The sequence below is a fragment of the Lepus europaeus genome, chromosome 1, assembly GCF_033115175.1.
Source record: "Lepus europaeus isolate LE1 chromosome 1, mLepTim1.pri, whole genome shotgun sequence".
NCBI lineage: Eukaryota > Metazoa > Chordata > Mammalia > Lagomorpha > Leporidae > Lepus > Lepus europaeus.
The window spans coordinates 150,580,246-150,690,852 of NC_084827.1; the positions used below are offsets into that span (position 1 = coordinate 150,580,246).

The 110,607-nt window shown below is 38.4% G+C and overlaps 2 protein-coding genes across 2 annotated transcripts; one reads left to right on the forward strand and one right to left on the reverse strand.

The window, feature by feature from the left end:
* The first annotated feature begins 13,315 nt into the window (after positions 1–13,315).
* FAM237A (family with sequence similarity 237 member A) lies at positions 13,316–17,668 on the forward strand. Its single transcript, XM_062201563.1, has 2 exons — positions 13,316–13,727; positions 17,535–17,668. The coding sequence occupies exons 1-2, from the start codon at positions 13,316–13,318 to the stop codon at positions 17,666–17,668; spliced, it is 546 nt and encodes a 181-aa protein (XP_062057547.1).
* Positions 17,669–21,857: 4,189 nt separating this feature from the next.
* DYTN (dystrotelin) lies at positions 21,858–94,680 on the reverse strand (the record flags this gene model as incomplete). The annotated part of the gene is made up of 13 exons (XM_062201576.1): positions 21,858–21,961; positions 31,776–32,268; positions 35,918–36,077; positions 41,889–41,910; positions 57,141–57,267; positions 59,265–59,376; positions 65,441–65,604; positions 65,845–65,916; positions 74,633–74,733; positions 75,287–75,372; positions 78,448–78,649; positions 86,516–86,590; positions 94,668–94,680. Coding segments are annotated over 13 exons (1,731 nt in total), but the record flags the coding sequence as incomplete, so codon positions are not given.
* Between the last annotated feature and the right edge of the window lie 15,927 nt (positions 94,681–110,607).

Genomic DNA, 110,607 nt, shown 5'->3' on the forward strand with positions numbered 1-110,607 from the left:
TTTAACAAGAAATGATGAATCAGGTTTTCCTGCAGTACACATGATTCTAACTGGCAAGAAATCAATAGTGGCTTTCCATAAAGAGCAACATACAACCCACTTGTAAGAAAACCCAACTGGAGCCAGCACCATGGTGGGTAAAGCTGCCACCAGTAAAGATTCCATTTCAGAACACTAGTTCAAGTCCCAAGTACTCCACTCAGGTCCAGCTTCCTATTAATGCACCTGGGAAGGTGGTGGAAAATGGCCTAAGTACTTGATCCCCTGCCAACCACATGCAAGACCCAGATGGAGTTCTGGGCTCCTGGCACCCTCGTGGCTCAGCTGGGGCTATTGCAGCCATCTGGGGAGTGAAGCAGAAGATAGTCATTCTCTCTCTCTCCTTTCAAATAAATAAAATAAATATTAAAAAATCACTGACTTTCAAATAAATAAATATTAAATAATAAAAATAAATATTAAAAAAAGAAAAACCTGAGAACTTTAATATTTTACCTGAAACATTTTTGAGGGAAACTGGAATGACCACACTTGACAAAAATTTTAAAAGTGTCTTCATGTAGCAAAAGAATGATTTATACCAGGCAACTTTTATATTTATTAATGTAACCATAATGGCACTTTCTTAAGGCTAAAGCTGAAATTACAAGCATTTTGGCATTCCAGGAACAATAGATGAGTACTCCTGTACTTAATAAAAGCCAACATTTGATTTCTCATCAGAATAGCTGTTTATCAATAGATCTCTGCAGACAGTTATTATTCTTAGGTCACTATGACACAAGAACAGAAGAATAGTATAAGGTGGAACACAAAGAAACTTGTACATGTTCTTGAGTCTCTAAATTACACTCCACACAAAGAAGAGGTGAGATGTTTAAGACATTTCAACAGACATTTACTGTTTTGAGAAATGTATGCTGACCATAAGAGAAAAGAAAAGGCAATCCAAGTAGAAAGACTTCGGTACAGGTAAATGAAATGGTTCTGGCTGTATTTCATTAAGTTCTCAGAAAGCTGTGTAGGCACTCCTTTCATGGTGATGTATTACATAATGCCATGTTTAATTTGTTGTGCTTATAAATGAAGAAATAACTTATTGCTCAGCCACAAAATAAAGAATGAAAATCTTTTATTTGTGGTAATGTGGATGCGCTGGAGCACCTTCTTTTAAGTAAAATAAGTCAGGCACAGAAAGACAAATATCACATGTTCTCATTTATGTGTGAAAGCTCAAAAGATGATCTCTCAGAAGTATAGAGTAGAAATGTGGATAGCAGAGCCTACGAAGGGTGGTGAGAAAAATGGAAATGGAGAGAGGATCATTAGCAGATACAAAAGGAGAGGAGTAATAAATGATACATAGCAGAGAAGGCTAACTGGCATGGGCAACATTTAATTCTATATTTCAAAATAGTAGAGAAGATTTTGAATGCTTCTAACAAAAAGAAATAACAAAGGCTTGAAGTGATGGGTAGGCCAGTTATTCTCATCTGATCATTATGTGTTGTATGCATGTATTGAAATACTGCCTTGTACAATTATCATGAATCAAATAGAAATAAAACATTTAAATATGAAAGAAAACTGGAAAGTCCTGGTAGTCAAATATTTATATGAGGTGAGGCCAAATACTCCAATAAAAGGAGGAAAATATTGTCAATTCATTCAATTTTAGCTTTGTTCTTAGGATACATTCCAAGTGGATAGCTATTTATACAAAATAAGATCTTTTAGATTTTTAAAGATGAATGAATTTCAGAAGAACATCCCTGGAAGTTCTTTTACCACTTAAATTTATGTAATTTCCAGTTACTCAGAAAGGCAAACTATGCATATATTGTATACCACTTATTTTATATGACTATTACAAATATTTTGTACCATAGGTAACTTCTCTGGCTGACTTGCCTACAATATTTGATAGTTAGTTAGGTGGTTTGGAAGTTCATTTGGTTAGAAAGTTTTGTATATATTTATTTTATTATAGTGAAAGAGAAAGTAAATTTTGAATTTCTTGCACAAAAGTGAATGATATCTAAAATCAAACTTCTTACACAAAAAAGTGATCAGCAGTTAAAAATCTTGGTGAAACACACTTTAAAGCCAGTTTTCTCCTGTTATAGAAGGATTAAACCCCAGAAGCATCTCTAATGTAATAATCCAACCTCCTCCTAATACCCTTCCTGCCATAAGATATTATGAGGCTTTTGAATGCCTCCCCACACCACTCAGGGTGTGAGGGAGGGTAGTCTGTGGGACATGTGATGGGGCTGACCATTGCCCTGAGGCTTACTTTAGAGAAAGGGAACAATGTGGTGTCTAGAAAGCTACAGTCATAGTTCTGTACCGAGTTTGCTTGAGCTGCAGTGATTTAGAAATGAGGCTGGTCATTTTTGGCAAATATGACTGTTCAAAAATGGTCAGAGAAAGAGGCTTGGTTTATGAGCAGATTATCATGACTTTATTTTGCTTGCTGTTTTGATTTTCTCTCCTATCAGAGGATTTCATGTCCGAAACGTTTATAATAGAGAAGATGACAAAGAGGCTCAACAAGCTTCCTGAACAGTAGCTCACCCAGGACTGTTGAATGTCTGAAGTGTCTAATGCCAGTGCTTCTGATGTGGGTGACTTTCAGATATCTGCTGGTCCGGAAATGGATCAATGTATCGGTTCTAAACGTATCTGAGCAATTCTCACACTTGTGTTGGTTACCTAATGGGGAAGGGATGTTAACTCTGGAAACGCAAGAAAGATGCCTCAAAATTGAATTTGTTTCTCTGCTGAGGGTGATGTGCTAGATTGGATATATAAAGTGAAGCTATTGTATTTGAGACAGAAGTGTCAATTTTCTGATGACTTTGGGTCAAGTTTACATGTAAGTTGAAAAATAGTCACAAACTTACATATAGGAAATAACTCTGTTAGAATCTAGACATCCTTTGGATGCATAATAAAGTCTAGAGACTTTATTAGAGTCCAGAGATTCTGTATGAGTATTAAATCAAACCTGTCTATGAGCGCATGCCCCGTGCTTGCTAGTTATGGCACTTAGTCTGACTATGGAATCCTAGATGGGTTGAAAGTTATTTGTATGTATAAATATGCATAAATATTGCCTATTATTTATAGTAAATAATATATCCTTAATATATTATATGTTTATTAATTTTATGTTATACATATATTATTCAAACATATCATCCATATATAATATGTGTTATTAATATGCATTATTTATATATGCTCATTATATGAATATATTATACACATATTAGAATAGGTAACTTGCTCTTTCAAATATATGCCTACATTTAAATTCTCTTGGATTTAACCTTCAAACACGTCAAGATCTAAGAAAACAAAAAGATAAATTGCAAAGGATTAGGATTTAGGCTTAAACTTGAATTTAATTCTAAGTAATCTAACCCTAAATTCAGTTGATTCAATGCATAGTTTCCCAATAGCTACCATTTTCTTTGTGAGTTAACCTTAGTCATCGTCTCCCCACCCACTCCGCATCTTTCCCAACTACCTGGACACAGTGCTCTACTCCATTCTACTAGACCTCTTTCTCCCAGGTTTGCTTGCAACTATAAATGATCATGTGACCTAGTTGTAGCCTATAAATTGCAAGCCTAAATCCACTGATGATGATTAAGGAGATACTTTTCCTTTGCTTAAAAAGGGATAGATGTGACTGAGCTGAAACTGTTCTCTGATCCCCCCTTCTTTTTTTTCTATTTTGAATATAGATGTGATACCTAGAGCTGTGAAACTAGTATGTGACTCCAAGGAAAGTCAAGAGTCTCACAGAAATATGGGCTTGATATCCTTGTGTCACTGAATTCAATGCAGCCACATGTGTCAAGGCTTCTTATTAGATAAGCAAAATAAAGTCCTTTTTGTTTAAGCTACTATAATCAGATTTTCTGTTGCTTGAAGCTTAATGTATCCCTGGATGATACACCATCTTACAAAAATTATTTGAAACTTGGTTTAGAATGTTTCTCATTTTCTAATGATTGAAATTTCAATCTTATTATTGAATGGGAAATGCTTTTCCTCAATTAGAAATCATTTTTTATACTTTCATACCTGGAATCTACTTTTAAGATCATAGTCGTTCAATCAAAAACTCCATTTTGGATGCTGTGTGCATAATAAAATTGATGAAATATTCTCATTCAGGAAAAGCATAATTAAAATTAGAGCACAGGATAAAGAAGGAAAACTAAATTGGCTAGCTGACATTTTATTGCTTTCTTCATATATATGAAAAAATTTCATCAAAGTAGATTAATGACTCCCACTATTCCAGTTTCGGGTCCAAAATGGGAATACTCTCAGAAATAAATGAAACCAACATTAATAGATTATTTTATGTGTGCTGGGCACAAATGATGAGAATAGCTAGACCTGATTCCTAGTTGGAAGGTCCTTACAGTTGTTGGGACAGAGTGGAAATGTGAAAGAGACATAGAAAGTATAACAGTTAGAATTCAGTAAGTGAATAATGAAAGTATGAACATTCTAGAACAAAGTAGAGCTATATAGACATACACAAAGGAAAGTTTTTTATCCCAGGAGTCATATTCATACTGTAAAATATTTCATGCATTCAATGTGTCTTCATTGATCCATTCAAATAATGTTCATTTTCACGAAAGTTCATGATTGACACTGGACTTCTGGCTTTCTAGGTTGTGAATTCTCATGGTTCCCATATATGTGTTGAAGTAGGGATTTTATGCTGTATTTTGATACTCTATCATAATGAAAACTTTAGGGCAAGAGACAGGACAAGTTGGGAAAGTCATTACTTACAGTGGTCACACTTGAACCGGTAGGGAAATTGCAGGGGCTCAACCAACGTCTTGGCAAAGCCATAGAATCTTTATGAGCTTTGCAACCTACTGGGAAGAATAGGTAAAGAATGGAAATAACTTGAAAACTGCCCTAGAAAGAAACCTCTACTGCACCTATTATTACCACTGCATTATTTTCATTTGGACAAGCAGGAAAGATATGAATGACTATTCCTGTATCCCCAAATAACTTTCCTTTTCCACACATTTTGGAATCAACACTCAGTGTAATCTGAATACTTCACTGTAACTTGTCCTTATGAATTTGATGACACTTAAAGAATGACTCATCCACTTACCCCAATAGGCATTCCAGGAAATTGTCCTTGTTTATTGCCATTTTCAAATGATGCAAAAGCACAAAGGAGTGAGAGAAAAATAATTACTTTTGTTATCTTATCCTAAAGGTTAAAGAAACACCTTGTTCTTAAAAACTGTCCCCATCATTTGCAAATTAATACAATGCTAAAGATGCAAACTATCTATATAACTTCTCAAATTTCATTAAAGTTAATCACAAGTCCTTTTTAATGTCTTTGAGAATTGCTTCAAGTGACAAAAAAAAAATCAGAAAATATCCCCATGGGACACATTCAGTTAATTGCAATTTACTTTTCAGCTCATTCTTTAGCCATAGGCTGCACAACTGCATAAAACTGAAAAAAGTCTTTGGAGGACAAATGCCAGTCCAACCAGTTATTTAGTATGATATAATTTTAAATGACCTATTGATTTCCTGTATATTTTTAATAAGTCAGGGTGATGATGGAATGAACTGAGTACAGATAAAATTTGTTATAATTGGTTTCTCTGTTAAGTCAGACTTGCCATCTATTTTATCCTTAGTTGGTACAGGAGGCAGCAGAAATAACCTTTACAGTGATGAGAACAGAGAGTAACAGCGCATATGTTTGTATGTACACACTGTTTGGACAAATAACTGATGACAATGAATAAGGCTAAGTTTAAAACAGAACTATGCTCTAAATCTTACCAGCAAAGTTACTAATTTACCCTTAGGAAAATCTTTTAAATTAGAAGCCAACTGGGGAAAAGGGAGGATCAAAATGATATTTTCCTTAGGATTACACTAGACCATATGTATGAAAACAAAATTTGGTAAAATGTTAGGTGCTAACCAGATGTTAGTCATGGATAGTATAATCTGTAAAAATGAAACCACAAGGATGATATCAAACTGAACATCCATATGTATTCAACAGAGGAAAAATATTTCATTGAAATGGTTTGATTGTGACTTTATCTAAACACAAGTATTGATACAGCATTTTCTTACAATTACCAAACTGATAGTGCTGTAAAAAATCTCATATATTTTCTTTCCCAAGTATCCCCCCAAACTTCCCTAATACATGAGGAATATAAAATACATGTTAAACAGATTTCTTGTTATTAGTGCTTATTCTAAATAAAAATACTGAATAAGAGGACTACTTAATTTTAAAGTGCAAGCAGATAATTTGAATTTATGAGAAATATTTAATCAGAGCATTATATTCCAGGATGGCAGTACAATAGTTTTGCTGAAAGACAACATTTCTAGTCTCGATTATTATAGTGGGAAAAGATAAGAAATGAGCAGATACCTGCTATACTTACAAAAAATTGTTTTAGAACCTTTACTCCCATTGTCCACAGCAGTTCTGGGGATACATGTTTGGCTTAGTGGTTAAGACTTAGTGGTTGGCCGGGCCGTGGCTCAACAGGCTAATCCTCCACCTAGTGGCTCCGGCACACCGGGTTCTAGTCCCGGTCGGGGCGCTGGATTCTGTCCCGGTTTCCCCTCTTCCAGGCCAGCTCTCTGCTATGGCCCGGGAGTGCAGTGGAGGATGGCCCAAGTGCTTGGTCGCCCTGCACCCCATGGGCGACCAGGAGAAGCCCCTGGCTCCTGCCTTCGGATCAGCGCGGTGCGCCGGCCGCAGTGGCCATTGGAGGGTGAACCAATGGCAAAAGGAAGACCTTTCTCTCTGCCTCTCTCTCACTGTCCACTCTGCCTGTCCAAAAAAAAAAAAAAAAAGACTTAGTGGTTGAGATGCCTACATTCCATATCAGAGTCCCTTCATTCAATATTCAGCTCCAAGTCTTGATTCCAATTTCCTGCTAATGTGCATTCTGGGAAGCAGCAGGTGATAGCTCAAGTATTTGGGTCCCTGCCACTCAATTAGGAGACCTGGACTGATATCCTAACTCCCACCTTCAGCCTGGTTCATCCCAGGGCTATTGCAGGCATTTGGAAAATAAGTCAACAGATAGGAGTGCGCTTCTCTCTCTCTCTCTCTCTCTCCTCTCCCTCCTCCTCTCCCTCTCCTTCTTTGTTTCTCTGTCTCTCTGCCTTTCAATTAAAATAAATTTAAAAAGAGCTGTTCTTAGCCATCTGATTGTGATAGCGATAGCATACATCCTCAGATTCTATAAAATAAGGATGATCATTTTAATTCATTGTCTTCAGACTTAGGAGAAAGGTGAGACTCAACTACAATGGCTCAACTACAATGGTGTTCAATTCACTCTGTTTAAGCTATCCATTTCTTTCTTTTCTTTTCTTTCTTTTCTTTCTTTTTTTTTTTTTTTTTGACAGGCAAAGTGGACAGTGAGAGAGAGAGACAGAGAGAAAGGTCTTCCTTTTTGCCATTGGTTCACCCTCCAATGGCCGCCACTGCCGGCATGCTGTGGCTGGCGCACTGCACTGATCCGAAGCCAGGAGCCAGGTGCTTCTCCTGGTCTCCCATGCGAGTGCAGGGTCCAAGAACTTGGGCCATCCTCCTCTGCCTTCCCGGGCCACCGCAGAGAGCTGGACTGGAAGAGGGGCAACTGGGACAGAATCCGGCACCCCAACCGGGACTAGAACCTGGTGTGCCTGCGCCGCAAGGCGGAGGATTATCCTATTGAGCCACGGCACCAGCCTTAAGCTATCCATTTCTGTGGTTGTTCTCAAGATTCAGAATACAGAAATCAGAAAATCTGCTTCATTTACATAATCTGAGTCTTACATTTCTTCCTCACCAGAAACAGCCTGACCTTCAGTATTATCTTTATTCCCCTTACACTTGTTTCTCCTTTCAATGAGACCTCCAGTTTCCTTCATTTCCTTTCAGTCTTTCATTTCTGTATCCCAGCCTCTTCTTTTTCTGATCTGCTTTACCTTGATTCCCTTGTATCCTTATTCTCCACCAGCATGTGCCCAAACAAAATTCTAGCATTGAATCAATGTCATAATGATCATTCTTTGCTTTTATAGCCAGTGAGATGAACTCTGCAACAAAAACAAGCAAACAGGCCAGTGCCGTGGCTTAACAGGCTAATCCTCCGCCTTGCGGTGCCGGCACACCGGGTTCTAGTCCCGGTTGGGCGCCGGATTCTATCCCAGTTGCCCCTCTTCCAGGCCAGCTCTCTGCTATGGCCTGGGAGTGCAGTGGAGGATGGCCCAAGTGCTTGGGCCCTGCACCCCATGGGAGACCAGGAGAAGCACCTGGCTCCTGGCTTCAGATCAGCGAGATGCGCCGGCTGCAGCGGCCATTGGAGGGTGAACCAACGGCAAAAAGGAAGACCTTTCTCTCTGTCTCTCTCTCTCACTATCCACTCTGCCTGTCCAAAAAAAAAAAAGAAAAAAAAAAGAAAGATAGAGTTACAGAGAGAGAGAGAGAGAGAGAGGTGTCTTCCATCTGCTGGTTCATTCCCCAAATGGCCACAATAGCTAGAGCTGGGTTGATCTGAAGTAAGGAGCCTGAAGCTTCTTCCAAGCCTTGCACATGGGTGCAGAGGCCCAAGCACTTGGGCTGCCCTCTATTATTTCCTAGGCCATAAGCAGAGAGCTGGGTTGTAAAAGAGCAGCTGGGATATGAACCAGCACACATATGGGGTGCCAGCATTGCAGGTGGAGGCTTAGCCTACTACACCATAGTACCAGCCCCAAAAGAAAATTCTTTGTCTTCATTTCATTGACCCCCATTACAGATTCTGTTTGATGTGGTTGGTTTCTTCCTTGTTTGTGGAAAGTCATTTCTCATTGGCTTCCAAAGCATCATATTCTCTTGATTCTTTTTACCTTTTTAATAATCACTTAATCCCCAGCTTCTATCCTTAGGCTACTATTGGTCCCACTTTCCACATGTTGATATGCATACATGGTGACAAAATCCCAAATCTAGGTTTCTTTCCTATGCTATGTGTCTCAAATGTTTTTCTGCATTTCCAAACTCTTCTCTGTCTATATGGCATCTCCATTTGGATGTCACTTGCTTTATGTTTCACATGTTCAAAGTCAAATTCTGAATTTTCCCTTTCCAAAACTTAGTCCTCAATTTCTCTTCTCAACTTGTGTTAATTATAAGCTTAAAGTTGCTCAGCCCTCAAAACTTGACATTATCTTTAATATCTCTATCTTTCACTTCATATTCAGTTTAGCAATAAATATTTCCTTTCTACCATCAAAATAAGTTTGGGAATCTAATCCTTTTCACAGACTCTACTGCTACCCACCTTTATCAATTATACCATCATCTCACCTGGGTTATTGCAAGAACTTCTAACTGTACTCCCTGCCTCAACCTTTGCTCTCATTCAGTCTGTTCTGTACTGAGAAACCAGATGGAGTTCCAACTGCCTCTCTGACCTCATCTCTTACCACTATACCTTGGAAACACTCTTCTCATATTACATTTGTTTCTGTGCTGTTGTGCTGCCTTCCCCCACATCCTATTCCACCTAGAGTACTCTTGATATGACTCATCCCTTCACTGTACTATGACTTTTACTCAAATATCTTCTAATCAACAAGCATTTCTTTTAGTATTCTATATGAATTCCTCTTCTCTAATCTTACTTTACTTTCTCTCTATGACCTTTTGCTTTTATCTTCTCACATCTGACATATTACACACGGCTCCACCTCCCCCACCCCTTGGGCCTCAGAATGATAGATAGACTCTCATTATTGATTCATGCCTGGTACCACGTTTTAATTTAATTACTTACTTACATGTTCGGTTCTGTAAATAGCTGTAAACTCCAGTGCTCAGTACAGAAATTAGAAGCATAAATCTTTATAGATGAGAGAATTTCAGAAAATATAGAAAATAAAATTAAAAGACACTTGCTTTTGTGCAAAAATTTTTGAAATCCATGCATAGCTTTTTTCATTTTCTATGAACATTTTTAAGCTCTTAGGTACATGTACATGTGTATGCATATATATGTACATACATATGTGTATATATATAATTTTTAAATTAAAATTTGCATTTATTTTTCTTTTTTTCTCTCCCCTCTCTACTAGAATATTAGCTACATGAGCGTCAAGGATTTTGTTTTGTTCATTGTATATACACAACAGCTAAAATAATGTCTAACATAGAGGTGCTTGAAAATGAAGCATTGCATATTTATATACCATTTTTTAGATTAGTGTACCTATCAATATGCCCCAACCAGAATTAAATCCAGATACTCACACCAGATCTGTCTCCTCTCTCTATTTTCCTTTTCTTGACTTGCTTCCAGAAGCTTAGACCTTTGCACACCTTTTTTTCCTGTCATCTTCTGCATCTGGAAGAGACCCCTCATCACCCTTTGATCCCAGTGTGACTATAGATGTCCTTCTTCCAGAAGTTCTACAGTCATTTCCTCCAAAATGCTTCCATCCCCTCCTGCTCTTTCCAGTGTCTGGTCTCTCCTTCACCAGTCTCTGTCCTTGTGCACACTGTTCTAAAATGCCCTGTGTCTCTGATAACCTTCTCTAGAGTCCTTCAAGCATGTCCACGATATCACCTTTGCACTTTCTCCATATTCTTAGGTGGTAAACAGAAACAGGTGTTACTTTGCCTGGTTCACAGATGAGAAACTGAGATATGCTCTAACTAGAGGAGGGAAAGTACCAAGCCTCTCAAGACAACTCTTCTGGGATCCTTCTTCCTGTCACTTGAGGCAGGGATGGGGAGGGCTGGTGTTCCCTGACTTCAGCAAATCTCACTATAATGCCTAGTGCCTCTCTGGAAAGTAATGGTGGATTTAATTGTGCTGGCGCAAAAGCCTTCCGTTAAGGGAGACCACAAGTGCTTTTCAGGACACTGAAGGGATTTGGGGGGAAAAACCTGGAAACGTTAGCAAAAGGAGGACTTCAGTCCAGGCTCTCTGGCTTGGTGAGAAGGCTCCACAGAGCCCTGGGGAAGTGACAGGTCTCTAATCTGAACTAAAGTATGAGCTAGTTGTGGGTCCAGAATCAAAGAGGATCCTGGGAGCTTCCTTTCTTAGAATGTAGAGTATTTGCTGTGGAATCTAAAGCAAAGAGCTGAGTAGGGCGATGCCAGCAACCTCCCGGGGTGGAGATAGTGGGGTCTCCTGGCAGGACAAATTTACACCCAGAAGCCTTGAGGAGGCACTGTACTCCCTCAGAGCTTTTTGGGCCGCCAAGGAGTGCATCTTCTGATGGGGGATGCCCATATTCCTTCTATCATCCCAAGAGTCCGGAATCCTTATATCCTTTCATTCTCAGACAAGCCATGCAAGGGGAATGGGAACTGGGCAGCCCCACTGTCCCTTAGTGTGCAGAGTTGGGCCCTAACTTTTAAGTCCCACCTGCAGATTTATGCCACCCGCCAAGCCACACAAAGGCTCAAATCCTTGAGAGGAAAGTGTGCAGGGGTCAGGGTCAGTGAGGGTGTGTGAGGTCATGCCTGCTTGTTTCCTAAAAGGAATCCCTCAAGAGAGGGCAGAGGAAGATGTGGGAGGTGGACTTGGAGGCGCGAGGTGGAGGCATTTCCCAGGCGCTTTGACGTAGACTCCACGAGGCACGGGGCACTCCCACTGCATAAGAGGAAGCACCGCAGCGTTGGGGACGCGGCAACCGGGGACAGCCACTCGCGCCTGGAGAAGCCGGCGCACTGCTTCTTTCATTGCCTCTCCACGCACTCAGGGGAGCCCGATCCCAGCACTCGAGGGACCCCTGAGGGAACAGGGAGCCTGAGTGCAGACAGGCACCCTTCTGCAACCTGGGAGCAGAGTACAGCTTGATGAGGTGAGTGGGGCGCGCAAAGTGTAGAGTGGGACCCTGGCAGCTCCGCCCAGAGGTGGGTGAGACCACGGAACTAGATGCTGGGGCCAAGACACTATAAAGCCTCGTAGGGCTCCTAGCGGTGCGCGCGGAGGACCCCAGGGTTGAGGAACTCCGGAGGAATACCTCTCCAAGCTTGAGGCAATCTTTACTATAAAGAAGTGAACCTAAATGAGCCCGCCTGAGTGTGGTGGAGTGAGTTCCGGAAAGCGCCAACTTCAGCACCCAGGACAGCGCTCCGCCCTTGGCTTTCTAAAACTTAGGTCTGACAGCTTACATTTAACCCTTGAGGAAAGGCATCCCTCGGGAAACCTCAACTTCGATATTTTAGTTGAGAAAAGGAAAAATAAACATAATTTTGTTCAAGTAAACATAATATATAAATAATATGAGAAATTGTATAATTTTTTATTTCAAATACACTTCAAAATAAGAGTGTGAATGTTCAAATATAGTTTTTGAAATGTTTATTTATTGAAACCTCAAAACCTTGCTACTTTGCAGAAGAGAAAGATTCCATATTGTTATTACCATTAAATGCTCCAATAGTCCTGTGAGATGTAACTTGCTTACCTTCATGATACTAACATACAAATGTTTGGAAATGTAAGATGTCATTACACTTGCAACATAAGAAAAATTTCAAGGTGGTAATGTGGATACTTTGATTTTTTTTGTAGTCAGCATTGAGAGCCAGAGAAATTGAAAGAGAGGCAAGTCATTTTCCTTAGAATCTTTGAGATCCAAAGTAAGAAAAGAGAATTTAGAAAACAATATCTTTCAGAACATGTTAGCTGTTAATAAAACGTCAACAAATATATTCCCTCAATTCTCACATACAGTAACTTGTACTTTTAGCATGCTATATTTCTTTTATTATAATATTTTGTAATTATATGCCTTTGTTAAAAAATTAAAAGTCAGTGTAAAAAACAAAGCATCTCAAGGGTAAAAATATAATCAAATTCCCAACTGTGTAGGAATCTTATATTAGGATAGCAAGGTTTGACATATTGTAGAATACTTAAAACTGCATGTTAAGGTTTAAATTTAAGCATTTAATACTCTTTAAACTTTACTACTCTGTACCAGCAAAAACCTGTTTTACTGATTAATCTTACAAAAGACCATATCTTAAAGATCTCTCAGCTGATATATCTTAGTTTTACACTCACTGCCTCACCTGGCAATGAATAATTTTAGCTAGAATGAGACTTGTTAGATGGTGAGTAGGATAAGATATCTTTGTTATTTATTGACAACAATGCGTTTCATTTGCTGTGACCAAGGTTCTTAAGGACGTATTTATTTTCTTTACTACATGGAGCACAAGCAGGGACTGATATGAGATATTTCCATCCTGTGCAGTTTCAGGGCCATGGCTGATCCTGGGAACAGAGGAGGGATCCACCGCCCCTTGAACCTCACCTGCTCCCTGCTCATTGTGGGAATGTGCTGTGTGTCTCCTTTCTTCTGTCATAGCCAGACAGACCTGCTGGCTCTTAACCAAGCTGATCCTCAGTGCTGGGAATCCTCCTCAGTGCTTCTCCTGGAAATGCGAAAGCCTCGCATTTCCAACACTGTTTCAGGCTTCTGGGATTTTATGATCTACCTGAAGTCATCTGAGAACTTGAAGCATGGGGCTCTGTTTTGGGATCTGGCCCAACTCTTCTGGGACATCTATGTGGACTGCGTGCTTTCAAGGAACCATGGCTTAGGAAGGAGGCAGTTGGCTGGAGAGGAAGAGAAAATCTCTGCAGCACAGCCACAGTACACAGGGAGTAAACAAGGTGGTCAATCCTAGCTCCCATGTCTTTTGAAAGGGTCAATCAAGTATGAATGTGCTGAATTGTGAGGAGGGAAATAGCTTCAGGGTAATCCAGTGTCATGTATAGTTCTGTCAAAGGAACAAACCTAGAGCACACACAATAGGAGAATAAAAAAATATTTCATTTTGCATTTTATAGTAGGAGATTATGTAAAAATGTCCTTATCCTCATACTTTTTGTGGACCCCATCAAGGAAGAATCAGAAAAGACAAGCAAAGACAAGCATAATTCCGAAACACAGCATGAAAGTAGAAAGAGCTGCCCTGAGATTCACACTGATTTTTAATATTAACTCAAACGTAGGTAGTCATGACCTGATGTTTACTTGCTGCGGGACTGGGGAGTGTTCACAGCACACAAATTATTGCCACTTGGAAATTGGAAAAAAACAAACCACATTGTTTTCATGTAAACAGAGATACTCTCTGAGAAGTACTTACCTGATGAAATAAAGAGCAAAAACAGTTGGCTTTTTGCAGGTTCAAAGCTTGTTGAATTTTGAATGAATCTTCTATAAGTAATTTATATCCACCAGGATGAGTAATTAATTTTTAGTAAGTTGGAACTCCTACAAATTTACATGGTCTTCTCTGGCATTATAGAATAAATATTCCTCATAGAATTGGAATGAGTAAGCCCCTATAAGTGAGTGAAGAGATGTCTTGGGCCCTATTCATATTGTTTTTGTTCTTTCTGTGGTGTCATTTCAACAAATTAGCTTCCAAATCTGGTAGCAAGGGCTATTTATGAGGCAGTATCTCCTTAGAATTATTTATGTACCAGTGAACAACTGAGTCATAGTAATTTTTACATTTGTACATTTGATTGTGAAAATGGTTATATATTCCTGTAATATGTCTATTAAAATAGGAATTAATGGTAGTAATTCTAGCACTGCTTTTCTAAGACATTATTGAGTATTTATATACCTAGTTGGTTTTAAACTCAGATATGAAAAATTTTCATGATTTTCTGACCCACAACACCAGTAAATCCACTATTATTTATATATAGGTTTATTATTTTGGTATGTATTACTGTACTTCCAAGTAATTTCAACTTTATAGGAAGTCTCTTTTGGTAGCTTTGGTATTAAAGTAGAAATTCAAAATGAAGATGTTTAAATAAGGTTGCCAATATTTTAAAAATACTCTGAACAGAGGCTGCTCAGGCATCAGCATGAGAAAGAATCATCTAAAACCATATACGTATTTTCTTCTTCTCTACAACAGGGTGCTCTCTGGGACCTTCTCCCACCCCTCCCATTCATGTTTAACTGTTCAAATCATTACCAACATTTTTTTCTATCTTTTACTCTCTGAAAAATTCAAATACATGTATACAAAATAATATGTTTAGTAGGAAATGAAAATAGTTATTTATTATTATATGCACATGTGCATAATATTTCTCCAAGGAAAGTTTTGGCTTAAAGCCACTTTCTTCATCTTGCAATAAAGTTGCTGTTGACTCAGCTGGTCTACAAACTTTAGAGAGAGTTGCTATGCAAGCAGCCCAACAGCAGAAGCAAGCATTCCATTTTATCGATGTTATTTTAATGTTCAGCAAAACAATTATAGATCATCAAATAAGACTTTCTATTTGGCTTGCATAGTCATAGTCAAAGAAGATTTTGGGTCAAGGAGATACCATATCCAAAAGTTAAATAGTTTCAGGAACATTGAGATTTCATCATAAGAGGTTTCATTAAATCTCTAGTGGTTCAACAAGCTCTGGATGTACCTGCTCTTTTGTTCCTGGGAGTAACATGTTGCAAGGTTGGGGAGTGGTGAGGGTGAAGAGGTGTTTATCTCCACAGTTCTCAGGAAACTCACATCATCAGGGCATAAGGGGAGAATAACTAAAAGAAATGGCTACACAATATGTAAAAAATTTCTTGTTTTGTTGATGTCTTCAAATCAATAGTTAAGATTAATTTGTGAACTCTCACTAAGACAACTGTTAAAAACATAAAATTCATATAATTTTATATGTTAATAAATGTCATATTGTTGTTAATATTGGGTCACCAAATACTAGAGATATCAAATAACTGTGTAATGTTTTTCTATTGGAAAAAAGAGGGGTATGGAAAAAAGCAGGCAGCCCAAAAAGTTTCTTCATATACTAAAATTCTCTGATTCTATTACCAGTATGAAAGACATTTGTTTAACTGTTCATTAACCATGGAAGCATGTTGCTCCAAGTTGGCCAACCAGGGAGATGACATGGACACTGAACAATGGTAGGTAGGAACAGAGGAGGGACAGAAATGAAATTTCTAGTAAATCTGAGGGCTAGAGATGTCATTATGAGAAAAGACTCTAAGGATTACTGTTATTTAGTCTAGAAAGACATGAGTTATTAGCTGAATGCTGAAGTATCTCATGGAAGGTGCATACAGGCTAAATTTTGATTTTATGAAACGGAAGAGACAGACAGGGAGGGAGAGATTGATTCGGGGAAAGCATACACAGGTAACTCCCAAAGACAAAATAATGAATTGAAATTGATTGATGGATTAGTAATGGCCTCAATGAAAATGAAGAGATTTTAAAGTACATCTTGTGTAAAAAATGATGATCTCTTCCTAGGAAAAATCTAACTCTACTTTTAACAGGACAGAAAAACCTTCCTTCCTGAACCTTGCAGGTTGTATCTTATAGAAAAATTGTAAGTCTTTGTTTTCCTCCATGATGAGAAAATCAAAATTTAGATTTATGATCTGATATTGCTTGCAGTTGGGATCTAACTAGCTGGCAAATGTTTATGGTGCTTATTTTAAAACACTAAATACAAAATAAAACAATAATTTAGAAACATAGATAATTAGACACAAATGTTTGATTTTCTGTTTTACTCAATTCTTTTTTTATTTTTTTATTTTTTTTTACAGGCAGAGTGGACAGTGAGAGAGAGAGACAGAAAGGTCTTCCTTTGCCGTTGGTTCACCCTCCAACCGCCACCGCGGCCAGCGCACCGCGCTGATCCGAAGGCAGGAGCCAGGTGCTTCTCCTGGTCTCCCATGGGGTGCAGGGCCCAAGGACTTGGGCCATCCTCCACTGCCTTCCTGGGCCATAGCATAGAGCTGGCCTGGAAGAGGGGTAACCGGGACAGAATCTGGCGCCCCAACCGGGACTAGAACCCGGTGTGCCGGCGCTGCAAGGTGGAGGATTAGCCTGTTGAGCCACAGCACCAGCCTTGTTTTACTCACTTCTAAGTAATGTCCTAAACAACCTACTCAGCAATTACTCACCTTGCAATCTTAGGATACATTTAGAGATGTAGCTCATGATGAAGTATAAGGCCTTTCACTGCAATATTATTTACAGTAATGAGGAATGTGGAAGTATACTAGATGTCCCATAATAGGGTAATTTTTAAGTAATCTATGGTATAAAGTATCTGTGCATAAAACTATGGTTATATGGAAGATCATGTGCTTTAAAATTTTTTGTTTATGTTTTTAAGCTGAAATTGTATAATGACCATTCATTTTTAATTAGATATACTTTAGTGCATACCAGTTGATAATAAATATATTTCATATAATTTATCTAATTTAGATTATATAACAAAACTTCTTAGGACATAAAACTTTGTACAAATACTGAAATTTTACATATATACCCCTTCAACAAATTTATGTAGATTTTGATAGCAGAGTGGCAGAAACATAAAACTTTCTTTTAAGAAGCAATTTATTGTTATTTAAGTGACATGAAAATAATTTAGTGGCTTTATGAAGTTCTTTTTCTCTACTTTCAGATACATTTTCTCAGCTCCCAAGAACACTTTTCCTAAAGAAGAAAGAATTGATTGGAGATTTGATAAGCATGCATGTCCACAGGAGTGGATCTAGGTTCATTGGAAAAATGAACTTGGAAATAAAGAAAAAATAAATCTGACATCAGAGAAAACTCCCACCTTGGACTATATATGTGTGTGTGTGTGTGTGTGTATTCATAACTGTTGATCCTTTGTTTTAAATGATGAGAATGCCCAGAGATAAATATTAAACCACATTCTCTCACAGTACTTAAAGATTTATTGTTTAGGCTGCTAGCATGTAACTTCAAATAATGACATTACCACCAGACTATCCTACTGTCTAAAGGAGTTAAATATCTTCCAAAGATGACTTGGATATTGGGAGACTCAGATCTTTATATTCATCTGATAATATGTTTAGGGATGCTTCACATTGTTAATAAGCTAGAGTGCCACTATTGCATGACTTTCAAGCCATTGCTTATGGATTGCTTACGCACAGGCACCTAAGAGAATATATCCTTAATTGCCAGTTTCTCTGTGGTATGTGATACCTGAATCTTGTTTGAGACAATATTTTTTCATGCTGAGTAAAGCAAAATATGAAACAAAACAAAGCAACAAGCTGGTGAATAAAACATTCATCTAGTGGAAAAAATAAAAGCTCTGGACTCCAAGTAATGTTACTTGATTCTCTTTATTTCATCATTTAATGTTACTACTATAGATGTCCAAACTGTAACAAGATATCATGAGATAAATAAGTAAAAATTATTTCCCAATTAGAATATTTTCTATTTGATTAAATAGTAATCCTTGATAAGTTGCTACACTTTGCATTGAAAAGCAAAATAAAATGAAGAATATTATAAGAGAAAAAGTCAAAATTTTTTCTTGCTAAGTGATTAAGCCTGAATGAGATTCATAGTAGAGAAGTACAATTGGCAAATTCAATAGAGTTCCAGACACAATGTTATTTATCTCTAATTATTCCCATCTCTCTATCTTTACATAAATAATGATTGACAGGCAGCTTAAATTTCGGGTATGTCAGAAATTCCCTTGCTTTTTCCAGGTCCAAAGGGAGTCTCTGGACGTGTTTCCACTGAAGGTTTAAGGCCTTCCTTGCACACAAAATTTTATCTAAAGGGGCTTTTATCAGAGAACTCAGTTTTTCCTGTGAAGATTGGTGATAGGGGAAGAAAGCCTATGGATGCAGCAGGGGGAGAAGGAGGCTCAGCTCTCACTCTAGAGGTTGGGAGAATGAGCGCATTAAAACGTTTTCACCCTTTGATGGCTTTTCCTACATAGGCTCATGATTTTTGCTTCTTTTCTGTTTTTCCATGTCATTCATGACATCCTTCAAAACCAAACCCATTGCCTCCTACAAACAATTGAAAAGATGTTACTCTCGGAGAATGAGCTTGCAGAAGAGGCTGCACTTTGCTCCTCCCTCGACGTGGTATGCTACAATGAGGTTGACACTATTTTTCTGTGGCGAGGTCAGATAGTAAATATTATAGGCTTTGTGGGTCATCCTGTCTCTGTTGCAAGGCATCAATTCTGCTTTTGTAGAACAAATGCAACTATCACAATATGTAAATGAATGAGTATGACTGTGCCCCAATAAAACTTTGAAGTCATCATTAAAAATTTGAATCCATACAATTTTCAGGTGTTTTAAGTATTATTCTTTTGATTTTATCAATCATTTTTTAAAATGTAATAACCACTCTTAGCCCACAGTCTGTCCAAAACAGCAGCTGAGTAGGATTTGTCCCATGGATTATAGCATGCTGACTCATGCCCTAACAAACTTGTAAGGAACAAGTAGGTATGAAGTAACAAGAAGAGTGAATATCTGAAACAAAATCAAAACAAAAAATCTATATAGGCTGGCTGATTATTTAAAAAATATTAGGATTAGATTGAACAGGGATAACCTAGTTCTCATCCTATCCAACTGGATATCATTTCATTTGCAAACAGTTCTAGGGATTACAGATTGTATAAATAAAAATCCACAACCTCTCCAAATGAAACCAAAAGGCAAAACGTTGAAATCATAACAATATTTATTAGAAGACACTAGAGAGCACTGGCTGGAGTACAGGCCCAGGAGCTAAGTTCAAATCCCAGCTTCTTCAAGTGCTGACCAAATGACTTTGCACAAAGTACCAAACCTCTTTGTAACTTAGTTTTCTCATAAAATGAGACACCTATTTCCTGGGTTTGTCATGAATGTTTAATTAGCTGGTACATACAGAATGTCCAGAAACAAAGTGTTCTGGTAGTCAAAAACTTTCAGCTATTACTTTGGATATCATCAAATAAAGAATCTATAATCTAATCTGCCACTAAAAGAAAGATGGCACACAATTGATGAAACTCATCAAATGTAGGGTTTCTTAGAGAAACATTCACATCATTGTTATTTTGAGATATTTGTTAATTCATATGAAATTGTAAGAAGTAAGAGAGAGATATCTCTTCATCCATTCTTGCCTAGTGTGATCATCTTGCATAATTATAGTACAATATCAATCTGGAAACTGACATTGGTGCAACTCAGAGTTTATTCAGATTTCATCAGTTTTTTTTTCATTTATTAAACTTTTATTTAATGAATATAAATTTCCAAAGTACAGCTTATGGACTACAATGGCTTCCCCTCCCCCCATAACTTTCCTCCCACCCGCAACCCTCCCCTTTCCCGCTCCCTCTCCCCTTCCATTCACATCAAGATTCATTTTCAATTCTCTTTATATACAGAAGATCAGTTTAGTATATGTTAGGTAAAGATTTCAACAGTTTGCCCCATATAGCAACACAAAGTGAAAAAACTACCGTTGGAGTACTAGTTATAGCATTAAATAACAGTGTACAGCACATTAAAGACAGAGATCCTACATAATATTTTTTAAAAATTAATTAATTTTCTATGCCATTTCCAATTTAACACCAGGTTGTTTTTTTTCATTTCCAATTATCTTTATAATCAGAAGATCAATTCAGTATATAATTAGTAAAGACCTCATCAGTTTGTACCCACACAGAAACACAAAGTATAAAAATACTGTTTCAGTACTAGTTATAGCATCACTTCACATTAGACAACACATTAAGGACAGATCCCACATGGGGTGTAAGTACACAGTGACTCCTGTTGCTGACTTAACCATTTGACACTCCTGTTCATGGCGTCAGTAATCTCCCTAGGCTCTAGTCATGAGTTGTCAGGGCTATGGAAGCCTTTAGAGTTCGCTGACTTTGATCTTATTCCAATAGGGTCATAGTCAAAGTGGAAGTTCTCTCCTCCCTTCAGAGAAAGGTACCTCCTTCTTTGATGGCCCCGTTCTTTCCACTGGGATCTCACTCGCAGAGATCTTTCATTTAGGTCTTTTTTGTTTCCATGGTATCTTGGCTTTCCATGCCCACAATACTCTCATGGTCTCTACGTTTTCCCTGATCGGTGACAACTGAGCACCAAAGGGGAAACCTGTTGAAGTGAAATGGACACTATAAGAAACAATGACCTGATCAGCTCTTGTCCTGACTCTAGATGTACAATGTAATACTTTATCCTTTTTAGTATTTGTTGTTGTTCTAGTACTAGTGGTTGAACTCTGTAATTAACACACAATTATTCTTAGGTGTTTAAATTTTAACTGAAAAGTGATCCCTGTTAAATTTAAGAGTGGGAATAAGAGAGGGAGGAGATGTACAATTTGGGACATGCTCAATCGCACTTGCCGCAAATGGTGGAGTTAGAAATGTGCCAGGGGATTCCAATACAATCCCATCAAGGTGGCAAGTACCAATGCCATCTCACTAGTCCAAATGATCAATTTCAGCTCACAACTGATGGCTCTGATAGGTCTAAGAGTCAAAGGGATCACACAAACAAGACAAGTGTCTGCTAATACTAACTGATAGAATCAAAAAGGGAGAGAAGGATCCAACATGGGAAGCGGGATACACAGCAGACTCATAGAATGGCAGATGTCCTAAACAACACTCTGGCCTCAGAATCAGCCGATAAGGCAGATTTCATCAGTTTTACATGCATCAAACTCTGTGTGTGTGTGTCTGTGTCTGTGTATTTAGTTCTTTGTTAAGCAACTGGACAGGAAATCAGGTCATTAATTCAGTGGAATTGAAGAACTAAGGATACATGAGTAGAGAGATTAAAAAATAAGACTTCCCTTTTTCACAGTTCACACCAAACTATTGGGAGAGAGAATACCTAATTCTTTTCATACAGATCTTAAAAATTCATTTTGTCATCACAACAAGGAATCTTTGAGCCTGGATTCCTTTTCACTTCAAGCTGGGCAAGGTGATTTGATCCACAAGGGCAGAGAAGGCTCTGCATACCCGTTCAGCTCCTCCATACAAATCCATGTTTACTGAGGACTGTGGACCTGAAACCCACAAACGAGAGACACTTTCAGAGGGATGAACCTGCAGGTTCTCAAGCTGATCTGCATAAAGCTCTCTCACAAAGAAGAAATAGAATCCATCCCCTCTCAGTTACTGAGTATAATAGCATGATTAATACTACAAATCCAACTAGGTTCCCACAGCTCCTATCACTTCTGGGAAACAGGTGGGATGTGTGGAGTGCAAGATAATGAATTCATTTTTAGGAAACCCGTGCACTTTAGGATGTTAATCTATGATGTGCTATTATATTGTATTATATTATACTGTATGTCATTGACAAAAATGATCACAGGAAAGGCTTGTTTTTGCTAGTTACATAATTTTTACCTACATAATTTATACTGTGGCTCAATCTTTGCTGTTTTCTGCCCAGCATAAGCAGGGAGGGCTCATGCTATTTTTACTCCATCCATCCTCTAACATTGTTCCACAGCTCCAAGGACCTTGAATAAATCATGTTTTATTTCCTGACCAAAAAGCCTTGTCTAGAGGCAAACTTATTCTCAGATATTCTGTTCCTCAGACTACAGAGATAAAGATCTTAAAATGCAGCAATAATGGAATATGGAAGCAATGACCCATTTCATTTATATCAATTTTTCTTGTTTAGTTATTTTATTTTTTTAACTCCAGTTCCTTGAAATGTTAACAAAAGCCAAACATAAACACTTAGGAACTAGTAGATTGCTTGGCATATACTGGGAGTTCAATATTTATCAGAATTGAATTAATATAGCATATAGAGTCCTAATGAGATGTTAAATATGATACCTGTGAAATAGAACATCCAGAGGAAATCACAATGGCAAAATAATTCACTAACATATAACAAAGAAAAACTACCTGGTCTATAAATAGATTAGGATGAGAGAGAAGACTACAAGAATGATGGATATAGAAATTATAAATTATTAGGTTATCTAGTCTATGATTACTCTGAAACTAAAATACTGAGCCTATGTCTTCCTTCCAACAATTATGAATTAAGCAAATTAATATCTATTGAATATCTACTCTGTATGGAGACCTCTCCCTTGAGATCCAGAATATATACACCAGTTGTCTCTCTGATTTCTTGTTTGGCTGTCTCTCCGGCAATGCACACTTTATATTCTCAAAATAGGGCTATTGATTTGCTATCTCCATCTTGGTTTTCCCACCTTTTCTCATTACAATAAGGGGAACATAATCCACTCAGGCCAACACTATCTATCACCCCTTGTCAAGACTACAACAGGGTCTTACCTGTAGCCTTTGCTCACTTCATTGCCCTTTTCCAAGCCACTCTCCACACAATGTCAGAATTTAAAAATGCAAACCTACCCCACTTCAACACAAGTGCTCAGCACACCAAGCACAGTGCTTGAAAAATGGTAAATATTTGTTGAATATTTGCCAAATGAACGGGTAATGGAATGATGAACAAATGGCTTTTGTTTCTGCCTTCATGGAACTTAAATTCTGTAACTCTTTGTCACTGAACAATTACTTCCGTTTTTTTATATGCATACATATGTATTAACAAATATGTATATTTCAAATATAATTATGTGTAGCTTAATGACAAAGACACATTCTGAGAAATGTGTCATCAGGGGATTCCATTATTGTGCCAAAATCATAAAGCATACTTAATCCTAAATGGTATAGCTTAATGTACAATTAGGCTATGTGATTTATCTCTATATCTATCTGTCCATCTATCCATATATCTATCTATATATATATCTACACATCATCTATAGAAATTGTAGCCTACTGTTCCTAATGCCCAAAGTAACATGAGAAAAAGTTAAGCACAAGTAAAAATGATGTAATCAAGAAACCCAGTAAACAGGAAATATATGAGGCTGCTGCCAGTGCTAACACAGTAAACTGTTTACAGTACATTTTAAAAATGTAGTTATTTATATAAGAGAGTGAGAAAGAGAGAGAGCAAGTAAGCAAGAAGCTGTCATACATTAGTTCACTCCTTAAATAGCCACAGTGGCTGGTTGTAGCCGAAGAGTGAAGAAACCAGGAGCTAGGAACTCAACCCAGGTTTCCTATCTGGGTGGCTGGAACCCAACCACTTGAGCCATCATCACTCTGCAGCTTCACAGAGTCTGTATTAGCAGGAAGTTGGAATTAGGGTACCCAGGCACTCAGATATGGGACACAGGAGTCTTAAACTGCACCTTAACTGCTAGGCCAACACTTACCTCAATTGTTTTTATAAGTAGAAAAAATACATTCTCAAATAATGATGAAGAGCATAGAACAGGAAATACATAAACCAGCAATGTAGTTTTTTTATTTTTATTATCATTATTATGTATTTTACATAACAGTATATGTTATACTTTTTTAGAATTAGAAGTAGGTTTGTTTATACCAGCAGCACTACAAACAGGAGTAATCTGTTGTGCCATATCATTACAATAGCTATGATGTTACTAGCTGATAGGAACTTTTCAGCTCCACTATACTTTTATGGGGTTGTTGTCATATGTGTTGTCCCTCATTGTCTGAAATATCATTATGCAGCATATGTCTGTGTGTATATGTATATTTATGATAAAACAGAATGATAGAGAGAGATGCCATTAAGATTCCAGTAAAAACTTCTAGGATTCCTAGGCAACATCTGAGATTACTTTAAAAGCAAATGAGATAAAAATTCAATGTTGAACTTTCTCTTGAGCTTGCTCAGGTATTTTTTCTTTGTTTCCTTGGAATTTATTTAATTTGAAGCTTAATATTTTTGATTATTTGAAATATAACTAGACTGAAGGTACTAGGTAAGGAAGAAGGACTAGAAATAACCCATATCCCCATCCTCAATCATGCCCTTGAGATTATGTCAGCTGGAAACAGAAATCATTTTACTTATTCCTTTCTGAAGTGAATGCATTTCATTTCTTTTTCTTGCCTAATTATGTTGTCTAGGACTTCTAGAACTGTGTTGGATAGAATTGGTGACAATGGGTACCAGTGCCTTATTCTCAGTCTTAAAGGAAAAGATTTCAGTTTTAATCTTCAACAAGGTGTTATTCTTAATTATGTTGAGGTAACTTACCGCTGTTCCTGGTTTGTTAAACTTTTATCATGAAATGGAGTTGAATTTTGTAAAACGATTTTTTCTATATTTTTAAATGGTCATGTGATTTTTTTTATCCTTCATTTTGCTAATGTGTTGTATCACATTAGTTGATTTGTGTATGTTGAAACATCCATGCATCTCAGAAATAAATCCTACTTGCTTATGGTAATCCATTTATTGCATTATTGAATTCAGTTTGCTAATATTTTCTTTGAGAACTTTGGTAACTATATTCATTAGGTTAATTTATCTGTAGTCTTATTTTCTTTTCTTTTTTTTTAAATTTTATTTAATGAACATAAATTTCCAAAGTACAGCTTATGGATTACAATAGCTTCCCCCCCACCCCATAACTTCCCTCTCACCCACAACACTCCCCTCTCCCACCCCCCCCTCCTCTTCCATTCACATCAAGATTAATTTTCAATCATCTTTATATACAGAAGATCAATTTAGCATATTTTAATTAAAGATTCCAATAGTTTGCACCCACACAGAAACACAAAATGTAAAATACTATTTGAGTACTAGTTATAGCATTAATTAAACACCTAAGTAGTCTTATTTTCATGCAGTATTTTTGTTTGATTTGGTATCAGGTCAATTCAGAAAGTTATTTAGGTAGGGTTCTCTCCTTTTCCATTTTTTTTGAGGTGTTTGAAAAGGATTGACATTAATTATTCTTTAAATGTTTCATGGAATTCACCAGTAAAGCCCTCTGGTTATGGGCTTTTCTTTCTTGGGAGATTTTTGATTATTGATTCAATTTTCTTATTCATTATTAGGTTGCTCAGCTTTTATATCATCTTAATTCATACTAGGTAGGTTGTATGCTTCTAGGAATTTATCCATTTAATTCTAGATTATACAATTTTTTGGTTGTATTATAGTCACTTGCAATCCTTTTTATTTCTGTGGCATTAGTTGTAATTTTTTTTTCTCTTCTGATTCTATTTATGTTTCTCTTTTTCCCCATTAGTCTGGCTAAAGTTTTATGAACTTTGTTGATCTTTTTTACTAAATCTAAGTTTTGTTTAGTTTTCCATTGTTTTTGTAGTTTCTGTTTTATTTAGCACTGCTCTAATTTTTAATATTTCCTTTCTGTTATTAACTTTGTTATGAACTTTGGGCTTAGTTTGTTTTAATGTTTCCAGCTTCTTGACGTGTAAAATTAAGTTGTTTATTTGTGATCTTTCTTTTTTAAATGAGGCATTTATCACCATAAACTTCCCTCTTAGGACTGTCTTTTTTGCATCCTGTAAACTTCAGTACGCCGTTTTCATTTGCACATGTGTTGAAGTGTTTTCTAATTTCCCTTTTGGTTTCTTTTTGATACATTGGTTATTCAAAATGTGTTGTTTGACTTTTATATTTTTATTAGATTGTTTTATTATTCCTTCTGTTACTGTTTACAGTTAAATTTTATTGTGATCAGAAAAGATACGTGATATTATTTGAATCTTTTTAGATTTTTTACAACTTGTTTTGTGATACGACATGTGGTCTATCCTGGAGAATGTTCTATGTGATCATCAGAACAAAGTATATTCTGCTGTCATTGGGTAAATTAGTTTGTATGCACCTCTAGGTCCACTTGGTTTATACTATTTTTCAAATACTCTGTTTCCTAACTGACTTTCTGTCTGATGGTCTATCCATTATTGTAGGTGAGGTATTACTATTATTGTGATGCTTCCTATGTCTTCCTTTTGTTCTGTCAACAACTGCTTTATAATTTTCAGTGCTCTAATACTGATGGATTGACTGAATTGAATTTTATCACCATATCATATCTTTCTTGTCTCTTGTGTCAATTTTTTACCTAATGTCTGTTTTTTTTCTAATGAAGATGTACCCATCTCTGATCTCTTTTGGATACTATATACATGGAGAATTTTTCCTTTTCTTCTGGCTTGTACGTCATTAAATCTAAAATTAATATTTTGTAGATGGCATAAAGTTACATCTTTTTTAAACCCACTCAGAAACTTTACTTTTATCTATTTAAAGTAATTATTGATAAAGGACCATTTTGTTAACTATTTTCTCTTTCCTGAAGTTGTTTTGTCTCTCCTTTCTTCTTTTGCTATGTTTCCCCTTTTTCTTTTGTTCTTTCTTGTTTTGTTTTTATGTATTGAAATGATTTGACTTTTTTTGTGTGTGTATCTCTATTGGATTGTTTTTGTGCTTACCATGAGGTATACGTAAAATATTTTAGTTGATAACAACTTAACTTCTATTGCATACAAAAATTCCTGCTTTTAATTTCCACACACTTTGATATCACAATTCAAATCTTTTTATATTATATATTCATTAACATATCTTTCTATTCACAGTTATTCTTTTTTAAAGAGATTTATTTATTTATTTGAAAGGTAGAGTTACAGGGAGGCAGAGGGAGAGGGAGAAAGAGAAATAGAGTGAGAAGGAGAGAGAGAAAGAGAGAGAGAGGTCTTCCATCCTTTGGTTCACTCCTCAGATGGCTGCAATGGCCAGAGTTGTGAGGATCCAAAGGCAGGAGCCAAGAGCTTCTTCCAGGTCTCCCTCATATGTATAGGTACCCAAGGACTTGGGCCATCTTCTACTGCTTTCCCAGGCCATAGCAGAGAGCTGGGTTGGAAGTGGAGCAGCCGGAACTTGAACTGGCGCCTATACATATGGGATGCCGCCATGCTGGCGACGGCTTTACCCACTACGCCACAGTGCTAGCCCTTACAATTATTCTTGTTTGACTTTCATATCATAAGTAAAAGCAATTTGTAAGTCATTGTTTCAGTAGCACAGTATTTTGAATTTGTCTCTCTATTTACCTTCATCAATGAGTTTTTCTGGATAGTATTCATGATTGGCAGTTTTTTCTTGCAGCACTTTAATCCAATTTCTTTCTGACTTAAAAAAATTTCTGCTCATAATTCAGCTTGTAGTCTTTTTTTTTTTTTTTTGACAGGCAGAGTGGACAGTGAGAGAGAGAGACAGAGAGAAAGGTCTTCCTTTTTGCTGTTGGTTCACCCTCCAATGGCTGCTGCGGCCGGCGCATCTCGCTGATCTGAAGCCAGGAGCCAGGTGCTTCTCCTGGTCTCCCATGTGGGTGCAGGGCCCAAGCACTTGGGCCATCCTCCACTGCACTCCCTGGCCACAGCAGAGAGCTGGCCTGGAAGAGGGGCAACCGGGACAGGATCGGTGCCCCGACCGGGACTAGAACCCGGTGTGCCGGTGCCGCAAGGCGGAGGATTAGCCTGTTAAGCCACGGCGCCAGCAATAGATACTTTTTGACATCTAATTTTTTAAAATGATAAATTAAAATAAGATTTATTTTATTTATTTGGAAAGCAGAATTGAGAGAGAGAGAGAGAGAGAGAGAGAGAGAGAGAGAGAGAGAGAGAGATCTTCTATTGACTGGTTTACTCTCCAAATGACTGCAACAGCCAGAGTTGGGCCTAGCCAAAGCAAGGAGCCAGGAGCTTCATCAGGGTCTCCTACGTGATTGCAGGGAGCATTAGCAGGGAGCTGGATTCAAAACAGAGTAGCTGGGAATCAAACCAGTGCTCTGGTTTGGAATGTGAGCATCCCAAGTGGTGGCTCACTTGCAGCGCCACAATGCCCACTCCTCATAGTCTCTTGAAATCTTATCATCTAAGATCTTGATATTGAATGACTTTATGACTGTCCAAAAATGATTATCAGGTTTGCTGTTTTTTTTTTTATTATTAAACCTGTGGTTATCTGATGCACCTGAGATAAAGCTAGAAGCAAACAACATAACTTATGCCTTAATTTAATTTGTTTTATTTTCCATGTCATCATCAGTGTGGTTTTCACACTTGTATCTCCAATTAAGGTGGTGTAGCTTTGATAAGCATGCACACATTTTTTATAAATTCTGAAGTGTGTTTTTATAATCTATGTTGGAAATGGCTAAGTGGAGTTTAAAGCAAGATCCTATTTAATACCAGATTGAATAAGTATACAAGCTTAATAGAAATATGAATGAGGAGTGGTATATAATACAAAACAGTACCTTGAGGATTAACATAGATTCTTGTATTTATAGGTCTCTCAGAAATAAGGCTAGTACTTGTACAAAAGAAATATGATTATAAATATAAATCTTAACAACCAATATATGCTGAGTCATCATTAAGTGTAGAACATTATAATAAAAGAGGAGTACCTTTTGTTGATATTATAAACATAGTTGAAGAACAATATATATTTCCTACAGAAACATCTCAGTGGTTCCACTGAAATGTAAGTAGAAGTAGAAGTGAATTTTTGAGACATATATTTTTAAAATATTTTCTATGATATTGGATAAAGCTAATTGCATACTTAAGTATTATATCATCTGAATTTAGACATATCTTTTTTATTATTTTTCTTTTAATGATATAATAATGCATTATATATCTTTCAATGATATAATTATGCATATAAATATATCTCAATAAAGTTACTTAAAATGGTATGGATCTTTTAGTTTTAATTGTTAAGCTACATTAATGTTGAAATATTATCTCCTAAGCATGCATAATAGATTTGGCCTATTATCTAAAATGTACAATTTGTGAGGGTTGACTCAACCCAACATTTTAGAAACCAGCAAATTTAATGAGCTCATTTGGTGAAACAACAATACATAAAACTAAGATGAAGATGTCAGACAGAAAAACTTTTCTATAAAGCCCAAATATTATGTGAATTTTCCAAAAAGGTCAAGTGGATTTTGACTTTGCTTTGAATACCCATCATGACCCCAAGGATATTTAGATAGAAATACAGTGGGTTGAATTTTGTGTTGGTTTAAAAATCAGGCACAAGGAGTTCCCATTTTCTTTGTCTCAGGCAGTCTGAGCATACTTCTGGCATCTTTGTGAACTTGTTTCCTCTAATAAAAAAATGATAACTCCCACTCCATTTACTGTAGAGCTTTTTAGAATCATCAGATACTTTCTTCACTGACTTGGCTTTATCAAGTTCTGCATAAAATTTACAATATCATGCCCCCAGTTTATAGCACTACAACTGTTCCAGGCACCACTGCCTCCCTATTTCCTTAAATTTATATACTAACATCCTAATCTCCAGTACCTCTGATTGTGAGGATATTTGGAAACAATATGTTTAAAGAGGTAAGTTAGGGATTGCCATTTGGTACAGTGGGCTGAGCCCCTCACCTGCAATACTAGGATCATTTATGGGCACTAGTTGGAATCTTGGCTGCTCCACTTGTGATCCAGCTCTCTTTTTAACGCACCTGGGAAACAGCAGATGATTGCCCAAGTGCTTGGGTCCCTGCCACCTAGATAAAAGACCCCAGTGGAATTCCAGGCTCCTGGCTTCAGTTTGGCACATTCCTGGATGTTGAGCCCATTTGGAGAGTGACCCTGTGCATGAAAGATCCCCCCCCCCACCTCCCTCTCTCTTTCTCTCTGTAACTCTGTCTTTCAAAAAATAAATAAATATTTGAAGAGGTAAATTAAAATGAGATCATTACGGTGGGCCCTAATACAATATAATTGGCCATCTTTAGAAGAAGGAAAATTTAGATATAAACATACTCAATGGGAAGATGATACTAGGTCACAGGAGGAAAACGGTCATCTACAAACCACGGAAACAGGCTGCAGAAGAAACCAGTGAGGCTGACATCTTGATCTTGGACTTCTAGCCTCTAGGAGCATAAGAAAATCATTTTTAAAAATTTATTTGAAATTCAGAGTTACACAGAGAGAGAGGAGAGGCAGAGAGAGAAAGAGAGAGAGGTCTTCCATCCGATGGCTCACTCCCCTATTGGTCACTGCACTGATCTGAAGCCAGGAGCCAGGAGCTTCCTTCGGGTCTCCCACATGGGTACAGGGGCCCAAGGACTTGGGCCATCTTCTTACTGCCCTCCCAGGCCATAGCAGAGAGCTGGATCGGAAGTGGAGCAGCCAGGTCTCGAACCAGCACCCATATGGGATGCCAACGCTTCAGGCCAGAGCGTTAACCTGCTGTGCCACAGGGCCAGCCCCAAGAAAATCACTTTTAAAGCCACCTACTCTGCAGTGCTTTGCCATGATAGTCTTTGCAAACTAATTCCCTAACTCAGGAATATTTTTTGGGAAGGCCTCCTCTGATGCAGAAACACATGAGAAGGTCGTCCCTCATCTTAACACAAATCTCAATGATCATTATATATCCCAGTTAGAAACGAGACCATGTCACTTCGAATCAGGAGAAATAACTATAGTAAATAACTATTTTTTAAAAAAGCCTTTTGGATTACTCAATGAGTTGTAACTAACTTATGAAGAAGATAATAATGATGGTGCCACTTATAATATAGAAATCTTAATTTTCTTCTAGAGAGAAAAGATCATTATTATCACCATTTTAAAATGATGACATCAGGCTGCCCAATGTGTATGATTTAGGGCTACTGACAATAATAATTGTAGTAAGAAAATGAGAAATATTTATTGAATGTTTACTATGTATTAGGTGCTATATTAAATTCTCACATAGTTTATCACTTTTATTGTTCTCAATAACCTTGAGTTAAGTAATGCCAGCAATCAAGCTCACAGATACTACTGATGTCTGAAAGATTCAGTGTTCTGTTACAGTCTAGATAAATGATAGCCATTGGGCTTGGTTAAAATTAAGTGCCTTCCAAGGCAGCCTGAGTCTCTAGCCATCTCTATGTCTATTGATTATGAAAGCCTTACCTGATGGCATTTCTAGATTGAAGGTATCCATAAGTTTTGTCAACAGTTCTTGCAGTTCCTCTTCCTCTAGCTCATCCTTTCTCTCACTGACATTAACTGCCTCTTTATTTTCCACAGATGCCAGGGCAGGACTGCCCATATCTGTAGGAGCAATTTGCGAGTTGTCTTGCAGCAGTCCCTTCTGGCAAGTGGGTAGGGAGCTAAGGCTTTCCTTTGGCATCTTTTGTGCTTGATTTTGCACCTTTGTGCTTTGCAAACTCTTCTCTGATGATTCTGGATCTGGGAGAGCATGATTTACATATGCTTGGCTTCGGAGGCCTCTATCAACCATGGCAGGGTTAGAAAGAGATTCCCAATCTAAACCATTCTCAGTGGTGATCTTGACCTGGGAAGAATCTTCTCTCTTTAGAAAGTGTTCAGCTGAAGAATGGCTAAACTTGGACGCTCTATTTTGACAGGAAGAAGATGAAGGATGGTGTGGCTGCAGCATGGCCTAGATTTTAAAAAATTATGAAACAGTTATCATTTACCTAACTTTTTCATAATGCATTGAATTTCAATATTCCAATAATTTTTCTTTCTCCTCTCTAAATTCATTTTATTAATTTCATTTTGTGCTGTTAATTTGCTGTTAAACTAAAGCTTTCTACAGGAGTTGGAACAGCTCAGATGCTAAGATGTCACATAAAATATAAACAAGAAATCTGGGAAAACTCTAGGCTTTTAAAAGCCCAATTCCTAAAAATATTATTAGAGGTTATTATGCTGAGATAAATAAGATATTCTCAAAGAGACAAATACATATGATTGTTGTTGTGTAAGGTAGCTAGAGTAGTTAGATTCATAGAAACAGAAAGAAAAATCATGCATTTCCTAAGACTCTGGGAAGGGAAAATGAGAAGGGGTTCAGAAGAAAATGAGTTAAAAAGGTATTATTTATTGTTATGAAAATATGTTTCACCAAATGAAAATGTTTTTGAGGTTGATTGTATGACAATGTGAATATACTTAATACTACTAAGCTATACTCTTAAAATGAAAAAAATTTTGAAAACAGAAACATGTGTTGAATTGTTAAATAAAAACTATAATATTAAAACATGTTCATACAAATCTGTCTGGCAGGTGTATTATGGGGAACATCATGAGAAGCAATAGGTACAAAATTCAGAGATGTGCTCCATATGCAGCACAGCTCTCAACCTGCAGTTCTGTGTGATTCCCAGAACATTGGAAATTGCCAAGACTGTTTTAGGGTTCTGTGAAGTTAACATTGTTTTTGAAATGATATTTAGATATTATTTGGCTGTTCATCATACTGACATTTCTACTGATGGTACAAAAATTAACAGTAAGTGTAGCTGTTGTTGTCTTGGCACACCATCCAACAGTCCTAATTATCAGTGGATACTTCACCATCACACATCAGCAGTTGGAAAAAGAGCCAGTTTCATTGAGAACATATTTGACAGGGGCTGGCATTGTGGTGAGTGGGTGAAGCCACCACTTGTGACACTGGCATCCCATATTGAAGTGCCAATACAAGTCCCATCTAGTCTGTTCCTCATCCAATTTCCAGTTAATGTCCCTGGGGAGGCAGCAGGACATGGCCCAAGTGCATGGGTCCTGCACTCACATGGTAGACCTGGAAGAAACTCCTGGCTCCTGGCTTTGGATTGGCCCTGCTCCGGCTGTTGCAACCATTTGGGGAGTGAACCAGCTGATGGAAGACCTTTCTCTCTGTCTCTCCCTCTTTCTGTCTGTAACTCTACCTCTCAAATAAATACATCTTTTTTAAAAATCTCCAATGCCTATCAGTGTGATCAATTGTGAACTGAAATTGATCAAACTGTTGAAATCTTTACTTTATATATACTAAACTGATTTTCTGTATATAAAGAGAATGAAAATGAATCTTGATGTGAATGGAAGGGGAGAGGGAGCAGGAAAGGGGAGGGTTGCGGGTGGGAGGGAAGTTATGGGGGGGGGGAAGCCATTGTAATCCATAAGCTGTACTTTGGAAATTTATATTCATTAAAAAAAAAGATAAAAAAAATCTCCAATGCACACCAAAATGCAAAGTTTTACCCTTGTGACAAAGAAAAGTTGACAGACAGATTAGTTAGTCTGACTTGGGTATCTGGCAAACATTTTCCCCAAAATTGAACAAACTGAGAATGTTGTTGCAAGTAAAAGAATTAACAGTATTTGTTGTCAGTTATAATGGTTAAGGTTTCAAATAAAAACTAGGACTTTGGAAAATTTGCATCTGTCACCATAAACTTGATAGCTTTCTAATCCTTAAACATTTTTCTGATAAACTAGTGGTGACATTAATGTATGTGATTTTTTAGCTTGTACATAATGAAATGTGCACACTTAGAAAGTTCAACACAACTCCAAATGACCAATTATTGTTCTAAAAAACCAATGTATGATATTAAAAAAACACTCATGGGTAAAAAAAATACATTCAAAAACAAACCAGATACTGGCTTTTAATGACACAGTATGAAACAAATAGGGTTTCATATTCCATACTGCAACTATCCTTAAGAAGCTATAATTTATCGAGTTTTTTTTTTTTTTTGAAAGGCAGAGTTAGACAGAGACAGAGAGACAGAGAAAAAGGTCTTCCTTCCGTTGGTTCACCCCCCAGCGCATTGTGCTGATCTGAAGCCAGGAGCCAGGTGCTTCCTCCTGGTCTCCCATGCGGGTGCAGGGCCCAAGCACTTGGGCCATCCTCCATTGCCTTCCCGGGCCACAGTAGAGAGCTGGACTGGAAGAGGATCAACTGGGACAGAATCTGGTTCCCCAACCGGGACTAGAACATGGGGTGGCTGGCACCACAGGCAGAGGATTAGCCTAGTGAGCCGTGGCACCAGCTGGTCATATTTCTTATGTACTTCAACCAAAACATCTTTCAACAGACTGGTTGCTAAAAGTTATGAAAGTTCAGTTCTCTTTTATATTTAAGAGATTTGTAAAAATGTCCCTTCTAAGCTTTTCAAAGACCATATAGTTATTTTTAAAAGCTACATATACATATACTACTTTTATAATTTTAATTTTTTTGGTTAATAAATGTATTTCTAAGCCACTTTTCCCATATTTATTTATTTGTTTGAGAGGTAGAGTTATAGATAGAAAGAAGGAGAGACAGAGAGTAAGGTCTTCCATCTGCTGGCTTACTCCCCAAATGGCTACAATGGCAAGAGCTGAGCCAATCTGAAGCCAGGAACCTGGAGCTTCTTCCAGGTCTCCCACTTAGATGCAAGGGCCCAAGACTTGGGCCATATTCTACTGCTTACGAGGGCAAAGCAGAGAGCTGAACTGGAAGTGGGGCAGCCAGCCCACGTGGGATGCCAGCACTGCAGGTGGAGGCTTAGCCTGCTAAGCCACAGTGCTGGCCCCCCACTTTTCTGATTTAATTTTGATTTTGGTAAATAGTGACAGATAGAATTCATAGTAGCAAAAGCTCCATGCGGTCCTCAAAAAATTTTAAGAATGTTCAAGAGATCCTGAGGGATTGGCATTGTGGTACAGAAGGTTAAGCTCCCACAATGTCCTATATTGGAGCACTGGTTTGAGTTCTGGCTGCTCCACATGCAGTCTAGCTTTCTGTTAATGTGCCTGGAAAGACATGGAACATGATCCAAGTGCTTGGACCCCTTGCCACCCATGTGGTGTACCAGAATGGTGTTTCTGACACTTGACTTTGGTTGGACCAGCCCCAGTTCCTGTGGCCATTCAGGGAATGAACCAGCAGGCAGAAGATTGATCTCTCTCTGCCCCACCCCCTTTCTCTGTCAGATAAATAAATAAATCTTAAGAAAAAAAGAGAGAGCTCCTGAGACCCAGAGGTTTGAGAATCAATGCTGTAAATAGGCATTTCCTCCAGGTCTATGGTTTCTAGATGGTCACAAACCTGTTGTGGTCCAGTGGTGCTGGCCTTTAAGAAAGGGTAGGATATAATCTGTTGTATTGAACTGGGATGAGATTAGGGCATGGGGAGAGGAGGGCAACAGAGGAAGCCAGTAAAGTGAGGAAGGATGTTTTGGGCTGCTGACCTCCAATGGCTGGGAGACTCAAAATTACATTTCTAGGTGGTCTACCTGGCCAGCATCTCCCATGGTTTATACCTGTAGATCCTGTCTCAGCTGCTGTAGCTTGGTCCATAGACTGTTCTGCTTAGCTGTGAGTTGGTGAATTTTTGCTTCAAATCTGCAACTTTTTTCTTCCTGGGAGATGTATATTGCTTGCAACTTGTCTTTGCATCTGTTTAACTGTTTTTTAAGGAGCCTGAAGAGAAAAGAGATTTGATTGATTTGGAAGGGCAAAAGGCTAGCATACACCTAGAGCCCTAGAGAGTCCTAGTATGACAGACTCTGGGTCCTCCTTGTGGAAGAAGACATTGGAGAAACCTGTGCTGTGAATATTTTCTAACATTAATTGATACTATTTTATAGCATTTGTTTACCATATTTGGCTGCCTTTTGTGTCCATTATGTACATATTTCACTAAGAATTTCATGGGCTTTAGAAATCTGGGAAGGGAGGCCGACATTGTGATGCAGTGGGTTAAGCTGCTGCCTACAAAGCTGGCATCTCATATTGGAGTGCTAATGTGCCTGAGAAAGCAGTAGAAGATGGTTCAAGTACTTGGGACCTTGCCACCCATGTGGAAGACCTGAATGGAGTTCCTGCCTTCTGGCTTCTGGCTTTTAGCTTCAGCCTGGTCCAGCCTAGAGCTTTGTGACCATTTAGGGAATGAACCAGCAGGTAGATGAGCTCTCTCTGCCTCCCCTAATCCCCATAACTCTTTCACATAAATAAATCTTTCAAAAGTATATTTTGGAAAACTCACCAGGCATGGTATGGATTACTTTTGATGATATATCATCACTGCCTGCTTAAAATCAAATATTATTCATTCAGTAACCTTTTGTCTAGATCATTCCATTCACAACTAGACACCTGACACATGACCAAGACCACAAAGAAACAATAATGATAAACTTGTGGTTCTGTTTTAGCTTCTTTTTCCAACTGGTTGTTCATTGGTTTAAGAATCATTCAAGTAGTCAGGGTAATTCTTGAAAAACATGGGGAATATTGTGTCACTCCAACCTTCTAGTGGTTCCCCTCCTTATTTAGAATGAATTGAAGTCCTCCCAGAGATGGACAATGAATGAAAAGGTGGCCAAGACCCACATCACCCCCATTCACACTTCCCTTGTTGACTTCAAAGGCTTTCTCCGGATCACTCACTGCCTTTTAGCCACACAGAGTGCTTGGCTATTTTGGAACATAGCAAGTGTTCTCTCTCCAGACTGTTCTTTCAACCACTTCTGCCTGAATGCTTTCTTCCTCCCTAGGTTCATGCTTGGTTCCCTCCCTCCCTCCTTCCCTCCAAAGTTTGGCTAGCATCACATTTTTAAAAAAGCTTTCCTTAGCCAGCGCTACGGCTCAATAGGCTAATCCTCTGCCTTGCGGCGCCGGCACACCGGGTTCTAGTCCCGGTCGGGGCACCGGATTCTGTCCCGGTTGCCCCTCTTCCAGGCCAGCTCTCTGCTGTGGCCAGGGAGTGCAGTGGAGGATGGCCCAAGTGCTTGGGCCCTGCACCCATGGGCGACCAGGAGGAAGCACCTGGCTCCTGCCATCGGATCAGCGCAGCGCCAACCGTGGCGGCCATTGGAGGGTGAACCAATGGCAAAAGGAAGACCTTTCTCTCTGTCTCTCTCTCTCACTGTCCACTCTGCCTGTCAAAAACTAAAAAACAAAACAAACAAACAAAAAAACTAAAAAAAAAAAACAAAAAACAAAAAAAGCTTTCCTTGACTACCCTCCCAGAAATGTCAAACTATAACCTCACAACCTCACCCCCAGCACCACTCACTTCCCTACCTTCTTTATTCATTTTCATGGGTCTTTTCCATGTCTAATTGCTACAGAGTTTCAAGAAATCTTAGCTTTTAGCTTGGTCTCCAGAACTCAAATTCTAGACAGTACCACTATGACATACTATATGTTTTATTTAATATTTAGTTACATATGGCTTTCTCTATCACTTAATTGCTTATTTTGTCTCTATTCTGGTAACCATTTTTTGCTATATTGTTTATCACTGTGCCCAGGCCCAGGCCTAAAACAGTCTCTGTCACATAGTAGATATATAATTAAAATTGGCTGAAGAAAGTAAAGTTCAGGCTTATTCTTTGAACAGTGCTATTGATGTATTTGTGGAATTTGTGGAAATCAGCTTTCTGGTGTGAAATGCAACATTTATCAGTGTTGGAAGTTTTGAAATTTCTAATTGCCATAAAGCATCAAGAGGTCTTTGAAATAAGTTTGAGCTCCCACATAAAGCAAGTGTCTCTCAAACTTCCAGACAGTTACACTCAGGCAAAATAGGAATCTGGCTCTAAGATCCTTGACAGTAATTGGAATTTCAGGCACATATTTATGATGTTTTATCAGAATTGAGGGTTTTTTAATTTAAGGTTTTATTTATTTATTTGAGAGGTAGAGTTACAGTGAGAGGGAGAGACAGAGATCAAGCTCTTCTGTCCGCAACAGCCAGAGCTGTGCCGATCCGAAGCCAGGAGCCAGGTGTTTCTTCCCAGTCTCCCATGTGGGTGCAGGGGCCCAAGGACTTGGGTCATCTTCTACTACTTTCCCAGGCCACTGCAGAGAGCTGTATTGGAAGAGGAGCAGCCAGGACTAGAACTGGTGCCCATATGGGATGCCGGAGCCACAGGCGGAGGACTAACTTACTGCACCACAGCGGACGGCCCCACCCGGGAGGTTTTATGTAGCTGACAGCAAAGCATTGTCAAATGGTCTCTCTAGAAAATTTTTATGTTCACAGTGCTGTACTTGTAGTGACCACTAGCAATTTCAGTCTCTCTTTCTCCCATGTTGTGTACCATCTACTTCCTTCTCTCTGACCCATCCACTGAGCTTGGACAGCTAGAGGACATGTGTGGAAGTACTTACAGCCCTATCCCAAATCCAGTTCTTTCTTAGTTCCTCTGAACCCCCTTTTAAGGAAAAATCCCATGGAGTGTTTATATGGTAAATACATTTTACTTGATACCAATATTTTCAGCAACTAGGAGCATGCTACTTTGCAAGCAAATACCTACTGGTAGCAAACAGTTCAGGCTTTCTAAGAAATAATTCCTCTCAAAGGACTTGAAATTTGTGTTCCCAATTTTTTTTTATCTTTATATGTATTTTTGCTTTCTGAAACTAAGTAGCTTGAAGCTCCAGTTACTAAACTTTCCAATGGAGTATAAACATTCCCAAGCAAGCAGTGAGACATGGCTTACTTTGGTGAGTCCCTAGCAAGGAACAAAGTAGTATATAGATAACTAATAATTGAGCAATACCCTTTCTGTTCATGTAGTCTGAGACTTTTGCTTTTTAAATATTCAGTGACATAAAATTAGCTGTTACTGAACTATAACTATATCTCAGATGTTTCTCAAAAAATTTGTTGTGAACCTGGGCCTACAATTCCAGGACTTTCCTTTAATCCTTAAAATTTGTTCTTTATTAATTATCTCACTGTTCCAGTCTATTAAATCTTGGTGATCAAAGGGTGTCACCTAGCTCATTAACTATACCATTGGTATCCTGTCACATGCATTAGAAAATCCTGCCTACCCTCTATAGTTTCATGCAGATCATTGATAAAAATGATGGTGTTTGTAGGAACAAGAATGGAGCCTTTATATGGAACTCATTCATTAATCAGCCTCACACTGCATAAATTGTGGTGATATATTTTATTAGGGTATTAGTGATGCATCTAGAGACATGGGTTGTGTAAAACTGAATAGTTTAATGTAAAATAGTAACTTTAAAATAATTATTTTAAGAAAATTTTTAAATAATTAAATTTGAAAATTTCCTTTATAGTTCTACATTTTAAATTTCAATATTGCCTTTTTATTTCTATATCACTTTTTAAAATTCTATTCCTTTTTTCTTATTATATGAAAAAGATTTAAATTATTTTAGGATGAATTATTTTGGTTCTTAAAAAGTGTAAAATCTCCTTTTTAGGAGTTACTACAGAATTAAAAATGTTTCTTATGTCTAAAACATTCAGATTATGAAGCATATCTCATCATCATATATACACACATATATATATATACACACACACATACACAAAATCATTAATTCAGTGAGCATCTACTGAATATTAGACATTAAGCCTGAGAACGAAAGTTTTCCCTCAGAGGAAACTTATGATTGAGGAGCCAGAGATTCTGTCTTTTACAGGAATGCCAGTAGGTGACAGGAGCTCAAGGAAGGATCAGTTCCTTAAGATACAATAAGAAAATGGTAGACATTTCCAACTGGCCTGATAAACCTGTAGAAAGTTAGATGCTGTTGGAGAAAGCATTGTGGTTTCTTTAGAAGTATGTTTCACAAACACACACACATGCACACACACAACCCATGTGATGTTATTCGAGGAATAAAATCAGACAATTAACCGTTAAAACTTAGTATGTCATTTTTGTTATACTTAATTACTCACATAGAATCAAAGCCCCCTTTTTAATCAGTGTGTTGGAATCAGAATTTATCTGCTTAAAGAATTTCTTCCAAATTTAAAAAAAGAACATTGTAAAAATCTTTATAGAAAATATTTTTTATATAAAAGTAAGGATATGTTGTTGATTTGTCTCTGCTAACAGTATTCCTGTATACACCCATGGTTCCTACCTTCTCTCCCTGTGGAGTGCAGTAATCGATTCCCGAGTCCTCCACAGTTCATTTTTGATGCTGACTATGGCCTAAAGAAGCAAGAAATGGAGAACAGAATTTTTGGTTTGAATTTGACCCACATTCCCAAAATTTCATGGTAACATAAACTACACTCTATGTTTGTGCTTATGAGTATGTCCAGGAACAATGAGGCAGAGGTTCACATATTCAAAGTACAGTGCGGATCCAGCTGAAAAGCCCATGAGAGCATTTCAGGCATGGAAAGCCAAGACATTCTGGCAAAAAAAAAAGAAAAAGAAAAGAAAAAAAAATGACCTAAATGAAAAATCTCCGCAAGTGAGATCCCAGTGGAAAGAACAGGTCATCAAAGAAGGAGGTACCTTTCTCTGAAGGGAGGAGAGAACTTCCACTTTGACTACGACCTTGTCTAAATATGATCAGAGTTGGTGAACTCAAAAGGCTTCCATAGCCTTGGCAACTCATGACAAGAGCCTAGGGGGATTACTGATGCCATAAACAAGAGTGTCAATTTGTTAAGTCAACAACAGGAGTCACTGTGCACTTACTCCTCATGTAGGATCTCTGTCCTAATGTGCTGTACATCATGATTTAATGCATTAATTTAATAAATTTAATTTAACTAGTACTTTGTGTTTCTATGTGGGTGCAAACTGTTGAAATCTTTACTTAATATATGCTAAACTGATCTTCTGTATATAAAGAGAATTGAAAATGAATCTTGATGTGAATGGAAGGGGAGAGGGAGCCGGAAAGGGGAGGGTTGTGGGTGGGAGGGAAGTTATGGGGGAGGAAGCCATTGTAATCCATAAGCTGTACTTTGGAAATTTATATTCATTAAATAAAAGTTAAAAAAAAAACAAAGTACATGGACTGGAAGTCACATTGGTAGCTGGCACTTGTTTTTTTGTGGCCTCTCTGTATATATTTTTGCCTCTTCATTCTCATGTTCAAACAATTTCCACATGCTTAGCATAACCTGTGAAATAGTGAAATTTCTAAGACTAATGTGGAAATATCAAACAAATTTTATATCAATATTATCATATGTTACAAGCAATTAAGAAGCATTTCAGGCTAGCACATATGGACCTACCATGTTATAACCATAGAATAGGTGCCATGGTTTCTTTAGTAACTCTTGATCAAAGAATGCTAGGCTGTTTCCAACGTGTATCCTTGTGCCCAGATGCAAGGTTCGTGGGTGTTCAGCTTAGCAGATACTACCCATTTGCTCCATTTGGGCACATAGGTGCCCACACATGCACACACATTTGAAAATGCATGGAAAAAATTCTGTAAATATATACTCCAAGCAGATTACCTCTGGGGAATTAAGGACTGGACCTGAGTTGGGAATTATGGTCGAAAGGACCTTAGCTTTACTGTTTAATTTCTTATAAGGCAAGAGAATCCTGTCTTATTTATAAGATTGCAAAGTTTTAGTCAAAAGAAGAGAAATGTGCTACACATGGAAGATAGGACATAGCAAGTTTAAAAATGGAAAAGAGGCCCTGAGGGGTAAAATGGAAAGGGGAATAAAGAAGGGGGACAGAAACCCCAAAACCTCTTCAGTTACCCTCAGAACTCAGAAATGTGAGAGTAGGAAAAAAGTTGATTGTGGAAATGTCTTTTCTTTTGATGTCCTCTTTGATTTGAAGCAGGATATAGAGTAGCTCTTTACTTGTCTTCACACATGTGAGTCCAGCTCTGTGGAGTACTCTCTAAGAGTCATTAGGTGTCTTCAAGTGGCTCGGTCCACACGAGCTGATGATTAAAGGGGCCCACAAGTCCAGAAGGACATCACACAGAGGCAGCTTCCTGGGCTACGCAGCCCTGAGGAGTCACAAGATGAACTCTCCACTCACACTTGTAACAGGGCAGCTGCAATATGGGCACTCTAATTTCCCTTTGACAATGGAAGAGTATCATAGGTAATCATATTCTTTAAGATCAGACTGTACTGATGACAAGGGCTTTACAAAAATTATTGCTTTTAAATTACTAAAACTTCAAAAAAGGAAAAAAAATGGGGAGGGGATCATCAAAGGCATAGCATTTCAGTTACAGAAGTTAAGTAAGTTCTGGAAATCCTCTATTCAATAGAGTATCTATAGTTAACAATACCATACTGTATACTTAATATTTTTTCACAGTAGATCTTTTGTTAAGTATTCTCAACCACACTCACACATACAACAAGAAAAACAGTCATAGTGTGAGAGGAAATTTTGGGAGGTGATGCATATGTTGATGGCTTTCACAGTGGTGATGATTATACAACTGTATAACTATTCCCAAACTCATTGAGTTGTGTGTCTTATATATGTACAGCTTTGTACAATTTAATCATATCTCAAATATAAAAAGGAAAACATTGCTCTATAATATGTTAATAAGTATTATAAAGCTATAATAAGTCAAATAATGTTCTTATATAAAAATAAAATGAAAAGCAATTGAGCTAAGTAGATAGTTGTAAAACACATGCTAAATGGTGACATTTTTAGCACATATTGAAGAAACTGTTATACAGAAATTGACAAAGAAAAATCTATTTAAGTAAAAAGTAGGACTAGGGAGCTACTTCCATGTCCTGTCATTCATCAAAATAAAAGCCAGATCAATTTAAAATTTGGATGTCGAGATAAACCATGTTAAAATAAAGCACAGCTAAAGGGTTATTTGATTTCTTAATGGGGAGATTTTTCACAGCCTAAAACTGCATAAAGAATTATAAAGGAAAAGATCGATAGCATTTTCATAGGAATTGAAATCATCTATATGGGAAATCACATTATAAATAAGACTAAAAGGAAATAACTGGGGAGAAAGATTTCCCAAAGATAAACTTAAAACATGAAAAAATTTAAATGCATTGGTAAATCTTGGGTAGGTATTTGGCCTAACAGCTAAGATGCTGGCTGGGATATCTGCATCCCGTACTGGAGTGCCTGGGTTCAACTCCAGGCTTCACTCGAGATTCCATGTTTCTGCTAATGTGCACCATGGGAGACTGCAGATGATGGTTCAAATAGTTGAGTCCCTGACATCTGCATGGGAGATTTGAATTGAGGTCCAGCTCCTGGGCTTTTAAGGAATGAACCAGAAAATGTCTCTCTCTGTCTCTGTAGCTCTCAAATGATGAGATAAATGAACAAATACAGTGATAAATCAAACTTAATTACTAATAAAAATGGAGAGTCCCAACAGAAGGAAAAATATGATTGTCTTCCAAACAATGTGGGGAAAAGATTCATTTTACTTATAATCAGAGATACAAACTAAGGCATATAAAGTATAATCTGTGCTTAAAATTAACAAAATCTAAAACATGGCAATAGTCAATATTAACAAGGATCAGGTGAGATCTGTGCTTGCATTCACTGCAAGTGTAATTTGGTATTTTTTTCTAAAAGGAGAGTTTGCCATTGAGCACAAAAAGCTTTAACATGTTCCTTCCAAGTATTCTTCCTGTTTTGATTCCACTTTACAAATACATGCTAAGGCATTAATTCACTCTTTGGGGGCAACTGTGTAAAGAATAATATATAAGGATTTTAGAAAGAAGCTCTTAATGGTGGAATAGGGATGGAGCTTACTGCTCTAGCCTAGGGGAAGAAGGTTAAAACAAAAGTGGAGAGAGTGCAATCTCAGGGAAGAGTTAGGTAGAGGATAGCAGAGGAAACTCCATGCAAATTAGAGGGACACTGTGTACCTACGTGGAGGGTGTAGACACCCACAACTCAGGACTTCAGCAGCTGAGAGCCTCAGCACCAGCTTTCAAGTGATGGGAGACCAGACTATAGCAGCCCAAGCTACTGGCGATAATGCTGCGGCAAGAGCCAGATGTGAATCAGGCTTGGAGCCCTGTGGGGACAGTGCACCTGACAACCTAGAGGGGAAGAAGGGGGGCACATTTCTCTCTCCCCAACTACACAGTACTGGAGTACTGCAATTCGTTGATAGAGGGTGGGTGCCATTTTGGATATATGTAACAGCTGTTCCAGCTCATGTCCGCACGTCCAGCGACCATCTGAGATGAGATGCCTGAGTCTGGCTGGGAGAATTGGCAGGGGGCTGGGAGCTCATGCCTATGGGAGTGGTGTGTGTCAGGACTGTGAAAATACTGTGGCTATGTGGGAGGGCACAGAGTGTGGCTGGGACTTAGGACAGTCACTTTGGGCAGCTCCACATGCTTGGGGCTCCTTGATTCCCTGGTGAGGGTCATTGCTACGGGATCCAGGTTTACACAAAGGACTGCATGGATGCTTTATGTGGTTCTTGTGGCAGCATGGATGAAAATTGTACCCACTGGGGCTAGCACCAAGGCATTGGTCTCCATTGAGGAGAGGAAGTAATCATATCAAAACTTATGGGATACAGCAAAAGCAGTGTTAAGAGGATAGTTCACAGTAATTGGTGTCAACATCAAGAAATTGGAAAGTCACCAAATAAATGAGCTATCAATGCATCTCAAGGACCTAAATAAACAACAGCAAACAAAAACCCAAAATTAGTAGGAGAAAAGAAATAATTAAACCTAGAGAAGAAATCAACAAAATTTAAACAAAATTACAAAAGATCAGGGAAACAGATGGTTTTTTGAAAAAATGAACAAGATTGACACTCCATTGCCCGAAGTAACCAAAAAGAGAGGGAGAAGACCCGAATCAATAAAATTAGAGATGAAAAGAGAAAGGTAACAACAAATACCAAAGAAATAAAAAGAATGATAAGAAATGAAATACCTACAAATTGCTGTATGCCAACAAATCAGGAAACATAGAAGAAATGGATAAATTCCAGGACAGATACAACCACATAAATTGATCCATGAAGACACAGAAAACCTAAACAGACCCATAACCAAGATGGAAATTGAATCAGTAATAAAGACCCTTCCAGCAAAGAAAAGCGCATGACCAGATGGTTTCACTGTTGAATTCTACCAGACATTTAAAGAACTGACTCCAATTATTCCCAAGGTACTCAGAACAACTGAAAGGGAGGGAACCCTCCCAGACTCTTTCTATGAAACCAGCATCATCTTAATTTCTAAACCTGAAAAAGAACTACAGAGAAAGAGAACTACAAACCCATTTCCCTGATGAACATAGACACAAAAATCCTCAACAAAACACTAGCCAAACAAATCCAACAGTGCATTAGAAAGATCATTCTCCAAGTGATCCCTGTTAAATTTCAGAGTGGAAAAAGAGAGGGAGGAGATGTACAATTTTGGACATGCACAATCAGACTTGCCCCAAATGATGGAGTTAGAAATGTGCCAGGGGATTCCAATACAATCCCATCAAGGTAGCATGTACCAATGCCATCTCACTAGTCCAAGTGATCAATTTCAGTTCACATTCGATGGCTCTGATAGGTCTAAGAATCAAAGGGATCACACAAACAAGACAAATGTCTGCTAATACTAACTGATAGAATCAAAAAGGGAGAGAAGGATCCAACATGGGAAGTGGGATACACAGCAGACTCAAAGAATGGCAGACGTCCTAAACAACACTCTGGCCTCAGAATCAGCCCTTAAGGCATTCGGATCTGGCTGAAGAGCCCATGAGAGTATTGTAGGCATGGAAAGCCAAGATACCATGGAAAAGAAAAAAAAAAGAAGACCTAAATGAAAGATCTCTGTGAGTGAGATCCCAGTGGAAAGAACGGGGCCATCAAAGAAGGAGGTACCTTTCTCTGAAGGGAGGAGAGAACTTCCACTTTGACTATGACCCTATCGGAATAAGATCAAAGTCAGCGAACTCTAAAGGCTTCCATAGCCCTGGCAACTCATGACTAGAGCCTAGGGAGATTACTGACGCCATGAACAGGAGTGTCAAATTGTTAAGTCAGCAACAGGAGTCACTGTGTACTTACATCCCAGGTGGGAACTGTCCTTAATGTGTTGTCTAATGTGCAGTGATGCTATAACTCGTACTGGTACAGTATTTTTACACTTTGTGTTTCTGCGTGGGTACAAACTGATGAGATCTTTACTAATTATATACTGAATCGATCTTCTGTATATAAAGATAATTGGAAATGAAAAAAAAAACCTGGTGTTAAATTGGAAATGGCATAGAAAATTAATTTTTAAAAAATATTATGTACGATCTCTGTCTTTAATGTGCTGTACACTCTTATTTAATGCTATAACTAGTACTCCAACAGTATTTTTTTTTTCAGTTTGTGTTGCTATATGGGGGCAAACTGTTGAAATCGTTACCTAATATATACTAAACTAATCTTTTGTATATAAAGAGAATTGAAAATGAATCATGATGTGATTGGAAGGGGAGAGGGAGCGGGAAAGGGGAGGGTTGTGGGTGGGAGGGAAGTTTTGGGAGGGGGAAGCCATTGTAACCCATAAGCTGTACTTTGGAAATTTATATTCATTAAATAAAAGTTTAATTAAAAAAAAAAGAAAGATCATTCTCCCAGACCAACTGAGATTTATCCCAGGTATGCAGGGATGGTTTTTCATTCTTTACAATTTTTATTTATTTGAAAGAGAGACAGCCAGAGAGGAGAGAGGGAACAAAGAGAAAGAGAGAGAGAGAGAGAAATTGCTCACTCAGTGGTTCACTCCCTGAAACAAGACAAGTTGAAGCCATGGGCCAGAAACTCACTCCAAGTATCCCATGTGAGTGGTAAGAACCCAACTACTGAGCCAATACCTGCTTCACCCTTCAGGTTTCACATTTGCAGGAAGCTGGAATCAGGAGCAGAGCCAGAAACCCAGGCACTCCAATACAACAGGCAGATGTAGTCACTATGACATATGCTCATTCCCTAATGGACTTTTAAAACTTGTTTTTTATTAAAAAAGTTTAATAGAGATATGAAAATTATAAATAATAGGCAAGCATTGTGACCAGTGGGTCAGCCATCAGTTGGGTTGCCCACATCATATATTGGAGTGCCAGTTCAAGCACCAGTTGCTCCATTTCTGATCCAGCTTCCTGCTAATGTACCTGGAAAGCAGTGGATGATGGCCCAAGTATTTGGGTCCCCTGAAATCCACGTGGGAGACCTGGATGGAGTATGGGCTTCTGGCTTCAGCATGGCTCAGCCCTGGCTATTGTGGGCATTTGGGGAGCGAACTAGCAAATGGAAAATCTCTCTCCTCTAGCTCTCCTTCTTTCTCTGTCACTCTTTCAAATAAATCGATAAATCAATAAATCTTTTAAAAATTGTATATGATTATGGGGTTTCATGAGATGTTTTGTTATATGTATACAATTTACATAGGTCTAATTAATGTCTAATCATTAGGCAAAGGGTAAATATACTTAGCCTTTCAAGCATTTAATGTTTTGTTATAGTGGCAACATCCCCAAATCCTATCTTCTAAATGTTTTTTGAGAGAAAAAACAGTAAACTAACATTGTCTATCTTTACTCTACTGTTAGTAGAACCCAAGAACTTCTTACACCTACCTTGTATCACAGCAAATAGTAGTAGTAATCTAAACATACAACAACAAAAGAAGGGTGATGTCAACAATATTATGTCCATTTAAATAAAAATTATATGACCATTAAGATGTTTTTAAAGAATTATAATGACAATCAACATGCTCACGATATAACTTACATTGATAGAAGCATAAAGTCAATAAATTTTTCAGATGATCTAAACTAATTTTAAAATGTTTACAAGGAAGGAAATATACCAAAATATGGTTATGGTTATAAGGGTTATGTATAAGATTATTTGTAATTTTAACTTTATTCTCTTCTGATTTTTCTAAATTTTCTACAAAGTCAGCAATTCATGATTAGAGAGATAAAGTTATTTCAAAAAACATATTCTTAGGTTTTTTTTTCTCATCACATTAACATTTTGAGAATATCTGCCAAACTAGGGAATGATTCTAAATGGTCCAGATGAATTGTGCGTTAACAATGTTTCCTGTCCCTTTTGGACTCACCTGTTGCTGGGGATTGTGGTCATATATTTGTTGAGCCTGAGATACCCTTTGAGGCATGTATTTGAAGGGCCTCATGATTGCTGTTTCCACTGGTCCAGCTGACCTTCCATATAATGGTACTTTGGAACTATTGCACTGAACAGAAAGCCTGTGGTAAAGTAGATTTTTTATTAGAAAGTTAAGCAATTTTTAATTATCAGGTATGACATTGAGGAAAGCCTTTTTAGAAAATGTTAAATCAGTTGTTGAAACTAATATATATCCCCCAAATAGCAATTAAATAGTCCATTTTTTTACGGTATTTTCCAGACGGCTCATTTAGTTGACAATTAGCTAACACCAGCAATGAAAATTCCATTTTCCTCCTCCTTGATCATCAGGATGTGAGAACAAAAAGAAATTCAAGGATGATGGCAGAAAACCTCCCAGGTCATCTTGTCCAGGTCAAACACTGCAGGATCTAAGCATAAGTATGTGTTTATGATGTCATGTCTGAAGAACATAAGATTAACCAAAATAGTTTAAGGTCAGGCGTATTCTATTTTATATAGTTTCATTTTGCTTCATTCATTTGTTGAAAAAATACTTTTAAATCATCTTACCAGGTTAAATTACTGCAGATAAAGAAAACAACTAGAAAGCAGAGTACTCCTTGCTCATAGAAAAGCCACATCTAACAGTCAAATATACAATCACATTTGGCATATTGTGATAATTTCTACAGGATGCAATGAGAGCACAGGAAAAGAAGTGATTGTTCTGTGGTACACTTAGTTATATCATTAAAGATGGGCATTTTGAGAAAGAAAACCAGGGCAACCTATAAATTCTTTGTAATACATCTTCTGAGTGACACACTCCACTTCTATCTGAGGTAATTTTAATACCTTGGAGTTGTTCCATGCAGTCTTAGTTCAGGCAGGTATAGCAAAATAACACATGCTAGGTGTCTTAAATAGTAGACATTTATTGTGGCTCTTGAGACTGGAAATCCAAGATCAAGATACACACACTATTTTCTAAACTCACATCAAAAACACACATTGAATTTGCTTTTGAAACAAAAATGAAACCATTCCATACATATTATTTGTCATTTGCTTTTTTCTCATGAATGGTGAATAACGGTGAGTAAAACAGGCAGGAGATAAAATTTGTTCTTTTAAGTAGATTAATGGTGTTCTTTTGTATTCTGTTTTTTTTTTTTTTTTAAAGACAGAGTTACAGAGAGAGGTAGAGACAGAGAGAGGTCTTCCAGCCACTGGTTCACTCCCCAGACGGCCACAACAGCCAGAGCTGCGCCAATCTGAAGCCAGGAGCCAGGAGCCAGGAGCCAGGAGCCTTTTCTGGGTCTCCCATGTGGGTGCAGGAGCCCAAGGACTTAGGCCGTCTTCTACTGCTTTCCCACACCATAGCAGAGAGCTGGATCAGAAGAGGAGCGGCCAGGACCAGAACTGGCGACCATATGGGATGCTGGCGCCTCAGGCCAGGGCGTTAGCCTGCTGCGCCACAGTGCTGGCCCCTCTTTTGTATTCTGTTACAGGTGTTCTGCTATTTTCCTACCAGAAGACCCTGATGTTTGTTTCTTGTATATAGCCTTGGTCATTCATGCTACAAGCAAAATTCTCATTTACTAAATGGTAGTGTTTTCTATATGGTAGCATCCCCAAAATAGATCCCAGCCAAATCTTGTGTGTATATTAATATTTAGTTGGTATTTTTTCCAAGCCAGTCTCTCTGCATTGATTGTTCCAATAATTCTCTCCTCTTGAACCAAATTATCATTTTTTCTCTTTATTAACTAATTTCTTTCAACATACAAATATGTTGTTATTTCTCTTATCATTATAAAACAATCTCTGAACTTAGTCATCCAACAACCTACACTATCTTTCAATTCTTTGAGATTTAAAAAAAAAAACCCTTGGATTTCCTTATTTATATCTTTAATTCCTCAATACTCCCATTTTATGCTTTTCAAATTTGTTTAATTTTTCATTTCATTTGAAAGGCAGAGAAACAAAGAGAGATACAGAGACAGAGAAAGATCATCCATATGCTGGTTCTCTCTTCCAAATGCCCACAACATTTGGGGCTGGGCCAAGACAAAACTGTGAGCCCATAACTCAGTCTGGGTTTCCTCATACAAGCGGCAGGAACTCAAGTACTCAGGTCATCACTGCTGCCTCTCACAGCATACATTAACAGGAAGCTGGGAACAGAGCTGGGAGTCAAACTCAGACACCCAGATATGGGATATGCAAGTCTCAAATGCCTACTGCCCCATCTCTCTTAGACTGCCTGTAGTCTGACTTTTTCTACTACTACTGTCCCACAGTGCTCTTTTAAGGTAATCACATATCTTCTCATTGTGAAATGAAAGGTGGTTTCTTTTTTTTTTTTTTGTAATATTTACTTATTTATTAGAAAAGCAGAGTTACAGAGACAGTGAGAGAGGAAAAGGGAGAGGGAGAGAGGGGAGGGAAAAGGGGAGAGGGGAAGAGAGAGAGAGAGGGAGAGAGGAAGAGAAGGAGAGACAGAGAGAGAGAGAGAAAGAGAGAATCTTTCATCCACTGGTCCACTCCCCAATGCTTGCAATGATCAGTGCAGGGCCAAGCTGAAGCCAGGAGCCAGGAGCTTCATCTGGGTTTCCCACTTAGGTGGCAGGGATAAAAACACTTGAGCCATCTTCTGCTGCTTTTCCCAGACCACCAACCAGTGCCCTTATGGGATGCTAGCATTGCAGGTAGTGGCTTTGCCCTCCATGACACAACACTGGCCCCAAAGGTCTTAATTGACAAAGCAGGAGCATTTGACATGATGGACAACCATGTCACTCTCCTTGAGTACTTTCTTCACCACTTTCTCAAGATTCCTTGGCATTTTGGTTTTCCTTATCTCTCATTCATCACTCTTTTTCAGTTTCCCTTGGATTTTCTTCTTCTCCCCCGTATGTCATGTACTCTTGACCCTCCTCTCTTCTCTATCAAAACACTCTCTTTGATGGCCTCATACACTCTCGTGGCTTCAAAAATCACATGCGTGGTAACAACACCTTCTCCCCCAAAGTTACAGACCTTTTTTTCCAAATTTCAGATATGGATAACTGAATGTCTATTCAATATCTCCACATGGAATCTAAGAAGCATTTCTTTCTTTCTTTCTTTCTTTCTTTCTTTCTTTCTTTCTTTCTTTCTTTCTTTCTTTCTTTCTTTCTTTCTTTGACAGGTAGAGTTAGACAGCAAGAGAGAGAGAGAGAGAGACAGAGAGAAAGGTCTTCCTTCCATTGGTTCACCCCCCAAATGGCTGCTATAGCCAGAGTGCTGTGCCGATCCGAAGCCAGGAGCCAGGTGCTTTCTCCTGGTCTCCCATGGGGTGCAGGGCCCAAGGACTTGGGCCATCCTCCACTGCACTCCGGGGCCACAGCAGAGAGCTGGACTGGAAGAGGATCAACCGGGACAGGATCCGGTGCCCCAACTGGGACTAGAACCTGGAGTGCCAGTGCCGCAGGCGGAGGATTAGCCTAGTGAGCCGTGGTGCTGGCCTAAGAAGCATTTCAATCTACATGTGTCCCAATATGACCTCCTGATCTTCCCTCACAAATCTGTTCCACCATGGCTTCCTTTATCTGGACTGATAATAACCTTACTCTTCTACATATATACATATGCGTGTGTGAAGATATAAGGGAACCTAATATTTGACAAAGTTGGTATTTTAATTAAGTGGGAACAATGTCATGTAACTGACTATGTATCTAAAAGAAAGTAAAGCTAAATCATTGTTAAAATAAATTTAAAATGGATTGAGACTTTAAATAAAAAATGCAAAGTAGAGCCAATAGAAGAAAATTGATGAAAATATTGATATAATTTTGCCATTCTTTAATATCAACACAACAACTAGATTGATGCTTTTAAAGTAAGTTAGGAGTAGGTGTTTTGAGTAATGGTTTAGATTCCACTTGGGTCTCTCACATCCTGCATTAAAGTGCCTAGGTTGAGTCCTGGTTCCACATTCAATTCCAGCTTTCTGCTAATGTGTACACTGAGAAGTATCAGATGATGGCTCAGTAATTGGTCCCCTGCCACTCCCATAGAAGATGCAGATTAGGTTCTGGGCTCCCAGTTTCAGCATGGCCCAGGCCCAGCCATTGTGGACATTTGGGGAGTGAATCAGAAGATGAAAAATCTTATGTGTCTGTCTCTGTTGTTCTCTCTTTCAAATAAATAAATAAATAAATCTTTAGATCCTGTACTCAAAATCCTCCAAAATTTCCCTAAAGTAAAAGCCTACATCCTTACATTGGCCTAGCAGGTCCTTTAAGATCTGCCCCACTTCTTCCAATCTCTTCTCTTATTATTCTCCATCATTGCATTCAAGCCACACCAGCTTCCTCATGGTTTTTGGATCAGCTAAGCATACTCTCCTTTCATGCTGACTGTCTCCCCAACTTCAGCATGATTTTCTCAGATAGCTGGGTGGCTTACTACCTCCCTTATCATTGCCTACAAGGATTTGTTCAAATGTTACCTCCTGCTAAGGCACAATATGACCACCTATTTAAATTAGCCACCAACTCTCCCTTTCTACATCCTGATCCCTCTTACCTGGTTCTCCTTTTCTCTTTTACTTAGTACTTAAATTTTCTAATGTAATATAGAATTCATTTATATACCATTTTGCTTTATCTGGTCTCCCTACTAGGATGCAAACTCCACATAAGCAGAGACCTTTTTCACTTTAGATTCATTAATATTTCGCAAGAACCTACCATAGTGGTCAATAAGTATTTATTGAATACATAAGTGAATGGCTATTGTCAGAAAAGTCTACAGCCATTTGTATTTCTGCCAAACTGAGGGAGCACCAGAATGGTTGTTGGCATTCATTTTGATCTATGCCTTTCTAATAAGTAAATGATGGTATCTCATTTTCCTCAAATTGTGTGGCATTTTTCTAACTTCCAGTGAGGACATCTTTTTATGTATGTAATAGCCATTCAAAGTTCCTCTTTTGTGGTCACTTATCTACCCATTTGGTGTATTTTCTTCCTCACCTTTACCCTCTTATGCATTTTTTCTTTGAATTTTCCAATACTTCTTTTGACTGTTGCATGTTCCATTCTGAAAGAGCTCATGGTCTACATTATTTATCTGTTCACTATACAGTCCATTTGATTATTTAGTCATTCAACAAACATTATTGAGCATTCATCATATTCAGACTTTGTTACAGATTCTGGCAATACAATTGGAAACAAGAATAGATTCCTCCCCTCATAGAGCTTATACTATAGAGGCAAATACAGCAATAAATAAATAAATAAAGTAAAATAAATAGGATAGCCAATGATGATGAAATGCATTGAAGAAAAATAAAACAAAGAAGGATGACTAGCAGTGCTATGGCAAGGGTGGTGCTGATATGGTGAATGGTTGTCAAGAAAAGTCTAAGGATGAGATGATGTTTTGGTTGGTCTCTGGGCATGCAGAGAGAAGCTGTACTGGGAGGTGGTTTAGGATAGGGGTGGCCCAAGGAGGCAGCATACCTGGGGTGTTCAAGGAGAGCCTGTGGATGAAATGGAACAAGAGAGAGGCACAAAAGACTAAGATTGGGGTGGGGAATGGGGTCCTTAGGGACAGGCTACAGGGTACTGGAAGGACTTGGGCTTTCTTTGAAGATGGGGGCACTCAGAAAGTTTGTGTAGAGGAATGGCATAATCTGACCAAATGTGAAAAGGATCACCCTGCCTGTGACACTAGGTGTAGCCAGTGGTGAAGCAATGGAGGAAGCAGCGAAACCAGCTAGGAGGTCACCACAGCAATGCAGAAGAAAGAGGCCGGGTGAAGTGGTGGCCAAGCAGATAACAAAACACAGAGTTTGGACCTAATTTGTAAGCATAACTCATAGGATCTGTTGATGGACTAAATTGTTTCGATACTTTCATGAGCCAGGTGTTTGGAGTTATGCAAGTTAATGAAACCAGATTCCTTGACAGAGCTTTTAGCCACATGGGAACACAGACCTCAAATGGTTGTATAGTTTCAAGATAAGACACATCCTTTAAAAAAAAAGGTGTAAGTTTTAAGAGGAGATATTTGGCTTAGTGTTATTGGGGCTGTGAGTGGGGGCAGCATCAGGGCTGCTGGAGCACACAGATTGGAGGAGAGGGATGAAACTAGAGAGGTAAACTAGAGAGGTAAACAGGAGGTGTCAAATGTGTAGGACTCTCTGTCATGTTAAAACTTTTAGTTTAAAAATAATGGAAAGACAACTGAGAGATTTAAGAAAGATAAGTGAGTTCCTTCTGGTGAGTGATGCCATCACATTTGTGTTAAATATTTATAAACAGGGGCTGGCACTATGGCGTAGTGGGTAAGGCTGCCAGTGCCAGCATCCCATATGGGCCCCGTTTCAAGACCTGGCTGCTCCACTTCTGATCCAGCTCTCTGCTGTGGCCTGGGAAAGCAGTGGAAGATGGCCCAAGTCCTTGGGCCCCTGTACCCATGTGGGAGACCTGGAAGAAGCACCTGGCTCCTGGCTTTGGATTGGCACAGTTCTGGCCATTGCAGCCATCTGGGGAGTGAACTAGCAGATAGAAGACCCCCCCCCCCTCTCTCTCTGCCTCTCCTTATCTATGTAACTCTGACTTTCAAATATATAAACCTTTAAAACAAAACAAACAAAACAAAATGTATAAACAGTCTACCTTCAGTGGCCAAAAGAAATGCAAATTTAAAAAGTATTATATTTATGTTCTGACTATGAGAATGGGGAAATTTACATAAGATTTCAAATATTCGATCAATCCAGTTGTTTGATTGATGTGGTTTATTGTTAGCCACCCAAGGAAAGTGAAAATAGCTGACTTGAAGAAGAAAGAACAACTGGCACCTAATATCTTTAAATTTGATTTTTTCTATTATATTAAAGATATACATCAAGATGATATCCAAATCTCTTATTTTAATTCTGTAGTGATTAAAAACTTCGAAGTACGTGTGATACAGGAATAATAAATGGCATCTAATTATGAAGTCATTATGTATTCTTTTCTTTAAAGACCTGTAAAATATACTTAAATCACAAGAGTAATGTAACAAAATGACCACAGAACTGCAGGACTTGTATTGCGGTGGGAATTTGTTGGTGGTTTCTGAGAAAAGATTAGAGAATTACAAAAGAAATTAATGAATATCAATCTGATTTAAATTAATCTAACACTCTTAGTAGATAAAGTGGAAGTGAATACGTAATTTTTTTCAAAGATGTGGTGACCATAAATCCAAAGAAATGACATCTCTTTTCTTTAATAACTTCTCTTTTAAATTATGGAGAAGTGGTTACACCAAAAATTAAGATCAGAAGGTCTGTTATAAAGTTTTCTTTAGATTGGTGTTCAGGTATGTGACGGTGATTCCACACACTGTGATGGTAAGATGTGCTTTGGAGTAACTGCTTCGGAATATAATTTGACACTCTGAATTTTGAGGATAAACAAACTTCACAACTTTATGTCCAGTGATTTTACTTGTATGAGTTTATCCTAGTAATATCATAAAATATGCAAAAATGTACATGTACAGGGACATTGCTACAGAATGTTTTGGAGAAGAATTTGGCAATAACCCAAATGTTCAGCAATAAAGAGTTGCTTGTGAATTATGGCACTGCCTTAAAAGATGTGAGCAAGTCCTTTTAAAATTATGTTTTGGAAAATAATGACATAGGTGGGACATGTGCTCCATTTAATGTAGGTGTAAAGAATGAGAAATGGTATCTATAACATAGTTTCTGTCTTTTTTTTTTAAAATTGTAGTTATTGCCTTGATAATACTAAAATCTGAATAGTTCTTACCTGTGAGTCTGTGAGGCATGGGACACAGAGCATCTTTATTCTCCTTTGCTTGATTAGTTAATTAATAAAGTATTAATTCTGGATTAGGCTTTCAAAAGCAAATCAGCAAAAATTAGTGTTATAAGACAAAGTTAAGTACTTTAGTATTAACAATCTTCTGTGCCTAACAACTTTTAATTTTTAAAGAATGTTTACTTATTTATTTATTTATTTTCATCGACTTTAAAGGCAGAGAGAGAGAGAGGGGGAGAAAAACAAGAGACAAAGAGAGATCTTTCCACCTACTGGTTCACACCCCAAATAGCCTCAATAGTGAGACCTAAGCCAGACCAAAGCAAGGATCCTGGAACTTCATTCAGGTCTTCCTTTTTGGGTGGCTGAGGCCTAAGCCCTTGAGTCATTATCTGCTGCCTCCCAGGATGCACTGGCAGAAAGCTGTTTGGGAAGCATAGTAGCCAGGACTGGAACCTGCACTCCAGGAAGGCGTGCAGGCATCCCAAGGGGTGCCTTAACAACTGTACCAAAATGCCTGCCCTCTGACGTCTTTAGTTGTAGGAATACCTGTAAGTATTTGGTTGGGTCATTACAAAGTATTATCTCTTGGACCTACTTTAATATGAAGTGCCATTTCTAGAGAATAAAAGCTATCTCAATCCATTCCTCCCTCCTCCCTCCTGTTATCTTTGGGATGTCAGCTTTAGAAAAGCCATGTTTGGCTCTGTATTGACCATGTTACCCAATGCCCAGGTACCCTTGGCTACCACCCTGGGAATCCACACTCACCAGGCCCTGTCCTTCGGGTTCACCTGATCCAGCTGCCACTGTCTTCCTCTAGCTTCCTTCCTTCCATAGTGCCCTCGCAGCAGATTGTTTCGGAGGGTCCCAAGGAGGAGTTTTGTGTTCTCCTTTGCTGACATCTGCTGAAACAGCCAACATTATCAAGAGCACCTGAACACTCCATACAAGAACTCCCCTTACTTGGTTGGACTGGCCACCCTCAATGTTCTTGGAATTTTTTCTCTTACTTCTGTCATCAGAAAAAAATAATTTTACTTCCTTACCTCATGACTTTCTTCATATTCTGTCTGTATAAACATACACATAGCCTATCTCCAGATTAAATGCCCCCAAATGCCTCTATGACTCTTCTTCCTAGAGTAACCCAGCCATTTGGAATTCTAAAGCAGAAGAGGGTATGGAAGAGGACTAAGTCTATAGTTGCTAACATTTGGGGCTGTGGATTCCTTTGTGCATTGGGTGATAATTCATGGATTTATCCTCAGAAAAAGATTCATACATTTAATTCTGATTATAATTTCAGTGAAGTCCATCCATCCATCTTACGTTAAGAAACTCCACTGAAAAGGCACAAAGAGAGATGTTTGCTTACAAGGTTTTCAGCACTTAAAATTTAAAGCATCATAACAAAGTGACCACAGGGTGTCACTCTAACATCGACAGCACCCTAATGTTTAGATACAGGAAGATAGATCATAGGCCAATGAGCATGAAGATCTGGGTTAATACAGCTCAGTGAAGCAAAGCCCACTGGAAACTATTTGGCAAGAAGATTCAGGCAATTGCCTTTTGTGAACCATTCATGTTAAAGAGAGAGTGAGGGGAAACTAATCTTGGCAGCCTCCTTGTTATTGTGCTATTCAAGCGGGCGGGATGCCGTTGGCCTGGAGAAGCTGATCCTTTCTGGGAAAAATTAGAGTGCTTTTTGCGCAAATTGTACTATTTTATTTTTTCTTTTTAGAAAGTGCTGAATTTATTTTGTGGGTATTAGTGGTTTTCTTAAAAACAAAGCAAAACAAAACAAACAAACAAAAAAACTATCTCAAAAACCAGCTGCAAAATCTTAATTATACACTCCATTAGTCAAAACTAAGATAGTAGTTCTTCTTTTTTCCTAACGCAAAAAATACTTGAAATTTAAGGCTCAGAAAGGGATGTGTTAAAAGAGAAAACTTCTCCAAAATTACGCTAGTAACTTTAGATGCCTTGTTACCTAATTACCAAATCAGAGTCCTTTTCTTCTTTATCTACACCGTTTCCAAGTCTTTCTTTCCTAGCTTCTTACAATCTAGTACACAGACTGATGGTCCTCTTCCCCACTTAATGCTGTATAATTGTTCAGACCTGGTTAATGCCACTCTTAGGATCATTGGTTACTATCCTCACCCTGTCTTTTATGACCTTGTCTAAATATGATCAGAGTTGGCAAACTTGGAAGGCTTCCATAGCCTTGGCAACTCATGACAACAGCCTAGGATGGTTACTGGCGCCATAAACTAGAGTGTGAATTTGTTGGCTCAACAACAGGAGTCACTGTGCACTTGCTCCTCACGTGGGATCTCTGTCCTTAATGTGCTGTACATTGTGATTTAATGCTATAACTCACACAGTATGTTTTACTTTGTGTTTCTATGTGGGTGCAAACTGTTGAAATCTTTACTTACTATATACTAAATTGATCTTCTGTATATAAAGAGAATTGAAAATGAATCTTGATGTGAATGGAAGGGGAGAGGGAGCGGGAGAGGGGAGGGTCGCAAGTGGGAGGGAAGTTATGGGAGGGGGAAGCCATTGTAATCCATAAGCTGTACATTGGAAATTTATATTCATTAAATAAAAGTTAAAAAAAAATCTAGTACACAGTAGGGGATCAACAGCTTCAGACTCGATTCTGGCCTTTTCTTGCCCCTAAAAGCGTTTGTTAAGATCTGTAATGTAAGTAAAGCATATTTGTATCAAGACATATTTAAGGCTGAATTGGCCACTTCCTTAGCTTGAAATATCAAAATGAATGGTAGGAGGAGTCTGTGGTTTTACTGGAGCAAGTATCCCTTGATGGTGATGGGTTACATTGACTCGATGAATGAATGGTTTGGTACATTGCGTTAGACCTTACCTGAACACAGTGTTCAATAACAGGATGAGACTTCTGATGGGACTTGCTGTGAAGACCAGATAAGAAACACACCTGGCAGATGTCAAAGTTCAGACACTTCAGACAGCGGTATCTGCCGATTAAAATGGAAGTATGGTTTACATCCTTACTGGTAGGTGAACAAAGAAACCAACTTTTAAGTGGATAATGAATACTCAAAAACATACAGGAAATGGGTAAACTATCAAGGGAGTATGGAGTTTCTCCCAAATTTTACAGACATAATAAATGGCTTTGTTATTTTTTCCTTTTATTTTAAGATTTATTTATTTATTGAAAGGCAGAATTAGAGAGATAGAGGAAGAGATTCCCTCCCCAAAATGCTGCAACAGCCGTGGCTGGGCCGGGTAAAAGCCAGGAACCAAGATCTTCCTTTAGGTCTCCCATTCAGGTGCAGGAGCCCAAGCACTTGAACCACCTTCTGCTGCTTTCCCAGGCACATTACCAGGGAGCTGGATCAGAAGTGTAGCATCTGGGACTCAAATGGACACCCATATGGGATGCTGGTGGTGCAGACAGTGGCTTAATCAGTTGCAACACAGGGCCAGCACTTATTTTTTTTTCTTTTAATTTTTATTTATTTATTTGTCTGAAAAGCAGCTAGATAGACAGAGAAAAGGAGTGGCTGAGATCTCTCATTTGCTGGTTCATTCTCCAAATGTCAGAACAACTGGGACTAGACCAGGCTGAAACCAGGGTCTAGGAACTCAATCCAAAGAGCTTTTATCATCACCTGCTGCCTCTCAGGGCAAGCATTAGCAGGAAATTGGAATGGAAAGCACAGCCAGGACTTGAACCCAAGCACTCTTATATGGATTGGGGGCATCCTCAGTGGTTTTCCAACTGCTATACCAATTGATCATCCTTGTTGCTTTTATTTAACCAAAGAAATCTTCTTTTGATAGTGTCTTCTATATGGTATTATATTAATATGATTTTATTCAACAAACTATGGTTAAAAAAATCTGATCCTTCCCCATAAGATACAGTGTGAATTCTTTAGGCAGAGTACTGTGTGCTATAAGCCTTATGAGAGATCTGTAAGTCTGCATCCATATTTTTGCATCATTGCATAATGCAATCAACTACCTTGAATTTTATTCACTAACAACTACAACAAAAACCCCAGGATTTTCTCTGGCTTCACTAGAAAGATCTATGAAATGCCATAATATTAGAACTACATTTTTGCATGTTTTTGGGGAGAATTAAGCCATTGACAAAGAATGTTGAAATAAGCTCTGGTAATTTTCTAGGAGTTTGTACATAGGAAAGAAAGCAGAGGAAGGAGAGTTTCCCATCAGTCAAAAGCTGAGTGACACCATATCTGCATTTTGTGACAAGCTGACATTGCGAACTTTCTTTTATCAGTGGTCACAAACTTAAAATTCCTTGTGGTCCAAAGAGGAGAAGAGAATCTTGAGATACTCTCGGAAGGAGGGGTATCTTGTAACACTTGGAAAATACTATGGTGTCAAGGCAGGGCTGATGAGACCTAAGAGTCATGAATTAATAACGTATAAGCATATGTGAATGAATCATACAGTTGCCTGTACAATATCAGAGCTCTGTACAATTGTTCCTGATATTTTGACTCTTCTCTGGCTATGGGTTTATTTGACATAAAGCTCTGTCTTCCTCCATGCCAACGACTGGTAAGAACAAAGTGACTGCTAGTCCTTTTAGCCTTGACATAAGCTCCTCAGGTCAGAACAGTCCCTAACCACCCTACTTTTCTCTTATATGTGACTTGCCTTGTCCCTGTAAGCATTGGAGTTTTCAACTATTTTTTTATATTTTAATTTTTTAAAATTTTAATTAGCTTCTAACATACTCAATGTGCTTTGTAGATATGATTCTAAGAACATAATGATATTCTATTCACCCCTAAAAATTCCAAAAAAACAAACATAAAAAGATTCCAGTGCTTTTCAAGTTTCTGGTCTTGCTTCACAAAATGTACATGGAAGCTTGAAGTGTCAGTGAGCACAAGGAGGCGATATGTGGTTGAATGCCAAGTGCAAGTCAAGGGAAATTAGTGCTACCAGAGAGAGGCAGAGGGGACTCTCTGTGGGCTGGTGCAGTTGAATGAGCTTTTGTGGAAGAAGTGAGACTAATGCTGTCTATGAAGGCTGGGCTGAAGATAAAAGCAGAGGAGGGGCCGGCGCCATGGCGCACTAGGTCAATCCTCCGCCTGCGGCACCTGCATCCCATATCGGCGCCGGTTCTAGTCCCGGTTGTTCCTCCTCCAGTCCAGCTCTCTGCTGTGTCCTGGGATAGCAGTGGAGGATGGCCCAAGTGCTTGGACCCCTGCACCTGTGTGGGAGACCAGGAAGAAGCACCTGGCTCCTGGCTTCGGATCGGCACAGCTCTGGCCGTTGCAGCCATTTGCACAGTGAATTGTGTCAATGGAGGGAAGACCTTTTCTCTGTCTCTCTCTCTCACTGTCTGTAACTCTACCGGTCCAAAAAAAAAAAAAAAAAAAAAAGTGGAGAAAATCCAGATAGAAAGAAGAGGAAGAATAAGGTAACACAGACTGCGGTAAACAAGAAGGGTTTAGAGGCCATCCAATCTCTCAGCTCCACTATTCATCCTGAAGAACAGAGGAATAAAAACTTGAGGCCAAGATAGCAGAAAGTTTTTCCAGTCTGATCCAAGCCATGTGAAGGCAGAACAAGAGTATATAAATGCCTTGAGATCGACCTCAGCTGCCTTTGTTTACTGCTTTACCTCAACAGATCTCATGGCAGGATATTAATAAGTAACATTGAGTGGCTATGGCAACAGCTACAGTTTTGAGCACTTTCTATGCATATGCAGTGTACAGGTGTTGAGCAGTCAATCTCCATGGAAGTTCTTTAAGGTAAAGTATTCTTGCTATTGTACTCTTTTTACAGATTGAGGAAATTGAATCAAGAGAATTTAAGTAACTTCCACAAAGTTATAACTATTTAGTGTTAGACAAGTTTTGAGCCCTGGTATAACACTGGAATGAAGAGCCTGCTGTTTTAACTATTACATCAGACCACTAAGGTGGGAGGCTTGAGGTTTTTATTCATATACCACCATTAATAACTGGAGTACTAATAACAGTTGGATTGGAAATTGAAACTCACTGCTTTAGAGCATACATGATATCTGGTAGCTTTTCAATGAATGTTATTTGAATGACGTTGAATGAATGATTAATTTTCTTCAATAGGAAAATGAAGCTAGCAAATCCTGCCCTAGCAGCCTTGCAACATAATACCAAGCTTTAAAAAGTGTTCAACAAGCACAAGTGAGAAGGCATTCACTTTTCAAAACATGGGGAGGCATTCACTTTTTCAATACAGTGTATCATACAATAAAGGGTTATTTGATGAGCTATCCATTTTAGCTGCTTTGTCTAGCACTACTGTATAACTACATTTGACATGTCTAGGACAATATTCTGACTCCAACCTTGAATCTGTTTCTCTATGGGCTGTAAAATGCATACAGGTGTATGAAATGAGAGGGGTCCATGTTGATGATTTTGTCCATAAAGAAGCAAGGTTTACCCCCAGTCACATCTAAACCTCACAGAGCTCATGGAGGACATGAACGCGACTTATCCTTCTAGGATTTAATTACTGGTTTAGAAACAATCTCTGGTCTTCGTACATTTCTTTCTTTGAAAGGCCAAGTCTTTGTCTTCTTCTGACTACTTGTGGATCTTTAAATGCTTCTATTGTAAAATGGCTTCATAAGCTTCCCTAAAACCAAAGCTATTATTTGTGTTTTCTGAGAGCCAAAAACACAAGTTTAAGGTTGGTACTGTAATACATCCAAGGCATCGTCCGTATACCCAGAAAGTTAGAGCTACAAGAAGCCTCAGACATCGTTTGGTCCACCACTCCTTATTTACCTATGCCTTGGATGTTTAGGGGGAAAGAGAATTCACATGAAAGCATTTTTCCGAGGAAGCTTAATCTCACTTTTGACAGATAAGGGTGACCTGAGATATTTTTTTAAACTCTTTGAGACAAATTTTTGCCATCTATGAAATAGGAATAATGTCAGATTTATGTTATTTATAATGACTTTGTAAAAATTTCAACATAAAAGTGGTTTATGTAATTTCAAAGTTAATTTTGCACCTTTATGACATATAATAACTACAAAATTATATAAAACACAACTTTCACAATCTTTTTTGTTAAATGATTGCAATATGCATAAAACACAATAATATTCATGTTCCTTCACTGTCCAATAAAAAGAGTTTATTTTTCATTCTAGTGTAGAGATTCCTTTGGTCATGCTTGGCTTGCAACAGTCTTTCTCATTTATATTACATAGTTTAGTGTGGTTATTTGCAAGGAGTTTTTCATGACTGAAGTTTCACAGTGTCCTCCAAACTCTCTGCAGACTTAATTTGCTTCCTCAGTGAAATTAAAACCTGGGTTTTAGTAGACACGGAAGAGCTATTCTCTGGGGAGCATGTTTGAGGGAGGCCTGAGATAGTGAATGACAGAAGTCCTGAGGCCCTTGGCTCCTTCCCCTTCTAAGGACCCTCAGCTTTGATGTGTTTTTGGTTACCTGGATGCCCTAGTGTATCAGTCCTACCACATCCCCAGCCCCTACACCTGTGTTCACCCAACACGAATAATTGGGTTCCCACGCCTGGCATTTACCTAATTTTCCTGCTTTATTCCTCCAGCCTTTAATAGAAATTCTAATTTTACTTCCTTATTGCTTTATTTATGGTACACGTATAACTCTCTTTATCTCAGATAAAATACTTTTCCAAAGGTATGACTCTCTCATCCCCAAACCCAGCTTTCAGATATGCCTTTTCTCCCAGTGGAGAGAAGATCAGGCCTGTGTTGTTCTACCATATGCTGATCATTTGTTTGGACTTAAGGTTTTGTTCTTTGTTGTCTGTACAGGGAGACAGCACAGTATCAGACCATCAGCCCCTGCCACTTGTTAAACATGTGAACTAAGACATTTAACATCTCTGGAAATTGTGCATAACAATATTACCCTTATAGGAGCTTATAACTTGTTTTAATGTTGTTATGAAATATTGTTTAATGTTATTTAATGTTGTTGAAATGTTGTTGGTGGTGACTCCAAAGTATTTAAGAGTTTTTTTTTTTCCTGCAACCAAATATAATTTTTTTTTCTAGGAGCAATAAAAATGTTACTGGCTGGGGATGGCATTCTGGAGCAATGGGTTAAGCCACAGCCTGCAATGCCAACATCCCATAGGAGTGCCAGTTTGAGTCCCAACTGCTCTGCTTCTGATCTAGCCCCCTGACAATGTACCTTAAAAATCAATGGAATATGGCCCAAATACTGGGGCTCTTGCCACCCACCTGGGAGGCCCAAATGGAGTTCTAGGTTCCTGACTTTGGCTTGGTCCAGCCCTGGCTGTTGTGGCCATTTGGGGGTGTGAACCAGTAGATGGAAGGTCTCATTTTCTTTCTCGCTCTCTCTCTCTCTTTTTAAAAGATTTTATTTATTTTATTTGAGAGTTAGAGTTACAGACAGTGAGAGGGACAGACAGAGAGAAAGGTCTTCCTTCCATTGGTTCACTCTCCAAATGGCCACAATGGCCAGAATTGCGCCAATCCGAAGCCAGGAGCCAGGTGCTTCTTCCTGGTCTCCCATGCGGGTGCAGGGGCCCAAGGACTTGGGCCATCTTTTACTACTTTCCCAGGCCATAGCAGAGAGCTGGAGTGGAAGAGGAGCAACTGGGACTACAACCAGCACCCATATGGGATGCTAGCACCACAGGCAGAGGATTAACCTACTGCACCACAGCACTGGCCCCCTCTCTTTCTCTTTCTCTTTCTCTTTCTCTTTCTCTTTCTCTTTCTCTTTCTCTTTCTCTCTCATCTCTCTCTCTCTCTAACTTTACCTTTCAAATAAATAAATATTTTTAAAAGTCAGTTTAGAATTTAATATCAATCAATTATAGAATCAATCAATCGATTATAGAAAATGAATAGAATTTATTGTCAACCAAAGTGCCTCATGCAGAGAATTATTGAGCCCATGAAGTCAACTGAGTTCTGGATGTATGAGAAGGACACTGAAGATAATACTGCTCCATGTTCAGAACCATTTGGAGAATGACAATCTGTGGATACTGATGGTGACTATACCTCAGTCCTAAGATCGGGAAGGTCCGACAGATGCTGCACCGGACAGGGTGAGTGACAATTTCAGTGATTGATAGTCTATAACATGTTGGAAGCCACAGGAGGATCAGAGGCTCAGACTGCATCCAAGATAAGAATTTCTCCTCTTTAATTGTAGGGCTCAACACCTGAAAGACAATGGCTTTCTAAGATGCATTTCTAGGTATAGCTGTGTATTTTCATCTTTTTTTGTGGCTGTATTCCTGGCAACTCTGCTGAAAATGTTTATCACATGAAAAGTTGGAGGCAAGTCTGCCTCCTAAATGAGGTTGTCTAGGATGCCATATGGGGTCCATAATTTAAATTAGTCGGCAAACTCTTCAATGATGTCTGTCCCCAACTCCTAGGGACATGTGCATGGCACTCACCCCTTGGAAACAGCCTCTTGTGGCACTTTCCACAGAGCACAGAGAGCAACTCTCGCCCACAACAGCTGGGATCTGCAAGAAGCAATCATGTTAGCTTTTAGAAAATGTAGAAGTATATGGCCACTTGAATCAGCAAACCTGAGTGAGAGGGCTGACGGGCAGGAAGTCACAAGTATTTGTTTTCTGAGCTTGAATGAACTGTCTCAATAGAAGCAAACAAAATACATTTCTGTATTTAGGCAGTTTGAGTTGAGACAACGAATGAACAAATTGAGGTGGGTGAGAGAAAAAAGTCTGGTAGTTGGGGCATTAAAGAGATGGCTTACGTTGTTTCACTTATTATGACACTGGTCAAGTTAGTTTGACCTTTCTTTGCCCTTGTTACCTATGGAATGCATATCACAATGATACTTATTGCAGTTTAGGGTAATTTTGGGGGATATCTTTTAAAACTCTTTAGCATCATCTCATTTAACAAACACCAATGTCTGAGGTAGGGTGGTGATCATCATGTTTATTAAAACAAGGAGTGAAAGGAATGAAGTCAGTATGTTGAAGAGACACCTGCATTTCCATGTTCATTGCAGCCTTTTTCACAATAACCAAGATGTAGAATGAATCCAAGGTTCTTTTGACATTGAAGAATGAATAAAAAAATGGTACACACATACAATGGAATACAATTCATTCTTAAAAAGGAAGGAAATCCTGTCCTTTGCTACAAGATGGCTGAAACTGGAGTACAAAATCCCAAGTGACACAGAGAGACAAATATTGCCTGATATCATTTGCAAGGGGTATCTGAAAGAGCTGAACTTATCTAAAAGAGTAGAATGGTGGCTTCTAGGGTCTTAGGTGTAAAGGATATAAATGTTCAGTTATTAGATGATGACTAGTTAATAATACTGTATTTTATTCTCAAAATTTGATGTAAGAGCAGATTTTAAGTGTCCTCAACCCTCACGTCCCATATATGGTAACCATGGGTGATTGATGTATTAATTTTTTTTGTTGACTAAACATTAATTAATTTGTTCACACTTTCATTTGAAAGACAGAGGGACAGAAATATAGATCTTTCTATTGTTATTTTATTCTCCAAATACCTGCAACAACAAGGTCTAGGCTTCCATCATGGGTAGCAGGGACCCCAGTACTTGATCCATTACCTGGTGCTCCTCAGGGTACACTTTAGCAAGAAGCTGGAATTGGAAGTGGAGTTCCAATCCCGGCACGGTGGTATGGGATTAAGGTGTCCCAAGGCGCATCTTAACTGCTATAACAATTGCCCTGAGTGTTCATTAATTTGACCGCAGTAATTATTACACAATGCATTCCCATGTCAAATCATCGTATTGTACACTTTGAATATGCTCATATAATTTTTATTTATCAACCAACTATTTTTTAAGATTTTTAAAATTTATTTATTTGAGAGGCAGAGCTACAGACAGAGAGAGAGAGAGACAGAAAGGTCTTACCTGCTGGGTCACTCCCCAATGACTGCAATAGCCAGAACTGGGCCAATCTGCAGATAGGAGCCAGGAGCCTACTTCAGGTCTCTCATGTGGGTATAAGGGCCCAAGTACCTGGGCCATCTCTGCTGCCTTCCTAGGCCATAGCAGAGAGGTGGATTGGAAGAGGAGCAGCTGGGACACACATGGGTTGCTGGCACCACAGGGTGGGGCTCAGCCCACCATACCACAGCACTGATCACTCAACCAAATATTTTTAAAATAAAGTAAACAAGGGTTGATTGATAGTCAGCATTTTGTATAAGATAAAAAAAAAAAAAAAAGCAAGTGTGCTGCAGAAATGGGAGTCTCACTCCAGAGTGCTTTATACTCTTTGTTGAAGGCTGTCACAAAATTTTGTAACATTTGAGTCTCATGTATATCCTAGTAGCTCAATGTATACAAACTTATTCAGTGCTTTTCATCTTTTAATCACAGTCACCATAAGTAGGTTAACTAAGAGATTGAGAACTCCTTGTGACTGCCAAGATGGTGAGGGATTTGGCTCTGACATCATGCAGATGAATAGATATATGTATTGTCACTTCTATTTGTTCCCGTTTGGTAACAGGTCCTAATTTTGCATCTGATGTCTTCTGTACAACAGACTCTCAGCAGGCATTGCCTGCAAGCTCAGAAGTAATCGAAGAGACCCCCCTGCTGAGTCCATCAACTTGAATAAACATTCTTCTAATCAGGAAAGTGGCACTTAGAATCTCTTTGCTGACAATTAGCCAGGCAGAAGTCAACAAACATTTGTGTAATGGTGACAAGATGGCTTGTACTCTAAATGGATAATAACCCTGTCGTGACTGTAAGTAACTATTCCCAGTGTTATTTAGCTTTTGTCTGAAAAAGAAAAAAACTCATTACCCATCTTTTGTCCTGTGAGTACTGATGAACTAACTGGACCACTTATTTAGACTGTGTTGCTGATTCAACATTAAACCTCCTTTGCTGTCCTTGAGCCCCTAGAAAGGAGTTTTACCTAATTTGTAAAATAAGGGAGGTAGATAATATGGCATTAACTTGCCAGTTCTGATTCTGACATCAGTGAAAATAAAGCTAATTCTGTCATGGATTTTGGCCTAAATTTTTGCTTGTAAGTGTGTTCACAAAGATTTTGTGGATTAATTGCCCATTTGACTAATTTCTTGCAGGTGTTCTATGGAAGAATTAAATGTGGCATGCTGGAACAAAGCAGAGCACCACTTGAAATGATAATTAGGAACCTTAGGGGAGGATTTGACTCACATAGTGGGGCTTGGAATTTTCTGTGGGAATAGTCTGAGTCCATAATGGAAGTGGATAGGATGATAATTTGCTATGCAAATCTCTACCTTCCTAATAGTTTTCTCAGGAGTGCACTAACACATGGGATGTGTGGGGCATGTGGTGCTGTAGAAGCTGCCATTTCAGCAGCTGATTAACCTCAGTTGAGTCTGAAACAAGGGCAATATTTTGGGACCCAAGTCAGGAAAGGAGTATAAGAAATTCTAATGAAGAAAGAAAAAGCTCCCTCAGCCCATATTCTTTCTTTACAACCATTTTCTAAACATGCTAGTCTTAACAGTTTGGTTGTGTAAATGGATGAGCAGATTTTCTAATTTTTTTTTTATTTTTTTTTGACAGGCAGAGTGGACAGTGAGAGAGAGAGAGACAGAGAGAAAGGTCTTTCTTTGCCGTTGGTTCACCCTCCAATGGCCGCTGTGGCTGGCGTGATGTGGCCGGCGCACCGCGCTGATTTGAAGCCAGGAGCCAGGTGCTTCTCCTGGTCTCCCATGCGGGTGCAGGGCCCAAGGACCTGGACCATCCTCCACTGCACTCCTGGGCCACAGCAGAGAGCTGGACAGGAAGAGGAGCAACTGGGACAGAATCCGGCGCCCTGATCAGGACTAGAACCCGGTGTGCCGGTGCCACAGGTGGAGGGTTAGCCTATTGAGCCGCAGTGCTGGCCAGATTTTCCTATTCTCATAGGCTCCCCATCTGCTTGAGTTGTGAGATGTGGGGTTATTGAATAAGGGCCTATGCTGTGGTGGTTCCCTGAGACATTCTTGGGAGTCCTCAGAAAAGGGGCATAATCACCAGAACAGATTGGAAGTGTCTATACCTGATGTTTTAGCCTTATACCATGTTTAAAAATCATCATTATAATTAAGAAATATACACATCTTGGAGAAAGATGAGCAGGGTAGAGCAAGATGGTAGGATAGAACTCTCTAGTTATCTCTACAGAAACATCAATTTGGGCAACTATCCAGGCAGAAAACTACCTACACAAGAGCTAAGTAGACCAGGTAATAGATTATAGTGTCTGTTTATATAGCATAATAAAACAGGTGTATGGAAGAAGGTACAAAAGATAATTTTTACATTACCTGCAGCACCCATCCTCCCCCAAACCACAGCAGCACAGCTTGAAAAGATGTTATCCACTTGGGGGAAACAAAGGAAAGTAGCATAGGACTTTACATTGGGCTCCAATATTGGGCTCACTACCATTATTCAGCACCAGATAGAATACCATCATGCCTAACTGTAGGCCATACCTGTGGACAGAGCATTTATATGTGCCCTGGTCCTGGATGGGAGCTCATAGGCTCTGTGAGATGAGCTCAAGTTCCACTTGCTGATTACATGGCTTTGGGTTCTAAATAACTCACAGTCATAGGCAGGACACAGTGGCTGGGAGCTTGAATTAAACCTTGTATGGCACAGTTGTGATGCTCTTGGGCTTAAGGCACCTCCTAGTGCTGTGACATCTGCAGTGTTCATGGGTTTAAAGGCCACAACAGATGATCTGCCTTAAATTTCTAGACAGGCTTACAGCTGAAAGAGGTTCCCAGGAAGAGTTGGATCAGAGCCAAAATAACTTCTATGCAGAGATATCAAAACATAACTACAGGATCAAGAACTATCAGGGAAATATTATGTCACCAGACAAAATATCGTGCCAGGGACTGATGTCACAAAATGGACATATGAAGGTGTCAGTGATGTAGAGATATATGAGCTGCCAGACAATGAATACAAAACAACCGTTTAAGGGAAGCCAACAAATTACCAGAACACACAGAAAGATAATTCAGAAATTTATCAAAGAAATTTAACAGAGAGGTTGAAACAAACAAAAAACTTCTTGGAGTAGAAGAATAAACTGCCCAAATGAAAAATGTAGCAGAGAACATCAACAGCAGGATTCCATAAGCAGAATTATATGTGAACTCAAACACAGATGGTTTGGAATATGAGTTTTAGTGTCAGTAGAGAAAGAAGAAAAAGACTTAAAGGGAATTAAGAAAGCTCATAAGTTATAGTATGAATCATTGACATTCAAGAGGGAGTATAGAAAGATAAAGTGATAGAAAGTGTATATATGGAAACAATAAATGGAAACTCTCCTAACTTGGAGACAGATATAAATATCTACATATTGAAAGATCAAAGGTCTGTAATCAGATTCAATCTAAATAAGACAACTTCACAACATACAGTTGTCTTTTCATATCTTCAACTTATGTGTATATGGATTAAATCAATCCCAGATTCAAAATATTTTTTAAAAGTTGTATCTGTACTGAACATGTACTGACTTTGTCTTGCTTGTCATTGCTCTCTAGACTACAGAGTATGCCAACTAATCTCATAGAATTTACATTGCATCAGGTTTTATAAATAATCTGGAGATTATATTATATTAGGTGCTATAAGTAGTCTGGAGGATGTTCATAGGTTATATGAGAATACCATGCCATTCAATACAGCATTCTTGGATTTTGTTAGCTGCATACATCAAAATATAACTGCATTATAATTAAATTTTCAAAGGCCAAAGAGTAGATCCTGAAAGCAGCAGAGGAAGAGCAACAAATCACATATATGGGAGTTTCACTGAGCAGAAAGTTTATAGGTCAGGAGAGAGTACTGAAGCAAAACTACAAACCAAGAATACTGTACTCAGCAAAGCTGGTACAGAAATGAAAGAGAAACAAAGACTTTCACAAATGGAAGCTGAGAGTATTCATTACCAATACAACTACCTTATAAGAAATATTAGAGTTTTTCAAGTTGAAAAAGTCTATTAATGAGTAACATGAAAACCTGTAGGAGTATAGAACTCACTGGTAACAGTAAGTACACAGCAAATTCAGAATGCTAACTTGAGGGTGGTATGTAAATCACTTACACGTTTATCTTTATTAACAAAAAAATTAAATGATAAAACTATTAAAATGATAACTGTACTAGCTTATTAAGGAATATTCAATGTAAAGAGATGTTAATTGCAAAATTCCAAATGGTGAGGAGTAATTAATATGTGAAGGATTTTTTTGTAATCAAAGTTTAGTTGATAGAAGTTTAAAATAACCTGCTATAATTGTAAGATTTATTTGAAAGCCTCTAATATAAGCAGAAACTTTTAATAGATGTACTAAACAAAAAGTCAAGGAATCAGAATACATTACTAGAGAAAAACACTTATTCACAAAGGAAAGAAATAAGAGAGGAAAAAAGGAAGGATCTACAGAACAGCAAAAGAACAATTTTAAAAGTAGGAGTAGTTGTGTTAACGTAGGTAAGCAGACACCTAGGATAACCAGCGTCCCATGCGAGAGCCCATTCTAGTCCCTGCTCCTCCACTTCTGATCCAGTTTCTTGCTAGTGAGCCTCGGAAGGCAGCAGCAAATGGCCCAAGTGTTTGGGCCCAGGCATATGCGAAACCCAGATGAAGCTCCTGGCTCCTGGCTTTGGCCAGGCCCAGCTCTGGCCATTTCAGCCATTTGGAGAATGAATCAGCAGATGAAAGATCTTGCCCACTTTTTGGTTCTCCTCTCTATCAAACAAATAAGTAAATAAATATACATTTTTTAAAAAGTGGAAGCAGTAAGTCCTTATCTATTATTAATTACCTTGAATATAAATGGATTAAATCCCTCAATTAAAAAATATAAGGTAGCTGCTGAACAGATGTAAAAAAACAACACTCAGGTATAGCTTTCCTAAAAGAAACTCACTTCACCTGTAAGGATACATACAGAGTGAAAGTTAAGAGACTTTCAATCAGCAACTACAAAATTTGACAAAGAAAGTCATTATATAATTAATTATAAAGGAATAAATTCACCAAGAGGAAATATTTTAAATATATATTCAGCCAACATCAGGACATCTAAATATATTTGAAGGGAGAAATTAACATAAATAAAATATTAGAGAACATTAGCACTTCACTTGCAGCTATGGAGAGATTGTTTAGATAGAAACTCAACAAAGAAATATTGTATTTCAACTGTACTCATGCTCAAATAAACCAAATGTATATCAACAGAACATTCCTTCCAATTCCTGCAAAATAACACATTATTCTCACACATGGAACATTTTCCAGGATAGATCATATGTTACGTCACAATATACATCTTTAAAAAATTTAAGAAAATTGGGGCCAGCATTGTTGTGTAGTATCTAAGGCTGCTGCCTATGACTTCTGCATCCCATAAAATATTCAGTTCTTGTCCTGACTTCTCCACTTCCAATCTAATTCCCTACTAACGTCCTGGGCAAAGCAGCAGAGATGGCCCTAGTGTTTAGGCTCTTGCTACCCAGGTGGGAGACTCAGATGAAGAACCTGGCTCCTACCTTCAGCCTAGGGAGTGAACCAGGATATGGAAGAGCTCTCTTTCTGTCTCTGTATCTCTTTGTAACTTTGACTTTCAAATAAATAAATCTTTAAAAAACTTAAGAATATTTAAATCATATGAGTAGCTTTTCTCACTACAATGTAATACATTAGAAATCAATAACAGGAGAAAACTTCAGAAATTCTACATGATATACAGGAGTGAAAGGGCATAAAGAGTCTACAGAAAAAGGAAACACTTTGGAATGAGAAAAAGAGACTGCTAGACATCTTCTCAATGGTACTTATCTGAATCTACAGAGATGCATCATTGTCTTTGACTAGGCCATTTTACAACTCTGTAGAGATTAGAGTTGGCTTATTGAAAATTGATAGCTATTCAAATAATTCTTATCTACATGGACATGTAAATAAATTCTGTCCTGGTGGAGAGCAATCTGCCATCTCTGATAAAAGCTAGTCTTACATTTACTGAAATTTGCTTTTATACTCTTAATCTATTAGTTGTTCCATATCTATCTGTCTGCTCTTTGTTTTCCCCCTTTTTGAGTAATTGTACATCTTAAGGTGCCTTATTTTAATTAATGAATTAAATAGATTTAAAACATTTTTATTTATGAATATGAAATGCAGAAAAAGAGAGAGAGAGAGAGAGAGAGAGAGAGATCTGATCTGCTGGCTCATCCTTCAAATGGTGGCAAGAGGCAGGACTGGGCCAGGCTGAAGCCAGGAGCCAGGAACTCAATTTGGGTCTCCAGTGTGGGTGGCAGCAGGACACTGGATCAGTGGTAGAGGAACCAGGGCTTAAACTCAGGTACTCTGACATGGGATGGGATATGGGCACCCCAAGCAGCATCTTAACTGCTGTGCCAAATGCTTGTCCCCTGACTAAATACATTTTTAAAAATATGTATTTATTTGGGAAAGAGGAAGAGTGAGACATAGAGAGGAAGGAAGGAAGGAAAGAAGAAAGGAAAGAGAAAGCAAGAAAGAGAGAGAGAAATAAAGAGATAAATAGAGTGCACCCATCCTCTGGTTCACTTCTCAAACACCTGCAACAACTGGGGCTGGGCCTGGCTGCTGGGAGCTAGGAACTCCATCCAGGTCTCCCACATGAGTGGCAGGGTCTGAATTACTTGACCCATCACTACTTCTTTTCTGGAGTTTACATTAGTAGAAAGCTGGAATCCAGGGCAAGATATGGGTATGAACTCAGGCACTGCAATATTTGTAAAAGCATCATAATTTTATGTTTTATTTTTAAAGAGAAGAATCAGGTAAATTCAGTTTGATTTGTTATGCTAAGGAGTTCAGACTTTATCTTACAGATATGAATGTCCAACATAGAATGTCAAGCATAAGAGTAACTGCATTTTGGAAAGGCCACCATCTCAGCACTGAAGAGTTGTGGGTGTGGGGGCAGGTGAGCTGGAGAAACCCATTAGACCGCACTTGTAATAGGTCAGGCTAAAGTTAATGGAGCCCATACTAAAATAATAGCAGTTACTATAAAGGGGAGAGTGCATGGAAAGCTATATAAAGATAGAAATGACACTGAACAAACCAGATTCTTTAATAATAGATGTGGCTACTATAACTGAAATAAATTTAGAATTCTTAAGTAGGGACTTACCTGCTGTAAATCTGTTAGTAGGTTTCTCAAAATCCTTCGAGTCATGCGTGCTCCAGGGTCATAACCTGCCTTGTTATTTTCTGCATAGAGCTGAAACAGAGCTAGATACATGGGGAAAGGGAGGAGAAGAAATCCTTAGGTTGAATTTTTGTGTTTTATCTTTGAAGAGTATGTGCTTTGAATGAACAGTTTGTAGGCATGAAAAGAAAGGGAGAAGAAATTTATATTCTTGATAATTTACTTATTTTGAAGGCATTTTACACTGAATCATTGAATAACTAATGAAAAGTCAATCATAGTTTGACCCCTTGATGATTCAGTGTGTCTCTGATGAATCATGAGGTTGGTAAATGACAATATGAGGATCATGCCAGTCTTTAAAGGAATAACAATTACTGATGTGTGGATTCTTCCTAAACAAATAAATGTCAAGGTCAACTCATTAATGCCCAATTAGAAAGTTATAGATCTTTTAAAAATCCCCAGTTCTACAAGTATTAAGCATTTTTCTTTAATAAACAAGCAAGTCATGCTGATTCCATGCTGAAGAATGAAAGTCATCATGTTGGGGTTATAGGAGTGGTTGGAGAGGACAGTGCACTTGGGACTCCAAGTCACAGCAATTCAGGACACTCAAACCTCCTGCCCATTTACCTCTGTATTTTGTGAGAGGGCTGTCCCCTGAGAGGGCAATTAGGGCAGCAGCCACAGGCATGAGCTTGAGAAAACCTGTTCCTGTACTGTATGGCAACAAAACACAGAAAAAGCGGAAAGGGTAATGTTATTCTTGATGAAGTGATTTATAAAAACTATAACTATTAATGGATGTTTCTTAGATGGAGTTATGAGTTCTAGTTTTTCATGGCCTCTCTTCCTGTATCTGGAATTTGGAAGGACAGAATATTGAATTAAAATGTTTTATCATTCATTCATTCAGGAAATTTTTGCTGGATGCCTCTCTGTGCTAAACACTGGGAATGCAAGGACACATTCTGTCTTCTTCATGAAACAGGCAGCCTAACTCCTTAGTTCTCAGCTGTCTGGAAACCAAGCAACAAAGACAAGGACAAAAATGCAAAAGGCGCAGAAGTTTATGTATCCCTGCCCCCTAAAATCCCCAGTTCACAGCTCTTGCTTGGAGCCTAATAATCTTTTGCCTACTTATTATGTAGCTTATAAACCTGCAAAGGAATTTTCAAAGGCAGGAAGATGATTAGAGACAGGGACTGATCATAGAAATGGCAGTCAAAAGTTTAAGGTAGCTAAAAGCATAAATGAGTAATTTGAAAATGTTTTTATACTCATTTATTATTCATGCAATTAAAAAGTAAATAATAAGCCAGAAAAGATGTGTAAGGAAATTGCCCAGTGGTTTAATGCTGTACTTGTCCCAGGAGGCAGACTTAAGGATACCAGGAGGTATCCTTAACATCAAAAAGTTTCTTTAAAAATTGAAATTTAAAGATAAGATTATTTTGGCACAAACATTGTGAAATTCATGCATTTTTATACACATTTTCTATGAGCTTTTTGAAGTCTCTGCATATTTCTTCTTTACTCTTTTTCTCTGCACCCCAAATGTTTTGCCCACTCTACAATTTTTAAAAAGTTAATTTTAAAGAATGAGGTCTACTGAGTCAGGAATATACACATAAGGCAAACTGAGAAGGTGCAAAAGACTATGAACCCTACAGCTCAGCAAAACATATACTCACCACACACACACACACACATACACACACATACACACACATACACACTCATACTAGCAGAATCAATGACTCCAAAGCACCTGCAATCAATGGTTTGATACACTCTAAACTGGCATATAACTTACCCAGTCATGCGCAGCTTGTCTCACGTTATTCTAACTAAAAAATGAAACAGGGTGCTTGCACTGTGGTGTAGTGGGTAAAGCTACCACCTGCAATGCCCGCATCCCATGTAGACACTGGTTTGGCTCCCAGGTACTCCACTTCCAATCTAGCTCTCTGCTATGGCCTGGGAAAGCAGTGGAAAATGGCCCCAAGTCCTTGAGCCCCTGTACCCATGAGGGAGACCCAGAAGAAGCTCCTGGCTCCTGGCTTCGCATCAGCGCAGCTCTGGCCATTGGGGCTATCTGGGGATTGAACCAGCAGATGGAAGACCTCTTTTTACCTCTGCATCTGCCTCTCTGTAACCCTGTCTTTCAAATAAATAAGTAAATTTTTAAAAAAATTAAAAAAATAAATGAGCATGTCCCAAATTGTACATTGGACTTGCCCCAAATGGTGGAGTTAGAAATGTGCCAGGGGATTCCAATACAATCCCATCAAGGTAGCATGTACCAATGCCATCTCACTAGTCCAAGTAATCAACTTCTGTTCACAATTGATCATAATGAGAGGACTAAGAGTCAAAGGGATCACATAAACAAGACTAGTGTCTGCTAATACTAACTGATAGAACCAAAAAGGGAGAGAATGATCCAACATGGGAAGCGGGATACACAGCAGACTCATGGAATGGCAGATGTCCTAAATAGCACTCTGGCCTCAGAATCAGCCCTTATGGCATTCGGATCTGGCTGAAGAGCCCATGAGAGTATTTTAGGCATGGAAAGCCAAGACACTCTGGCAAAAAAACAAAAACAAAAAGAAGACCTAAATGAAAGATCTCTGCGAGTGAGATCCCAGTGGAAACAACAGGGCCATCAAAGAAGGAGGTAGCTTTCTCTGAAGGGAGGAGAGAACTTCCACTTTGACTATGATCCTATCGGAATAAGATCAAAGTCAGTGAACATTAAAGGCTTCCATAGCCTTGGCAACTCATGACTAGAGCCTAGGGAGATTACTGACGCCATAAACAGGAGTGTCAAATTGTTAAATCAACAACAGGAGACACTGTGTACTTATGTCTCATGTGGGATCTGTCCTTAATGTGTTGTCCAATGTGAAGTGATGCTATAACTAGTACTAAAACAGTATTTTTACACTTTGTGTCTCTGTGTGGGTGCAAACTGATGAAATCTTTACTTAGTATATACTGAATTGATCTTCTGTATATAAAGATAATTGAAAATGAAAAAAAAAGAAACCTGGAAATGGCATAGAAAATTAATTAATTTTTAAAAAATATCATGTAGGATCTCTGTCTTTAATATGCTGTATACTGTTATTTAATGCTATAACTAGTACTCCAACAGTATTTTTTCACTTTGTGTTGCTATGTGGGGGCAAACTGTTGAAATCTTTACTTAATATATACTAAACTGATCTTCTGTATATAAAGAGAATTGAAAATGAATCTTGATGTGAGTGGAAGGGGAGAGGGAGCGGGAAAGGGGAGAGTTGCAGGTGGGAGGGAAGTTATGGGGGGGGGAAGCCATTGTAATCCATAAGCTGTACTTTGGAAATTTATATTCATTAAATAAAAGTTAAAAAAAATGAAACAAAAATTGATAATTGGTTACAAGGAAATGAGCAGAGACTCAAAAGCAAAGTGTAGTTTTCCAGGGCTTATGTACAGAGGTATGATTGCCATGGCAAAAGTGTGTATGCTTCCCTAGAGTGGAACTGAGTTTATGTAACAGAATGAATAATATGGAGGCTCTCCCTCCCATCTGTTTTTTCTATTCCTGGGCCATTTACTGTAGTGAATCTGATAAGCATGTATGAGTCTGTTGGCCCTCCTGAATAAGCAATAAATTTTTGGAGAACAAACAAGGTTTGTTATATGCCAAACATTAACCAAACTTTAGACAGCACAAAATAGTCAGTAACAAATGGCAAGTAAATATGGCCTTCAAGGTTGCAATGTGACATCCACCTCCTTACCTGTCATAAATGGTTGTGAGAAGGCTCAGAGTAAGTTCTGACGCTCTGGGATGCACCTGTCCTGGTTTTTCCAGCATGGCTTTCTGAAAAAGCTCTTGGAGCACCTGAAAAAGCTGCTGCACAGAAAGTGAGCTCTTCCTAGCTTCCCAGAAACTTTGACGTAGTAGAACATGCTGAATCAGGGAGCTGTCTATCAAGTCCACTGTAGGAAGCAGATGAAGAATTGAGCCTTATTTTCTGATGGGAATAAAAGGTGTTCAATAAAGCAAATGCAATCTATTGTTTAATTAAGGCTTTTCATGGCAGTTATCTTCTATTTTTTATACTCAATTCATCTTTATTCCTCTTTATTTCTTAAAAAACTGTAGTGTTTTCAAATATTTTTTATCTTTATATTTTTATTTAAGGTAAACAACTTTCTTGTAATTCATATGTACACACTTAAGAAAATAGTGATATTTCCCACCCTACCCTCCCTCTGGACCATGCTCCCATCCTTTCTTTTCCTTCCTCTCTTACTCCTTCTCTTAATTACAATGATCTGCTTTCTTAATTATGAAGATCTACTTTCTTTTTTTTAACTTTTATTTAATGAATATAAATTTCCAATGTACAGCTTATGGATTACAATGGCTTCCACCTCCCATAACTTCCCTCCCACCCACAACCCTCCCCTTGCCCGCTCCCTCTCCCCTCCCACTCACATCAAGATTCATTTTCAATTCTCTTTATATACAGATCAATTTTGTATACAGTAAGTAAAGATTTCAACAGTTTGCACGCACATAGAAACACAAAGTGAAAAATACTGTTTGAGTACTAGTTATAGCATTAAATCACAGTGTACAGCACATTAAGGACAGAGATCCCACATGAGGAGCAAGTGCACAGTGACTCCTGTTGTTGACCCAACAAATTGACACTCTAGTTTATGGCACCAGTAACCACCCTAGGCTGTCGTCATGAGTTGCCAAGGCTATGGAAGCCTTCCAAGTTTGCCGACTCTGATCATATTTAGACAATTATCCTCACAACAAAGATCTACTTTCAGTTTACTTTATGCTCATAAGATTAGCCCTACACTAAGTGAAGAGTTCAGCAAATAGTAAGCAAAATAATAAACAAAAAAAAACACTCTTACTCGACACTAGAGACAAGACCTGTAATCAATAATCGAATCTCAAAATGTGAATTTTATGCCTATACACTACATTTTTTATAGTTATTTGTTATCACAGATCAGGGAAAACCTATAGGATTTGTGTTTCTGGTATTGGCTTATTTCATTAAATATCATAGTTTCCAGTTGCATCCATTTTGTTGCAAAAGACAGGATTTCTTTCCTTTTTTTTTTGGGTAAGTTGTATTCCATACTATATATATATATATATATATATATATATATATATATATATATATATTTCTTTATCCAGTCATCACTTGATGGACATCTTGGTGGATTCCATATATTAGTTATTGTGAATTGAGCTGAAATATACATGGGGGTACAGATAACTCTTTCATATGCTGATATCATTTCCTTTGGGTAAATTTCCAGAAGTGGGATTGGTGGGTCATATGGTCTATCTATTTTCAGTTTCCTGAGGTACCTCCAAAGTGTCTTCCATAGTGGCTGCACCAGTTTATATTCCCACCAACAGTGAATTAAGGTACCTTTTCCCCCACATCCTCACCAGCATTTATTGTTTGTTGGTTTCTGTATGAAAGCCATTCTAACTGGGTTTAGGGGAAGCCTCATTGTGGTTTTGTTTTGCACTTCCCTGATGGCTAGTGTTCCTCAGCATTTTTTCATGTGCCTGTTGGCCATTTGAATTTCATTTTGAAAAATGCCTGTTTATGTCCTTTGCCCATTTCTTAACTGTATTTTTTATTTTGTTGTTGAGTTTCTTGAGCTCTTTATAAATTCTTGATATTAATCCATTATCAGTTTCATAGTTTGCAAATATTTTCCCCCATTCTGTCAATTGCCTCTTCACTTTGCTGAGTGTTTCCTTTGCAGTGCAGAAGCCTCTCAGCTTGATTTAATCCCATTTGTCTATTTTGGCTTTGATTGCCTGTGCTTCTGTGGTTCTCACCAAGAAGTCTTTGCCTATGCCAGTGTCTTTCAGAGCTTCTCCAATGTTCTACTCTAGTAATTGTATGGTATCAGATCACAGATTTAGATCCTTGATCCATTTTGAGTTGATTTTTCTATAAGGTATAAGGTAGGGGTCTTGTTTTATACTTCTGCACATGGAGATACAAATTTCCAAGCACCATTTGTTGAAGAAACTGTCCTTTCTCCAGGGACTAATTTCACTCCTTTGCCAAAGACTAGTTGGTTATAGATGTGTGCATTGATTTCTGGAGTTTCCATTCTGTCCCACTGGTCTACTTGTCTATTTCTGTGGCAGTACCAGGCTGTTTGGATTAAAATTGCTCTATAGAATGTCTTGAAATCTGGCATTGTGATGCATCCAGCTTTGTTTTTGTTATTTTAGACTGCTTAGATATTCAGGGTCTCTTGTGTTTCCATATGAATTTTATCATCTTTTCCAGATCTGAGAAGAATGTCATTGGTATTTTGATTGGGATTGCATTGAATCTGTAAGTTGTTTTCAATAGTATGGCTATTTAGATGATATCAATTCCAATCCATGGACATGAATGATTTTTCCACTTTTTGTGTCTTTTTTATTTCTTTAATGTTTTATAATTTTCATTATAGAGATCTTTTACCTCCTAGATTACATTTATTCTCAGGTATTTAGTTCTTTATAGCTATTTTGAATGGGATTTATCTTAGAAGTTCTTTTTCAGTCATGGCATTGTCTGTGTATACAAAGGCTATTGATTTTTGTGTATTGATTTTATATCCTGCTACTTTTCCAAACTCTTCTATGAGTTCTAATAGTCTCTTGGTGGAATCTTTTGGATCTCCTATATATAGAATAATGTCATCTGAAAACAGGGATAGTTTGATTTCCTTATTCCCAATTTGTAGCCCTTTATTTTTTTTTTCTTGCCTAATGGCTCTGGATAAACTTCCAGAACTATCTTAAATAGTAATGGTGAGAGCGGGCATTCTTGCCTGATTCTGGATCTAAGTGGAAATGCTTCCAACTTTTCCCAATTAAATAGGACACTGGCCATAGGCTTGTCATCAATTGCCTTGGTTGTGTTGAGGAACATTCCTTCTATATTCAATTTCTTCCCTCCTACAAATTTTGGGTTTGGTTTGTGTTTTTTTTTAGTTCCTTGAGATTAATTAGTAGCTCATTTATTTGGTACCTTTTCAATTTCTTGATGTAGGCACCCATTGCTATAAACTCCTAACTTTGCTTTTGCTGTATCCCATTTTTCTTATTTTAAAGATTTTTTATTTATTTGAAAGTCAGAGTTACTTGAGAGTCAGAGAGAGAAGGAGAGGCAGAGAAAGAGTTCTTCCATCCTCTGGTTCACTCCCCAACTGGCTGCAATGGCTGGAGCTGTGCCCATCCAAAGCCAGGAGCCAGGAGCTTCTTCCAGGTCTCCCATGTCGGTGCAGGGGCCCAAGGACTTGGGCCATCTTCGACTGCTTTCCCAGGCCATACAAAGAGCTGGATTGGAAGTGGAGCAGATGAGACTCAAACTGGTGCACATATGGGATGCTGGCACTGCCGGCAGTGGCTTTACCTGCTATGCCACAGCACTGTCTCCCTCATATATTTTGATATGTTGTATTGTCATCTTTATTTGTTTCCAGAAATTTTTGTATTTCCCATTTGATTTATTCTATGATCTGGATATTCAGGAGAATGTTTTCAGTCTCTATGTCTTTGAATATTTTCTAGAGATTCTTGAGTTGTTAATTTTAAGCTTCACTTCATTTTGGTCAGAAAAGATGCATGATATGATTTTAGTATCCCTATTGTTTGCTTTGTATTTCTTTTGTAATTTTACTGGGAGATTTTCTGCCTTCATATTCTTTCATAATGATGATTACCTTTCTGTGTTTCTGTGTGTAGCATATCCTTAAGCATCATTTGTAAGACTGGACCAGTGCTGACAAGTCTTTTCAATTTCTATTTGTTATGGAAGGTTGTTATTTCCCATTCATTCATAAATGAGAGTTTTTCAGGGTTGACTTTTTTTTTCTCTTAAGACTGGGCTATGTATCTCCATTCTCTCCTAGCCTGTAGGGTGTCTGATGATAGGTCAGCTGTGACTCTAATTGGAGATCCTCTGAAAGTAATCTGTTTTTTCTCTCATACACATTTTAGAATCTTTTCTTTATGTTTTAGTGTTGAATGTTTGACTACAATATGCCATGGTGAAAGTCTTTTCTGGTCCTGTCTACTAGGAGTTCTGTGTGCCTCATGTACTTGGACATCCCATTCTTTCTCCAAATAAGGGAAGTTTTATGTAATTATTTCATTGAATAGGCCTTCTAATCCATTCTGTCCTTCAACACCTACAGGAACTCCTGAGACCTATATTTAGGTTGTTTGATGGTATCCCATAAATCTCAAATATTGTTTCTAATTTTCCTAATTTCTCCTTCTCTTTCTTCTTCTTTTTGGTCTGACTGACATATTTCCAAAGAGTTGTCTTGTAGCTTGGTTACTCTTTCTTTGCCTCACCAAGTCTGTTGTTAAGGCTTTCCACTGTATTTTTATTAGAAATATTGAAATTTCATTTCCAATTTTTCATTTTGATTTCTCTTTAGAATCTCCATTTCATGGGAAAGTGTTTCCTGCATATCATGTATGGATATCTTAACCTGTGAATTTGCTTCTCATTACTTCTGAGTAATACTATGATAAATCTTTTTAATTCCTTTTCTGGCATTTCATCAATCTGTTTGTCCTCTCAGTACAATACTGCAGTGTTGTTGTGTTCCTTTTGGCAGTGGTGGTCATGTTGTCTTGTTAATCTTCTTTCTTGAATTTCTGTGTTTATCTTTTGGCATTTGTAGAAATACTTGTTGGTTTTCTCCTCTGATGGATTTTATCTTTGAACTATGCCTTTGTCACTTGGTGGAGTGTCTGCTCTCTCAATACCCAGAGTCCTGTGCTGGGTGTGGCCAGGGAGCTCTGGTCAGTGCTCCATGGTGGAGAAAATACCCAGGATAACACTCAAGTTGGGTGTTGTAGATCTCTGTTGTCATCAGGGGGGAGGGTATGATCTCCTCTATTGGTACAATTATACTCTCACCTCCTTTCCTCCAAGGTGATCAATGCCTGAGTTTCACCCACTGTGGGTACAACACTCAACTCTCATCTTCATGCACCACACAAAGGATCTGTGCAGTCCTCAATGGAAGCACAGATTCCTGACAGCTATTTTCTTTAAAGAGAACTAAATAAGATTAATATTAGACATATATCTTTTGTGTAGTATCAGGTATTACCATTCTGACAGTGACTTTTATTTTGGAAAAGTCTACTTGTTGATAAAGAATAATGGTAATATTATCACCAGTATATTTTTAGGATATTATTTTATAGACTGAAGTTAAAAGGAGAAGTGAGAACTCTGAAAAGTAAGTCAATCAAGGAAGTTAGGACACCATAGTTAAAAGCTGGAAAAATATTTTTGTGCTCTGTTATAAGTGGATTGAGAATATTTGCCTATCATGTTTAAACACAATTTTTCCTTTCTGCAGCCCAGCTTCAGGAGAAATATTTTGTTATGCAATTTCCACAGTGAAAAAATCCATCTTTACAAAAGCAGTATCTAAATTATCACATATATTAGGGCCCATTTTTTGCCTCAGTAAAATCCCATTTTTTAAATCTTGGTTTCATTCCTATTATTAACTAGGGAAGGCTTTTAATAAAACTAGAGTTACTAAGAAAAATAATAGTTTATTTCTTATATAGATTTTTTTACCATCTTCTCCTAACAAATTTACAAGGCAATGAATTGAAAGAAAAATGAAACAAAGCTAAGCCTATGGTTTCTTGCAGACAGACAATGACAGAGAAAATTAATAAACTCCCATTTGTACCATCTGAGCACTTGAGGTGTCAAGAACAGCCACAGCAACAGGAGTTAAAGTCTTCAACCTATGAAAGTATAAGGTCTTATACTTCATCCACAGATAAGTAATCTAGCAAGTACAATAAAAAATTTTATTTGTTCTCTGATATTGCATTTAAGGGGAAAGCTCAAGGAATAGAGAACATGGCCCGCACCATGGCTCATTTGGCCAATCCTCCACCTACGGCACCGGCACCCCAGGTTCTAGTCCCGGTTGGGGTGCCGGATTCTGTCCCAGTTGTTCCTCTTCCAGTCCAGCTCTCTGCTGTGCCCCAGGAAGCCAGTGGAGGATGGCCCAAGTGCTTGGGCCCTGCACCCGTGTGGGAGACCAGGAGGAAGCCTGGCTCCTGGCTTTGGATCGGCGCAGCGCACTGGCCGTAGCAGCCATCTGGGGGGTAAACCAACGGAAAGAAGACCTTTCTCTCTGTCTCTCTCTCACTCACTGTCTAACTCTGCCTGTCAAAAAAAAAAAAAAAGGAATAGAGAACAAGATTTTGGGAATGTGACTTAATTAAAAACCTAGCACAGGTGATAGAGACTGTAGACTTTTTTTATCTTCATTCAGTCACAGCACTTGTCACCCCAACTGGCATTCTGAACACAAGCTTCATTTTTTGCCTTGAGTTCTGTATTGTAGCAAACCAGAAATCTTTTACCACAAGATTTATATAGCTCTGTTCTTTAGGTCTTGTTACTGGTAACTCATGTTACACTTGATCTCAGTGTTTGGGACCTTTTGTTTTCATATGTTTATTTGGATACATTTTTTAGGCAGAATTCTCAACCACTGATTTTGTGCATTGTTAACATTTCTTCAGAGTATTATTTATATTCACCATTTCTGATGCCAGGGATAATAAAATGTCTAAAAACATTATCTTTAAATTACACTATTGTACATATCCAGGCATTACTGCTACAGGTTTAAAGAACATTTAAGGGTAATTTTCTTTAATTGGAGTTCTTCAGGAAAATAGCATAATTGGAGGTAAATTTTTAGCACATACATTTTGTGTTTTATTTATTCCTGGGATAATAAACATTAGCTACAAGTGGGTTTATTTGTTTAGAGCAATGCTCTACATTTTCCCCTTATCGTCATAAATTAAAAAGGAACTTGATATAGAAGCTCAGTATAGTAAGTGGGGAAATATAGTTGTTCGTACTGAGGACATGGTTTTTGAGTATTTCTGCTGTGCCTATATTTCTTCCCACCTTGCTATCCTTTTTATCTCACAGCATGCATGCTTTGTGAAGCACAGTTGGATAACCACTGATCTATATAAATTATTAGGTGAAAGGAAACATATTTAAAAATTTAACCTTCAGTAGAGATATCATATATACAAGAGAAATCAATAACTTTAGATATACTAAATGCCTGTTGTTTTTCACAGCTAAGATATAACATTTCATTTTGGGTAATGTTTATAAGATAAATATTTTTACTCTTTATACTTTGTTTTGTCTAAATAACAGTGTAATAAAAGAAATTATAGTATTCAATCAGACATAAACGCAAGTGAACAATTCTCAGGGAATTCTTGAGTTTGTGTTATAATGTACAGCTCATAGAATATTCATTTGAACCTACTTTTTTTGCATGTTAGATATAGATAAGAAGTGCAATTGGAAATGAAATCTCATGAGGTAGAAGGAATTTTACATTTTCATGCTTAAATCTACAAATATAGATTCTAAACAAATTTTTTTTGTGGTCATTTTGTTTTGTGTCAATATTGGTATCCTTAAAATGAAATCAAGAAATCTTGCTAGAAGCCAATTAGGGAAAATATAAGAACAAATCCTTTTCATCCACAGTCATTTTCTCCAGTCAACGAAGCCAATGTGTTCTGTATGGAACACACACAGTGGGCACCCTGCTCCCTACGCCCATGACATTTTCTCTGTTTCACATGAGCTGAATGTGCAAGTCCAGCCTTGCAGAGCCCAGACGTCACTTGCATGAGTTCGTTTTCTCCATGAATATCGTAGCACATATTAGGGGAGATTTTTGAAGTGTTTCAAGAGAGCCTGTACTTACACTGACACAGAGTTTGCACTGATCGTAACTTGAAGGCTGTTCTATAAATGGAATTCTCAATGTTATTCAGAGCATCTGTAAAGAAAACAAGAAGTATCATGGATAAAGGACCATCTCATCATATAAATCCCACATCCTAGAAAGGAATCCTAAGGATCATGTATCCCTACTTTATTTTTCAGGTGAGTAAGTTAAGGTCTACGACGCTCCTTTCTTCCTGGAAACAAATAATAACAGGCTTACAGAATTCCTGAACTATGGGTGACCTGAGGCACAACTCTACAAATCTGTTAAATGGAGGAGTTCACCAAAAAGTGGGGAACACTCCTTCATCAGTCCACCAATTTTTAGAAAAGAAGGCAACAGCTATAATAATATAATATGACAAAAAGCTATATAGAGAACAAAAGTTCAATTTTCTTAACTTGTCTAGTTATATGTGCACACTTGTATTTATGCATATATAAAAACACCCCAAGAGCTATCCATCCACTCACGAGTTTAGCACATATGAATCAAGCTGTTATATATGACCTGGGCATGATTTTAAGCCCCTGAAATATAGCTGTTAACTAAACAAATAAAAATCCCTACATTGTGAAGCTTAACCTCTAGTAACACCCACCAAATTGTTAGCACATCTCTGAGGCCTCAAATTATTAATGTTGGTAACTATTTTCTTTCCACCTGTCAATATATCCTATATTTTCCATTAAGAGTATATGTTATTTTATAATCACAAAAAATTATTAATAAACCTCCTTTTGAGTGTTATGACCACTAAACATCACTGACACAAAGGTTAGTATTTCTGAGCACTCATCAGGCACTGAGAGGATATTTGCCCTTTCCCATAATTGGGAGTAGGAGAGAACTCCGGAGCCCACATGCTTAGTTCTATTTCATTTTCCTCTGGGGAAATTAGTCTAGGGTTTGAACTTCAGTGTCTTCATCAGATAAACAGGGATTATAATACATTCCTCAAAGGGTATTTTCATTGCCTTACAACATAACTTTTTGTTGCCTGAGTCTGAAATGATCAGTCTTCATATCTAGAAAAAAAAAAACCTACAGAGTAGCTCTTCCCTTTTATTTGATTATCTGTAATGTCATTCAATAAAACTTTACAAGAGCATACACATTAATTGTTTAGTTTATCTTAGACACTGAAAATGATCTATTCTCAGTCATTATTGTTGCTATAGAGTAGTGGTCCTCAAAGCATGGTTTCAGAATGAGCAGCCTCAGCATCACCTCAGAACTTAATAGAAAAAGAATTTCTAACCAAACTGTAACAAGTCTTCAACTCCAGAGGTGATACACAGAATCCCGAGTTTTGCAGGATCTTAAGATAAATTTGATGCACATTAAATTTAAACATTACTGGTAAAAAGAGTTTATTAATTCTAGGGGCCTGATGTTGTGACATAGCAGGTTAAGCCACTGCCTGCAATGCCGGCATCCCATGTGGATGCCAGTTCATGTCCTGGCTGTTCCACTTTCAATCCAGCTCCCTGCTAATAGCCTGGAAAAAACAACAGAACACAGTTCAAGTATTTGGGCCCCTGCTACCACACCACATGGGTGACCTGGATGAAGCTCCTGGCTTCAGCCTGGCCCAGCGTTGGCTGATGTAGCCATCTGGGGAGAGAACCAGTGGATGGAAGATCTCTCTCTCTCTATCTCTCTTTCTCTCTCTATCTCTCTTTCTCTGTTACTCCTTCAAATAATAATAAATAAATAATTCCAAATAAATAAATGAATAGCTTTTATCTTTAAAAAGAAAAAAGAAGCAGTTTATTAATTCTAGAGCCATTGTCCTGGATCCAGCCAACTATGGATTATCTAGAAAGACAATCAGATCTTTTTCAAATTCTGATATCATCATTTCCTCCTTTTAAGTATTCATACTGTGTGTGTTTAGATTTCAAAAATAGCAACAGGAAATAAGCCTCAATTCTGTTTCCATGGTCCAACTCCAATTGCCCAAGACAGATTTCATGGAGGGCTGACATGACCTGTCAAGGAGACTCTGCTCTTTATGCAAGTGTGAAGGTGACAGCAGTGACCCTAATGCCCTATACTTTATTTCAATAGTGTATTCTCATTATTTTCCCCTAATATTATTAGAGACGTCAAAATATTATTCTATAATCAATGTAAAATTATTAATGAGCTGCCTTATTAATAAAAATTAATAATTTAAAAGATCAATTATTTGACATTTGATGTCTCATGCTTTCAGCACATCTCAATTCAAAATAGCCATATTTTAAATGCTCAGAAAGATGACTACCTTATTGACAGCTCTGTTTTTGAAAATATGAAGCTGGAGCTGTTTAGAGTTCTGAAAAGGTCCTCAACTTTCTATTGTGCATCTGGAAGTCAGGATTTCCATTTAGCCTGAGACAGATATTTAAGTCTTTGGTGTTGGATGTGGGTAATATAATGTAAATTAATAAAATCATATAGGTATTTGGTGAGGAGAAAACTAAGCTAACAGAAGCTTGAGACTTAATTAAGGCTAACAGAACCCCAAGGAAAATAATTATCTAAATAACAGAGGAAGAAGAGAAACCCAAGAGAAAGAGTGAGAAGGTGGAGTCAAATAAATCATGGGAAAGCAATGGTGGGAAGCTAGTTTTCAGAAAGGAGAGAGGTGTTAGTGGTTCAATACCTGGAAGTCATGAGAAGATTAACTATGGGCTAAAAATAGCCTCTAGGTTTTATGATTAACTTGATTATCGAATATCTTCTCAAGAGCAGTTACAGTGGAGTCAGGGGGTCAAAATTAAAATGCAAAGGTTTGAGCAATGAATGTAAGGTGAAGATAAAACATAAAAAAGACAACTTTTTCAAACTATTTAATCTGAAGAGAAAAGGAGAGAGGAATAGCCAGAAACACACACAAAATTGAACTTGGTTTTCAAAGGCAGGAAAGATGCATGGCACATGCATGGGTAAGGATATTGTGTCCAGACGAGAGGAAGAGGTTGAGGGTTCAGGAAGTGGGGGCATCCTGGTGGTATCTGATGTGGAGTCCTTCTCAGAAGGCACATGTTCCCTTAGCCACAGCATATCCTTTTACCCTTCATCTGGTGAACAACCTCCTCCTCATCTGACTCCATGAAATTCTAATAGTATTAATTCCAATTCTTCCACTTCCATGAGTAGTATATGGTGCTGGTGTAGACCATCAGTGAGTGTATCATTGTGAATATATAACCCAAATCAGGTAAATAACACATTGGGGGATGGTTTGCGGGTGGGAGTGTGGTTATAAGGGAAGAACTGCTATAATCCAAAAGTTGTATTTTTAAAATTTATATTTATTAAATAAATGCTTTCTATTAAAAAATAAAACTAGTAGGGCAAGATGGCGGAATAGGAAGGGAGCACACTGATAGTCCGTGGAGAGACAGTTTAATAAAAGTGGAGATACTGGAGGTTCAAGGAAGAGTAGGGGAAGAAACAGCAGAGGAAGAAACTCTTTCGGAACTAGTGATTCACAGTGGACCTGCATGGAGAGCATGGGAGCCCATGGTTCAGGACACCAATGGCAGACTCAACACACCAGCGCTGGAATGCGAGGTGAGCCGAACCCCAATAGCCCGAGACACCAGCAGGCAAGTGGAAAGAGGAGACTAGAGGGAACGAGGTTTGAAACTCCGTGGGGAAAAGTTCACCAGGCTAACTAGAAGAGACAGAGAGAAAAAAAAAGTGACCAATACGGACATGAGTTTCTCTCTCTCCTCTCACCTCTCAAAGGCGAGCAAGACAAAGAGCAGGTGCCATTTTGGACATACGTCATAAGCAGGGTGACCTCAGGTCTGCACCAGCCCTCAGCCTAGTAGAAAAACCACTCTTGGGTGTGTGTGTGTGTGTGTGTGTGTGAAATAACAAGAGATTAGGATCTAATTTGGCAACCCAGTGGGAGACTGCAGGAGAATTTGAGCCCACACTGAGGGCAGCACAGATTCCCTGTGTGGTCCTTGGGAAAGAGCTTCCAATCTGGCTCCTGTGGGTATATCATTCGCCTGCTAACTACCTCCAATTCTGTTAAGCTGTGTGGAATTACTTCCCTTTTGAATCAAAAAAAAAAAGAAAGAAAGAAAGAAAGAAAGAAAGAAAGAAAGAAAGAAAGAAAGAAAGAAAGAAAGAGATTTACCACGCCTAACCTGGGAGTGTCACCTTTGGCACACCTCAACCCTGAGGAACCAAAGAGAGCTCTCAGGCCACACCCATCTCAAGCCTCTAAGGCTCCATCAAAAGCAGACAGTCCACTTAATCTAGAGTCATAGTATAACAAGAAAAAACACCACAGTGAAGAATCCAAAGAATATCTCCAATATGCCAAACAACAAACACAAGGGAACAAGAACAAGGAAGACACTATGACGCCCCCAAATGAAAAAGACACCCTAATTCAAGATTATGAAGATGAGGAGATAGAAGAAATGCAAGAAGCGGATCTCAAAAAATTGATAAGAACATTAAGAAGTTCTCAAAAACAAATTCTTGAACTACAGAAATCCTTAATGGACAAGATAGAAAATCTCTCTCATGAAAATGAAATATTAAGGAGGAATCAAAATGAAATGAAACAACTAGTAGAACAAGAAACTGTGATAGTGACGAGAAATCATAATGAAATGAAGAATTCAATAGATCAAATGACAAACACATTAGAGAGCCTTAAAAACAATGGGTGAAGTAGAAGAGAGAATATCGGACTTAGAAGACAGAGAACAGGAAAGTATACAGTCAAACCAAAGAAAAGAAGAGGAAATTAGAAATCTAAAAAATATTGTTGGGAATCTACAGCATACTATTAAAAAAAACAACATTCGGGTTCTAGGAGTTCCTGAAGGCATGGAGAGAGAGAAAGGATTAGAAGGCCTTTTTAGTGAGATACTTGCAGAGAACTTCCTGAGTCTGGAGAAGGACAGAGACATCCTACTACAGGAAGCTCAGAGAACCCCTAGTAAACATGACCAAAAGAGATCCTCATCACAACATGTTGTAATCAAACTCACCACAGTGAAACATAAAGAAAAGATTCGAAAATGTGCAAGAGAGAAACGTCAGATTACTCTCAGGGGATCTCCAATTAGACTCACAGCTGACTTCTCATCAGAAACCCTACAAGCTAGGAGGGAATGGCGAGACATAGCCCAGGTACTAAGAGAGAAAAACTGCCAGCCCAGAATATTATATCCTGCAAAGCTCTCACTTGTGAATGAAGGTGAAATAAAGACTTTTCATAGCAAACAGAAATTGAAAGAATTTGTTGCCACTCGTCCTGCCCTGCAAAAGATGCTAAAAGATGTGTTACACACAGAAACACGGTCATCAATATGAAAGAAGGTAAAGGAAGGAAACCTCACAACAAAATATCACAGGAAGCTCAATTTCTCTTTGAAACAGAATTAAAATCTGATGCTCTGTTAAAGCAATGTGTTATAGTAATCTATTATGTTCTCTTGATGTCTGTTAAATTCTAATTGTTCAAAAACAGCTGAATTTTTATTAAGAGCTATGGGTTATTTAAGTATGTGCTTATTTTCAAAGATTTGAATAATCACCTTGTAACAATGATCAAATTTGGTCTATGTTATGTCATGATCTTAAGGAATCTTATTTCAACCAGATATTTTGGATTTTGAGCCTTCTTGGCATTCTTGACAGGCATTCAAAAAATCAAAGTTTCAAACAATCTGGACTCTAAAATTTCCAGTAAATCTTCGACTTTGGTTTTTCCAGTTTGGGCCCAACTAAAAAAATCAAAGGACCTATGTCTCTCATCTTATAGAGACACCAACTAATCAGGGTATTTGGATTATATTAGAAGTACTGTCAAGATGTGATGTGGTACCAGACTTTAAGTTTCTATAATGGAAAATGCTATTAATACAAATGTTTGAGAGTTAAAAAGTCTAATGATCTTGTGTTACTAGACATGATAGTTATCTTAATGAGAAAGCCCCAGAGGCCTAAAGGGTTAAATACTTGCAGAATCCTACAGGTGCTTTCAAAAATACTGTGAAGTAAGCAAGTGCCTCTTACTTGTTGATGAGTTTATAATTTTAAACCTGGCAACTTAAAGTCTTTTGTCATCCACAGTTATATATGATTTGCTGCTCATAAAACTAAAGCGTTGTTGGTTCTGTGTTTAGCTGTCCTCCTATAGGTTCCTATGGACATTTTCCAGCCATGTCTATTGTATTCAGTACTTTGGGATGTCTCTGTAAACAGATGAAGCCAATAATGTATTAACAGTACCAACTGTGAGAAATTATGGTTAACTGAGGTTACTAAAAACAAAAAGCAATTCAAATCAATTGGCAATTTACAAAAAGAGTTTAAGATTTTAAAAGCTATTATTAAAATTGCTATATTGGTCTATTATGTTATATGTGTGTACATATTGTATGTCCACATGGGAAAATTTTTTAAGAGTTTTATTTTAATTGGCTTATAGATAAGATTGTCCATAAATTTAAGCTGCTAAAATTAATCAAAGATACATTTTAATTCGTGTGACCTGAATCTCTGCATCATATGTTTTATACTTGTTGGTAGAAAGAAACTAAAAACATTTTTTTTTGGAGACCAGGAGAAGCACCTGGCTCCTGCCATCGGATCAGCGCGGTGCACCGGCCGCAGCGCGCCTACCGCGGCGGCCATTGGAGGGCGAACCAACGGCAAAAAGGAAGACCTTTCTCTCTATCTCTCTCTCCATCCACTCTGTCAAAAAAAAAATTATAGAAGGCATTGGACCTTCTGGTAAATGTTTTCTTAAGTTGTTATCTAGTGGTTGAAACGGTTTGCTAAGTATTCATGTGATATTGCTATTGTCAGCAAGCGATCTAGGACTTGCTCCCTCATTTCTCTATTCTAAGCCCAACTTGTTCTTTCATTTCTCTATTCTCTTCAAGGTAGGAAACTAATTCTATTATGAAGGAATCTGTAGGACACACAATTTAATCTTTAGACCTTATAAAAGAGATGGCTAACATTTTTCTGTAATAGCATAGCCAAAATAAGAGCTTAAATAATAATCTCATAACTAGATTTACTTGGCCATCAGCACAGTAAACAGTAAGTAGAAAAAACCTCCCTTTCAGACCAAAGGGAAAGAAAGTTTTAAAGTGAGAATATAATTTTCCTCATGGGCATTGTCTACCTTAGAAAAACTACTACAGTGGCCGGCGCCGCGGCTTAACAGGCTAATCCTCCACCTTGCGGCGCCGGCACACCGGGTTCTAGTCCCAGTCGGGGCACCGATCCTGTCCTGGTTGCCCCTCTTCCAGGCCAGCTCTCTGCTGTGGCCAGGGAGTGCAGTGGAGGATGGCCCAAGTCCTTGGGCCCTGCACCCCATGGGAGACCAGGATTAGCACCTGGCTCCTGCCATCGGAACAGCGCGGTGCACCGGCCGCAGCGCGCCTACCGTGGCGGCCATTGGAGGGTGAACCAACGGCAAAAAGGAAGACCTTTCTCTCTGTCTCCCTCTACTGTCCACTCTGCCTGTCAAAAATTAAAAAAAGAAAAAGAAAAACTACTACAGAACATGCCTGTGACTATAGACTTTTAGTTCAGGCCACCGAAGATTAGAGATGGGACTTGGGCGCTCCCTTGACTGGCATCCTCTCGTCTGCTTTAACACAAACCAGGAGGAAAAGAAAGCTCGGCATCAGAAGCAATGGGTGGCAGGCCTATTAATGGCTGATCTGTACAGTGATCTGCCCTCAAGGAGACCCAACAGGCCAGTCCACTGCAGTGGCTTTCAATGTGGTAAGCCTGGGCTTCAGCAGAAGTCAGCTTGTGAAGAGCCCTGGCAGCTCTGCCAAGAGGTGGATCACTGGAAATGGACCTGCCCTGGAGGCGAAGGATGCCCAGGTCAGAGCCACAGATCTTATTGGCTCTAAGCTGAAAAGTCCTTCAGTCAGCCCAACTTCCAAAGTGACCACTGCAGCTGAGGGGACGGCCAAGTAGGGTCAGCAACATTGCAGGCAGAACTGTAATGAAAGTCAATAGGGTGCCTTCCCCCAGGAGGTTCACACCTCCCTTAGGATGTACCCCATGTGAAGAGATAGATACGTCTGGGCCTCTTAACTTACAAGGCCTAAAGCCCAACAGATTATTATCAAGCCCTTTCTGTCAGGTTCTATTTGCCTCTCAATCAGAAAACTTAATTGTAGCTTAGACAGCACCTTTCTTAGCTCCTCTAATAATGACTCTGTCCTTTGTTCTAGACCCTTTCTAGTGCACTTGGGCCTCATTCCTTCGTAATCATAACCTCTACTCTACCACCAATGGCTCTACTCCCAACCTGTGTGTACTCATGGTCCTCTGCCCCACTTAATGCTGTATAATTGTTCAGACCTGGTTAATGCCACTCTTAGGATCATTGGTTACTATCCTCACCCTGTCTTTTATGACCTTGTCTAAATATGATCAGAGTCGGCAAACTTGGAAGGCTTCCATAGCCTTGGCAACTCATGATGAGAGCCTAGGGTGGTTACTGGTGCCATAAACTAGAGTGTCAATTTGTTGGGTCAACATCAGGTGTCACTGTGCACTTGCTCCTCATGTGGGATCTCTGTCCTTAATGTGCTGTACATTGTGATTTAATGCTATAACTAGTACTCAAACAGTATGTTTCACTTTGTGTTTCTATGTGCGTGCAAACTGTTGAAATCTTTACTTACTGTATACAAAATTGATCTTCTGTATATAAAGAGAATTGAAAATGAATCTTGATGTGAATGGAAGGGGAAAAGGAGCGGGAAAGGGGAGGGTTGCGGGTGGGAGGGAAGTTATGGGAGGTGGAAGCCATTGTAATCCATAAGCTGTACACTGGAAATTTATATTCATTAAAAAAAGTTAAAATAAAATAAAATAAAACTAAAAAAAATAACACGTTGAAGAAATTTCGTTCAAGGACTCTTTGTTCAAATAATCAGGTAAACAGACTTATTTTTTTCTTTCTGGACTGGACTTAGAACAGTAATTTAGATCAGCAGTTACTCTCTTGTCAGGGTGCATAGTTTGGAACAAAACCATTACACAAAGGAGAGCAGAGGCAAACTTGGAAATGGACAGATGTCTCTTTTTGGTGACAATTTCTAATCTCAAGACAAGCTAATCCTTCTCTGGTTGTTCCATTTTATTTTAATTGACAAATGATTGCATATATTTATTGTAAAAATTATGCTGTTTGAACTATGTCTACATTGTAGAATGCTAAATTGAGGTCATTAACATATACCTGATCTCATGCATTTACTATTTCTGTGATAAGAACATTTAGCATCTGCTCAGTAACTTTCAAGAATATAATACATTGTTATTAACTATTAACCATGCTGTGCAGTGAATCTCTTGTTGGGTATTGGATTACAGAAAGCAATAAAGTCTCTTTGAATTGAGTTTTCTGTCCCAAACAGCAGAAATTTTGTAACTGGCACAAACCTTGAGGGAAAAACGGAAGATGGAAGAAGACGCAGAGATGAAGAATGAACTTTGATAAGAAGCTCATCCCTCATTCTCTGAGAAAAGGAACAGAGGAATGGGTATGATAACAGTGAGAGGAAAACTTCATGTCTGAGGGTTTCTGGGTTTTTTTCTTCAAACTGGACAAGTTCAACCACTTAGAGTTAGCAGGAGGTGGTGGGATAGAATACTGAAGGAATAGTAGTCATGGTGGGAAGACTAGTCATGGTAGGGAGTGGGAGAGGAAACTGAACACAAACTTTGCGAAGAGTTGCCAAGCAACGTTGCCTCTTCAATATTTCCTGTGATCACAAATTCCAATTAAATAGAATTTCAACTCATAAGGCTCCAAGGCAAAGCTTTTACATACAAACAAGCTCTGGGACTCATATTTATTATACTAAAGGGAAGAAGTCTTGAGGAAAATAAAACTACTTTCAAGATGAATATCGGCTGATTAGCATAAACTGTAGGCAGTCTCTGGGGATGTTTCTCCACTCTTTGTTAAGAAGAACTCAAGCAACAGATTATCAAGGGACTGTTCAGTCATTTCACTGATTTAAAACTTATGTGACAGGATCATTTATGATGACACTAATTTTTTATTGTCCTTGCAGCAATAGGAGAATTTCAAGAATAAAAAGACATTGTTTCCATGTCCATACCTCTGTGTGCTACAAGATCTAAGCTCTTTTTCACACTCTGAGTAGATTTAACAGCTTGTTTGTATTTAAGGGATCATTTTTGAAGTCAAAGTAGGAAGACAGATGGCTCATCAAAGAATTAATCTGTAGTTTTCCTGGATGGGGAAAGAGGCTAATGCTTGGACAGAAAGTTGAGATTGGGAGCATAGGGAATGTTTCCATAGACGCTATTACTATCAGCTCCTTGGGCAGAAGGAATAGCTGTGTGGCCAGACTAGGGAGACCAAGTGTAGAATGGATTTCTGTGCCCAGTCTTGATGCAGACTCCCAGGTCCTCAAATATACACCAAAGCCAAAGGCAATGATCATAGCAAGTTGCAGTCAAAATGGAACCTTGGATCAGGACCTTCGACAGACATTCAGGACAAAACTCTTAGAAGTTTCTGTCTCCACGAAAGGCTCTTTTCCAGACTGAGTCAAACTTTCATACTGGAGTAGAATGACTTGATTTTAGCATGAAAAAAGTGTTTTTTTTTTTGGCCATTGAATATTGTAAAGTCCCGGTAATTATACAAGTGGCTATTGAATACCAGGTACTGTGTCAAGCTCCTAAGGTGCTTATGGCATGGAACCAGGCCAGATCTGTCTTTGAGGAATGAGAGAATATCACATACATGTTCCAGAACATACAGTCAGTCCTCTATAGCCACAGGGTCTATATCCATGAATTCAACCAACCACAGGTGAAACACTTGTACTGGATAGGTATAGAAGTTTTTCCTGTCATTATTTCCTAAACAATATTCTACACAACTCTCTCTATAGAGAGCATTAACATTTTAAATGTTATATAATCTAGCAATAATTATTAATTTTAATTATTAAAGTCATAAGTAATCTAAAGGTGATTTTAAAGTAGACAGGGGATTGTGTAGGTTACATGCAGATACTGCATCCTTTTGTATAAGAGGCATCTATGAACTTTTTTATTTGCAGGCAGTCCCAGAACTGCAGATACAAGGGAACTGGATAATAAATCAATGATCAATATACAATCATAAGTAGAAGACACCTACTGCAGATGAATGTAGGCTGTGCTTAAAACTGTCACCCATGGAGACCAATGGAACAGAATAGAAACTCCAGAAATCCCAAAACTCCAGAAATCAACCCAAACATCTACAACCAATTAGTCCTTGACAAAGGAGCTAAAATCAATCCCTGGAGAAATGACAGTTTCTTCAACAGTGGGGCTGGGAAAACTGGATCTTCATATGTGGAAGTAGGATGCAAGACACCTACCTTACACCTTACACAAAAACCCACTCAAAATGGATCAAAGACTTAAATCTGTGACATGATACAATCAAATTAATTGAGAACATTAGGAAACTCTGCAAGACATTGGCATGGGCAAAGACTTCTTGGAAAGACCCCAGAAGTACAGGCAACCAAAGCAAAAATTAACAAATGGGATTACATCAAGCTGTGAGACCTCTGCACTGCACAGGAAATACTCAACAAAGTGAAGAGGTAATCAACAGAATGGGAGAAATTATTTGCAAATTATGCAACTGATAAAGGTTTAATATCCAGAATCTATAAAGAGCTCAAGAAATTCAACAACAACAAAACAAACACTCAGGTTAAGAAGTGGGCAAAAGACTTGAGCAGGCATTTTTCAAGAGAGGAAATTCAACTGGCCAACAGACACTTGAAAAATGCTCAGGATCACTAGCCAAAAGGAAAAGCAGATCAAAACCACAATGAGGTTTTACTTTACCCCAATTAGAATGATTTTCATACAGAAATCAACAAACAACAAACGCTGACGAGGTTGTGGGGGAAAAGGTACCCCAATTCACTGTTGGTGGCAATGTAAACTGGTGCAGCCACTGTGAAAGACAGTATGGAGATACCTCAAAAATCTGAATATAGACCTGCCATATGATCTAGCCATCTCACTCTTGGGAATTTACCCAAACCAAAAGAAATCAGTATATGAAAGGATTGTCTGTACCCCCATGTTTATTGCAGCTCATTCACAATAGCTAAAGTTTGGAATCAACCCAATGTCCATCAACTAATGACTGAATAAAAGAAATGGCATATATACATGCTATGGAATACTACTCAGCTATAAAAAAGGAAAATAAAATCCTATCTTTTGCAACAAAATGGATGCAACTGGAAACCATTATTCTTAGTGAAAATAAACCAGTCCCCAAAAGACAGATATCATGTTTTCCTTGATCTGAGGCAACTGAGTACCTAAAATATATTGTATAGGAGTGAAACAGACATTTTGATATTCGATGATTATTTACAGCTCTTGTCTTTATTGTTGAAGAACAGTGTTTTTTTCTTCATACTATTTGTTGAACTCTTTACTTAGTATAGGGTTAACCTTATGAGTATTATGTATACTGAAAATAGGTCTTCATAAAAAGTAAGAGTGGGGATAGGAGAAGGAGGAGGAAGAGTGGTTGGAACATGGGTTGGAGGGAGGGTAGGGTGGGAAGTATCACTATCTTCCTAAATCTGTATATACAAAATACATTAACATTGTGTAACTTAATAAAATGTTAAAAAAATGCCATCAAGAGATCTTTTTCTAGAACCCTCCACATTTTCACCCTTCCTTTTCCAACAGGTGCAAATGTATCAAAATTCACCATACATATTTTGTTATTTACTCTTTTCTTCAGTTTTCTTTTTTTTTCTTTTTCTTTTTCTTTTTATTTTTTGACATGCAGAGTGGACAGTGAGAGAGAGACAGAGAGAAAGGTCTTCCTTTGCCGTTGGTTCACCCTCCAATGGCCGCTGCCGCCAGCGCACCACGCTGATCCAAAGCCAGGAGCCAGGTGCTTCTCCTGGTCTCCCATGCGGGTGCAGGGCCGAAGGACTTGGGCCATCCTCCACTGCACTCCCGGGCCACAGCAGAGAGCTGGCCTGGAAGAGGGGCAACCGGGACAGAATCTGGCACCCCAACCAGGACTGGTACCCGGTGTGCCGGCGCCACTAGCAGAGGATTAGCCTGTTGAGCCACAGCGCCGGCCTTTTCTTCAGTTTTAAAAGTGCTTGGGTTTCAGATAACACACAAATGTTACAGAATGGGAGGAGTCAGGAACACCTCTGCCCTATGTCTGGATGAAGAAGACAAATTGGAAATAGGCATAATAGTGTGAAAATAATGTGAAAGGTATGACTTCTGACATTCTTTCTTCCTCTGGAAACTGGCCAGGTTTTGTGCTCCAGGTCCTCTCAAGTGCACCAAACAGATCCATAGAGTAAGCAAACTTGGACCTCTGCAGGTTTTCAGATGCTGCTCTTGTGCAGGAATGACTCTGGTGGCTCTACCACCCAGCCCATCCAGCTCCTGTCAAATGATGCTTGTGGTATCATCTGACTGAGCTATGCAGCATAACATGGCAAGCTGTGATGCAGTGCCATGTGCAAGTGAATGAGTATCCTGGGGGATCTGCCATCAGCCCAGCTTCTTCAATGCTCCATCCTAAAATTTTTCTGATGGCACAAGAAAACTCAAAAAAAGAATAAATTGCTGTATGTATCAGGTCCCAATAAGAAAAATAGTTTTTGATGCTTAAAAGAATAATAATGCAAATAACACGTGTTCTTGTGCATGAAAGCAATTTCACTTGGATCCATTTACATTCAATTATTATGGTTTTGCTTAGCCACATTATCATGTTCAATTTCCATAGATACTAAGATGAATGTAATAAAACCTCTTTTAGTTACCTACTGTCTAGTTTGAGGATTCAGAAATAGCTGCTTTATGCCACAGGTCTTCGAGGCATGGTCCCAGGCAGCAGGATCGGCATCCCCAGGAACTTGTTAGATAGTCACATTCCCAGCCCCTGCCCCAGGCCTCCTACCTAAATTTTGCAGGTGGAGCTCAGTAATTTTACAAACCCTCCAGGTGATTCTAAATGCATACTAAATGTGAGCAACGCTCTTCTGGGGAGAGAAAATTGAGCTGTGAGTGGGTTGCCTGCTGCTTGGCATTAAGCTAATTGACATGAGGGCTCAAAGTTGGAAAAATATCAAAGACCATTTGAATTATTCATAATATTTTTGATAAATGACTTCAGATAGTACAGACTTTTATACAAAACAAGTAACATTACTAATCTAGATTTTAGCTAGGGGAATAAAGCTGCAAATAGATCCAACAATAAAAATGTCGTAGACCAGTCCTGGGCATAATCTGGCCTTTGAAGTGTGAGGATGCACAAGAATTAGTTTCTCTATACTCACTTCTCAAATATCTATATGATGATAGCTGTGGGATCTTGCTACCATCTTTGGGCCCACTTAGTACTGGGAACTTATCCTTGACATTAAAATATCTATAATGATGTCATCTTACTAGTAAAGCATGAAGACAAATAAAAATAAGACTTTTTGTGACTTTGAATAGCCATTTAAAACAACTGTATTGATATCAAATCTTTTGTTAAACTATTTCGCAGCTTTTCAGACAACAAAAAAAACACTCTTCAAGATATTATTTTTCTTTAAAAAAGAGAGAAAGAGAGGGGTAGGCATGTGCTGCAGTGGGTTAAGCCAATGCTTGGGATATCTGCATTCCATATTGGAGTGGTAACTGGAGTCCTGGCTGCTCCGCTCATGATGCAGCTACTTGCTAATGCTTCCTAGAAGACAGTAGATGATGGCTCAAGTTCTTGGGTCCTTGCCATCCATATGGGAGATGCAGATGGGATTTGGGATTCCTAGCATCAGCCTGGCCCAGTCTTGACTGTTGCTGGCATTTGGGGAGTAAACAAGTGGATAAAAGTGCTCTCGTTCTCTCTCTCTCTCCCTTCAAGTAGATGAAAAAAATAAACATTTTTTAAAATGAAAGAGAAAGTCATTTACACACCTGAAAATTACTTTTTCAATCAGAAATTGGCCAAATATCTATTCTTTTGCAAGTCAGAGTTCTGAAAATATTCCTGTGTCTATTTTATTTTGTTTTGTTTTCAGAAACTTGACAATAATACCCACCTTGTTTATCAGGGTCCATTTCATGAAGTCCCTGGAATGACAGATAGCAAGTGGGTTCTTATTAAGAAATGAACCAGTATTTTCAGCAGAAGGTTCTTCAGTGACAGTGGGAGTGGGGGAGAGACAGGCAACCATTTCACAGGTAGAACAATGCATACGAAATGTTCAGGGAGCCTGTGAAATCTCTTGGGAGGAGAAAAATGAAGAACATAAGGATTAAAACTCAGTATTATGGTCACACTTAGAAAACAGAAGAGATTCTGGAGCTGATACTGTGCATGCTCAGAACTTTGAACCACATAATTTTGAGTGGACTGTAGTCTCAATGTAAGAAAATATGAATTCACTTGAATTTTAAGGACAAAATTTAAATTTTTCAATGCTTAACACTTTAATAACATTATGCTAAACAATTCTACATATTAAATTTCTGATGACTACAATCCATTAATCAGATATACGTATGCATACATATATGTGTCTACATAGAAATTAAATAGTCCAGGGCTGGCACTGTGGCGCAGCGGGTTAACACCCTGGCCTGAAGCGCCGGCATCCCATATGGGCACTGGTTCGAGACTCGGCGGCTCCACTTCCTATCCAGCTCTCTGCTATGGCCTGGGAAAGCAGTAGAAGATGGCCCAAGTCCTTGGGCCCCTGCACCCACATGGGAGACCCGTAAGAAGCTCCTGGATCCTGGCTTCAGATCGGCGCAGCTCCAGCCGTTGCAGCCGATTGGGGAATGAACCATCGGATGGAAGACCTCTTTCTCTCTGCTTCTCCTCTCTTTGTGTAACTCTGACTTTCAAATAAATAAATAAATCTTTAAACAAAAGAAATTAAATAGTCCGATACATACTTTGTAAATTGTTTTACATTGCGTATATTATTCAAATTTTATACAAACATACACATACCCTTTCAACAAAAAGAAGGAGTTATGCTATGACAGCCTTATTCAGTTCTAAGCAAAAGCAGCATTATTTGTTCACATGGGCATTTGAAAAAGTTTTTAAAAGTTACATGATACTCAAATTTAATAATATTTTTCCCTCAAATGAACAAGTTAAAATATAAAATTTTATGGAGAGATAATTAACATTTTACCAAAATAGAAGAGCAAAGCTGATTATATTAGCTCTTCAAAAATATGATGGCAATAGTAGTAATCCAAGACTTGTTAAAATGTGGGAATTTTCTGAATGTATTCAAGTATAATCTGTTTTGAAAAGTCATAGCAAGGGAAATCAGCTCCCCCAAGCTCTGCCTGAAGTTCCCAAGTGGGCATAGAAACGTCTGGCTTTCATCCAGTCAACAGTACAACTGAATACAATCTACATCCAGACCAGGTCCTTACCTTTCCTAGTTCCCCTGGAGAAGCACTTCAGTCAAGCATTCTGTATGACAGGAGAGGTAAAAAATGTGGAAATTACAGATTTCCAATGTGGCATTCCCAAGTAGAGTTGATTTCTTGTTCTGACTGCCCAGCAACTGCCTTCAAAACTGTAACATTTGAGCCTGCACCATTTTTAAGTGCTCACAGAAGTACATTCATTAGTAATAAAGATCATGAATCATTTAAAGACATGCCAACATCTCTATTTCAAAGGGTTATTTTTGTATTAGTTTCAAGTGTAGAAGCAAGAGAAACATCTAGGTGCTATTGAGAGCAAGGGTTACCATGGAGCTTAGGAAATACTTAGAGGAACTCTATGTCCCAGGTAATGACTACTTTACAAACCTACCAAGGTAAGAGTGACCTAGGAAGGGAATCTAATTAATTTTATTTACTCTTTTTTATAGTTACAGAAGTATGGTATTTTCAAAAAGTGTTCAACATAATGCAAGTCTTCAGAAGGGTCCTAATACAGGCATGCATCACTTAACAATGGGGATACATCCTGAGAGTCACTGTTAGGAACTTCTTCATTGTGTAAACCTCAGTGTGCTCTTACACAAACCTAGATGGTGTAACTTACTACATACCTAGGCTAGATGGTGTAGCTTATTTCTCCTAGGATACAAATATATACATCATGCTATTCCATTGAACAGTGTAGGCAACTGTAATATAATTATTAGAATTTGTATATCAAAACATTCAAAACATAGAGATAGTACAGTAAGATATAGGTAGTATGGCTTTTTCAGCTGCGTTATGATCTTATGGTATCACTGTTTATGCCATTCATCATCGACTGAGATGTCATTGTGCAAGGCATGTCTGTAGTTAGCTGTGGGTGTACATTTCTTCTTACATTTTAACTGTATTCTGAAAATACCTTATTTCTAAAGGTGTTTAGGTTAAAAATAAATCTGTTATAATCTTAGTAGAGTTTTAAAAGAGCTGTCATATGAACCATCTTTTTAGAATGTGGCCATTCACGTCCTCAGTCTGATTAGAAGGGAATAGTCGGTTTTAACAAAAATCCAAACTGTTAAAACCCAAAGCCAGGGTGTTAGTCTCAGCAATACCTGGAGAACCCAAATGTCCAGGAATCCATAGTCCCAATTGATACACTTAAAATAACTGTGATAAGTAGCCACAAATCTTCTCTAGAATATTCCATCACAAAAGCCAATTTTGAAAAGGGAGTATGGCGTTCAAGAATAATCAATTTACTCTTTTCTTTTCGAAAAGTATTAATATCACAGTACTGGTTTCTTACAAACTGAAACCTTGGAATTTTTTTTTTACCTTGGAAATTTAATATGAAAATTACTTAGTAATGGGCAAGACTGGGGGCAAGCAATCTACCACTTGTCTTTGTCTATATAAACAGTATTGGTTTTCTGGGAACAGATAAGACAAATCTAAAAAGAGAACAAGTCTATCTCACACAAAAATCCACGTTTATTTGGACTGCAGACTCAAAGTTGAAATGATGTTCAGAAGTTTTATATTACATTTTATCTACATCTACACCTATCATAGCACCTGAGATATTGACAATGAAGTGAAGTTTGAATGTTTTTCTGAATGCTACCCATGTTCAGATTTAATCAGATTTCTGGCACTGAGTAATTTTGTGAAATTAAGAATCTTGGTAGCAACAACAACAACAACAAAAATCTTGAAATTTCAGTAAATAACATGCTTAACTCATCAAATGTTTAAGCATGTAAGAATAAACTAGACTATGTTGGAAACTAATTTAAGCAAATGAGTAATTGATAGTCTTAAATTCTTAGCCTGGCTTACAGAAAAGATCCAAGAACTCTTTTGGTTTCACTTACTTATGTTAACTGAAGCTTTTTAGGTCCTCTTGTACCCACTCATTAAAGCTCAGGCAGACCTAGTCACTCTAAGACCGTTTCACTTTTTATTTTCTTTTCATAAGATGCTTTGAGTTGTAGATCTAATCTAGTTATTGCGATTTTATAACATCATAAATGATGAAGGAGAGTTTTCTTTTTGTTTTTCTTTTTCTGGCTAGCGTGGTGGTAGTCTCTGTAAATCCTCAATGGTAATTGAGGCCTACCTTACCTTCTGAAACAGCTCCATCTTGAGGAAGGAGGTAGGAAGAGAGTTTGCTATTCCGACACAATCACAGGTTCCATACCAGCCAGAAACTGGGCAGTGGCTCCTTACTGAGAGTCAGTGATGGTGTTGTTTTCTGCAGTCAATGTGTTGTTCACTCTCTATACAAACATTTGAAGACTGTAACTCCCAGCAGAGAAAGAGGAGGCTGGATACATTAATACTCCAAAATGTGTAAATAATCCCTTATGAAAATTACAAGACAATTTAATGTCTTTATTTACTTGATGAACAATTTTTTACTTATTTTTTATTTTTATTTTTTATTTGACAGGTAGAGTTATAGACAGTGAGAGAGAGACAGAGAGAAAGGTCTTCCTTCTGTTGGTTCACTCCACTAATGGCCGCTACGGCTGGTGCTGCACCAATCCAAAGCCAAGAGCCGGGTGCTTCCTCCTGGTCTCCCATGCGGGTGCAGGGACCCAAGCACCTGGGCCATCCTCTTCTGTCCTCCTGGGCCACAGCAGAGAGCTGGACTGGAAGAGGAGCAACTGGGACTAGTACCTGGCACCCCAACCAGGACTAGAACCCGGGGTGCCGGCGCCGCAGGCAGAAGATTAGCCAAGTGAGCCACAGTGCCGGCCCAATTAACTATTTTTTAGGAAGAAAAATTAGTTGTTAAAATTTACTTAATAGCAAATAGAAAATCCATATCAAGGAAGATAAAGCCAATCATTATTTTTACATATTTATTTACTTATTTATTCACATTTCGTTTGAATGCAGGAAGACAAGAGAGACAGCCAGAACTCCCATTAACTGGTTCCTTCCTAAAATACCTACACATCCATAGCTGAGGCCAGAAACCTGGAACTACATCTAGGTTTCCCATGTTGATGGAAGTGTCCCAGGTACTTGAGCCGTTACCTGCTGCCTCCAAAGTGCATTTAGCAGAAACCACGAATTGGAAATGGAGCTGAGACTCAACCCAGGCACTCTGATATGGGTGCTGGTGTCCAAGCTGTGTCTTAACCACTGCACCAAATGCCTGCCACAACAGCTAATGTTATTTATTCTAAATATAAATTCATTTTTCTAAATATATCAGTATAACTTTGTTGACTTTCTAGGTGAACATGTATCTTTTTCCAGTTGTTTTACATATTCTGCTTCTTGTTTCATACTTTGGTTATAGCCTGCAGAACAAGTTACACATACAAAAATATTCCAAAAATCCAGCCAGAAAATGCAAAAGAAAGATTTAATTCTCAATTGGACAAATATTGTAAAATATTTTTGTTAAAATATGGCAGATGCTTTATCCTTCTCAGTGCATTAATTTAGTGGGCACATGATGTCAGTTTATCTAATTACTGAGTGATACTACCTTTATGCTCTTGGTGAGGGTGTTATCTCTAGAGGGTAGAGTCTGTAACCTTTGTACACATCTTATCCTATCATCTTTTGGGAGGGGAAATATTTTCCCATATTCTAGTTCAATGGGATGTTAGAGATTTATCATATACTTTGTCTCTCCTAGTCCTAGAATCAATGATTTCTTTAAAAACCTTGTTTTTTAAGAGGAGAATGGTTTAGAACCCAAAATCTGGGTGTAAAGGGTGTTTACTGCTATGGGGATGCAACTGTTGTCATGGTCTTTTTTAAAGTTCAATATTTATACCTTTAAATTCAATCCAACAATCCAAAGCCACAGGGTTCCTCCTTTCCTTCCCCCATTCCATATTTGTTTTGTTCTCCAATATGGATGACCATGGCTTCCAAAAGTATTGATATATTTATTTATTTGTTCATGCTTTACCATATCTTTTGAAACCTATACATTAAAAGTCTCTTTTGGTCTTTACAGGTTCTCCTCCAACCTGAAGTCTATTTCTTCTGTGTCTCCTTTGTTGGCTCCTCTTTATAGATCTGACCTTTAAATATTGGGGTGCATGCCTTCCAGAAAAGTCTTTGGCTGCCTTACCTCCCCTGCTCTTCCTTCACATAATATATAAGTCTATTAACACCTTTAAGCAAGCAATCCATGAATTGACTAACCTGAGCCCTAATCTCTCCTCTGAACCATACATTCATTGATATCTTGATAATGCCATTTGTTTTTTTTTTTTTTAAGATTTATTTATTTATTTGAAAGTCAGAGTTACACAAAGAGAGGAGAGGCAAAGAGAAAGAGGTCTTCCATCCTATGGTTCACTCCTCAATTGGCCGCAACGGCTGGAGCTGTGCCGATCTGAAGCCAGGAGCCAGGAGCCTCTTCCAGGTCTCCCACATGGGTGAAGGGGCCCAAGGACATGGGCCATCTTCCACTGCTTCCCCAGGCCATAGCAGAGAGCTGGATCGGAAGAGGAGCAGCCGGGACTACAACTGGCACCCATATGGGATGCCGGTGCTTCAGGACAGGGCGTTAACCCACTGCACATCACAGCGCTGGCCCTGCTATTTGTAAAATTGACACACTCTTGATTTTTCTATTCTGTCCACAAATCTGTTCCCTTCTCCTTTTACATCTCAAGAAATGGCATGGCCACTCACCTGATTGTTCAAATAAAAACCAAGTAATCTTTGATTTCTCCTTTCTATTTATTCGCCTTGCTATATTTATTCCTCTGTCAAATCCCCTGAGCATTACCTTCAGAATGTATTTCAAATTTTCACTTCTTCCTGTAATTCAGAAGCTTGGCTTTAAGAAGATTAAGTCTGGATTGAGACAGGCCAAAGAAAAACGTCAGCGCCTTCTGTAGATTCCTTTTTGTTCTCACAGTGGCTGGTGAGGGTTCACAGGAAACGTACCCACTGGGATACTGGCAGCAGGTGAACTGAAGTGGAGAAGTCTTTGCCCAGCTCTGCCCTCAGTTTCTTATATATGCTCACAGATAGTAGTGGCAGAGGGTTACAGAGCAGAGAATGTATCAGCCTTTGGGCCTGCTGACTAGCAGAAAATGTATTGTCTTCAGGGCCTGTCGGTTGCCAAGACAGTGAGGGAGCCTAACTGACTCCATTTCCTTGGCACTTCCAATCCCCACTACATTGGTTTAAGCCAGTAGAATCCTTTGCCTAGACATCCATGATAGTTTCCTATATGTATCTTTGCATTTGCTCTCATAGGCATTTAACTTTGCCTTCACAAGACACTTGCTGGTAGCTTCAAAATACAGAATACCAACCAATACTTAGTGAAACTTTCCATGAGCTACCTCTTTCCCCAAACCCATCTCATTTCTCTTTTGTACTTATGCTCTCTGGCTTCTTTCTTATGTTTAAAAACATACTAATCATACTAATCCCTTCTCTTAACCCCATCTCTGGACCTTTGCATTTACTATGGGCCCTGTTTGGAATTCTTCCAGCTCATCTCATGACTGCCTCTTATTCATTCTTCTGACTCCACTGAGGACTTCCATGACTACTGTATCTGGGGTAACTTTCACACATTGCTCCGTTTTATTCATAGCCCTTAGCACAATCAATGTTCATCGTGATTCTTTATGTTTACTTCTTTAGTATTTTTCGCCTTCACCAGAAAACAAACTCCACAAAGGAAGGAACAAGAGCTCCTTGTTTTTCCTGTATCCTAAGTGCCCGCTCCCCCACCACGAAATCCATCACTCAAGATAAACATTCAGGATGTGTACCGAATTGATGAGTCAAGAGAGGCTAGCTGCTATTGTGCAGGGAAAGTGTGCGTGTGATCTCAAGCAGTCTGTCTGGAAATGGTTCTGTTGTGGAGGTACAAGTTAATTGCATCTGAAAAATAAGATACCCCTGACTCCTAGTCTTCTGATTATAATTTGTGCTTCCATGTAGCTTATACAGGAAGTGAATGTACCATTAGAGATGTGTGTATCCAGTATCTTTGGTACTTCTATTTTAAATCAAAGCTGGCTAGACTGGCATTCCTGTTCTATTACTAGTCTTGTTGGTTTGGTTATATGAGGAACATTAATGGTGTATTCAAACTACACTTAACAATACTGCAAAGGTGAAAAATATAATTTGGTGTGGGAATTTTTTTTTGTATCACCCTGGTAGATAATTCATTTATTTCCTTGAGACCTATTGACATTATCTTTACTTTATAGTTTGAAAAACAATGAGGATTGTTGGAATTTAAAAGAGGGATCAGGCCGGCGCCGCGGCTCAATAGGCTAATCCTCCGCCTGCGGCACCGGCACCCCGGGTTCTAGTCCTGGTCAGGGTGCCGGATTCTGTCCCGGTTGCCCCTCTTCCAGTTCAGCTCTCTGCTGTGGCCTGGGAGTGCAGTGGAGGATGGCCCAAGTGCTTGGGCCCTGCACCCACATGGGAGACCAGGAGAAACACCTGACTCCTGGCTTTGGATCAGCGTGGTGCGTTGGCCGCAACATGCCAGCCGCAGTGGCCATTGGAGGGTGAACCAACGGTAAAGGAAGACCTTTCTCTCTGTCTCTCTCTCTCTCTCTCACTGTCCACTCTGCCTGTCAAAAAAATTTTAAAAAATAAAAATAAAAATAAAAAAGAAGAGGGATCAAAAGCATATTGATTACAATTTTGCGCTAGTGTTATTCTGTATGCTTAGAAAGTATCAAAGAACAGGGGAGTATCTCTGCCACTCTGGATCTTTCATTCATGTGTAGGAGAGAGACAATATTCAGTAATATGTGAACAAACAACAATAATGTATTATTGTGAGTGCTATGGAATAAAACAGATTGTTGAGAGGGACAGATTACAGGGTAAAATTAGCAGGGTACATGTAGACTTCACCAACAAAGTGAAATTTGAGCAAAAACTTGAAGGAAGTAAAGGTATTGGGCAAGTGTCACTTAAAGAAAGAGGTTCTAGGTAGACAGAGGTCTACAGCAAAGGCTATGAAGTGAAAATGTGCCTGTCAGAAAAAGAGTACTGCCAAGGGACCACTGTGGCTCGAGCAGAGCAGAGTGAGCATGGGGATGATAGTAGCAGAGTACATCAGAGAGATGAAAAGCTGGGGTGGGAAAAGAGCTTACAAGGCCTTTTAGGTCCCTGTAAGGATTCTGGCTTTTATTCTGAAGTAAGTAGAGAGCCTCCACAGGCTTTTGAACATAGCAGTACAAGTTGATTTATGTTTTAGGGTGTCATTTTTGCTACTATATTAAGAATAGTCTTTAAGAGATGAAATATCTAAGAAGAGAGCTGACTTAGGAAGCTCAGCAATAATCCAGAGTAGAAATATTAGATGCTCAAATAAAGTTATGGTGGAGATTGCCTTCTGGTAAATTCAGAAGATTATTTTGAAGGTAGAACCAGCCGGATTTCCTGTGATGGGATGCAGAATGAAAGATACACAGAAGTCAAGGGTGACTCCCAGTGTTTTAGTTTGAGCCAACAGAAGGACAAATTCCTCTTTATTGTGATTTTGTGGAGGAGCATGTTTGAGATGGGAGATGCTGGAATTATGAATTAAG

Excerpts from the sequence above, each read along its gene's own strand:
- FAM237A (XM_062201563.1), top strand. The coding sequence starts at position 13,316 with ATGGCTGATCCTGGGAACAGAGGAGGGATCCACCGCCCCTTGAACCTC. Across the intron at positions 13,728-17,534 it reads GTACACAGGGAGTAAACAAG|ATACATTTTCTCAGCTCCCA; the intron begins GTGGTCAATCCT and ends CTCTACTTTCAG.